The 144,179-nt window shown below is 36.5% G+C and overlaps 4 protein-coding genes across 14 annotated transcripts; 2 read left to right on the top strand and 2 right to left on the bottom strand.

Annotated features, from left to right (window-relative positions):
• Positions 1-17,905: 17,905 nt before the first annotated feature.
• Positions 17,906-20,852, bottom strand: LOC131167055 (chalcone--flavanone isomerase-like). The gene is made up of 4 exons (XM_058125816.1): positions 20,580-20,852; positions 20,308-20,466; positions 18,259-18,482; positions 17,906-18,116 (listed from the first exon to the last, which is right to left on the bottom strand). The coding sequence occupies exons 1-4, from the start codon at positions 20,761-20,763 to the stop codon at positions 17,949-17,951; spliced, it is 735 nt and encodes a 244-aa protein (XP_057981799.1). The 5' UTR covers positions 20,764-20,852; the 3' UTR covers positions 17,906-17,948.
• Positions 20,853-48,058: 27,206 nt separating this feature from the next.
• Positions 48,059-104,640, top strand: LOC131167054 (uncharacterized). Of its 2 annotated transcripts, XM_058125815.1 has the most exons (18): positions 48,059-48,402; positions 50,751-50,969; positions 78,754-78,849; positions 81,722-81,774; positions 82,607-82,703; positions 83,841-83,914; positions 84,846-84,960; positions 91,569-91,679; positions 92,007-92,083; positions 92,632-92,698; positions 95,447-95,512; positions 96,577-96,684; positions 96,808-96,938; positions 97,105-97,171; positions 97,276-97,343; positions 97,433-97,526; positions 103,733-103,803; positions 103,906-104,640. In XM_058125815.1, exons 1-18 carry the CDS (start codon positions 48,253-48,255, stop codon positions 104,303-104,305), a joined length of 2,064 nt encoding a protein of 687 aa, XP_057981798.1. In that variant the 5' UTR covers positions 48,059-48,252; the 3' UTR covers positions 104,306-104,640. The 2 variants fall into 2 exon arrangements, 1 of the variants encoding a protein (XP_057981798.1); XR_009139977.1 differs by lacking the exon at positions 97,433-97,526 and having other exon boundaries at positions 48,073-48,402; positions 103,906-103,954.
• Positions 104,641-120,347: 15,707 nt separating this feature from the next.
• LOC131167053 (probable membrane-associated kinase regulator 4) lies at positions 120,348-122,088 on the top strand. The gene has a single exon (XM_058125814.1). The coding sequence runs from the start codon at positions 120,737-120,739 to the stop codon at positions 121,826-121,828; it is 1,092 nt and encodes a 363-aa protein (XP_057981797.1). The 5' UTR covers positions 120,348-120,736; the 3' UTR covers positions 121,829-122,088.
• Positions 122,089-126,053: 3,965 nt separating this feature from the next.
• On the bottom strand, positions 126,054-140,511 carry LOC131167052 (uncharacterized). Of its 10 annotated transcripts, none has more exons than XR_009139974.1 (8): positions 140,180-140,422; positions 139,581-139,776; positions 139,412-139,461; positions 138,974-139,109; positions 126,780-126,886; positions 126,664-126,700; positions 126,530-126,605; positions 126,054-126,437 (listed from the first exon to the last, which is right to left on the bottom strand). XR_009139974.1 is itself a non-coding variant. In XM_058125812.1 (8 exons), exons 2-6 carry the CDS (start codon positions 139,765-139,767, stop codon positions 126,668-126,670), a joined length of 513 nt encoding a protein of 170 aa, XP_057981795.1. In that variant the 5' UTR covers positions 139,768-139,776; positions 140,180-140,502; the 3' UTR covers positions 126,054-126,437; positions 126,530-126,557; positions 126,664-126,667. The 10 variants fall into 10 exon arrangements, 7 of the variants coding, with proteins under 7 accessions (XP_057981795.1, XP_057981792.1, XP_057981796.1 ...); XR_009139973.1 differs by having other exon boundaries at positions 139,581-139,813; positions 140,180-140,400; XR_009139975.1 differs by having other exon boundaries at positions 140,140-140,180.
• Positions 140,512-144,179: the final 3,668 nt, after the last annotated feature.

The following is a 144,179-nucleotide window of genomic DNA, read 5'->3' as shown; positions in this document are numbered from 1 at the left end:
ATCAGTTTATTATTTAGTTTATACAGAATATGAATTAAATGCTTATGTGACCTGAGTAGATTTTCATAAGATAAAGAATTTATATAGTTTTGTGATGTATCATACTATACTGAGTACATAGTTAATAACAGTATATATAGTTTATATAACTTTTCCAGTATGTGGGTTTACACAAAATATACAGATGTTGATTTATATTCACAGAGAAATGTACATGCATATACAGCTTTCATATGAATAGTTTCATGAAACAGATATATACATATATATACATATACATGTATACAGATACTTAGATCAGTATTCTATATTATAGCTTTACACAAAACAGTAATACAAAGTTATAGTATTCCATGTTTCCTATTACCATAACATACAGAATATATAGACAGAGTATATGTACAGAGCACATAGACAGATATACAGTGGTAGCATCAAGATGCTACGGATACAGTATGTAAAGATTATAGTATTACAACCTAGAAAGATAGAGTTATGGTAATTTTGGAAACATGATGAAGAAACAAGTAAAAGAATATAAATGTATATATGTATATAGTATCAGATCCCTGAGGAAAGATTATAGACAGACACAGTGCAAATACAGTTTACAGAACACGGTACCGTTGCTATATTCAGATAGAGTGCAACCACACATCTCAGATAGTATGTGGGTACCGTCTAATTATGTTCGGAGAGGATGCAGCTCCCCAGTACGCTGGGTAGAGGGGGCCAGTTAGATGAGGTAACAGCCAGTCCCGCGCCTAGGAGAGGATACAGTTTGGTTGGGCTGAGGTAGTGTAAAGTATATTGACTTATCTGAAGGGCCGACCAGATAGAGTCCCGCCTATGGGCCGCACAACCCTGTCATGAGGGGTCAAATCATGACATACAGAGTCCCAAGGATACAACATAGTTATATGTATGTATACAGTTTTACAGTATGTGATGAGTATAGTATGATATATTATTAGTATGAAAAGTAGAAAACAGATGATACAGTATGTTTTAAATAGAGAAAGAAAGATATGCTTGAAATATATGATTTATAGATGATTTATTGCATTACAGTTCAGTTATTATTTTAAAAGTATCATTGACTTAGTTGCCACACACTAGTAATAGCATATTTCCACTTACTGAGCGTTGACTCACCCCATTACTTTAACATTTTTCAAGTGAGCCAGTTAGGTGAGCAGATCAGGCTCGCGGATAGAGTGTAGCTCAGATCACCCTAGTTATAGGGTGAGTTTTTGATAGAGTTGTGTATGTTTTTGGGATAGATGATACTGAAGGGGCATTTTTGTATGGTTTGTATATTCTGGATTCTGGTATTATACAGTTTATGTATAATGGTTATATGATTTATGTTTCTGCTGCGTAGGAATGTTTATTGTATATATAAAAAAAAAATGGATAGAATTTTTGAGGACGTTACAATTTGGTATCAGAGCTCAGAGCCTAGGTTGCTAGGTTCTGTAGACTCTAGAGTGCAGCGGAAAACAATACCAGAATATAGGAAAGAGATTTGAGGTTTTGTTCTGTGATCTGAATACAAGATTTCGTGATTGTTTCTATGTTTTTCCTGGGGTGACGATTCCAGGAAAACCATAGTAAACTGTCGACGAGTCATGTGTTTAGGTTGTAGGAGTGGATTTTGGGATTAGAAACATGAGGGATAGTTAACAGAGGTTTTGGAGTTTTAGTTGAATAAGTTGAGTCTATAGGAAGATAGAATTTTGAAACAATGTTCTATGTGTTTGCAGGATGGACCCAGGGGACAATAGTGCTCACGCTAGTGGGAATGATGGAGCAGGTCCTTCTGGCGCAATTGGTGGGGATTCAGATGCTGTGCTACGCAGTGTAGCTCAACAAGTTATGGTTGAGATAGCACGGAGCTCTAGAGAGCAAGATGGTCCATCCTCAGCTCAGGGGCGTACCATAGAGAAATTTATGAAGATGAATCCGCCAGCTTTCTTTGGAGCAACTGACCCTGCAGTTGCTGAGAATTGGGTGCAGGAGATAGAAAAGATTCTGACAGTACTTCACTGCACTGATGAGTAGAAGGTTTTATATGCTACATATAGGCTGGCGGGGGAGGCCGAGAGATGGTGGGCAGCCACCAGGTTGTTGGAGGAGCAAAGGGCTATACCAATGCAAATGACTTAGGCCCGATTCAGGGACATGGTCTTCGATAGATATTATCCTGTTTCAGTGAGAGACGCTCGAGTACAGGAGTTCCTGAGTCTGTCCCAGGGGTCGATGACTGTCCCACAGTATGCAGCGAGATTTATTGAGCTATCTCGCTTCTGCCCTTATATTGTCCCGAATGAAGCAAAGAAGGCTAGAATGTTTGAGAGAAATTTGAGGCATGATATTTACAGGCAGGTGGCGGTACTGAGGATCCAGGATTTCTCAGAGTTGGTTGACAGGGCCACCATAGCAAAGGAGAGTCTATCTGGAGAGACGGAGGCACAAAGTCAAAAGAAGAGGGTTATGCCCTCGAGTTATCAGGCGGGTCCCATCCGACACCCTTGGAGAGGAGGTAGATCTGGTGGAGGCCAGAGACAGATGGTAGAGCACAGGGGATCCCAGAGCAGTCAGCCTCCCGCCACTTGTGCCAGATGTGGACGGAGACACCCGCGTGAATGTCGATTTGGGGAGAATGTTTGCTACCGTTGCGGAAGACCTGGTCATATGGCTCGATCATGTCAGATGCCATTGAATTATGCACAGGATCCCAGACCATTTCGAAGTGGATACCAAGCGCCCCGCGATGGTCAGTAGAGGAACACTGCACCGGCGAGGGTCTATGCGTTGACACCAGGAGACGCTAAGACGACTGGGGACATTGTCACAGGTACTCTTATTTCTTTACCATATAGAATGATTGTCTTGTTTGATACAGGTGCCACCCACTCTTTTATATCGACAGGATATGTGAAAATAGCTGGAATGAAGACCCAACCATTAGATGTAGAATTGTCAGTGGGCACGCCGATGGGATCTGTGATTAGATGCAAGAGGGTACTTCATAATTTTCCAGTAAGTATTCAGGAGAGAGTGCTGCTAGCCGATCTTGTGGTCCTAGATATGCAGGGGTTCGATGTGATACTGGGCATGGATTGGTTAGCCATTTATCACGCTAGCATAGATTGCCATCGGAAAGAAGTAATTTTTAGACCCCCAAGCAAGTCAGAGTTTAGATTTACGGGTTCACACGTACGTGCCTCACCACAGCTAGTGTCGGCTATTCAGACGAGAAGATTGTTACAATGTGGTTGCCAGAGAAATATGTCGCATGCATAAAAGAATTGTCAAAAGAAGAATTGAGACAAGCTGATATACCAGTAGTGAGGGAATTTCCAGATGTATTTCCAGAAGAATTGCCTGGTTTGCCACCAGATCATGAGATTGAGTTTATGATAGATTTGTTGCCGGGATCTGCACCAGTATCTAAAGCACCGCACCGAATGGCACCAGTCGAGTTGAAAGAACTAAAAGATCAGCTACAGGAGTTACTAGATAAGGGTTTTATCAAGCCCAGTGTATCGCCTTGGGGTGCGCCAGTATTGTTCGGGAAAAAGAAAGATGGAACCATGAGGTTATGCATTGATTATAGGGAGATAAACAAATTGACAGTCAAAAATAAATATCCTTTCATAAACAAATTGACAGTCAAGAATAAATATCCTCTCCTTAGGATCGATGATTTATTTGATCAGCTCTAGGGGACCCAGGTTTACTCTAAGATTGATTTGCGGTCAGGTTACCACCAGGTGAAAGTCAAAGCAGAAGACATTTCGAAGACCGATTTTCGTACCAGATATGGGCATTACGAGTTCCTAGTGATGCCATTTGGGTTGACTAATGCTGTGATGACCCAAAAATATATATATGATTAAAGCACAATAATAATAAAATAATAAAAATGGTCATTGAGTTAATATCAATACAGAAGTGTTTTTCTGTAGGATCCTTGATTCCATATTTGATACCTAAGAAAGACCTTGTCTAAGCGAGTGCTCAGAGACCATTGCAGCTCAGTCGCACCTTGGAGGTCGGCCTAGTTAAAATGGAATTTCATAGGATAAACAGGATAGACACTGTTTGTCCACGTAAATAAGTATATATACATAAAATATTGTTTTGACAGACATAATTTGTAGAAATACATAATAAGATGATAATAATATAGGTACCATATGTGGGGCCCACAAGACTATGTGGGGTCCACATGAGTCCCGAAATCACAAGACACTATTTATGTACGTAAATAAGTACATAAAATAATATTTTGACTGATATAATTTGTAGAAATATATGATAAAATAATAATAATATAGGTATCCTATGCGGGGCCCACAAGACTGTGTGGGGCCCACATGAGTCCCGAAACTGTATGGAGGTTTACACGAGTCTCAAAACTATGTAGGATGCATAAAATCGTATAAGAGTTATTCAAATTACGTAGGATCCATTCGGGTCTTGAAGTTGTGTGGGGCCCACATGAGTTTTCAAAATTTAAATTTAATTCTTGTTCAAAAATAAATAATAAAATAAATAAATACTAAAAATAGTTTAAAGCAATAACAATGATAATAATGATTAAGAAAAATAATAAAATAATAAAATAATTAATTAACTAATTGATTAATTAATTAGGTAAGTGGTTAATTAAAAATTTATTTAATGGGAATGGTGGCAAGCACTTCCACATGGCCTTCATCCCCATCCCATACTCAACCCATACCTTGCCCATCCATTGCCCATTCTTTAATTTTAAAAAAATTATAATTTCACAAATCTCCCCACACTTTTATAAATTCTATTTCTTCTCCAAAATTTTCCTATAAGTAGGGAGCTCTCAACCTTCATTTTTCACAACAATTTTCTAAGGAAGAGAAAAAATAGTGAGTGAAAGAAATTGTGGTGGAGAGAGAATTTTTGAGTAAGTTCTCAATCACCCACTCTTTCCGATCTCATTTCTTAGAGATAGTTACAGTATTCGTAAGGAAGAAGGTAAGTAAATTTTGATTATGTTAGTTTTTTTTTAAAATTCATACCCGAGTTTATTTTATAAGTAAATTTCAATTATGTTAATTAGTTCTACAAAATTTTCATGAGTTTATTTTTATGCGTATTTAATTATACCAGTTCTATCTTTAATATACTTGCATCTATTTTTGGGTTAAGAAATGTTCTAATCCCATCGGGTAAATTTTCAGCATTTATTTCTATTCAAAAATAAAATTATATATATTTTTAACACAAAAATTGTGTGGTGTGAGTTTATTTCTACGTTACATTTTTTATGAAAATATGAGTAAGATGAGATTTTCACGATATTATTTTAAATTGCATAAATTATAATAAGATGATTTTAAAACCCCTTATGGCAACGAAAGTTCAAAGTTACAGATGCTCGGTACCGCAGTTTAAAGTTTATACGGATCAGAGTGCACCTACACTGTTTACAGAGTGGTTATTTATGTTAGTGGATTTCTCCTAAGTGCACACCTGGTTTCGGACCATGACTTAATAAGAAAAATCTCACTTAAAATTTACGTACGTTAATTTAGTTTGGTCGGTCAGCCAGCTAAGTCCAGTCTTCGGACCGCACAACCCAGTCATGGGGGTAAACATGACTTACGGCAAACAGGCCTAAGAGTGGTTTTTACAATATATGTTTATACATATTTAATTACGTGTACAAAGTTACTGATGATTTGAAGGAAAAGTATAAGTTTACATGAAAATGATCATTTTAGTGCTTAAATGACGATCTAAAGAAAATGTATAAGGAAAAGTATATGTATATTTATCATTAAATATTTATACAGTTTTAAAGTTAAAAGTTTAATTTAACAGTTATAGTATATGATTATAAAATTTTATTGTTATAGTTGATGATAAAAGTTTTATGTAAAAATTTTTAAATTTATATTTATTCTAGAGACAATTTTGAAGTTATAATATTAATATTGTTTTACGAAATTTTAAAAAAAAACTCATTTTGGCCACACACTGATAATAATCTTATTTACTTACTGAGCGTCGTCTCACTCCAATCATATTTTTATTTCAGATAACTCTGAAGAGCATGTTGAAAATCAGGCTTAGCAAGCATGCGGGTGGGGATAGAAAAATAAAGATTTGTTTAGAAATATTAGTATGATGTCAAATATTTATGCTTGTGTAATTTTTCTTCTTTGAAATAAATGATTGTAATATGGATAATTAGTGCTCTGGTTTAAAAAAATTGAGTTTATTTGTTTCCGCTGTAAATTAATAGTAAAAAGTTAATATCCCAAGCCCCTCGGGGTTGGGGTGTTACAAATGCACCAACGGTTTTCATGGATTTGATGAATCGGGTGTTCCACCAGTTTGTGGTGGTGTTTATTGATGATATACCGGTCTACTCGAAAACTGACACGTAATCAACAGAAGAGTTTGATGAGGCTTTTGATGAATGAGAAAGTACTCACTGTAAGATCCTTTCTTGGTTTATTAATATATCTGTTCCTACTATTCAGAGTCTACTTCCTAAATTTCATAATGCCAAAGTTGCTTGAGATTTTTTGGCCAAACGATACAACTCTGGTAGTGATGCTGCTCTCGAGTTTCAGTTGGAAATTAGGCTTTCCCAGATGCGTCAGGAACCTGGACAATCTATTGCCAAGTTTCATGCTCAAGTTAGTGGCATTTGGGATCAGCTTTCTCAAGTTGACCCTGCTTTTTTTTTTATGAGCGGTCGATTAAACTTTTTGCTGCATATCGAGATCGTCAGCAGTTTATATACTTTATGATGCATGTCCGGGATGAATTTGAGAATACTCGAGCTTCTTTGTTACATTGATCTCCTCTTCCTACACTTGAGGTTGCTCTTGCGGAGCTTATTTCTGAGGAGACACGCCAACAAACTTGTCGGGTTCATTCTACCAATATGGTTTTAGCTACTACTCTGTCTCGTTCCTCTACTCCGGCTCCTCCTGCTACAACTGTTGCATCTTCTAAACCGCGTCATTTCAATGGCCAGCGCCACTATTGTAAGGACGACGGTCACCATATTTCCTATTGTCCTAAGAAGAAGGCCAAGGATGCTCGGGATGCTCTCGAGGCTAAGGCCTCTTACTTTTCCAAGCCCGTTGCTGCTGTCTCCACCAGCTCCTCAATTTCTGCTCCATCTTCTGCACCTCCTTTGTCATCTCTTTCTGCAGCTAACCTTGAGGCAATTATCACCCAAGTTCTATCCCCCACTTCTACTACCTTATCAGTCTTCGCAGGTACCTCTACACCTTGGTTTATTGATTCTACCTGTTGCAATCATATAACCTCTGATTCCTCTTTAGTAACACATAAGCAGTCTTTAACTTCTGTTCCCTTAATTTATACTGCTGATGGTTCACATATGTCTGTTAGTCATCTTGGTCATCTTTCTACTTCTACTTTTTCTGTACCTGATACATATGTTGTGCCTAACTTGTCTCTCAATCTCCTTTCTGTTGGTCAACTTGTTGAATGTGGTTTGATCTTAACCTTTTCTCACAAAGGTTGTGATGTGCAGGATCCGAAGACGGGCCAGCTTGTTGGGACCGGGCGTAAAGTTGGTCGCCTTTTTGAGCTCACATCTCTGCATTTGCCTCGTTTGTGTTCTCCTCCGTCTCTTTCTGCTGTCGTGTCTTCCAGTGTTTGGCATTCTCATCTCGGTCATGCCTTGTTGTCTCGTGTTCAGTCTTTAGCTTCTAGTGGTTGCTTAGGAAATGTTAAATTTGAACATTTTGATTGTATGCCTTGTCAACTTGGGAAACAGAAAGCTTTACCTTTTAATGAAAGTAATTCTTTGTCTTCCGCACCTTTTGATTTAGTTCATTTTGATATTTGGGGACTTGCTCCTGTCCTTACTAAGGACGGGTCTCGTTACTTTATCATTTTTATCAATGATTACTCTCGGTATACATGGATTTATCTTTTGCATGATCGTACTGGGTTACTTAATGCTTTTCGTGACTTTAAGCAGATGATTAAAACTCAGTTTGCTCCCACCATTAAAGTCTTTCGGTCCAATAATGCCTTGGAATATACTTCTACTCCTTTCATTGAAGAAATTCGAGAGGCCGACACCTTATCCCATCGATCCTGTCCATCCACCTCCCAACAGAATGGTCGTACCGAACGTAAGCACCGTCACATTCTTGACACTGTTCGCTCTCAACTCTTCTCTGCATCCCTCCCAAAATCCTTTTGGGGTGAAGCTGCTCTTACCGCTATTTACACTATTAATTAGGTTCCAACCCCTGCACTTTCTAATAAATCTCCATATGAGGCTCTATATGGAAAGGTACCTGATTATTTTCTTCTCAAAGTCTTTGGTTGTGCTTGCTTTGTTTTGCTTCCACCTCATGAACATACAAAACTTGAACCTCACTCTCATCTCTATTGCTTTCTTGGTTATGGTATTGAACACAAGGATTATTGGTGCTATGACCCCATAGCCAAGCGTCTTCGCGTCTCTCGGCATGTTCAGTTTTGGGAACACAAAATATTCGCTAGTATCTCTCCATTTTCTTCCGATTGTCTCCCATACTCCCCTATTTTCACTAATCCTACCCTCGATCCCTCTCCCACTTTCTCTTCTAATGCAAGTCCTGCCAGCTCATCAGGTGATCCCTATGCGTTTGCCACTCTCGAACCTAGACCGTTTGATGATCCTACCGTTGCTTCCACACCGCTTGAGTCCACTAATTTGGATGTTCGTCGTTCTAGTCGGGTAAAGGCACCTCCTACCTATCTTATTGACTTTCATTGTTTTTCTACTTTTGACTCCATTCACGAGCCTCGCAGTTATCGCGAAGCTTATTCTGTTCCTGTTTGGCAGCAAGCTATGTCTGAATAACTAGACGCACTTCACAAAACTCATACTTAGGACCTGGTTGACTTGCCTCCTGGTAAGACTGTAGTTGGGAACAAATGGGTGTATAAACGAAAAACAAACTTCGATGGTTTTGAAGTACTACATAAAGCTCGTTTAGTGGCAAAGAGTTTTACTCAGAAATATGACATTGATTATGAGGAGATATTTGCCCCTGTTGCTCGTATTACCTCCGTTCGCTCCCTTTTGGCTGTTGCCTTTGCTCGGCGGTGGCCTTTATTTCAGATGGATGCCAAGAATGCCTTCTTACATGGTGATTTGGCTGAGGAGGCATATATGCAACCCCCTCCTAGGTATCCTCATTCTCCTGGTCAAGTTTGTCGTCTCCGTCGTGCTTTATATGGGCTTAAGCAAACTCCTCGTGCTTGGTTTGCCAAGTTTAGCTCCACTATTGCGCAGCTTGGGTTTGCCTCTAGCGCCTATGATTCATCTTTTTCCACCCGTCACACTGCTACTGACATCACTCTTCTACTACTTTATGTTGACGATATGATCATTACTGGTGGTGATACTTCTGGTATTCATGAGCTTAAGCAATTTCTGTGTCGGCAGTTTGAGATGAAAGACCTCGGTTGTCTTCGCTACTTCCTTAGCTTAGAAGTGTCCCTTACCTTTGATGGTTACTCCTTGACCCAAGCCAAATATGCCTCTAATCTTCTCATTCGTGCTGGCCTCACCGATTGTAAGATAACTGATAGTCCGCTAGAGCCCAACATCAAACTCCGTCCTATTGATGGGGAGCTCCTTCCCGATGCCACTCGTTACTGACAGCTTGTTGGGAGCTTAATTTATCTCACTGTCACTAGACCAGACATTGCCTATGCGGTGCATCTTGTTAGTCAATTTATGTTAGCTCCTCGGTCTGTTCACTATGCAGCTGTTCTTCGCATCTTACGATATGTGAAGGACACCTTATTTCATGGCTTTTTTTTTTCCTCTCACTCATCCTTGACGTTACAAGTTTATTTAGATGTTGATTGAGCAGGGGACCTACTGATCGTCGGTCTACCACTGGTTTTCTTTTTTTACTTAGTGACTCTCTTGTCTCTTGGCGGAGCAAAAAGCAGACTGTTGTTGCTCGTTCTAGCACTGAGGCTGAGTATCAGGCTCTTGCTGATACTGCTTCTGAGCTTCGTTGGCTTGTCCAAGATATGGGAGTTCCTCAGCCCTCAAGCACTCCGCTTTATTTTTGACAATTATAGTGCTGTTCAGATCACTCACAACGATGTCTTTTATGAATGCACCAAACATATCGAGATCGACTCTCATTTTGTGCGTCATCATTTTCAGGACGGGATACTTCTTCTCTTGTTAGTACCTTCGGCGATCAGTTGACTGATATCTTCACGAAATCTCATCCATTTGGTCGTCATCGTGTTTTAGTCTATAAACTCTAGATGTCATCTTCGATACCACCTTGAGTTTGAGTAGGGATGTTAGTATATTTCCCTAAAATACTCTTGTACCCTTATATGTCTCCTTCTCCTATAAAAGGATGGCCTTATACAATTGTATGTGTATAAAAAGATTAATAAAGTTTTTTTAATCTTAACAGGGAAGAAGTAGCCCTCTATCGACAGGCCGGCGAGGGAAGGCGTTGGGGCGGAGCTCAGAACCGTCGTGAGAAGCGAGCGAAGGAAAAGAAGTGAGAAAGAAAAAGTAGTCATCTTCGCAATGTTTTCGGGTTTTGGTGTGAATTTGATTTGTAGCAGCGGCGGCGGACAGGCGCTGCTGTGTACGTGGGCCGTGGGCGGAAGGCGAGTGTTTGGTGATTGATGGGGATATTTACACAGACGGGCGGGGGTTGGATACGTTAACGTGCGGGATTGGGAGAACAGTCGTGGCTCGTGCTCGACTTTCCGAAAGTGGCATTTACATGGTGGGTTCTACATCTGAAAATGGTCGCACATGGCATGTGAACCCACAGGTTAGATTGATTTTTTTTTAGAATACCACGCTAATCTTATCGATGACCTTTTTTTTTTTCTCTTCCATGAATAGAACTTGAGAAATAAAAATGTTTTTATGAGTGTTTTAGAGTGGGAGAGAGGGGCCCTATCCTGCTCATCCATTGTTCATTTAAATTAAAATTTGGATGAAGGTAGATGAAGTTTAACATAATTTTATATTATATTTTTTCTAAAGTTACTTAAGATTTAAATTTTAAGCTATTAATAATTAATATACGAAGTAATATATGTATGTTGTGACAATCGTACAACAAATATCTTCAAATGTTAGAATAGATTTTAAATTTAATTTTTTTAAGTCAAAAAAAAAATTTTATAAGGTAAAATTATGAGATTTATGGGTAAAAATGAATAATATCTTACTAAAATTAAGTTGAAATCTTTACAAAAATGGTCATTTATCATAATTTATATATTTTTTATAGAACACTTGTTATGTTGTCATTTATATTTAAAATTTTTTTTATTACAATGAATCATTGTTCGAGGATAGGGATAAAATCATAGAATTTGTGGAAATCGTTGAAGGAGGGAGAAAGATATGGAGGTGAAGGGAGTAAGATTAGAAGAGGGCAAAGAAGGAGATATGAGGGGATAGTTATAAAACTAATAAAGAGATAAAAGGGAAAAGATAATAAAAGGAACTAAAATCTGACTTAACTATTGCATTCTATGTGTTTAATTGATTGGGAGATTATTGCATCATACGTATTTAATTAATTAAGAGATGACTTAAAATATAATTGTATCCCTATTTATACTCCTTTGGGATAAAACCTTCATCAACCCTAAAGTTACAACATAAATTTCAATCATAATCCTAATAATGATTGTATGTATATTTTAGAGACTCTAGCACTCTAGTATTATATATAAAGTTTAGGTGTGTTATATTTTCCGCTACATAGATAGAAAGTGAATATGAACAAAAGTATCCCCGTTACTCCACCTTGGGTCTGAGTTGACTTTATTATTATTATTATTATTATTATTATTATGGTATCAGAGATATATAAATGGTAGAAATTTTTGGGTCATTACAATAAGTTATTTCCTTTACCGTTCGAGTTTGGGTTCCTTAGTGATGACCTTAATTAGTTGGTACAAGAGCTGTCAAGCCATGAGACTTGACTACTAGTTTAAACATTTGAATATTTTTTTGGACAAAGATGAGCATGGTTTGGCTAGACTTGGTGTAATCTTATGATGCATGGGCATGACTCTTTGACACTTTGGGAGGATTATGGCAAGGGTGATTCTTTTTGGCCATTTATGTTCGTGATGCATTGCCCCCCTCTAGAGTCTTGTTTCCTCTCTCCCTTGGGCTTGTAAATTATTTTTTGTAGGTCCATTTACCTAGATGTTGTGTTTGAAAACATAAATTTTAGGCTTTAGATTTTGATTTGGGTAAATTTGAACAAATTTTAATGTAACTTTTTATTATATTTTATCTAAAAATAATAAAAATTCAAATCTAAGGTTTCTCTAAATACATGAAGAATATAATTCATTGCACAATCACAACAGTGTTATCGCTTATATTACATATGTTGGGGAATAAACAAAGTTAGCGCTCAATCTTTACAAGTCATTTTCATATGGAAAAGGAAGTGTACGAATGGTGTTTGTTAATGGCTAGACATGCGAACATGCAGAAATTATATAGAGAAGTTGCCTTTTATTGTGGTTGTGTTTTTTAGGTGTGAGACATATATATATATATATATATATATATATATATATATAGATTTTGCATTTATTTGTGGTGGTATTTATTTGTCACATGTCATATATCTAAAAGCAAGCACATACACAACATATAACATAAAGATATATTTTCTTAATAATTTCCCATATACATACATACATTCATGAAATATAAGTATAATATGTGACCACTGCCCAAGGGCCGGCTCTTCATAATATGAGGTCCTAGGCGAATGATTTAATCAAGGACCCTTAATATTTTGTTTAATTTTTATTTTTATTTAAAATTAATTTTTCTAACGTTTTAAAATGCAAAAATAAATTTATCAAAAGTTCCCTTTTGAGAGGACACTAATTCTTCTTCTTCTTCTTCTTCTTTTCTTTCTTCATTTTTTATATCCCGATTCATATTTTCTCGTTGACATAATTAAATTTCAAAATTAACACTAAATATAAATTGACAAATTATGTAAACAAATAAAAATAAATTTAATAAATCTATTGAAATAATAGATTGAAACAATATAACCTGATTATTATTATTATTATTATTATTGCAAATCGATCGGCAACCGAGACTTTAGAGATATCAGATTCTTACCGGATACAACGCTTTAACCTCAAAACTTTCAAAATCTAAGAAAAAATAGAAAAAAATTTAGAGTGAAAATAATAGAAAAATAATGCACAAACATTAAAATCAAAATTAAGATTGATGAAAATTACAGAGAATCAGAGGCTTGAAGATGATGAACACAAGAATCGGAGCAAAAATCATAAAGAAACCAAGAGATGAGAGTGAGAGATGAAAAGATTTTTTTAGAAAAGTTAAGAGAGAGAGAGAGATGAGAGCAATAGATAGTTATAAATATAATAAAGTTATTAGTTGAAAAGTCAATGAGACTTGAAAAAAAAAAAAAGAATTAAATTGCATTTATTTGTTAGTTGAGAAGTTAATGCATGAGAAAAGAGCATAATAAATAATATTAACATTATTTAATTAAAAAAAATTTAAGACCCCAAAAATATATTATTATATTAAAAAAAATATTTGAGGGCCCCAAAAAGGCGAACACCTCAATGACCTAAAGGATGAGCCGGCCCTGCCACTGCCCACAACCCTTGACGACTCCCTACTACTGCATTATAAATACACACACACACACACACACACATATATATATATATGGTTTTGAAATAATTATTGGAGTCATTTTTATATGTATTATGGGTCAATATTTTACTTTTCTTGACAAAAATTAATTTTTTTTCCTTTAGGGCTCATCAAATTACAGAATATTAGCGTGAAAAAAAAGCATCACACATGATCTATTCAAATTTTAGACGGACTGCTTTGTCATGCTTCATTATATGAATACAACGATGTTGGAGGTAATCCCAATTTGAAATTGTCATTCCAAAAACTAATAGAGGAGCACAGTAGACTTTATTTCGGTAAGAAAAATGGAGGTCTGTGCCAATATAACCTTTTTTAATTTTGTGATTATTTTAATTTTTCAAATAACATGTGCTTATGAGCACAGAATAATTCACGTTTTAAATTTAGATAAAAATTCATATTACAAATTTGTGTTTACTTTCTTTCAAATTTATATAAATTTAGATTCAGACCTTAAAATTAATGATCCCCAATATTACTTTAATGAACTTAAATGAATTAAAAAATTATACGGTATCTGAAAAAAAAATTAATGGTTTTTTTTTTTTGTCTCTACTACTAGAAAGGGCTTGGTCTGACTTTTAGGATTTTCAAATGCCCCTATAACTACATAAAAATATTCTAAAAATATCCCCGACTATCTACAAATATTTTAAATATGTTAATAGTATTTTATTAATTTCATATATTCATATACAAATATATTATTTTCTTCTTTCAAAAATTTATTTGATAATTTATTTTACTATTTTGTATTTATTGGTAACAAGCAATTGTCACTCCAAGGCAGCAAGCGGCTAGTGATTATAAAGTTTTTTTTTTTTCTTCTCCAAATCCAATAGCTTGCAAGTACAAGAGATCTTATTATTAAGGATAATGAGAACCATTACTTGGTCACACTTATGTGCCCTTATGGTACCGTTGCGGGGTGTGTATATATATATAATTGAGCCAGAGATTTATTTTTCCATCTTTAATTGTGCATGTAAAATTTTGATCGATCCCTAATATTACCACAGTTAAATATGAATTAAACGTAGGGTGACATGCATGCACGTGCATCTTTAATCTATTGAGGTATTTTATTTATGATAACATCTCAACATCTTCAGAAAATTGCAATATGGATAAAGAATTGGAGGAGATTGGCAAGCTTGCTAGGCTGCCAAAAACGGAATCAGCATTTTTTGCAGCGAAGAACGGAATAGTAGAAATTGTGGAGAAAGTTTTTGAAAGATTTCCCGTGGCAATCCACGATGTAAATGCAGAGGAGAGGAATGCAGTGCATCTGGCAGTGAGGGTAACAGCGCTTTGCATCTTGCGGCCACGCTCCGCGACAATCGACCTTGGTACATTCCTAGTGCCGCAGTTTTTTTTTTTTTTTTCGGTAAAAAGGCGGCACCTCCTAATTTTATTAGAAAACCTTTCACTTATAACGGAGGAAAACTGTGATTCCAATCTTAATACTTTGGGACAATAAAATCAAACTCCAAGACCCTAAAACTAACTTAACCAATAAAATCGAAATCAATAAATCAACGACCAGCAACCAAACAAAAAACTTAAAACTAAAAAAACTATAAGTGAAAAACAAAGAAGATTCCGGAAGATAACATAAAACATCACGAGCGTAAAGAAAGAAATCCCAACAAATCCAATCGAATCATTTCCCTGACTTGCTGTGAAATATCATTATAGCAACTATATGATCGAAAAATACCAGATTCACTCTGTTTGGCAAAGAAATCTACACTTTTATTCGCCTCCCTGTAAACATATTCCACTTTGAACTGCATGCCTCTCAATGTTAGCATAAGCTCTTCCCACAATTCCCATAAGTTTTAAACCGAGCACTTCGCAGAATTTAGCTACTAAACCACTAAAGTAAAGTCACATGCAATCATTCTTGATTAATGCGATGGGAAACCAAGTGGCACAAGGTGAGTCCATCCATTTACTTGATTAATACTGTTCATCAATCACGAGCTGAGGTGATAAGAAGAGAAAGCTGAACCACCCATTTCTCGTCATGCCAACTACTAACATCATAGGCCCATGACTACAGTATATTATATTGTATGTACATGTATGTATTTTGGTGTGAAGTTAGAATTCAAAATTTTAAATTAAAATACCCCACGTGTGATGTGCCCATCCTTGAATGAAAAATATAGATTAAGTTCTAAAAACTAATTTCATTCTTACCAAGCTAATCAAAATTTTGAACCGTACATATATTAATGTTCAACGTGAGAAATCATTCTAGTGGAGAGCATATAACACCAACTTAAATATAGTGAAATAATTATTCACATACATCTCAAAGCCAATAAATTAATTAAATTGTCCTTCAAAAATTTGCAGTTTGTGGAAAATAGCATGCCAAAATTATTTTTTCGCACAACACAACAAGTCGAGGATGACCCCAGAAGGAATATTCAAGAGGGAACATGAAGACCTGGCAAGAGAAGCCAAGAAATGGATAGACAACACCTATAGCTCATGCTCATTGGTTGCAACACTCATCTCTACAGTTGCCTTTGCCACAGTGCCAGGTAGGTTCAAGCAAGACAATAACGTCGCTCTAACTCATAAATACAACCCTGCATTCATTATCTTTGCAATCTCCACCCTTGTTGCTCTAGGCTTTTTGGTCACCTTCTTGGTGGCCGGTCTTGTTCACCATGCTCACGCTCCGAAGGTTTTGGAGAGGTAGCACCAACTGAACTTCTTTTCGCTCTAATTGCACTTTTTGCCTCCATTCCTACCAATGTACTCACTTTTTTGCGCTGGTCACCTCTTCATGGTTAGAGACCAACTCCAACATGTTTTCTTCCCAATATATGCTCTATTTTTGGCATATGCTGCAATTTTTCTACCAGTTATGTATGATGCACTAGTAGTAGTACTTTTTATGCGCGCATGTGTGTATATGCTCCTATATAATTCTCTTGCCTATTACGCTACTAGTTGCATCATAGTCATTTCTTTTAATTTTGTTAATATCCTTCTTTCTCTCTTTTACCTTATAAGAATAATTTAAATCTTATCTTTGGACAAGGTTTGTTTCATGTGGAATGAACTCCTTTATATCCATAATGGAGAAAAAGTGTTTTGGGACTTTTGAGTCTCCCCCCTCAAGCAGCTTAACGGCTATATTTCATAAAATGGTATTACATACAAAAAGATGTGGGTTAACCCTCCCTATGATCCATGACCTCAGTTCTTATCGAGGCGTGTGAGCAGGCTAACAACCAATTTCGTTCCAATTCAAGTTTTAAAAACAATGTTTTTCATTATATTACTTGCAATGAAAACATGATGTTCTTCCTTTAAAAATCATCTGAGGTCCAATTTCTAATTTTTAAAATATCTGATTTCTTTAGTTTAAAAATAATTTTTGATTGGTTGAAATTGTTAGTCTTGAATGCTATAGAAACCAGCAAGAGAAACAGAGTTCACCTCTCACAAGTTTCAGCAATTCTCATTAATTCATAGCACAGACCCGACCCTTAATTCCCTCCTCTGTAACAACAAATTAAAAATTAAGCTGCGTCTTATGGAATAATTAATTAGAACAAAATTGCTGAAAGGTAACTATATTCATTTTCAAGATGCTTTATTAATCACAATTTATTCTGAACGGAAAGGAAAAATACTAGAATTTGATTAATTATCTATTCAAATAGTAAAATAGTAGATAAATGAGAGCAGGACTTCACCAAAAATCCTTCACACCATTTTGCTTTCATTACATTTTCCCCCCTCGATCTCTCTCCATTAGCGTGCGTGTGAATGTTGTAGGTTTAATTTTGTAAGCCAGAAGCGTTGGGCGAATGTGCGGTGTATATATATATATATATATGCTCATTCAATCATCATATTATTTTTCAAATTTGTTTGGTAAATCGATCTGTGGCAGAAGATAGCTTAGGAACGAACAGCAAGCCGACGCAAAAAGTCCAGCCTGATCGAGGTAGAACTGGTCAGACTCAGTCGGAGCTAGACCTTGGGCTAGCTGTCGCTCTGTTCAAGCTTATAAGCTTAGATATATATATATATATATATATATATATATATATATATATATATATATATATATCACTTCTCCGGCCGACCGGATGCCTTCACAATATTCATTCTGCTCCATCATAATTAATTAATTGGAGAGAAGGTTGGATAATCTGGCAGCCAAACTCAGCTTGGCTCCGGGAGAAACCCCATTCTTTCCGATGATGGACTCCAATATTGCTTCTGATAGTGCCTTGTTCTCTAACACTGCGTTTCCCTCTTTGGGTATTGTCCCGTTCATCTTGGAGAAGCTTATCTATACACACGCGCACACACATACATACATATATAAAATTTTAATTGATTAAAATTTTTGATTAATGAATCATCCGGATGCATGATCATTAATGACGATTCATTAAAGCTAAAATTAATTAATTAAATGAATTTTAACTTACGGTTAAGGATCCAAGAGGGGAATGTGTGAAAAGGATGGAGGAAGCAGGTGGGAAGTTGAGGTCCTTGAACACCTCCATGAAGGCTGCCAGAGCTTTGGCCTCTGCCACTGTATATGCTCCCGCTGATTTCCACAAGGCCACGCAATTCTCCGCCACCTTCTCCGAGTACTGACGACCGGTTAATCCCAATATCGTCGTCACTCTCGTAAATTTCTCGTACGGACCTTCAATTACACACAATTTCAATCCAATTCGTTAATATATTAATTATGCATATGAAATTTAGATAAAAAATAATATAAAATTTTATTTAAAATTCTAAACTCATATTTTCAAATATAACATTACTATTAATTTTCACCATCAATCTAGCTACCTTAATAGGCACCTTTAATAATTAAGTACTAATTTGGTTACTTTAGGAAAAATTTTGTTAAAAAAAATCTTATTTTTCTATAACTAAACAGGTCAATATTTTTTTTAATAAAGTTTTTGCTAATTTAGTTGGATTGAATAATCACTAAAATGAAAATTATCTGCATTTCTGTGATTGGCTATCTAAAATTTAGTTAAATTTTGGTTAGGGAGTTTAATCAAACGATTTTTTTTTATAATTATGTAACATATTTAGATAATTAAAAATAATTAAATTTTTTTAATTAATTATATCCAAAATGTGACATGACCAAAGAATTAATTTAATCTAACAGTATTTGAGTAAAATAGACTCATATTTCATACCTTTCTCAAATTTTAATTTATCTCACCATTTGCATGTACAAAACTTTCAAATAATCTTAATAGGAGATTTTGAATGAATTTCAAGTTGGCAATTAAATAATATGACTAGTATTGAAATCGCTAAATTCACATTCATCCTAAAAAAAAAATCGTTTAGGTTCCATACTCGTTTAAAAATGATTTATTTAAATTTTGTAAAAAATATGAAAAAAAAAAAACTGTTGAACTAAATTATTAGTCTAATAATTTAAATTCCTGCCTAAAATTTTCAACCAAGACAAAATTAAAACTAAGACCATATATTTTGAAACTTCAATTCAAATCTTGAATTAAAGTTTAATATAATATAAAGTTATATTAAATTTTTTTAATACCATATATGTCTAAATTGGAAGTGTAAAATTCATATTCAAATGCCCAATGAAAATCAAAATGAATTGTGAGGCAAATGAAATAACTTAAGCTAGAATTTCTGAAAAGTGTATTCAAAAATTTATCGAGAAGCCAAAAGATTCAAATCTAAGTGTGGGTCCAACCATAATTTGTCTCTTCTAAAAATAATCCATAAAAATATTTTTTTATATAAATAATAGAATTGATGAGAATTGATACTAAACATAACAGGTGTGTGACCAATATACGTTGACAAAAAAAAATTAAATATAATTTTATAAATCCTTTATATTACATATAATCACTTTTAATAATATAAGCATATGACAAAGTGGATTAGGTCAGATAATTTGTAGCAAATTTGGTAGATTATCGAATAAAAAAATTATAATTCATATTTGACTCAATTAAATTACAGTAGTTTGGATCAAATAGTCCGCAACGAATGATAGATAATCTCTCATTCCTATCCCTCTCGAGCTCGTTTCCGCTCTTGCACTCCTGAATTTACCTTCCCTTTGAAGTTGTGGGTCAACTTCAAGGGACGCAGGATTAGTCACGTGGACCGTAAAACGGACGCGTAGATACCCAGTGCATAATCCAAAAAAAAGTATAAGTGTACAGGATAAATTTAAATATTGATTGCTAATTAATATGTTTAGGAGTTAATAAAAATTTTAAAATTATGTTCAATTCATTTAATTTGCAAATTGATTATAACTTAATTTTCCTAACGTAAGCCCATCATTTCTCACAGCCACCCACTTTGTTCAATTAATTCGGCGGCAACAAAACTCAACGATGAGCTATATTAAAAAATAGAAAATGACAGACCGTAATTACCAATATGCCCATGAGGATAACCTTTCTGTAAATTGGTTACGGAGTCATTTAATCAACTAGAAACGGGTTTACCTGTGACGATATCCCGGAAAAAGTCAACAGACTCCGTCAACTCCGCCGCACTCTTGCCCTTCCACTTAACGGCAAGTGACGGCACGGCTTTGTCTTCCAGGTACACTCCGATGGCCGTTACGTTCACGAACTTGCCCTGAATCTCCAAGCCCCTCGCCCCTGCGCACGATAGACAACATCGGCGAAGGATTATTTTAATACTCTCAAATGAAGGGCGAGTAGTTACATAGCGTGCGCCGGGGTTGCGCATGCGCAAGGATAATCACACTCACCTGCGCCGCCCAGGAACAGAGTGTTGGTGGACCCCGGAGGCTTCACCGTCGGCGAGAAGAAGTAACCCCCTACCGAGAGCCCGGCGACCGAAGGCTTCGCGGCGGACGACGGCGGTGCGGAGGTCTGGACCGTCGCGAGAAGCGAGTGAAGGAAAAGAAGCGAGAGATGAAAAGTAGTAGTCATCTTCGCAATGTTTTGGAGAATTTTGCCGCTTTTGGCGTGAATTCTGACTTATAGCAGCGGCGGAGGACAGGCGCTGCTGTGTCCGTGAGCGGAAGGCGACTTTTTGGGGATGGGGATTATTTAGAATTTTTTCCCATTTTAATTTTATTTATAATAAAATATTAAATAATAGTTTGAATGGAAAAAATTTGTCCATGCTTACATAATCTCGCTGGATTACCAACGAGATTTGTCACGCACCAACAGACATTTATTTGACACGCGTCAAAATTGGATTGACCTATCTTATTTGACTGTCTTGCAAGAATTTCCCAAAAAACTTAACTTTACTAAAAATTAAATTTGTCCACTTACTTTAAAAGAGTATAATGACCTAATGATAGACTCTCATACTATTTGAAATTATTATAGGAAAGGGTTACTATTGAAATTATCTTATTTGGCTGCACTAATTTACAAAATTATAAAATTCAAATCATGGGTTTCAAGCAGCGAATGGAAGCATAAATGACTGTATGAGTCGGATAGCAAGCAATAATCAAAAAAGCCAATATAAATAAATATAAGGTGAATTTGAACTTATATTTGAATAAATTGTTAAATTTTTATATTAAAAAATCAAGTTTTATTTGAAGAAATCTTAAATTTAAATTTATATTGAATTTAAATAAAATGTAATATGAAATTATATTTAAATTCATCTAAATTTACTTAGATCTAAATTAAAATTTTAAAATTTATGCTCACAGAAGCATAAATGTAATGTATTTTTAGTAAATTTATTCTAATAGATTAAAAATTAAGAAAAAATAAACATTTATATTGTATAAAATTAAATTTTTGTTTATTAAATTGATGTAATTTTTATTTTCTTTCTAACTTTTCTTGATAATCAAATATTGATTTCGTTTATGTTTTCCTTTTTTTTTCCTTTTTTGATATTTTTCAAGTTACAAACAGGTTATTATTTTTTTATAAAATTGGATCATTTAAAAAGCTAAAGCTAAATTTTTTTAAAATTAATTTCTCTATCATATGTTATCCATAATTATTTAAATATTACAAAATTAGTAACAGATTAATTACATTTATTGAGAAGACAATTAATTTAGTTATTTTGTATATTTTTAAATGGGTTATAATTTTTTTTTACTATAAAAGCTATAAGAAATCCATTTTGTCTTAAATGTTTAAAATAACTGAAAATGATGTTTTATTTTAAGAAATATAACTAATATGCAAATAATTATTTAATTATTAAAAAACTAAAGATACCATGGAATAAAATAGTCTTTCAAAAATTAATTTTTTAACTTTATTAAATTGTAGATCATAGTTTATTTCTTTGGAAAAGAAGCATGGGCTGACGCATAGCAAAATACGTAAACACTAAAGCGGGTAATTTTTCTCCATTCAAACTATTATTTAATATTTTATTATAAAATAAAATTAAAATGGGAATTACGGGCAGGCGGGCGCTCGACGCGTTCACGTGCGGGATTGGAAGAACAGTCCGTGACTCGTGCTCGACTTTATGAAAGTCCTCATGCTGAGCATTTTCCGGGCTGTCACAGGAATGGGGCCTACATCAGAGAAAAGGGACCCACATGGATCCACAGTACAACATGCAAACCTCCCGAGTGCTACTCTCTTACAGGAAGATTACAATTTTTTTCCCACTCTAGCCGCTCGTAATTTGGAACATACCACGCATAGAATTTGCGGAACAAAAATATTTTTATGAGATTATTTTAAAATGGAGTAATATTTTTCACAGCAAATTTAACATAATTTTGTATTATATATTATCTAAATTTACAGTAATATAAATATAAGGTTTAAATTTCAAACTATTAATATATGAGATTAGAAAAAATATATATATATGGACCAATATATGTTGTGACAACCTCACAACAAAATGTCTTTTCACTTTTCAAATTTTAATTTTGTCATTAAAAAAACTTTTTATAACATAAATTTGTGAGATTTATGGATCAAATAAATAATATCTTATTAAAATTGAGTTGAAATATTTACAAATAACATTATATAGCATAATTTACTATATTATAATTTATATTTTTATAATAAAAAAATTTATATTGTCATTTATATTTAAAAATTTTATTTTATTACAACTAATCATTGTCACATTATGTAAAATTTTATTGCAAAATTTTTTAGGATAAAAAAAAGAAGATTGAATATAACGCCCCAAACCCGGTGGGACCCGTAGTGCTACTATTTCATAGATAAAATCCTATAATAATCTCTGATACCACAACTGTAACAACCCAAACCCGAAATGGGGTCCCGGGTATTCCTGTCCATAAACTCAATATAAAATATGCAACGGGAGGTAATTAAATCTCAAAACTTTACTAGAGTTCTAAATCATCCCATTATGCATATGTATCTACATGTAATATATTATATCCCAAAATGAACAAAACATAACAACTTAGTGTCTCACAAATACTTGCAATAAACCAAAATTCTAATCCCAACCCTGTAGCACGTTAGACTTGATTCCCTGAAGGACCTGAAATATAAGATAGATATTGGGGTGAGACACTTTTTAATAAGATGGATTATATAATTTTGTATTATATTTTATTTAAATTCAAACAAATTTAAATTTAAAATCTCTCTCAAATACAAGTTTTAAGGTTCTATCAAAACATGATTTCTAAAATGTGATATTTATGGCTAATTTATAGTGCAGCCCACACATCCTCCTTTTCATTGCCTAGCATGGCACTAATTTTATATTTAACTTGTAGTGCAGCCCATTTGTTTTGGATGCTCAAGATGAGATAGAGAATTATTTGAGATATAGCATCATTTGCTGCTCACATCTCCTCCCTTGTAGCAGCCAACAAGCTCAAAAGATAAGAGTTTGTTTGGTGTTGTCTTTTGTTTATGTTTCTACATTTATTTTTCAGTTTTTAGTTGTTTTTTAAAAAATTGAAAATCACATTTTATAATTTTCAGTTGCTCTGATAACCTATTGTTAGAAATTTTAATATTCGAAAATAATTTTTTGAATTAAATTATTTTAAATTCAAATAAAAAATAATCATATAAATTTAAATATAATTAAAATAAAAATACATAAATTTCAAAAAATAGTAATAAAGTTAACTACAAAATACTTTTACTATTTTCCAAGTAAAATTTGAAAATAGACCAATTAAAGTAAAATAATTATAATATTTTAATTTATTATAGTATTTTATAATATGTATTATTTGCAATTTTACCATTCTGATCATATTTTTATAATATTATTTAATTTAAAGATGAAAATGAGCATTTTTAGTTAAAATTTTAATTTGCATTAGTTGTATAAAATGTTAACCAAATAGGTTTTTGGTTTCTAATTTTTAATTTCTATTTATAATTTTCGATTTTTGTTGCTCTAATTTTTGGTAGTGATATCAAACAAAGCCTAATTTAAAAAGGCATTGGTGTAGAGACCCAAACCTTTAAAAACTGGACTCGTCGACGAAGGATCACATTTGTCGACAAAGTCCTTCAGAGCCTCGTCGATGAGAGAATGCCGAGGAGTTTTGGCAGGTTCTTGGGAAATTCTCGTCAACGAAATTCAGGGCCTCATTGACGATTTGTGTGGTAGATTCGTCGACGAAGACGCTGCCTCGTCGACGAATTGGGCCGGGTCAAAGGCCCTATAAATATCCCATTGGAGTTGCTTAGGGGCTAAGCTTCATCCAAAAGCTCGCTCTCTCTCTCTCTCTCTCTCTCTCTCTAACCTGCGAATATCTCTCTCTCTCTAGGACTTTTTGTCGTTTGTCGTCCGTTTCCAAAAACGGAGGGTACTGTGTGGATTAGAAGAGAAAACTCTGCAAGTTTAGCGGATTGGATCATCGTTTTGGAGATTTTCGGGTTTTTCCCAAAAGTCAAGGTAGGGATCTGATCTTAATTTTAATTAGATATTTGGATAGTAGTCGAAGTTGTAGTAAGATTTTGTTCTGTGGTTTTAGGTTTTCAGGATCTCGGGTTGTCGATTTGAATCGTGTACGTACGAAGTTTCGTTTCGAGTATAAGGTAAAGGGAATTTGATTACAACAGCATTTTTAAAAAACTAAACCGCTAAAAAGTTAGTTTATGTTATTATGTATGATTTAACTACTTATTTGCTAAATTTTACTGAGTAGAAATGCTGGTTTTATGATTTTACGATTTTTGGTAAAAACGAAGATTTCGGCGTATGATCTCCAAACTTTACAAAAAACATTTATTTACATTTATACTATAGTAGGAGAGGCTCGAATCCTTTACTTACTCATTTAAATGATGTTTACTTGATTTCTATCATTTAGTGAGTTTTGGAGTAAACTTGTGTGATATATGTTGAAATGGAAATGAATGAATTTTCTATACTATTGATATAGAATATGGGAACAAAGTTCCAATTTGTTATACTAAGAATGTGATAAACGGAGGCCGGTGATACACCGAACTGAATCACTAAACAAATAGGGGTAAACCGAGTGGAAAGGCGCCTATTTAAACCCAATATGATTATCTGAATTTGTGAAAAATACTGGAATTGCACAGGTTACTGTTTTGCTATAAATTGTATATATGATACTGGAACCACAGCTTGTGACCAAAAGAAATTGAAAGAAACTTCAGTTAAAGGGGTTGAAAAATACTCCAGTTCGGGGGTTGAAATAAACTCCTAGGGCTAGGTACTGATGCTGGTAGTATAGTGCAACCATACATGAGAAATCAGTATGAGTACGTTAGATGGTCGACCTGCGAGGAGTTAGTAAGCTACTGGTAAAAATAAACCAAGGGGCGGTCGGATCATAAAAGATAATCGGCTTTTGTCTGCACACACAGGACACTGTCAGAGGCAATCAATGCACAACCCGTGCCACGGGGTAAATAGGCAAACTATCATACCAAGCTGGAGTTTTTCTAATAGTCATATGCATGATTTCAATACTTTATGTGCAAATAAATGTTATGTGATACAGTATTATAAACAAATATTTTGAATGCTTGAGTTCTTATTAAAATATGCATGTATGCAGTCACACACTGTTGTAACTCCTTATTTCTTACTGAGAGTTGTCTCACCCTATCATACAACCTTTGTTTTCAGGTCCATCAGTGCGTCGGTCCTAATAGCTAAAGGGACTGGGGAGATTATTTTTGGTCAGCTTACGTAAGTGTATGAATCTTGTAATAAACTTAGATGAAGTTCCTTTTTGAAGGGTTGTAATAATGAGAATTATTCTAAGTCCGAATTTATGTAAATTATGGATGTATTAGTAAGCTCTAGTATAAGTCTAGTAGAAATCTCAATGGATGTTTATGTTTTTCCGCGACATTTACATCGTGATTATGTATGATTTATACCTGTATGTCTCTGTTTAGGGCGGGTTGTTTCCACATCTTGAACAGGTATAGGTATTTGGTATAAGTAAGTGACACCTAGGTCCATCTAAAGGGTCGGGTCGTTACAGTTCGTATCAGAGCCCATAGCTAGTCAGAAGTATGATTTGATTCATGCTGCCTCGTTAGAGATATGTGCTCAGCTAAGAAGTTGTTAGTTGTGATAGTCTAGAATATACCAGAGTATAGGACAAGGATATGACCTTGGATTTTGCTTTGTATATCTGGAGACGAAAATTCATTGATAGACTTCTGTGTTTTTCTGGATCAGTCGAAAGGTTCAGAAAATCACGGCAATCCATTGACCATTTTGTTTCCTAGTAGAAGGGTGAAATTTGAGTTAGAATGAGGATGTCAAATCTATGGAGTATGTCAATGTTGAGAATGGGAACTTGGAGAATTGACCTTATGTTGTGATAGTAGTAGTTAATAGGTAGGTTATTACCTTTCTAATGGATTCTCGTAACTGTTTTTAAGATGAAATCCAGGGATATCACTGCCAATGTGGGCGGCAGTAGTAGTGAGGGTGCCGGCCCCAAGGCTGGTAACAACTCTATTAGCGTGTTACGTGACTCCGCGCAACAGCTTATGGTTGAGGTAGTGCGTTTAAATAGGGGGCAGGATCGTCCTACAACTGAGTTGGGTTGCTCCATTGAGCAGTTCACCAGATTGAAACCCTCTGCTTTTGTGGGCAGTGCAGATCCAGTTCGTGCTGAGAATTGGATCCAGGAGATCGAGAAGATCCTTGATGTGTTGAACTGCACTGAGAGGCAGAAAGTCACTTTCGGCACGTTCAAGTTGGCAGGGGAGGCTGAGAAATGGTGGTTGTCTGTAAAGAAGATGGAAGAGCACCGACCGATACCAATAGCATTGACGTGGGCCCGATTCAAAGAGCTTTTCTTTGAACGTTATTTTCTGACCATAATTAGAAATGCGAAAATGGAGGAATTTATGAATATGACGCAGGGATCATTAACAGTGCAGCAGTACGCTACCAAATTCCAAGAGCTGTCTTGATTTGCTCAATTTGTGATTCCTGATGAAACGAAGAAGGCTTGGAAGTTTCAGAGGGGTCTGAGGAGCGAGATCCGTAAGCAGACGGCGATTTTGCAGTTGCCGGACTTTGCTTCATTGGTTGATAAATCCACGGTAGCAGAGGAGTGTTTACTAGAGGATGCTGAGGTTCAAGTTATGAAGAAGAGGCCAGCGCCTTCTAATTATTCGTCTGGGGCAGAACAGGGTAAGTGGAAGAAGAATAGTGGTGGTACGTCCCAGAATGCCGCACGAGTTCCACGTTGCTCTTTATGTGGTAGGAAACACCAGGGACAGTGTTGGTTGTCTACAAGAGCCTGTATGCGGTGTGGTAGACAAGGACATCAAATGAGAGACTGTCAGATGCACGGAAATAATGGAGTCACGCAGCAGCAATACAGGGGGAATGCTCCGACACAGCATGGCGGTTAGCAAGGGGGTATTGCCCAGGCTAGGGTGTATTCTTTGACTCCTAGTGACGTTGAGAACGCTGGTGACGTAGTCACAGGTATCATTGACATGCTTCCTTATAAAGTTGTAGTATTATTTGATTTTGGGGCAACACATTCTTTTATTTCTCGAGGCTTTGTTAAATTGTGTGGATTAGAAGTGCAATTGTTAGGTGATGAACTAGTGGTGGCTACACCGTTTGGATCTATGGTCGGGTGCAGTAAGGTAGTTCGGGACTTCCAGATTGAAATACAGGGGAGGATACTACCAGTTAATTTTGTGGTGTATGACATGTATGGCTTTGATATTATCTTAGGGATGGACTGGTTGTTTGCCAGTTATGCCGGTATTGATTGCCGCAAGAGGGAGGTGTTGTTTAGACTGCTAGGAAAGCAGGAATTTCAGTTCCTTGGATCGTGTGTGTGTTCTACACCCCGTATCCTTTCTGCTATTCAAGTTAGAAGGCTACTTTATAGGGGGTGCTAAGGATATTTGGCAATTGTGAGAGACACATCAGTAGGAGAACGAGAATTGGAAATGATTCCTGTGGTACGTGAATTCCCTGACGTGTTTCCAGGGGATTTGCTAGGATTACCTCCGGACCGTGAGGTGGAATTTGCCATAGAATTAGCTCCAAGTACGGCGTTGATATCGGAAGCTCTGTATCGTATGGCTCCAATTGAGCTAAAAGAGTTAAAGGAACAGCTTCAAGAGCTACTTGACAAAGGGTACATTCGACCTAGTGTTTCTCCTTGGGGAGCACCGGTGTTATTTGTGAAAAAGAAGGATGGGTCGATGAGGATGTGCATCGACAATTGAGAACTGAATAAGGTAATGATAAAGAACAAGTATCCGCTACCGAGGATGGATGATTTGTTTGATCAACTTCAGGGCATGCAGGTCTTCTCTAAAATTGACCTACGGTCTGGGTATCACCAACTGAAGGTGAGAGCAGAGGACATCTCGAAAACTACATTTTGAACCCGGTACGACCATTTTGAATTTATGGTTATGCCTTTTGGTTTGACTAATGCACCTGTAGCATTTATGCATTTGATGAATAGGGTCTTCCACGAATACCTAGACCGGTTCGTTGTGGTATTTATTGATGATATCCTAGTGTATTCTAGGAGTGTTGCAGAGCATGAAGTTCATTTGAGGTTAGTATTGCAAATGCTTAAAGATAAAAGGTTATATGTTAAACTGAAGAAGTGCGAGTTCTGGCTGGAACAAATTGCATTTCTGGGGTACATAGTGTCTAAAGAAGGTGTATCGGTAGACTCGAGTAAGATAGAAGCAGTAGTGGACTAGGCGAGACCGAAGAATGTGTAAGAGGTCAGAAGTTTTCTAAGTCTTCCAGGTTACTACCGTCGGTTTGTTGAAGGGTTCTCCAGTTTAGCAGGTCGTTTGACGAAACTCACGCGGAAGAACGAGAGATATGATTGGACGGATGAGTGCGAGCTGAGTTTCCAGGAGCTGAAACGACGACTGGTCACTACTCTAGTTCTAACACTTCCATCCAGTGATGGTGGTTTTGTTATATACAATCATGCTTCAAAAAAGGGTCTTGGTTGTGTTCTAATGCAGCAGGGCAAAGTAGTGGCTTACACTTCTCGTCAACTCAAAGAATACAAGAAGAACTACCCAACGCATGATTTAGAATTAGCAGCGGTAGTGTTTGCATTGAAAATTTGGAGGCACTACTTATACGGTGAAAGGTGTGAGATTTTTACCGACCATAAAAGTCTTAAATACTTTTTCACCTAGAAGGAGCTCAATATGAGACAGTGTAGGTGGCTTGAATTGATTAAAGACTACGATTGTGTTATTAGCTATCACCCAGGAAAAGCTAATATGGTAGCTGATGCTCTGAGTCGGAAGTCAGTTGACGCAATAGTCTTAACAGTTCAGGTTCAGCATCAGATCTGCATGGACCTTGAGAGATTGAGTTTGGAGGTAGTGGAAGGAAACCATCAAGCTGTCCTTGCTAGCTTAGTGGTACAACCGACTTTGCAGGAGAGGATCCGTGTGGCGCAGAAGGAGGATCCTGCGTTGGTTTATATTATGGAAAGAATCCAGAAGGGGTTAAAACCAGATTTCAGTATCTCTGGCGATGGGATATTGAGATTTTGCAGCAAGGTTTGTGTACCGAATGATGTTTTTGCGGTAGGGTTTGTGTACCGAATGATGTTGTGATAAAACGGGTTATTCTATAGGAGGCACGTCGTTCGCTTTATACTGTACATCCTGGTAGTACGAAAATGTACTGGGATTTGAGGGAATCTTTCTGGTGGTCTAATATGAAAAGGGAGATTGCCTGATTTGTAGAACAATGCCTGACATGTCAATAGATCAAAGCAGAACATCAAAAGCCGATAGGACCACTTCAGCCACTCGACGTCCCTAAGTGGAAGTGGGAACATGTCTCGATGGATTTTGTGATGGGTTTACCTGCAGCGGTGCATGGGTAGAATGCCATATAGGTTATAGTAGATCGATTGACGAAGACTGCACACTTCATTCCAATCAGAGTCAGCTACTCTCTAAATAAGCTGGTAGAACTTTATGTACAGGAGGTTGTACAACTCCATGGTGTCTCTATTTCCATTGTTTCATATTGGGATCCGCGTTTTACATCTCGTTTCTGGAAGAGTTTATAGGATGCCTTGGGATCGCGATTGACGTTCGATACGTATTTTCACTCGCAGACGGATGGATAGTCGGAGAGGACTATTCAGACGTTAGAGGATATGTTGCGGGCTTGTATACTAGATTTTGGTAATAGTTGGATACAATATCTACCGCTTGTTGAATTTGCGTATAACAGTAGTTATCAGGCGAGCATAGAGATGGCACCTCATGAGGTTTTGTATAGTGGTCGGTGTCGATCTCCGTTGTACTGGGATCAAGTAGGTGAGCGGCAGATTCTAGGTCCAGAAATGGTTCAGCAGACCTCTGCAAAGGTCGAATTGATCAGGGAAAGAATTAAAGTAGCTCAAAGTCGACATAAGAGTTATGCTAATACTCGTCGACGAGAGTTGGAATTTGAAGTAGGAGATATGGTATTCATGAAAATCGCTCCTTTAACAACCCGAATAATAATGGGATTTAAATAATAAGAGGAGGGGAAATGGAAACGATAACAAAGGAAGGAAGTCGACTTCGTTAACGAACGCTTTGCGTTCGTCGAAGACATTGCATTTTGGAAGGAAAAACCAAAAAGGAATCATCGGGGCTTCGTCGACGAATACAGGGGACTCGTTGACGAGGGCTTAAGAAAATTCGACGACGAATACAGGGGATTCATCAATGAGGGCTTAAGAAAAATCGTCGACGAATACTGAATTTTGTCGACGAGGACTGAATTTCGTCGACGAAATTATTGAAGGATTTGTCGACGAATGACGTGACTCGTCGACGAATCCAATTCTATAAATAGAAAAATCCAGATTTTTAACTTCATTATTAAGCAACCTTCGCCCTCTCTCTCTCCTCTTCGGTTCTCTCTTTCTCTCTCTCATTGATTTTGGGCCGGATTCATGCTGGTTCAACATTCCGAAGTCACCACGATGCTCCTAGGGAAGTTCTCTCCAAATATGCCGAAACGGATCGTTGGTGAAAGCAAGTTGGAAATCATCCCTGAGTTGAGGTAAGGCTTTTTAAGCCAAATTTGGTCTTACGACAATTATAGGAAATGATGTACACGTAGAAATACTGAAGTTTAATACAGGAAGTTTTCAATTTCAGGATATTGATCAGGAAACCCTACGGATGTGAGATTAGAGTTTATAGGGGCTTTTCTTAGTAGTCAAGTAAGGGAATAAACTAAAGCAGTTACTTTTCACGCAAATTACTATTATTTATGAGTAAATTGATTTCCTAAAAATATGTATGATATTAGCATATTATGGAATTAATGCACTCTTGGGGAAAATATTGTTATTATGTTGGAACGAGTATATACGTATGAGATGCCAAAAATCATGATTTTCAAATGCAATGAATAGTTTTAATACAGCAAATGTGTGGCATGAATATTATTTTACGTGGAGAAATATTTTGATATGATAATGATGTAAAAGCAGTATGATTTAAGAGGTTATGAAGGTATACAGTACATTATGATTCTTATAAATGCATGATAAAATGATTATTTTCATAATGACGTATTTATGTATGATATCAGCGCGAGGCCGTAATTATGATATGATCGGCACGAGGCCGTAATTGTGATATGTTAGGCACGAGGTCGTAATTATGAAAGATGCTATATGATCATGTATTATATGTTAACCCGGATGTTAGTTTAGTTAAGTTCAAGAGCTCGGTACCGTAGCTATATAGATCAGATATCTATGTTCAGATTAGTGCTAACCACCCCATGAGGGGGTAGGAGATGGATAGTCGATGTGACTTTCAGTAGAGTGTGGACGTCCACCTGGTAGTCCGGACCAGGGTGTGGCAGACTCATCGTACTTACAAACATATTTGATTCGGCAGTGGTCGGCCAGCCATTGTCGGGTCCCGCCTTCGGGCTGCACAACCCGTCATGGGGGGTAATACATGACGTTAGCTAGCTATTCATCCTGGGTATGTTTTCAGTATTATCAGTATAACAGATGTTTATGTATGATACGACTTACTAGAAAATATGAAAGCACGTGATTATTCAGTATGATATTATGAACGTTTACGAAAATATGAAATGTACTGTATATGTATAATTGCATTAAATGTTCATGTTGCCACACAGCTGTATTTTGTTTATTTTCCCTTACTGAGATGTGTCTCACCCCCAACAAAAATTAATTTTTCAGGAGACCCTGAGTGACCGGCGGGTCGTGGCCGCCGTTGAGTTAGGGATATTACCCCGTTAGAAGGGTAAGATTTTTGTACTAGGGTCAGAATTATTTTGTATTTGACCCTAGAGTTATTTTGATGTTTATGAGGATGTATAAAAATACAGTATTATGGCGTTGTAGTAAACTCTGGTATTATGCTTGATGAATGGATGGTTTCAATTTTATGATTGCTGCTGCTTAGGTTTCCACTGTGATTGACAGGTGTCCCCGTTACCACGGGTTCGGGTTGACCATTTTATCTATTATGTGACATTTTATATTTAGAAATTGAGGTCGCTACAACTCCGATGAAAGGGGTGATGAGATTCGGGAAGAAGGGGAAGCGAAGTCCTCGGTATGTCAGGCCTTTTGAAATCCTTGAAAGGATAGGTTCGGTGGCTTATCAAGTGCTTTACCTCCGGCATTATCCAGAGTCCATGATGTATTTCACGTGTCTGTACTAAGGAAGTACGTATCAGATCCATCACACGTACTGAGTTACGAACCTCTAGAGATCAGTGATACCTTATCGTACGAGGAAGTACCAGTGCAGATATTAGATTGGAAAATACAGCAGTTATGGACTAAGGTAATACCTATTGTGAAGGTCTTATGGCGTAACCATACAATAGAAGAAGTTTCATGGGAATTATAATCTAAGACACACCAGAAGCACCCACAGTTATTTGATAGTACATGAATATGTAGTAGACAGTATAGATTAAATGGTAAGGTGTTTGGGAGAGTTTTGCCTATGTATGTAATCTTCCAATGCATCTTTTGGGTGACCACGGTATTCCTCCGCCATATGTGAGGCTATGTAATGAATTTAGGCCAAAGTCACTTTATAGGTGACGATCGACTCTTTTGTAAGAAAAATTATAAGAAAAGATTATGTTAGCCATTAGTAGTAAATTTCGAGGATGAAATTCTTATAAGGAGGGGAGATTGTAGAGACCCAAACCTTTAAAATCTGGATTCGTTGACGAAGGATCACATTCGTTAACGAAGTCCTTCAGAGCCTCGTCGACGAAATTCAGAGCCTCGTCGCTCGTCGACGAGAGAATGCCAAGGGGTTTTGGCAGGTTCTCGGGAAGTCCTCGTCGATGAAATTCAGGGCCTCATCTACGATTTGTGTGGCGGATTATCATCGATGAAGACGCTGCCTCGTCGATGAATTGGACCGGCCCAAAGGCCTTATAAATATCTCATTTGAGTTGTTTAGGGGCTAAGCTTCACCCAAAAGCTCTCTCTCTCTCTCTCTAACCTGCGAATCTCTCTCTCTCTCTCTAAGATTCTTCGCCGTTCGTCGTCCGTTTCCAAAAACGGAGGGTACTGCGTGGATCAAAAGAAAAAACTCTACAAGTTTAGCAGATTGGATCGTCATTTCGGAGATTTTTGGGTTTTTCCCAAAAGTCGAGGTAGGGATGTAATGACCTGCTTAATAAACTGATTTTTTTTTTATACCATAACATTCAACATACTCTGATACCATACTGGGATAACCCAACCATAAACCTAAGCAGTGAGAAGCATAAATCACATACACATAACCATATGAAAATATATACACAGTACAAAACCAATACCAGAGTGCTACTTGTTTCCCAAAAATACCCTCAACCAGCTGGGGTTTTACATAAACACTCCCAAAAAAAATACTCACTCTCTGACAGGGCACTACAGAAGTCATTCTATTTGCGAGCCTGGTCTGCTCGCCTACCTGGATCATCTGAAAAATAATTCAACACTGGGATGAGCCAACGCTCAGTAAGACGAAATATGCTATTCCTAGTGTGTGGCAAATGAGCTACTATATATATATATATATATATATATATATCATGAAATTTGTTTTCATATAAACATGAATAACTGAATACAAAAGTACAGTACAAATAATAAAATACACCACCCCTTTTCATGTTGCTTAACATAGCAGTATTATAGGTTATAATTCAAAGTACTTCTAGTGTACATAAGTATGATCCCTGTTTCTGTAAATCCGTACGTATGTAATAGTAACTGAAACTGTTCCCTGTGGCTATCTGTGTATAATAACTTGCCCCCTCATAACAGGGTTGTGCGGCCCATAGGCTGGATTTACCCTGGCTGGCCAATCAGGAATAAATCACTATACTTCGTCAGTAGATCTGCCCACCTCAACCCATATCTGGATGGGGAGCCTAACCTTTTAAGGGCCTAGTTGATCGACCTTACCACGTATTATCTTAATAGGTGGTTGCACTCATAAAGTAACATAATATCTGTAGCGACGGTACCGTGCTCTGTAACTGCAAGTCCAACAGGGTCTGATATCATATAATATATTTCTATACATATCTATCTGATTTGCCATGATTCTGGAGTATTGAAATAACCATGATGCTGCATAAACTGTAACTATAGTTCATACGTAATACTGGGAACTGTATAATCATAATACTGTCATCTACATAATCATAATACCGAAACTGTATAATCATAATACTGATATTCGTATAATCATGGTACTGAGATTCATAAAATCATGGTACTGAAATATCGTAAAATCAGAATACTGAAAATATCGTAAAATATACATTCGTACTATATTCATAATCAAAAGCCACACGATACTGTAATACATAATTTTCATCAATTAATAAACTGCATAATATTTTAAAAATGCCTAGCATAGCATATTTCCCTTACCGGACTACTAGAAAGCCCCCCTATAGAATACTATCCTAACACCCATAGGGCCTCCTACAAAACACCCTGAAAATAATATTTACCAAAACTAAATATCAGTATTTCATCGCCTACATCATTTCTTATAACTACCATAAGGCCAAAAATTGGCTAGAAGGTCTTACCCTGAATTTGGGATGAAATCCAACTTGATCCCACCGATGATCTGTCCTAACAAACTTGAAAAGAACTCCTCCAGGAACATCGTGGTGGCTTCGGATCGTCAATCCGACGTCTGGCGGGGCCGGAAACGAAGAGAGAAGGGAGAGGATTCGTAGGTGAGAGAGAGGAGAGAGAGAGTGGCGCGAGAAATGAGTAAAAATCTAGTTTTTATCTATTTATAGGGCGGGATTCGTCGATGAGACACGTCACCTCGTCGACAAGTCCTTCATTAAATTCATCGACGAGGCCCTGTGTTCGTTGACGAAATTCAGAGTAGCCAAAACCATCTCTCGGTATTTTCTTTTCGATGAAGCCCTGTATTCGTCGACGAAATTCTTCAGACCTTCGTCGACGAAACCCTGTGTTCATCAACGAAGCCTACGGCCTCCTTCTGTTTCTGTATCTATTTTCTCTCCCTTTTATTATTAAAATGCTATTATTCTTCGGGTCACTGCATTCTCCCCTCCTTATAAAATTTCGTCCTCGAAATTTACTATCTGTATCTCTATCAATATCATCCCGTAAAGAAAAAAAAGTCTACTTATTTTATTACCTGCCCTCACTTATGGCAGAGGAATACCGTGGTTACATGGGTAGTTCTGGGAGATTACAACCATAAAAGAAAATTTCTCCCAAAACAAAATACTACCTACCTTATACTCTACATTACAATTACAGTGGACTCAACGAAATAAAATTACCTTCTAAGCATATACATCAATACTATAAATCATCAAATAAATGGGGATATTTGTGTTTAATTTCATCTTCAAGCTTTCCATGAGGCTTCCTCGGTAGCGTGGTTTCTCCATAAAACTTTCACTAGTGGTATTCTTTTGCTTGCGTAATTCTTGTTCCTTCCTATCTAGGATCTGTACTAGAGTTTCTTCATATGCTATAGTTTCAGTGACTTCTAATTTTGCATGGCTAATGATATGGGAAGGATCTGGGACGTATTTCCTCAACATAGAAACTTGAAATACGTCATGAACTCGAAATAAAGATGGCTGTAAAGCTAGCCGATAGGCTACTGACCCAATCTTCTCAAGTATCTCAAAAGGGCCAATAAACCTAGGGCTCAACTTACCCTTCTTCCCAAATCTCAAGATCCTCTTCAGTGGATTTATTCTCAGAAAAACATGATCACCTACTCCAAATTCTAGTTCTCGGTGGCGAGTATCCGCGTAGCTTTTCTGCCGACTTTACGCTGCACTAATCCTATCACGAATAAGTTGGACTTTATCACATGCTTGCTAATTATTTTCGGACCTAAAACTAGTCTTTTGCCTACTTCATCCCAGAAAAGAGGAGATCTACATCCCCTACCATACAATGCCTCATAGGGTGCCATGCCGATGCTATACTGATAACTGTTATTATAAGCAAATTCAACTAGCGGCATAAACTGAATCCAACTACCTCCAAAGTATAGCACACAAGCACAAAGCATATCTTCTAATACTTTAATGGTTCTCTCAGTTTGACCATCGATCTGAGGGTGAAAAGCTGTGCTGAATGCTAGCTGAGTCCCTAGTGCCTCCTACAAACTCCTCCAAACCGCGATGTAAAACGTGGATCACGGTTCGAGACTATAGATACCGGCACTCCATGGGATCGAACAATCTCCTGTATGTAAATCTCTGCTAACCTGTTCATAGGGTAGCTGACTTTGATGGGTAGAAAATGCGATGTCTTCGTCAATCTATTAACTATCACCTATATAGCATTCTGTCCATGCAACACCGGCGGCAGCCGAGTAACAAAATCCATAGATACGTGGTCCCACTTCCACTTGGGAATGAAAAGTGGCTGCAACTGACCAGCTGGCCTCTGGTGCTCAACCTTAACTTGCTAGCACGTCAAACACTGCTGCACAAACTCTGCTATCTCCCTCTTCATGCCACTCCACCAGAAAGAATCTCGCAAATCCCTAAACATTTTCGTACTGCCAGGATGAATAGTGTTTAGATATCTGTGCGCCTCTTCTAGAATCTTTCTCCTGATGCTATCATCTATAGGCACACACAATCGGGTGCGAAATCTTAGAGCTCCATCATCAGAAATACTAAACTCTTCCCCTCGACCATCCTGTACTCTGGCTATCACCTCTACTAACTCTAGATCACCCCTCTGAGCAGCTTTAATCTTCTCATATAATGTGGGTTGTATGACCAAACTGGCAATAAGCGTTTGAGAATCATCCTCTACTAACTCAACATCGAGTCTTTCTAAGTCCATCTGAATCGGATGCTGAATTACTGCTGCTAGCTGTGTTGTATCTCTTGCTTTACTTCTCAGAGCATCAGCCACCACATTTGCTTTACCTGGGTGGTAATTGATGGTATAGTCGTAATCCTTGATAAGTTCCAACCACCTCCCCTGCCGTATGTTCAAATCTTTCTGCGTAGAGATGTATTTTAGGCTCTTATGATCAGAAAATATCTCACACCTCTCACCATAAAGGTAATGCCTCCAGATCTTCAGTGCATGTACTACCGCAACCAATTCTAGATCGCGAGTAGGGTAGTTCTTTTCATATTCCTTCAGCTTTCTGGATGCATACGCCACCACCCTACCCTACTGCATCAACACATAACCGAACCTTTTCAAGGACGCGTCACTGTAGATAACATAACCATCGCCTCCCGATGGAATCGTTAGAACTGGTGCAGTGACGAGCCGCTGCTTTAATTCCTGAAAGCTCTACTCACATTCTTCATCCCACACAAATCTGGCATTTTTCCTAGTCAACTGCGTGAGAGGACCTGACAAGGCTGAAAACCCCTCAACAAAACGACAGTAATAACCTGCCAGCTCAAGAAACTCCTGACTTCTTGCACATTCCTCGGCCTAGCCCAATTAACCACCGCATCAATCTTGCAGGGATCCACTAAAATGCTATCCCCTGAGATCACGTGGCCTAAGAATGCCACCTTCTTGAGCTAGAACTCACACTTGCTAAACTTAGCATAAAACTTCTCCTCCCTGAGAGTCTGCAACACCTGCCTCAAATGCACCTCGTGCTCCTCAAAACTCCTTGGGTACACTAGTATATCATTGATGAAAACTACTACAAATTGATCTAGATATTGGTGAAAAACTCTATTCATCAAGTCCATGAATATAGCTGGGGCATTCATCAGACCAAACGGCATAACGAGAAATTCATAGTGCCCGTACCTGGTCCTGAAGGCTGTCTTCGCGACTTCCTACACTTCTACTCTCACTTGATGATACCCGGATCTAAGATCGATCTTGGAATATACCTGTGTACCCTGGAACTGATCAAACAAATCGTTTATACAGGGTAAAGGATATTTATTCTTGATAGTAACTTTGTTTATCTCCCTGTAATCAATGCACATCCTCATGGACCCGTTTTTCTTCTTTACAAACAACACTGGAGCTCCCCATGGCAATACACTGTGTTGTATAAACCCCTTGTTCAACAAATCCTGTGTCACAACCTGCTTATTTTCCACATTTTTTTATAGTGATAATATCAATAGCACATTTCCCATATTCCAGTTCAACAGGTCACAATCCATTTGGACCCGTGGGTACCAGGGATATACCAGAACATACAGCAGAAGCCCTAGCAGCAGAAAACATACCATAATGTACATCTCAATACCATATATTACAATATACCAGAGTTGCTATAGTCCACAGTATTTCCATAAATACATCCCAAAATAAATCTAGGGACATTTCCCACAAAATCTAACTATCCCTACAAAAAGAAACTTACCCTTCAAAAGGGCAGATACCCAGCACTAGGTCAGCGGGGCTTTTCCCGCTCTCCTATCAAGGGCTTTTGAAAAGTTTATAAGATTAAGGGGTGAGACACCTCTCAGTAAGGGAAATAAACTAATATCAGTGCGTGGCAACATGAGTATTATGTGTTCTACATATATCATATATAACATATTCAGTACTGTTTATCAAATTTGGGAAAACATATGTATATCAAAACATGGCAGAACATACTGCATTTCATAAGCATATCTCATCTTATATCATAATAATAATAACATAAAAACATTCCTGGTAGGTTAGCTGGCTGTTGTCATGTATTACCCCCACATGATTGGGTTGTGTGGCCCGAAGGCAGGACCTGACAATGGTTGGCCGACTACTGTCAAGTCAAATAGTAGTCTATAAGTTCGATGGGTCTGCCAGACCTGGTCCGTACACCAGGGGCGATAACAACACACTTCTTGAAAATAACCACATCAACCATCCAATCTCACACCACTCCGTACAGTGGCGTTAACACAGATATCATGATCACGAAGACCATGGACACATAGCAACGATACCGTGCAAGTGCTAGCCTAGACCAAGCCAACCAGGTTCTGATATCAGATAACACATACTAAAACTGTGATACATAGATATCCCATATCATTTATTTTCACATCAATCATATCATTTTGCGTATATACATGTATCATGAAAATCATCGGCCCGTACACCGGTATTATACATTTTATCATAGCTCGGCCTGTACGCCGGTAAATCATAGCACAACCCGTACGTTGGCAAATCACATCCACAAAGCACGGTCCATACGCCGGCAAATCATAGCACAGTACGTTGGCAAATCACAGTTACATAGCACGGCCCGTACGCCGGAAAACATAGCATAGCCCGTACGCTGGCAAATCACATCACATAGTACGACCCGTACGCCGGTAAATCACATAAAAATCTTGGCCCGTGCGCCGGTTTTCCATCATAAAAAAATCATATCATAATCACATTTCCAAAAATAATATTTCATAACATTTTATACTCATGCCACGCCAACAGATTTTCATATATTCAACATACGATCATTTTCACAGTATTTTCCAAATATAAATTATATATATATATATATATATGTATATATTCATTTTTCCTGAATCCATGTGCTATATATACATGTATTTTCTCAAAACGAAGCTAGCTTAGTTTATCCCCTAACCTGATTCCTGAAAAGCCCCTAATAAAACTGCCCCGCACCCGCAAGGTTCCTAACTCAACACCCTGAAAATGAAAACTCTCAGTATTAAAGTTCAGTATTTTCGTACGTACAACATTTTCTATAACTATCACTAAGTCAAATTCGACTTAAAAGCCTTACCTTAACTTAGGGATGATTCCCTACGTTCCCAATTCAACACCCTTGGAAACAATATTACCCAGAATTAAAGTTCAGTATTTCTAAGCGTATAATACTTTTTACAACTGTCATAAATCCAAATATTGAGTAAAAAGCCTTACCCTAGATTTGGGATGGTTTCCACCTTGCTTTCACCGATGATCCGCTCCGGCAGATTTTGAGAGAACTTCCCCAGGAGCATCATGGTGACTTCGGATTGTCGATCCAGCGAAGATCTGGCCTGAAATCGATGAAAGAAAGGGAGAGAACCGAAGGGGAGAAAAAGAGAGACTTAGCTTCTTAGAGAAGCTTAAAAAATCTGGATTTCCATGTTTATAAAATAGGGGATTTCATCGACGAGCCACGTCATTTATCGACTAATCCTTCATTAATTTCGTCGATGAAATTCAGTCATCGTCAACGAAATTCAGTCAGCTCAAAACCCCCCTCTCGGTATTTCTTCATCGACGAATTTTCTTAAGCCTTCGTCAACAACCTTGCTGATCCCCTTTTTCCCTTATTCCTTCCAAAGTTCAATGTCGTCAACGAACGCAAGTCGACTGCTTTCTTCTGTTTCCGGTTTCCATTTTCATTTCTTTATTATTTAAATAACATTTTATTCGGGTCGTTACATCCTGCAACTGCTCCTTTAATTCTGCCAATTCAACTGGAGCCATACGATACGGGACCTTAGAGGTCGGCGTAGTCCCTAGAGGTAAATCTATAGGAAAATCTACCTTGCGCACAGGAGGCAACCCTGGTAGCTCTTCTGGAAATACATCTAGAAATTCCCGTACCACTAAAGTGCTGTCAATCTTCAATTCATTTTCGGATGCTTCTTTCACAAATGCTATAAACCCCTAACCACGATCCAGTAGTAATCTGTTAGCCTGCCTGGCGGACACCAGTTGAGTTGGAGCACGTACCCGTGAACCAACGAATCTGAATTCCTGCTCTCTAGGAGGTCTAAAAATTATTTCTTTCTGGAAACAATCGATGCTAGCATGATTGACAACCAACCAGTCCCTACCTAGTATTATATTGAAACCACACATATCAAACATAATAAGATCCGCTGGTAGAACTTTCTCCTGAATTTCTATCAAATAGCCTCTAAGTACCTTCTGACATTTGATCACTGATCCTGATGGTGTAGCTACCGACAGTGCTATATCTAATGATTGGGTCTCATTCTTAGATAGTTTAACATAATATGCAAAAATGGAAGAATGAGTAGCATCTGAGTCAAAAAGAACAATAACTGGATGTGATAAAACAGTAAATGTACCTGTCACCACATCCGTAGCAGTCTTTGCATCTCCTAGCGTCAAAGCATATACCCATGCTGGGGCCACATTCCTCTGCTGGCCACCCTGAGGTGCCTGGTATCCTCCCCGAGCTGCCTGCTGTCCTCCCTGATAGGGCCTGGGAGCTGGGACCTGGTCCTGTTGACCTAGGCACTCACGCATCACGTGATCGGGTCTCCCACAACGATAACATACGCCTTTGCCTACCCGGCATTCCCCAAAATGATGTCTCCCGCACATCTGACACACCGGGTAAGTCGGCGCACCCTAGTTCCCTCGAGGTCTTGCCATCTGTCTTTGGTCACCCCTATCATGACCTCCTCTCCATGGACCCCTACTAGAACCAGCCTGAAAACCCTGAGGCACAAGCCTCTTCCTCTGACTCTGAGCTACCACACCCCTCTAAATACCACTTTCGATAATCGCAGCTCTATCTATAACCTCTGTGCATGTCTAAGCCCTGAAACCAGTCACCTGCTCAAACAGATCCTACCTCAGTCCCTCTTCAAACTTCCTTACCTTCTTCTCTTCATCAGGTGCTAGATGTGGAGCAAAACGCAACAACTCGACAAACCGAGCCGCGTACTGAGATACAGTCATCTGCCTTTGTACCAAATGCAGGAACTCTGCTGCCTTCGCACTCCGAATGATAGCAGGAAAATATCGCTCAACTCCTTGAATCGGTCCCACATCACTGGAACTGGAACCGGCCTCTGCTCCTCTATCAGTTGCGCTACTCTCCATTAGTGCTTCGCCTCCCCCATCAGCTTAAACGTGGCAAATGATACCTTCTGCTCATCCATACATGGAAGCACTGCCAATGTCTCTTCAATGTCCTGGACCCAATTCTCAACTACATCTGGGTCATCTCCTCCAGCGAAGGATGGGGGCTTCATACGCGTAAACTGCTTAATCGAACAACCACACTCCCCAGAACTCCTGGCCATCTTAACCATCACCTGCTGAGTAACACTGCGCAGTACAACATCGATATCTCCTCCACCTATGCTAGAAGGTCCTGGCCTGTCCTCCCCAGCATTCGTGCCACTACTTCCAGGGTCCATCCTGAAAACAAGAAACACACTTAAGTACTTATCTCCTATACAAACCTATCTTGCATCAACTCAAAATTAACTACCTTCCCTGACCTTACCTAATATCCTGTTCTGTCACCTAGACACACGACCCGACAATAGTTTACTATGGTTTTCCTGAAATCATCACCCTAGGAAAAACATAGAAACCACTACGGTAATCTTGTACCCAGACACATAACAAACCTCAAATCCTTTTCCTATACTCTGGTATTGCTTCTACTGCACTCTAAAGTCTATAGAACCAAACAACCTAGGCTCTAATACCAAACTGTAACAACCTGCTTAATAAACTAATTTTTCTTATACCATAACATTCAACATACTTTGATACCGTACTGGGATAACCTAACCATAAATCTAAGCAGTGAGAAGCATAAATCACATACACATAACCATATGAAAATATATACATAGTACAAAACCAATACCAGAGTGCTACTTGTTTCCCAAAATATGTACATATATTTGTTTCCCAAAATACCCTCAACCAGCTGGGGTTTTACATAAACACTCCCAAAAAAAATACTCACTCTCTGACAGGGCACTACAGAAGCCCCTCTATCTGCGAGCATGGTCTGCTCGCTTACCTGGATCACCTGAAAAATAATTCAACACTAGGATGAGCCAACGCTCAGTAAGATGAAATATGCTATTACTAGTGTGTGGCAAATGAGCTACTATATATATATATATATATCATGAAATCTATTTTCATATAAACATGAATAACTGAATACAAAAGTACAGTACAAATAATAAAATACACCACCCCTTTTCATGTTGCTTAACATAACAGTATTATAGGTTATAATTCAAAGTACTTCTAGTGTACATAAGTATGATCCCTGTTTCTGTAAATCCGTACGTATGTAATAGTAACTGAAACTGTTCCCTGTGGCTATCTATGTGTCATGACTTGCCCCCTCATGACAGGGTTGTGCAGCCCGTAGGCTGGATTTACCCTAACTGGCCAACCAAGAATAAATCACTATACTTCGTCAGTCGATCTACCCACCTCAACCCATATCTGGATGGGGAACCTAACCTCTTCAAGGGCCTAGGTGATCGACCTTACCACGTATTATCTTAATAGGTGGTTGCACTCATAAAGTAACATAATATCTGTAGCGACGGTACTGTGCTCAATAGCTGTAAGTCCAACAGGGTCTGATATCATATAATATATTTCTATACATATCTATCTGATTTGTCATGATTCTGAAGTACTGAAATAACCATGATGCTGCATAAACTGTAACTGTAGTTTATACGTAATACTTGGAACTGTACAATCATGATACTGTTATCTACATAATCATAATACTGAAACAGCATAATCATAATACTGATATTCGTATAATCATGGTACTGAGATTCATAAAATCATGGTACTGAAATATCGTAAAATCAGAATACTAAAAATATCGTAAAATATACATTCGTATCATATTCATAATCAAAAGCCACACGATACTATAATACATAATTTTCATCAATTAATAAATTGCATAATATTTTAAAAATGCATAACATAGCATATTTCCCTTACCGGACTACTGGAAAGCCCCTATAGAATACTATCCTAACACCCGCAGGGCTCCTACAAAACACCCTGAAAATAATATTTACCAAAACTAAATATCAGTATTTCATCGCCTACATCATTTCTTATAACTACCATAAAGCCAAAAATTAGCTAGAAGGTCTTACCCTGAATTTGGGATGAAATACAACTTGATCCCACCGACGATCCGTCCAAACAAACTTGAAGAAAACTTTACTATGAATGTCGTGGTGGCTTCGGATCGTCAATCCGACATCTGGCGGGGCCGAAAATGAAGAGAGAAGGGAGAGGGTTCGTAGGTGAAAGAGAGGAGAGAGAGAGCGGAGCGAGAAATGAGTAAAAATCCGATTTTTATCTATTTATAGGGCGGGATTCGTCGATGAGACACGTCACCTTGTCGACGAGTCCTTCATTAAATTCGTCGACGAGGCTGTGTGTTCGTCAACGAAATTCAGAGTAGCCAAAACCGTCTCTCGGTATTTTCTCGTCTATGAAGCCCTGTATTCGTCGACGAAATTCTTTAGACCTTCGTCGACGAAACCCTGTGTTTGTTGACGAAGCTTGGCAGTTTCCTTAAAATTATTTTATTCTGCAAAATGTAATGTAATTGACGAAGTCTACGGCCTCCTTCTGTTTCTGTATCTATTTTCTCTCCCTCTTTATTATTAAAATACTATTATTCTTCGAGTCACTACAAGGGATCTTATCTTAGTTTTAATTAGATATTTGGATGGTAGTCAAAGTTGTAGTAAGATTTTGTTCTATGATTTTAGGTTTTCGGGATCTCGGGTTGTCGATTTGGACCGTGTTCGTACGAAATTTCGTTTCGAGTATAAGGTAAGGGGAATTTGATTACAACATTTTTAGAAAACTAAACCGCTAAAAAACTAGTTTATGTTATTATGTATGATTTAACTGCTTATTTGCTAAATTCTACTAATAGAAATACCGGCTTTATGATTTTTCGATTTTTGGTAAAAACGAGGATTTCGGCGTATGATCTCCAAACTTTACAAAAATCATTTATTTATGTTTGTACTATAGTAGGAGAGGTTCGAATCTTTTACTTATTCATTTAAATGACGTTTACTTGATTTCTATCATTTAGCAGGTTTTGGAGTAAACTTGTGTGATATATGTTGAAATGGAAATGAATGAATTTTCTATACTATTGATATAGAATATGGGAACGAAGTTCCAATTTGTTATACTGGGAATGTGATAAACGGAGGCCGGTGATACACCAAGCTGAATCAGTAAACAAAGAGGGGTAAACCGAGTGGAAAGGCACCGGTTTGAACCCAATATGATTATCTGAATTTGTGAAAAATACTAGAATTGCACAGGTTACTGTTTTGCTATAAATTGTATATATAATACTGGAACCACAACTTGTGACCAAAAGAAGTTGAAAGAAACTTCAGTAAAAGGGGTTGAAAAATACTCCAGTTCGAGGGTTGAAATAAACTCCTAGGGCTAGGTACCGATGCTGGCAGTACAGTGCAACCATACATGAGAAATCAATATGGGTACGTTAGATGGTCGACCTACGAGGAGTTAGTAAGTTGCTGATAAAAATAAACTAGGGGGTGGTCAGATCATAAAAGATGCTCGGCTTTTGTCTGCACGAACAAGACACTGTCAAAAGCAATCAATGCACAACCCGTGCCACGGGGTAAATAGGCAAACTGTCATACCAAGTTGGAGTTGTTATTATAGTCATATGCATGATTTCAATACTTTATGTGCAAATAAATGTTATGTGATACATTATTATAAACAAATGTTTTGAATGCTTGAATTCTTATTAAAATATGCATGTATGTAGTCACACACTGTTGTAACTCCTTCTTCCTTACTGAGAGTTGTCTCACTCTATTATACAACCTTTGTTTTCAGGTCCATCAGTGCGTCGATCCTACTGGCTAAAGGGATTGGGGAGATTATTTTTAGTCAGCTTATGTAATCATATGAATCTTGTAATAAACTTAGATGAAGTTCCTTTTTGGAGGGTTGTGATAATGAGAATTATTCGAAGTCCGAATTTATGTAAATTATGGATGTATTAGTGAGCTCTGGTATAAGTTTAGTAGAAATCCTAATGGATGTTTATGTTTTTCTGTAACATTTACATCGTGATTATGTATTATTTATATTCGTATGTTTCTGTTTAGGGCGGGTTGTTTCCATATCTTGAACTGGTATAGGTATTTGGTATAGTGAGTGACACCTGGGTCCATCTAAAGGGCCGGGTCGTTACAATTGGACTTAACAAATTTGGTACTACATATCAAATTCTAATAACTTGATTATAATAACACCAATGTTTTACAAATTTGATACTCTATATCAAATTCTAATAACTTGATTATGATATCACCAACGTTTTTTTTTCTTTATTTTTTTTTATATTTATTATTCTATCAAGATGTCACTTGCTAATTTATAAATTTTATTACATATATTGTTTAATAAGAAAGAGACGTGGCTGTGAGAGCACATAATTCTTTTAAACTCATATTAAATACATGCATATCCTTTTTTATGTGGGTGTCATTGCATAAAGTTATTGGGAAGTCTGCGACCCAATGAATATTTGTATTAGTTGAGTATTAAAAGATTTTGAGTATGATCGTTTATTATTAGAAAGTAAAAATAGATTGTGCATAGTAACTGAACAATTACAGGAGATTTGTATATTCTTTAAAGTTTGAAGTTATTTTAAATCAAATTAATTAAATTTGAACCATCTAATTATGTTTTGTTGCATCACCAATATATTTTTTCAAATAAAAATAATGTAAGAGAGTGATAATATTCTTTTACCTCTAAGTTAAACATCTTGATTAACCTATATATCAACCTTTACCTTGTTTTCTTATAAAATTTTTGGGGAGTTGTGTTTGTTTTTGTGTTAAATTTTATTTTTATTAAAGAAGTGTTTGAAAAATATTTTATAAAAGTCATATAATATAAATAATAATCATTGAAATGAGCATCATTTTAAAAACTATCAGCTTAGTTTTCATAAACATAATTAAGTTTTTTTTCGATTGGACTAACCCATTTTGTGTTTCATTTAATCTTCTATACAAATTTTCTTTTTATGTAACTTAGTATTGAGTGTATTTCACATATGTCAATTAAATTTTATAGCTTTTAATTGAAAAAAATAAATTTGTATTTTTATTATGTCATTTTTAAGTAAAAGAAGATAGACAATTACTTTATAATTTCTAAAAAAAAGTAACTGTTACAGAAGATTAAATGGTTTTATTATTCTAATGAATTTGGAAATTAACTCATAAACAGAGGTAGACGAATTGTTTCATTCAACCAACACGAAAAAGTGTTAAAAGTTCCATATCAAATAATTATAACACATCTCACCTTTTGAAATATTTCCGAGCCGGAGCAAAAACCAATTTTTCCTTATCCAAAACGACGTTGTTCCAAACAAAAACGACGCCGTTCTGAGCATACTCACTGCGCGCTGACCCCCAGCCGTGCTCATCTTCCACCTTGCAATCGCAATCACAGAACCTGGAACAAAACGCGACACCTTTCCCATCCAATCTCCACAACCACCATCCCATGTACTCTTAGAGCTCTCTCTACATTTCTCTTTGCGGAACTGCGAATCAAACTCCACACCAAAAACTTATCTGTTTTTCCTCGGCCTTCTGCCGGACTTTGCCTCGTTTCCGTAGACTGCTACTTCGCAATGTCGTGGCTGAGATCCGCCATGAACAAAGCCGTGGAGGTCGGCAACAAGAACAACCTCACTCGCACCGTCAAGAACTACGCCGATTCTGTCGTCCAACAAGCCGGCCAGGCCGTGGCTGAAGGCGCCAAGATTTTCCAAGATCGCATTGTATTCTCTCGCTTCAACGTTTTCTATTCATGGTTTGCTTTGATTTTTTATTGGGGCTTGTGGCCATAAGTTGATGTTTCTGTTTTATTACTGTTCTACGGATTTGAATTTGCTGTGAATTGATGCGTTTCTGTTCAATCGTGCAAGTAATTAGTTGAATTTGTTGATTCTTGCATGTAGGGTTTATATTGGATCTTTCTCGCATTTTGTGGATGTGGGGGAGGGTGTTTTTCTTGAGACGCGATGCTCCGTTTGGGTGGTGGGGAAGTGTGGGAAACGAAAGGAAATTAAATTGTAATATGAGTGTCTATAATTGTTTGTGGGGTTGGGGGGGGGGGGGGGGTGTGTCGGGGAAGGGGGCTCGGGTGGGGTGGTAATAGAACTGTAACACCAACTCCTTCGCACTAAACCGACTGTAATGCAACTGTTGGTTTAGTTGAGTTCAATTTATCATTCATTAAAAGGGCATACTAATGTGATTTTTCAAAAAATTTTTCATCTTCTTCTGCCCCAGAGGGGGTTTCTCTATTTTCTTAGTCCAAGATCTTTTAAATTTGCATTTCTGAACTTGTGTATATAAATTTGCTTCCAAGCAGATCCAAGTTCCAACTCTGACCTTGCTATTGCAATGTGCTGGGGCAAATTTAGTTTTTTTTGGCGGGGGGCAGCAGGTGGCTCCTTCCCCTTCACAAGGAATAAATAACATTTCTACAAGTCTTGAAAGGAAAGAGATGGTAAAAGCCAGATTTGTCTTGGGAGTTTTGTTGATCATCTGTTCCTTTAGTGGGAGAGGAATTCTGCAAAGGGGGAGAGATTTACAGGTGGGCCTTCAGCAGTGGTTGAAGAAAAGGGGGTTTTGCAAAGAACCAAAAAGCTTATGATGGCGAGATTGAGGGGAGAAATGTTCTTTTGGGGGAAAAATCTAGTGGTAAAGAAACCAACTCTCGTAAGTTCAGAGGCCAAAAGGTCTTCGCTTGTTGGAAGATAGTATAGATTGGTGTTGAAGTTAGGAAAAAAGTTTGAAGAGAAACAAGGTTATTCTGGTGAACTACCGAAAAAATTCTAAAGAGCATAAAAAAAAAATCTAAAGAGAGATACTGGAGGAAATCAATGTGTAATAGTAGAGCCAAATGTTCAGAAGGGTAAGACAAGTGAGAGGATTAGTGAAGGAAAGGAAAAAGAATAAATAAAGGAATGTCTTAGACTATAACACTGAGGTCTATAGTGATTTTGATTGTGATGGGGGTTTGCTTTAGAATGAGATTTGAGAACAATATGTATATGTTTCTCACTCATCTGATTGATTTGGGATTTGTTGTATGTGTTGCCACTTCCAATGGAAGGATTTGAGGGGATTAATAAATTTGAAAATGATGGAATGGATGAGAAGCAATGTGCAAGGATGAGAAGCAAATGTGCAAGGATGGAGTTTTGTCCAATCCTTTGGAGAAGATGCGTGATTTTGGAGGAAATGAAATTAGGTTCTATGGTAGTAAAAAATTAAGGTGAAGAAGGAAATTTGAAGTGTTCGGTCAACTATGATAGAAAGGGTTAAAGAGAGGTTTTCTTGGTTAATTATTGTTAGTTTTTTATTTTTTATTTTTCATTTTTTTATATATTGAGGATTTCTCACCTAGTGGGAGTTAAGGCTTTGATCATTGGATGATTTTGTTGTTGGTTGTTTTGTTTTGAGGATTTCCCATCCTCGCCTAGGTTGTAATTTCTCTTTCTCTCCCAATATATCCTCTTTTCTTATCAAAGAAAAAAAAAGAAAAGAAGATAAGATTCACTGCTTCAGCACTGTTCCTTCGGACTAGACATTGAGTGTTGCTCTTTCATTTTAATTGAGACCTACAGCTTAGTGTAAAACTCTGCTGTGAAATTGTTTCCTGAGGAGAGTTGAGTAATTGACTGGCTGAAGCTAACATCATTCGGTCCTGTGGAGCGACGGAAAGTCGTTGGATTTCTTTGTTGGAGGAGTTTGAATTACATTATCGGTGTGATTGTTGACATTTGAGAAGAAATGGGTTTGGGTTATGTGTTTTGGAACATGCATCCATAGTTGTTGAAGTTGAGGGAAAGTGTTAATTTGAATTTTGACTTGCTGTTGTTTATTATAATTTTGACACTGAAATACATTATTCCCAACTTCTCTTCAGATTTATGCCATGCATATTAGTCAGTCTGAATGTTGACAGTTCAAGACTTTCCTTAACTCAAAACTCAGAAGTTGGATAGGTTAATACCTAGTTTTATAATTATTTTGTTGTTCTAGTTGGCATTTTGTGTCCTTTATAATTCACTTTTACAATTCGTCTGACTTCTTTAAGTTGCATATGTATATGTAGGGGGCTCGAAATTTTAAAAGTTTTAGACAAACTGTTAGACGATTAGAAGACGCTGCTATCACATGTAGGGGTTTGGAAAGAGTTCAGCTACTGAGAAGATGGTTGGCTGTTCTTAAAGAAATTGAAAAACTATCTGGAGGTTCTTTTGAAAATAAAGAGAAGAGTGAGCAAGATCTTGCATCTGACGAGTCAAAAGATATTCCAAGAAAACCATCACTTGTGAGTTTTTGTGCTACTCTTCCATTCATGAATTGGTTGTTCTAATCATTGAATCATATTCCATGTAATTCTTTGTTGTATTTTTTTTTCAGCTTTATTTTATTCTCCTTTCATTATTACTCAATGACATGTGTATCAGTGCATGGCTCATCAAAATACTCTTTTCATGTGCACTAATTATATAATTCACAGCGCTGTAAGCTTTCATCAATGCTCCTTAACGAAGGAAGTGACCATCAAGGTTGTTAGGATCGTGGGAGGGTCCGCAGGATTGGATCGTAAGATTCTAGTTACGATGTAAAATAAATTAAATTTTATATAGTTGCAATTTATGACAGCTCTCAATAAAATAATCCTAAAAAGTTGGTAGTAAGTTTAAGAAATTAAAGCAAATTTCAGGGATGTAGCTAGCTAGCACCTAGCTAATTTTTTCCTTCAACAATTTTGAACCTTAAAAAACAACACGAAATCTAAATAGCTTGAACTACAAAGTGCTCTGCAAAGGGCAGACTATTGCTAGTTTATTTATTTAATAATTATAATTAAAAAGAAAAGCAAAAAGAGTGAAGAGAAGAAAGAGGGAAAAATTGCTAATCTTAATTCAATGAACGAATGTAAATTTCTTTTATTTTCGTGGTTTTGTCATCAGACCATAAGAAGTAGAAGGAGAAGAAGGAAAAAAAGAAGAGGAAGAACTTTTTGTTAGTCCCAAAGAAAAGAAAAGGAAAAAGAAAGCTATATGCTCTTTACTTTAGGAAAAAAAAATAGGTCTTTGGCTTGTCAATAATGAGAGGAAAAAAAAAAAAGAGAGGAAGAAAGTAAAAGGAACTATATAGATAATGCATAATTGCTACAGGCTTGCAACTTTAAGCTCTCAGCTTGACTCTACAACTCCCTATTTGTTGAAGCTCTTTGCTGATCTTAAATGTCTCAGCTGACCTCTACTGTGCTGGAAGAAGGAACAGTCCAAGCCTACTGATAGACAACCTAGGATCTGTCTATCAAGAACTCTAAGCTCTCATAGAGCTTCCAATTTTGAACGAAGAGAGCTTTCAAGAGATGCTCAACTACTCTCTTGACTTGGATTGAGCAAATCCTAGAACATGCTTGTTATGTTGCCCTAATTTGATGCATTTAGCCAACTAGACCAATTTTTGTGTCTATTGCAAAACTAAGGTGTTTGGGCCAATAAAAATATATATTGGGTTTTTTTTTGTTAAAATTCTAAATAGGAAAAATCCATATTTCATTGCAAAAGTAGGATTAGTAGGAATGCAAGTAGGATCGAGATCATAAGATCCTAAGGTTCTAGATAAGATTCTACTAGGATCCTATTTTATTAAGATTCTACTTAAGATCTGAATCGATTAGGCAAGTATGGATTGTAGGATCGTAGAATCGCACAATCTGGATCGGGATTTTGATAACCATGGTGACCATTACTTGTATTTTGGTATCTTTATATCTGGTAGGAGCTTTGGCATGTTGCAATATTTGAGACTCTCAATGCTCATGTGAGTAGCACTTGCATGCTTTTGAATTTTGTAGGAATGAAGGCTCTTGTTTAGCTGGTACTGGATAAGCCAAGTTTTGTCATTTAGGCATGGCATACCAAAACCTGCGATGGCATATGGAAAAAAGAGACATGAAGTAGACTAAGCCCCCCCGTGTGGGAGAACTTAAAAAAAACGTGCTTATAGCACTTATCACTTAAAATTAGCACTTTTACAAAAAAAGAGTAGTGTTTGGCTTGTACTCATGGTTTTAAATCGCGGTAGCGTGTAGCGTAACGTAATTGTAACAGGTGTAAGGGGAAGCGGGAGTAGCGGATGTTACATAACGGGAAGCGGGTGTAACGGCTGTGAATTTTTTTGAAGCATGCACAAACTTGTGTATATTAGTGTACTTGCATGTTTTAAGCTTTTAGCCATTCTTAGAAAGAGTTTTAGTGTATTTTGGATCCTTTAGTTCGAGTAATTAAGTTATTTGGTAAGGGCAACAAGTTTGCGTTTGTTTTAAACCATCATTGATAGAAATTACGCGCGTGTGTGCGTGTGCGTATTTATCCTTCTCATTGTTCTTATCTGTGATAAATTCTTATGTGAGGTAAATTAATTAATAAAACAAAATACATTATACACTCCATTAATCTATTAGACACATAAGACATATTAATAATATAAATATAAAATAGCCAGAAAAGAAAGAAGGTTGAAGTTGAAAAGTAAAGAACATAAATTTCACATTACTAATATTATCAAAAAAATATATTTTCCTAACAAGTTAGTGTTTTGAAATTGTTAATTAATGTATCTATTGTGAGTATTTAAAGAAAGAGTAAATTTTGTATCATTGTCATCCTCATCATAGTCATTTCCCCCTCTTGCCACTTGGTATATTGAGAATGATATATGAAAAGAGAGAAAAAAAGTTAAAAAATAAAATATTTTTTTTGGTGTAACAGTCCTGTAGCGGTTACGTAATGGTCGTGGTCCGTAACGGTCGCTACGACCGTGATTTTTCTTCCCACCGATTTCGCGGTGTGTAACGGTATCGGTAACCCAAAAAACCATTACATAATGGCATTACGTAACGGTCGCGGCCTTTATTTAAAACCATGCTTGTACTACAAACACTTATTGCAAAAAGTGCTTTTTCAGAACCACTTTTTTGAGAATTGTTTACGTGAATTTTGAGAAGTAATCTAAAATAACTTTTTGACCACCTATAAGTGACACTATTCATAGATTGGGTCAATTTTGTAAATATAAGAAAATTTAGTGACTATTTTAAAATTAAAAAAATACATTAGAAGATAATCCTATACTATTTTATTATGTGTTATAATATATTAATTATTAATGAAACATAATTCAATTCTGGAAAGAAAAAGAAGAACCATCTATTAATTTAAATTAATATTTAAAATTTAAAATACTAATGTAATTAATAATATTATTTTAACATAAATTAATATGATAATCATATGTTATAAATATAAATTAAGAACAAGATTATTGTTAATCAAAGAATAATATTGTATTATTTTTACTTAATAAAAATATTTAAATATTAATTAAAATAACAATTAACATAGTTATAAATTAAATTGTTAATTAAAAATTAACCATATATTATTTTATTATGCATTATAACCTATTAATTATTAATAAAATATAATTAAATTCTGGAACGAATAAAAAGAACCATCTATAAATTTTAAATAACATAAAATAAACAAAAAAAATTTAATTTAGTAATTATATCTATTTTAAACATAAATTAGAGAGATAATCATATGTCATAAATATACATTAATAACAAAATTATTGTTAATTAATAAATAATATTATATTATTTTAGCTAATAGAAAATATTTAAAATTTAATTATAAAATTAATTTAATTATCATTTAAATTTTTAGTTATAAAATATTAATATTTTTATTTAAAATATATTTAACTATATATTATGTTATTATATATTATGATAGATTAATTATTATAATTCAATTATGGAGAACTATTTATTAATTTAAATTAACATTAAATAAATTAAAAATTGAATTTATTTAATAATATTAATTTAGCATAATTTAATATGATAGTTGTGATGACCTGCTTGATTTCTACACATTTTTTTTTTTCATAATATAATAAAATCAATATCACAAAACTCAGCAAATTATAATCCACTTGGATCCGTAGGTACCAGGGATACATTAGAACACATAATGGAAGCCTAAGCAGTAGGAAACATGTAAACTTAATATCATAAATACAGAATCATCCATTACAATACCGGAATTACTACAACCACTGTATATATATACACACGATACATAACCCAAAAGATATCTAGGGCCATCTTACAAAATACATTCGACCCTATCAAAACACTTACCCTTTTGGAAGGGCAGATCGATAGTACTAGATCAGTGGGGTTTTACCTGCTCTCCTATCAGGGGCTCCTGAAATATTTGTAAAATTTTGGGGCGAGATACCTCTCAGTAAGGGAAATAAACTAATAATAGTGTGTGACAACATGAGCATTTCTGTGATATACATATAATCATAAACATAACCAGTAAAACTGTGTATACATCATTTCTGGGAAAACATGTATAATTAAACATAGCAGAACATAATGGTTTCCATAGCATAATTCATCTCATATAAATAATAATACGAAAACAATCCTAATAGGTTAGCTGGTTGTTGTCATGTATTACCCTCACATGGCTGGGTTGTGTGGCCCGAAGGCGGGACTTAACAATGGTTGGCCGACCACTGCCAAGTCAAGAGTACAGTCTGTAAGTTTGATGGGTCTGCCAGACCTGGTCCGTACACCAGGGGCGAAAAACCACATCGACCATCCTATCCCACATCATTTTGTACAATGGCGTTAACATAGATATCATGATCATGATGACCATGAACACATAGCAGCGGTACCGTGCAAGTGTTAGCCTAGATCAAGCCAATCAGGTTCTGATATCATATAACATATACTGAAACTGTGATACATGGATATTTCTTATCATTAATTATCAAATCAATCATATCATTTTGCATATATATGTATATCATGAAAATCATCGGCCCGTACGCTGGTATTTCACATTTTACCATAGCTCGGCCCGTACGTCGGCAAGTCATATCCATAGCTCAGCTCTTACGTTGGCAAATCACATCCATAGCTCGGTTCGTACGCCGGCAAATCATATACATAGCTCAGCCCGTACGCTGGCAAATCATATCCATAGCTCGGTCCATATGCCGGAAAATCATATACATAGCTTGGTCCGTATGCTGGCAAATCATATCAAAATCTCGGCTGGTACGCCGATTTTCCATTATAAAAATCCGTATCATTAACACATTCCTAGAAAACAGTATTTTATATCAATTTCAACTCATGCCACACAAAACAGGTTTTTCATATATTTAACATACCATCATTTTTAGCAGTATTTCCCAAATATAAATCATATATAAATATATTTATTTTCCTGAAATCAAATTCTGTAATAATATACATATATTTTCATAAAAGAGCTAGCTTAGTTTATACCCTTACCTGATTCTTGAAAAGCTCCTAAAAGAAATACTCCTTCACCTGCAGGGTTTCCCGTTTAACACCCTGAAAATAACATTCCCCAGAACTAAAGTTCAGTATTTCTACGCATACTATACTTTCTACAATTGTCAAATAGGCAAATATTGAGTAGAAAGCCTTACCCTGGATTTGGGATGGTTTCCAACTCAGCCTCATCGACGATCCGCTCCGAAAAATTTGCAGAGAACTTTTTCAGGAGCGTCGTGGTGGCTTCAGATTGTCGAACCGGGGGAAATCTGGCCCAAAAACTTAGAGAGGAGGAGGAGAAACTGAAGGATGAGAGAGAGAGAAGTTATGCGCAGAAAATGAACTGAAAAATCACGTTTAACCCTATTTATACTGCGGGATTTGTCGACGAGCCACGTCACCTCGTCGACGAGTCCTGTAGAAAGTTCGTCAACGAACCTCAACCCTCGTCGACGAATTTCAGGCTTCCAAAAATCCTCTCTCGGTATCTTCTCGTCGACGAGACGTAACTTCGTTGACGAGATCCTGAAGAACCCTCGTCAACGAAGCCCCTGTGTTCGTCGACGAGGCCTGGAAAATTTCTTGGGATTATCCCATAAAAAATGCAACGTCGTCGACGAAGTCAGCTACCTCCTTCTATTCTTGTTTTCATTTTCCCTTTCTTTTTATTATTTAAATACCATTATTCTTCGGGTTGTTACAATAGTAGTATCAAATATGTTATAAATATACATTAAGAATAAGATTTTTATTAATTAAAAATAATAATCATATATTATTTTTTAATAGAAAATATTTGAATTGTAATTATAAATAATTGAAATAATTATTAATGAAATTATTAATAAAAAAATATTAATATTTGTAATTTAAGATATGTTTAAAAATAATCATATAGTACCATATAATAAAAGTATCCAAATACCACTAATTTTAAACACAACCAAACACTACTTTTAACTTTCAACACTTTTCCAGTTCAACACTTATTATCAGCACTTATTAAATTCAACATTTTTTTTCAAAATCACTTTTGCATTTGTTGTTCCAAATGATCCCTAAAAGTTTGGAGAGAATGCTCTTAATGAGTTTGAGTCTACCCCCTTTTGACAAGTAGTTTCTTTTTCCAGTTTGCTTTCCTTTTTTGAATCTGAGGATAATAGGGTCCCAAACTCTCATATTTGAATTTGACTTCCAGAGTCCTAGTGGGAGACTGAGATAAGTAATGGGAAAGGCATTTTGCAGCCTAAAAGACCGCAAAGAAAAGGCCCATGCCCACAAGCCTTGATTGGAATGATTTCACTTTTACCCAAGTTCACTTTTAAGCCGGGGACTGCTTCAAAGCCTAGGAAGATGCATCTAAGATTGAGAATTTGCTCAGGATCGTCTTTGCTGAAAATGAAGTTATCAACAAAAAGAAGATGAGAGACTAGCATGGTATCATTTTTTCTGCTGATGCTAAGCCCTTTAAGCAGACCCCCTTCATTAGCGTTTAACAACATAAGGCTCAAAACTTCCATCAGCATGATGAATAGAAAGGGGGAGAGGGGATCTTTTTGCCTCAGACCTTGAGAAACCTGAAGAAATCTGTAGGGCAGCCATTGACACTCGTTGTGAAAGAGGGAGTTGAGATACAATGACTGACCCAGTGACACACTAGATTCCCCAAAACCCATTCTCCTGGGGTTATTGTAGCACTTGAACCCGGTGGGGCCCGGAGTGCTATTATCTAGACATATATCTCTAATACCACATTACTATAAAGACCCGAACCCGAAGTGGGGCACCGAGTACACCTATTCATAAATCAATATAACACAAGCAGCGAAAAGATATATATACTATACCACAAATACTATACCAGAGTTCTAATACCACCACAATTACACTTGTATCCCTAAGCGTTCATAATACATCCCAGATAACAAAACGTATCTATATACGTGTACAGATCAGTGTCTCACAAAAACTTACTTCAACCCAAAACTATCTAGTCCCGCCCCAGAGCTTCCTAAGACTAGCTCTCTTGATTTCCTGAAATGTTAAAATGTTTAATGGGGTGAGACACTTCTCAGTAAGACGGAATAGATTATCATCAGTGTGTGACTGTCATGAGTTTTAGTGTGAACAAATTATCTTCATATACTCAACTATAAATGAAATGACATTTGAAACTATACTCACACCTGTATTATTTAAAATACATACATTCGGCTCAATATAGCCCATTTATCGTAAATCTACATATATGCATAGAAGAACCTTCCTAACTGGATACATATCACATCATGTATAAACCCCCATGATCGGGTTGTGCGGTCCGAAGACTGAAACTTAACCATGGCTAGCCTACCACCAGGCTAAGTCAAAACTATTGTCTGAAGCACGATTTGCCTGCCTAACTAGTCTAGACTCCAGGGGGCACTCTACTCCACTCTGGCCAAATCGATTGTTTAATACCAACACTCTTAGAATAGTGTGACTATATCACTGTAGTTACGGTACCGAGCAATCTGTAAATCTCTGGTCCATCAGGGTTCTCAAATCATATAACGCAATTTATGTAATAAACTGTAACATAATTTCATTTTCATAAATTTGTATAAAACTTGACATGTTCATAATTTTGTATAAAATATGTCATTTCCTATATCGGTATAAAATCGACATATCATAACGCGGCATAAAGCCGATGTTCTTAATTTTGTATAAAATATGTCATTTCCTATCTCGGTATAAAATCGACGGATCATAACTCGGCATAAAGCCGTCATATTCTGTTTCGGTATAAAACCGACATATCATAACTCAGCATAAGCTGCCGTATTCTATTTTGATAAAACCATATGATAAAACCATCATGTTTAATTATGCCATAATACTCGTTCTCATGCCACACAATTTGGACTGATAAATCATAATATAATAAACTGCTCGGGGATCATATAATTTGCTGAAAATAAGGGTATGATCATCTCTAGGGTTTAATTTAACTCAAACTGTAAGTTTTACTGGAAAAAGGAGATGATCAACCCATTTACTTTAGTTTTCTCTAAATACGTATAATAATCAAAACTATCATTTTCATATGCCTGATTTGTTTAGAAAAACATATTTATTGTTCCCGTAATCATAAACTTCAATTTAACTGGTTCATATTTCAAAAATAGCTGACATAATCTAATCCCCTTGCCTATTCCTAAAAACCTGTCTACTGCTTTGGAAAACGCAACCCTAACTTCCTAACTGACCGAGGACGGGGATCGACACACCAGGAGGAGAGAGAGAGAGAGAGGACCGGAGAGTACGTGTGGAGAGATCTCGGGGCTAGAGAGAGAGTGAGTGTGAAACCCTAATTTTGGAGAGAGAGAGAGAGAGAGAGAGTAGTGTGAAAAATTATAAAATTTTTAACCTTACTTCTTACTTAAGTAAGCTCAGCCCGGGGAAAACCGTCGACGGTTTGGCCTTTAACCAAACCAAAATCTTCGTATCTCTTCCTCGGCACCTCTCAGTAGTATGAAACCGTCGACTGTTTTCTTGAGCTCCCTGAAACCGTCGATGGTTTGGTCCTGTGCCAAACCTTTTTCCTTCTTTTCTTTTTCTTTCTCGTTTTCCTTTCTTTTCTTTTTCTTTTCTTGGTTCGGGTTCCTACATCTTCCACTCCTTATAAAAATTTCGTCCATGAAATTTCTAACTGACACGTATACCAACATCTGGAATCCACTGCAATGTTTACCCGATTCTAGAAAGAGCCGATTGCCACCCACATAGCGGTCCCGTCCCAAGTTTATTAATTACTCTCACTTATGGCAGAGGAATACCGTGATTACATAAAAGCTTCTGGGAAATTATATGTAGCAAAACAAAAACTCTCCCAAAACCACTCTTAACCTAAAACCAGAAACATACAATTTAAACTAACAAATCTGCTCTAAACAAATTCATATTCAAAAACCAACCACTTACCTGAACTATCACCCTTGGGTCTCGTTGAACTAGCGTGGGTATTTCTGTCGTATCTCCTCCTCTAATTCCCATGAAGCTTCCTCAATTGCGTGATTACGCCAGAGTACTTTCACCAACTGAATCTTTTTAGTACGTAGTTCCTGTTCCTTATGGTCTAGAATCTGAACTGGCACTTCTTCATATGCTAATGTGTCCCTGACTTCTAGAGACTCGTAGTTTATCACGTGCGAAGGATCTGTGATGTATTTCCTCAGCATAGACATATGGAATATGCCATGGATCCTAGATAGGGCTGGTGGTAATGCTATTCTGTAGGCAACTGGACTAATTCTTTCCAATATCTCGAATGACCCAATCTACCTAGGACTCAGTGTACCCTTCTTCCCAAATCTCATAACTCCCTTCATCAGAGCAATCCTCAGAAATATCATATCCTCCACATCAAACTCCAACTCCTGTCGGCGTATATCAGTATAACTTTTCTGTCGACTCTGAGCTTTTCTAATTCTTTCCCTGATGAGTTTGATCTTCTCAGAAGTCTGCTGTATAATTTCTGGTCCCAAAATCTGCCGTTTACCAACCTCATCCCAGTACAACGGAGATCGGCACCTCCGACTATATAATGCTTCATAAAGTGCCATCCCGATACTAGCCTAATAGTTGTTGTTGTAGACGAACTCAACTAACGGCAGATACTAAAACCAACTACCTCCAAAATCCAGCACACGCCCGCAATATATCCTCTAAAATCTGAATTGTCCTCTCTGACTGTCCCTTTGTCTGGGGGTGAAATGATGTACTGAAAGTAAGTTGAGATTTCAATGCTTCCTGCAAACTCTTCCAGAACCAGGAGGTGAACCGTGGGTCCCGATCTGATACAATGGACACTAGCACGGCGTGCAACCTGACTATCTCCTGAACATACAACTCTATTAGTCTATGCAAGGAGTAGTTAACTTTAATCAGAACAAAATGGGCAGTCTTTGTCAGTCGGTCAATGACTACCTAGATGGCGTTTTGCTCATGAAGTGCCGTTGGTAGTCCCGTGACGAAGTCCATGGAAATGTGCTCCCACTTCCACTCAGGAATGTGAATTGATTGCAACAGTCTTGCTGACCTCTGACACTTAGCCTTCACTTGCTGACATGTCAGACACTGCTCTACGAATCGAACAATTTCTCTTTTCATATTGTTCCACCAGAAATATTCCTACAGATCCCTATACATTTTAGTACTACCTGGATGTATTGTATAGAGAGAGTAATGTGCCTCTTACAAAATTGTTCTTTTAATCTCAGCATCATTGGGTACACACAACCTGGTGTAAAACCTCAACACCCCATCGTTTGAGACATTAAAATCTGCCCTCAATCCACTTTGTACTTTATCCACCATCTTCACCAAATGTGCATCTTTCATCTGAGCGGCTCTAATCCTCTCCAGTAAGATCGGTTGGACTACTAGGCTAGCAAGGAATGCCTGGTGATTTCCTTCCACTAATTTCACACCGAACCTTATCATGTCCATCCTGATATGATGTTGAGATACAACTGCTGACACCGACGCATTTACTGACTTTCGATTCAACGCATCAGCTACCACATTAGCTTTTTTTCTGGGTGATAACTGATGGTGCAATCATAGTCTTTTATTAGCTCAAGCCATCTCCTCTGCCTCATATTCAGTTCCTTTTGCTTGAAAAAGTACTTAAGACTTTTATGATCTGTGAAGATCTTGCACCTTTCACCGTACAGGTAGTGCCTTCAGATTTCAACGCATAGACCACCGCTGCCAATTCCATATCATGTGTGGGATAGTTCTTCTCGTATTCTTTGAGTTGGCAAGAAACATATGCAATAACCTTTCCTTGTTGCATCAAGACACACCCCAACCTTTTTTGAGACGTGTCACTGTAGATCACAAATCCACCATCTCCTGATGGAATGGTCAGAATCGGAGTAGTGACGAGTCGCTGCTTCAATTCCTGAAAACTCTGTTCACAATCACCAGTTCACTCAAACTTCATATTCTTTCTCGTTAACCGTGTTAGAGGACTGGATAGTTTAGAAAATCCTTCCTCGAATCGGCCATAGTATCCTACCAGACCCAAGAAACTCCTGACCTCATGCACGTTCTTCGGTCTCGCTCAATTTACTACCGCTTCTATCTTACTCGGGTCCACTGAAATACCGCCTCTAGATAATACATGTCTCAGAAATGGAACTTGTTCCAATCAGAATTCGCATTTCTTGAATTTAGCATACAACTTCCTTTCTCTAAGCACTTGAAGTACTAGCCTCAAATGAGTCTCATGCTCCTCGGGACTCCTCGAATAAACCAAAATGTCATCGATGAACATCACCACAAACTGATCCAGATATTTATGAAAGACCCTGTTTAACAGATCCATGAATGCCGCCGGAGCATTAGTCAGTTCGAAAGGCATAATAAAAAACTCATAGTGGTCGTACTTGGTTCAGAAAGCAGTCTTTGGTGCATCATTTGATTTGAATTTCACCTGATGATACTCGGATCGAAGATTGATCTTGGAGAAGACCTGTGTTCCCTGAAACTGGTCAAACAGATCATCAATACGGGGTAGCGGGTACTTGTTCTTAACTGTCACTTTATTGATTTCCCGGTAGTCGATACACATTTTTATTAACCCATCTTTCTTTTTCATGAACAACACCGGTGCTCCCCAAGGTGATACGTTAGGTCTGATAAACCCCTTGTCTAGTAATTTTTGTAGCTGCTCCTTTAATTCCTTCAATTTTGCTGGAGCCATTCTACATGGAGCCTTAAAAATCGGGGCCTTACCTAGAAGTAAGTCAATAGCAAACTCCACTTCACGATCAGGAGGCAATCCAGGTAAGTCCTCTGGAAAAACATCTAAGAACTCCCTTATTACTAGGATATCCTCCAGCTTTAGTTCTTTCATTGGTGATTCTTTCACATATGCTAGGTACCCTTGGCATCCCTCCAGGAGTAGCCTTTTTACTTCAATAGATGAAAGAATCCGTGGTGGGGAGCGCATGCACGACTTGACAAACTTATACTCCTGCTCCTCAAGAGGTCTGAACACTACCTCTTTCTTATAACAGTCAATATTGGCATGATTGGAAGCTAGCTAGTCCATTCCTAGTATCACCTCAAATCCATGCATGTTGAGGACCACTAGATTAGCAGGCAATACCCTTCCCTGAATACTGATTGGATAATCTTTAAGTACTCTCCTACATATCACTACGGTTCCTCTCGGTGTAGCCACCAATAGGTTGGCATCCAATAGCTGAGCTTCTATTCCACATAGTTTGATAAACTCCCGAGTTATGAATAAGTGTGTCGCCCCTGAATCAAACAATACAATAGCTTTATGTGACAATATTAAAATAGTACCTGTCACCACGTCACCGACGTCTTCCGCATTTCTCGGCGTAAGCGAATACACTCGTGCCTGGGCGGTGTTCCTCTGCTGGCTGCCTCAGGATGCCTAATTATTTTCCCGAAATTGTCTAGAAGCGGGCGCATTACTGGGCGGCGCATAACTTTCTCGTGCGATGTGGCCGGGTCTTTCGCACCGATAGTAGGTTTTTGTTCCAACTCGGCATTCTCCCCAATGCCTTCTATCACACCTAGAACAAAGAGAGGGCTACGAATTACCCTGATTAGCTCGAATCCCATTCCCGGGCTCTGGCCCACATTGTTATTTCTTCTCCACGGACCCTGACTGGTACCTGCTTGAAAACTAGGAGGCATGAGCCTCTTTCTTTGGTTCTGCAACCCTACGCTTTCCTGTCGACTTGTCTTTGCTACGGTGGTTTTATCCACCAGCTCTGAAAAATCCCACACTTGTAAAACCGTCACCTGCTCGTAAATCTCTTGTCTTAGGCCCTTCTCGAACCTTTGTGCCTTCTTCGACTCATCTAGAACCATATACGGGGCGAAGCGAGACAGTTCAACAAACTTAGCGGCATACTGCTAGACTGTCAAGTGCCCCTGAGTCAAGTTCAGAAATTCCTCTGCCTTAGTGTCCCTAGTGGAGGCGGGGAAGTACCGATCAAAAAGATCTCTTTGAAGCGGTTCCAGGTCAGTGTTGCGGGTACTTGCCTCTGCTCCTCAAGTAGCTTCACAGCTAACCACCACTGCTTGGCCTCTCCCGTCATCTTAAATGTGGTATAGAGGACTTTCTGCTCATCAGTGCAGCGCAACATTGCTAGTATCTTCTCGATCTCCTGTATCCAATTCTTTGCAACAGTTGGGTCGACTCCTCCTGAGAAAGTTGGGGGATTCATTTAGGTAAACTGCTCTATGGTGCAGCCCAAGTCAGTGGTGGGACAGTTCTGCCCCCTAGAACTCCGCACGATCTCGGCCATGAACTGCTGGGCAAAACCAAGCACTGATGTAGAATCAATGCCATCCTTGTGAGAAGCCCCCTCGTTGCTACTTTCTCCGGCGCTCACATTGTTATCCTTGGGATCCATCCTGAAGATAGGACCGAATGAATTTAGAATTCCAATATCTTAACATGACTGGTACAATTATTTAACTGAAAATCACTTTAAATCCAAGTTCTACATTTTAAGGTTCATTTACATTGTTCAAACACAAAACCGTCGACGGTTTTACTGAGACTTCTGAAACTGTTGACGGAAAACCTGAGATTGAGATCCCGAGAGCCGGTTTTGAGCAAACCGTTGACGGTTTGTGAACACCACAGAAAACCGTCGACGGTTTGTGTCCTGCCCTGTGAAATTCTACTATTAAGTATGCTCTGATACCATATCTATAACCCCCCGAACCTAGTGGGGCCCGGAGTGCAATATTCCATACATAATCTCTGATACCCTACACTATAGTATCCTGATACCCCAAAATGGGGCACCAAGTACACCTGTTCATAACCCATATAATACAACACAGCGAAACAAACATATACACTCCAAATACAATATTAGAGTACTACCGTCTTCCAAAGTACATACATGAATCCCCAACAAAAATCCATAATACATCCTGAAGATACACAAAGTGTATTCATATACATCACTGTGTCTCACCAGAACTCACCTTGAACAATGCTAACTAGCCCTGCCCTGGAGCGCTCTAGACTTAGTTTCTTGGATTCACTGAAACGTTAAAGATTATGGGAGTGAGACACATCTCAATAAGACGGAACAGATTATTATCAGTGTGTGGCAACATGAGTTTTATTCTAGTAAAAGCACATCCATTAATTAACATACCTTTAATTGAGAAAATCATGTAAAACTGTACTCATACCTTTATATATATTTCAAAATACTACTTTCTTTCCAAAACTACTTTCTTTCCAAAACATACTCTGGCATATAAATTTCTCTGTATACGTAAATACACATATATGCATAAAAGAACTTCCCTGGATGGATAAACATACAACATCATGAATTAACCCTGCATGACTGGGTTGTGCGGTCTGAAGATTGAACTTAGCCATGGTTGACTTACCACCAGGCTAAGTCAAACTATATCGGTATCTATATCTGTAATTGTAAGTATGATTTGCCTACCCAACTGGTCCGGACTCCAAGGGGTAACTCTACTCTTCACTGGCCAAATCGACTGTATACCATCAACACTCTCACAACAGTGTGGTTGCACCAGTATCCATGAAGTTACAATACCGTGCTTAGCTCTGGTCCATCAGAGTTCTTAAACCATATAATGCGATTTATAAAATAATACAATAACATGATTTCATTTTCACAATTTGGTATAAAACTGTCATACTATAATTCCGTATATAAAATATTGTAACAATGTTGTAACTCTGTATAAAACACTATTACATTGTAGTTCTGTATAGAACACTATCATTCTGTAACTCTGTATAAAATGCTGTCATATTGTAGTTCTATATTTCAACATTGTCATTTTGTAACTTTGTATAAAATGCTGTCATACTGTAATTCTATATAAATAATTGTCATATCATTATTTTGTATTAATCTCATGCCACACAATTTGAGTAATAATTCATAATATAAAAATCTGCCTGGGATAACTATATTTTTCTGCTGAAAATAATGGTATAATCAACTTTAGGGTTTTACTCAAAGTCATAAACCCATTGTGTCTCAAAACATACATATATCGATTTTAAGTTTCTATTTCCATAAGCCTGTATACTCAGAAAAACATACATTTTATTTTTGTAATCACATACTATACTTTAATCGATTAAATTTCTAAAAATGTCCGACATAATCTATTCCTTTTATCTTAACCCTGGAGTGGTGCCTAGGATCCCCAAATAACCAATCTGCTCCGGTTAAACTGCAGAGAATTGACGTTGGGATCCCGAAATGATGTTTATTAGTTGATTTGGGCTGAATTCGGGTGAAAAATTGAAGAGAGGGAGAGCCGTAGCTAGAGAGAGAAATTGAGAGAGTGAATTTTTCCTTAAAAAAAAAAAGAGTTAGAACCTATTTATAGGTTACTGCCCTGGTGGAAACTGTAGACGGTTTGGTATTTAACCAAAACCTTTTTTTTACTGTTTTATCTTTATTGAGCCTCGGTAACTCAAATCGTCGACGACTTTCCTGAGCTTTGCAAAACCGTCGACGGTTTGGTCTCACCAAACCAAATTCCTCTTTTTATTGCTATTTTATTTGTTATTTTTTTATCATTATTTTTTTTTGGGTCTCTATAGTTTGGGCCCAAAAAACTTTACTAATCCCTTTTCTTATATGCGTTTAACCATTCCAAGGAACAGGCCTCAAATCACCACTGATTTTACGACATACCCAACCAACTTGACGTTACAGTTCTAGCTTTTCGAGTTTCAGTCTCTCTGCTCGGAAACAAAACCGTCGATGGATTGCCGTGATTTTTCTGAAACCATCATTTCAGGAAAAACACAGAAGTCCGTCAAGGGATTTTTGCCTCCAGGCTGTCAGACAAAACTCAAAATAATCTACCCATTCCTATCCTTATTCTATCTCAAATCTATATTCTGGTAAGATCATCTGACAAAGTCTGTAGAACCTAGTAACTTAGGCTCTGATACCACAATTGTAGCGCCCCAAACCCAGTGGGGCTCGGAGTGCTTATCTATACATATATCTTTGATACCACATTACTATAAAGACCCGAACCCGAAGTGGGGTATTGGGTACACCTGTTCATAAATCAATATAACACAAGTAGTGGAAATATATATATATACTATACCTCAAATACTATACCAGAGTTCTAATAGCACCACAATTACACCTGTATCCCCAAGCATTCATATTACATCCTAGATAAAACAAAACGTATCTATATACGTGTACAGATCAGTGTCTCACAAAAATTATTTCAACCCAAAACTATCTAGTCCCGCCCCGAAGCTTCCTAAGACCGGCTCCTTGGATTTCCTGAAATGTTAAAATGTTTAATGGGGTGAGACACTTCTCAGTAAGACAGAATAGATTATCATTAGTGTGTGACTATCATGAGTTTTAGTGTGAACAAATTATCTTCATATACTTAACTATAAATGAAATGGCATTTGAAACTATACTCACACCTGTATTATTTAAAATACATACATTTGGCTTAATATAGCCCATTTATTATAAATCTACATATATGCATAGAAGAACCTTCCTGACTGGATACATATCACATCATGTATAAACCCCCATGATCGGGTTGTGCGTTTCGAAGACTGAACTTAACCATGGCTGGCCTACCACCAGGCTAAGTCAAAACTATTGTCTGAAGTACGATTTACCTGCCCAACCACTCCGGACTCTTGGGGGCACTCTACTCTACTCTGGCCAAATTGACTGTTTAATACCAACACTCTCAGAATAGTGTGGTTGCACTACTATATCACTGTAGCTATGGCACCGAGCAATTTGTAAATCTTTGGTTCATCAGGATTCTCAAATCATATAATGCAATTTATGTAATAAACCGTAACATAATTTCATTTTCATAAATTTGTATAAAACCTGACATGTTTATAATTCTGTATAAAATATGTCATTTCCTGTCTCAGTATAAAACCGACATATCATAACTCGACATAAAGCCGTCATATTCTGCCTTGGTATAAAATCGGCATATCATAACTCGGCATAAAGCCGTCATATTCTTTCTCGGTATAAAATCGGCATATCATAACTCGGCATAAGTTGCCATATTCTATATTGATAAAACCATTTGATAAAACCATCATGTTTAATTATGCCATAATACTCGTTCTCATGCCACACAATTTTTACTGATAACTCATAATATGATAAACTACCCGGGGAACCTATAATTTTCTGAAAATAAGGGTATGATCATCTCTAATGTTTAATTTAACTCAAACTATAAGTTTTACTTGAAAAAAGAGATGATCAACACCTTCACTTTAGTTTTCCCCAAATACTTATAATAATCAAAACTATCATTTTCATATGCTTGATTTGTTCAGAAAAACATATATACTGTTCCCATAATCATACATTTCAATTGAATCGGTTCATATTTCAAAAATAGTTGACATAATCTAATCCTCTTACCTGTTCCTGAAAAATTGCCTATTGCTTTGGAAAATGCAACCCTAGCTACCTAACTGACCGAGGACGATGATCGATTCGCTGGGAGGAGAGAGAGAGGACTAGAGAGTACGTGTGGAGAAATCCCGAGGCTAGAGAGAGAGTGAGTGTGAAACCCTAATTTTGGAGAGGGAGAGAGAGAGAGAGAGAGAGTAGTATGAAAAATTATAAAATTTTTAAGCTTACTTCTTACTTAAGTAAGCTTAGCTCAGGGAAAACCGTCGACAGTTTTCTTGAAACCGTTGACGGTTTGGCCTTTAACCAAACATAAATCTTCGTATTTCTTCCTTGGCACCTCTCGGTAGTATGAAACCGTCGACGGTTTTCCTGAGCTCCCTGAAACTTGCGACGGTTTGGTCCTATGCCAAACCTTTTTCCTTCTTTTCTTTTTCTTTCTCGTTTTCCTTTCTTTACTTTTTCTTTTCTTGGTTCGGGTTCCTACATATATATAGCAAAAAATCCAGGTTATACAGAAAAAAATCCCAGTTCACATTGTCAAACGCCTTCTCCATAACCAGGTTGTTCGCAATTAAGGAGGCATCCAAGATTTGCCTACTTGCAACTAAAGCATAATTTTTTGACTCGCTATAAAGGTTACAATCGGTGGCATTCTAAAAGAAGATTCTTACATAAGTGATTAGAGTGATGCCCCTTGCTTTGCTGCGTGATGAGATTCAATCTCCTATAAGCTTCATCAGGAACCAGCAATGAGCTATTTCTATAGGAAGATTTTGAAGAAAAAAAGTATGTGCCCCAGCCAACTCTGTACAATTACCCTACCATAGAGTTAAAGACAAAGGAGCCGAAGGCCAATCTTTCACTGAATTCACTTAGTTCCTGTGAGCTGTTCTAGTTAAGACATGACCTTGGTGAATGAATCCAAAGCTAGCAAAGTCCAGGAAGAATGATCACATTCTTAGCTTAAAGAATTCCAAGATCATGGTGGATCCACAATGGAATGGTCCATTTCTAACTCCATTGATCAAGAATTTCAGATTTTGGGATCGTGTTGGGTGAATTATGCCCTCATATGATCATGTCGGGTGAGCAACAACTGCTTCGTCATGGTACTTACTTATGGGCTAATAGGTCACACTTCGGCCAAGTATCCTACAAAGAGACTCCCGAGAGCCAGAAGTATTAAAGGAATGACCATAGGAATGGGCGCATCACAAGGAAATAAACACCTGGCTTTCTTCAAAGGACAAGTAATCAAGGATCTTAGCCTACTGGGGACGATTCGTCCTATTTAGATATTCATGACCAAGAAGTACCTCGACTTACTGAATAGGGTTCTTTGGTCGGTCCGTGACCCCTGGATGCCGAAGGCGTCCTTGGGGCGATCTCGAAGTTCCTACGGTGCGGAGACGATGGGGTCGGTCAGAGTCAATCATCCACTTTGCCATCGTATTAAGAAAAAAATGGTGATATTGGGAAAAACCAAGCCTTTACTTGATATTCTACTAGTAAAGGGCACAATGAACTGTAATACAAGTGGTACTTCTTGATACTGTATTTGAAGCAGTTGTTCGAATTCCTTATGAGAGTACAAGTGATTTTTCCCTTTTTTGGGGAAAAAAAGAGAAAGGACTTAAACTATGGTCTAATTAATTTAAATTATTTATTATTTATTTTTTAATTTATATTTTATGTTTATTTATTTATATTTATTTTTTGGTAGCTGACCCCACCTAGTGGGATTTAAGGCTTGGTTTTGTTGTTGCTACTATATTTATTTTATGGCCTTATTGGCCTTATTTGACATTATAATTCTATTTATAGACATAACTTGGAATCATTTTTTCAGGAGCCATATGATGAGAAAACTTCCTTATGTAGTTGGAAGCAAACAATTAGGTTTACAACAAAGCCTAGAAATCCATCATTGATCCAATTTGAGTACCTCTACAGGATAGAGCTCAACAAAAAATTGAAGAGTAATGGCAACAAGTGATTGAGTTTAGTAGTTCCTCATATAAAATTATTGGCTCTAGAGATATAGTAATATGGAGAAGACAAAATTGTTTCAAGCACCGATAGAATCGGAAGCGCCCCTTGTTTCAAAGAGAGGAGGATAGGTTATTCACATTTCATTTAATGGTCAGAGGCAAATTGAAAGCTAAGCAGTGGGAATTCTAAAGATTCCCTAGGGTAAAATAGAGATGTCTCCTATGTTACCCAAAATATGTGGAAGTATCAACGTAATTTCATATAGTCATTCGGTCTGAATGCTACATGAAGAACATAACTCAGATGATGGAACGGGAAGACCTAGGATGTAGAAGATCATAACACGAGTGACTCGGCAGATTTGGATTCCTACATATCCACTCATGTGGTACCTTATTCTACGTACAATATATCCAACCCACTTTTCTGTAGGTTATATATTCACTTATGCGGCTTTCTTGATTGCCTCTACATCAGGTAAATTTGGTTAATGCTTTCCCTAGTACAAGAGGACCGGAAAGGATGCACCTTTGGTGTACAATTCCTAACAAAAGAAATTATAATGCCAAAAGGTTAAAATCACCAAAAAAGATTTGGCAGATATTAGAAAGAAGAAATACTTGCTTAGTTTACAAATCACATTATTTTATAAAAAATTTTGATTGAAAAGATAAACATAGACATCGTTTTATGCATCATTAATATTCCCAATATCAAGATGATTCCTATACCCTGGAACTGTAAATTAACCTACACTGCCCACTAACCATATGGTAAATCAAAGGATATTCTGCTTCCTTCCAAGCTCACTAGGAATAGAGTAAAAATGCGGAAGAGAAGTGCAAAATGGGCAAAGACGAAGACTTTGAAAGCGAAAGACACACCAATTGACACTCTTCTAGCCTAGCTACTGTTTATTGAGCTCAAAGTGGATGAGAGGGAGGCTTTTCTCCGCTCTCTATGCTATGGTCTTATCAATTGCCTAGTCTCGGTTCGAAGACAGTGGAAGAATCCATCCATCAGCCTTTCTATCTCCACAGCGTTGGCCTGCACTTTCCACCTAGTTCACTGACCTCATGAGTCTGATTTGGCTCTCTCCAACTGACTTGGGATATGGATAGGAAAAGTCTTAGGATTGTAATACATTTTATGAAATATGGTTAGAGTGAGTGAGGGGTGCGAGACAATTTTCTAAGGAACTTGGCAAAGTCGTAACTTGGGGAGAAGGGGTTCCTCCTTACAAAGGGGGTTGCAGTGACCAGGCCTTGGGTGAATGTTTACCAAAAAAATAGGTTGCTAATTCGAATTGAAGGGTGATATAAAATCGGTCTATTTTTGGCATCATATCCATAGTTAGCGCATTCATCATAGTTAGCAGCTCCAGCTCCAGCTCCAGCTCCGTATCAAGGTTAGTATCATCAATATCAATATCATCAACAAGAAAACCTTTAGGCTTTTTTTTTGGGTAAAAGAGGGCGGCACCTCCTAAACTTTATTAGAAAACCCCTCACTTATGGCGGAGGGAAACCGTGGTTACAATTTTGAGACTTTGGGACAATAAAAACAAAATTCCAAGACCCTAAAACTAACTTAACCAACATAAACCAAACCAAAAAACCAAACACCAGCAACCAAAAAACTAAGAAACTAAACCACTAAAAGTGAATTAACACAAAACATCATGAGCGCAAAGAAGGAAAACCCAACAAGTCCAATCAAATCATTCCCCTGACTTAATGAGGAAGATCATCTTGGCAACTATATGATATAGAAATACCAGATTCACCCTGTTTGGTAAAGAAATTTGCACTTTTATTCGCCTTCTTGTAAACATGTTCCACTTTGAATTGTATGCCTCTTAATGCTAGCATAAGTTCTTCCCACAAATCCCATAAGTTCCAAACCGAGCACTTCCCAGAATTTATCCACTGAACCAACAAAGCAGAGTCACATGCAATCTCCACTTGATCAAATCCGAGATCTTTGCACAAATTAATCCCTAAAATAATCGCCTTCAATTCAGCCATGTTTTTTGTTCCATAACCCAATAATGAAGAAAAAGCTGCTTTAAATAAACCTTTTTCATCTCTTATCACGCTTCCACCACCACAATTCCCTGGGTTACCTCTACAGCTCCCATCCACATTCAGCTTAACCCAACCTATCCCAGGTTTACACCATCTGACTACACGAGGAAGACGAACTCCCACATTTTTTACTTGAATATCCAAAGCATGAAGGACTGTAATATCCGTGCAAGAAGCAGGTGCACATTTATTTAACTTGTCTGAAATGGATCTCAGTCAATATTTAATATCAAGCCACACAGTTCTCACCAAATCATGAATTGATTCCATCCTGGCTCTACATCGACGAGTCCAGAGTCTCCAAATGATGAGACTAGGTATAAGACCTACCAAAATGCCTAACTGTGAGGCCCGTCTTGCACAACTAAACCAAACATTAACTCTGCCTTTCCAAGTACTTGTTGCCATACAACTAACACCCAACGCCACTGCTGCTTTTTTCCATACCTCTTGAGCAAAAGATCCGGTGCAAAACACATGGTCTAGACATTCAATCTTGGCATTTGAACAACAATCACATCGAGAGGCCATCTGGACACCTACTTCTTTAATACAAGTATCAACCGGAAGACAAGCGAACCAAGACTTCCACATACAAATTGACACCTTTTTTGGCAACATAGGATGCCAGATCCATTTTGCAACTGAGAATTCCTCTTTATGCTCCCTTATAATTTCCCAAACACTTGCCGTGGTGAATTTTTCATCTGTTGAAGGTTCCCAAATTATTGTATCAGGACCCTCCTTGCAAGAAATAGCAGAGTTCATTACTTCCTTTGCCTGATCTTCACCCAACAGTTCCACTAATAAATCAACATTCCACCCATCTCTATCCCAACAATCTCGAGTTTGAAACTTATGGTTACTGATTTCCTGAACCTTAGCACAAAGGGGTCCGGAGGCTAACCAACGATCAAACCAAAAGGAAGCCGACCCTTCTTTAATTCGAACACGGACATGCTCTAAAACTTCAGGAATCACACTAACAATCGATCTCCAAAATTTGGTTCCTTTCTCTAGTTTCATTTCTCTCAAGTGGTGTTTCTTATACAAATACTTGGCTTTAAAGAATTGAGTCCACAGGTTATCCATAGTTAACAATCTCCACACAAACTTCATATGTAATGATTTTTTTACCTCCTCCAAATCCCTAACATCCAAACCACCCTCACAAACAGGCTTACAAATATTAGACCAGGAACACCAATTCCTTTTCCTTTTATCATTTACTCCACTCCAAAAAATTTTTTTGATAACATAGAATTTATCTTTTTGAAGACATTTGTAGGAATGTCCAATACCGCCAATTGATATACCGCCATTGATGATAATACATGCTTAATTAAAATTAGACGGCCCCCTTGAGATAAAAGCTTAAATTTCCAATCTGCTATCTTTTTCCTCAATTTATTAACTAGGGGCTCTAAAATACGGGCCGTAAGCCGACCCGATACCAAAGGAACACCCAAATATGTAGCAGGAAAACCTCCTTCTGCAAAGCCAGTCGTCCTTAACAGAGATCTCTTCCGAGCAAAAGTAATTCTCTTTGACAAAAAAATACTTGACTTTTCTTTATTTATCAATTGACCAGACCAATCCTCATACTTCTTCAAAGTCTTAATAAGCATTCGAATGGAACTTCTCTTGCCATTAGCAAAAATAAGAATGTCATCCGCATAGAGAAGGTGAGATACCAAAGGCGCCCCACGAGGATGATAGTAAGCCCCTATCTTATTCTCCATAAAATTTTTCTTTAGAAGTCGAGAGAGAACTTCCTGTAAAATAATAAATAGATAAGGAGATAAAGGATCTCCTTGGCGAAGCCCTCGAGAAGGTTTAAAGAACCCTTTATAAGTGCCATTCATCATAATGGAGAACCAAGGAGAGGAAACACATTCCGCCACTAAACCACAAAATCTTCGAGAGAAACCAAAACTTTCCAAAACCAAGTTTAAAAAAATCCCAATCGACTCTATCATATGCCTTAGCCATGTCCACTTTGATCATTACATTTCCACCATTAGACTTCTTATGCAGAGAATGAACCATTTCTTGTGCCAAAGAAATATTTTCAAATATACTTCTACCAGGAATGAAAGCTCCCTGTTCCGGAGAAATCAAAGCAGACAATAAACCTGTCATCCTTGCAACAATAATTTTTGAAAATTTTTTGTAGATACACTACAATGACTAATAGGCCTAAACTTGTCAAAACTCTGAGGATTCTAAACTTTTGAGATTAGAACAATGTAAGATGCAGAATAAAATCTAGGAAGAGGGTACCCAGCAAAAAAATCTCTAGCTGCATCGATCACGTCTTCTTTTACAATATCCCAGCAATCCTGGAAAAAAGCCGAGCCAAAACCATCCGGACCTAGGCTACTATTTCTCGGGATAGAAAAAATAGCATCCCTTATCTCTACCTCAGACGATTCACGACAAAGATCAGTATTCTCCTCTTCAGAAACCATAGGAGATATTATATCAACAAGGTTAGCTGTTCGATTGGGTCCTACACCTGTTAAGAACGTTCGAAAATACCTTACTGCACCCTCATGAACAGCTTCTATAGAATCCAACACTTCTCCATTTGGAAGTTTCAATGAATGAATCATAGTCTTCTTCCTCCTTTGGTTCACAAAAGCATGAAAGAACTTTGTATTGTTATCCCCCACCTCCAACCATTTCTTTTTGGCTAGTTGAGAAATACGAATCTCCTCCCTCTTTTCCCATGCTTCCAGCTCGAGTTTAGTAAGGAAAAAATCTTCCTCCAATTTAAGCGAATACCCTTCCTGAAGTTGAGCCTCTAGAGCTTCCATACTTTCCTCCAATTTTTTAATGCTCTATTGTACATGTCCAAAAACCTGTTTGTTCCAGTTTCGAATTGCAACTTTTGTATGTTTCAATTTACCAGCAAGTCTAACTAAACCCGACCATGAGACTCCTCCCTCCAGGCTTCCTCCACGCAAGACTTAAAAGACTGGTGCGTGCTCCACAATCCACATATTCTGATACCTGAAGGGAGAAGGACCATACCGATGCAGATTTCTATGAAATCGAATAATCAATGGGTAATGATCTGAAGTCCTCCTTTTTCCATACTCAAAATAAATATTTGGAAAAACTTGGAGAAGATTCGAATTATAGAGCACCCTATCCAGTTTTGCCCAACTCTGAGAATTACCACTGTGACCATTACACCAAGACATGTTGTTGCCAGTACCAACAAAATCCATAAGACCACAGTTGTCCAAGCAATTGTTAAATTCCTCCATAGCCGATAACGGCCTCATATGACCACCAATACGTTCTGAATCTGAACGGATAATATTAAAATCTCCTGCCACTAACCAAGGGAAATTATCCCTCTTTACAAACTCCAAATCATTCCAAAGTTCACGACGATCTGTTTGACGACATTTAGCATAAACAAAAGAAGCCAAGAAAATTTGGTCCACAGAACTAAAAATACCCGAAATAGCTTGATCAGACATGTGTTGTAACTCAAAGTGCACTTCCTCTTCCCAAAATATTCAAATTTTACCCCCCACTGAAGGAGCATAGGAGTTTGTTGCTAGGTATTTGTTTCCTGGTGACTTTTGAGATTGCTAGTTTGAGCCTAGCTGCAAGGATTTTTGTAGAGGAGTTTATAAAGGCTCAAGGACTTTGTAGAGGAGTTTATAAAGGCTTCCTACAAGGTTGATAGGGCAAAAGTCTCTGTTGTTGGAAGCTCTTGATTTTTAGGGATCAAGGAGGCAAAGGTTCAATTAATGCTAGTCACAAATCTACTAGACCTATGAAAGTCCTCGAAAATACTAATGATGTCGTGTTTGAGGATGTCCCGATGCTTTTGAAAGAATGCCATGTTGAAACCATCAATGCTAGGAGCTTTGTCCCCATCACAGATTTTAAGAGATTGAAGAATTTCCTTCTACTCAAAATGTTGCTCGAGCCACTGAGCTATGGAAGAGCTTAGATTTCTAAAAGTGATGCTATCAACCTTTGGTCTCCAGGACTCTTGCTCAGAATACAGATTCTTGTAAAAATTACAAATTCCCCTTTTGATATCCCTTTCCTCCACAAAAATTTCTCCTTCCGCTTCAATTCTTGTGAGTATGTTGAATCTGCAATGCACATTAGCAACTTTGTGGAAAAAGCCAGTGTTCCTGTCCCCCTCCTTCAACCACAGGGACCTGGTATTTTTATGTCCAAGCAATTTCCTCCGAAGTGATGACTTCAATAAGATCTTTTTTGAGAGCATGCCTTCTGAATCTGTACTCTGCACTTAGGCTCTCACTAAGCTCTTGATCATCTAACTCCTTAATGTCACTAAGAATTACTTTCTTCTTTACAGTTATGTTGCCAAAACTATTCTTATTCCACCACTTCAGTTTCTCTTCCAGCATTTTAAGTTTAGAATCGACCACAAAGCTTGCCTTCATTTCCACTTGTAGCTCAAGCTACCAATTTTTGTCCAAATCAGCAAACCTTCATGTTTGAGTCGCATGTTCTCAAAACGGAAGGGGGTTGGCCAGCACCTGATTCCTTTTATGTCAAGAAAGATGGAGAAGTGATTCAAGATGGTCAAGGGAGTTGGCTAGTGTTCCTTCCAATCAAAGGAAATGAGAAATTTGTCAATCCTTGAGTACAAGGGAGTCCCCCTTGAATTTGACCATGTGAAGGAACTGCTTATGAGAGGAAGGCCAAGGAAAGCATAACTGTTCTCATAATCATGAAACTCCTGCATGCTAGAAGACTCTGAAGCACTTCTGCTCCTTTGATGAGGATAAAGAACGAGATTAAAATCCCTCCCCAAGGGACCAAAGGGGCATCCTATTTCTCTCTAATCTCCACAAGTTCCTTCCACAAGAGGTGTTTGGAAGGGCCTTCACTTGGCCTGTAAACCCCAGCGAAAATCGGTTGTCCCCTGAACTCTTGAACAAGCAGGACACCGAGAAGGTGTTGATGGAGTGATTCAGCGTTTTCCCCACTAGATCATTCCGCATAATGAGAACACATCCTACAGAGCCCATGACATCCAAAGCAATCTCTTGGCAGCTTTTAATCCCCCATTAACTGTTGAGCCACCAGTTATTTAAAAACTCAGCCTTCGTTTCCTAAAGGCAGATGATATCCCCTTTCCTCTTCGTGAGAAATGACTTTATAACTAACTTTTTGGTTTTATCGTTCAGTCCCCTCACATTCCACGGGATTAGTTTGCTTAACTTAGATGAAAATCACCAATCCTACTGCTTCTGGTCACTCCCATGTCTGAACACCCTTCCAAGTTATCATATTTAACTGAATATTCCAATCTCTTTAGCTCCCTGCTCATGCCTTCGTTAAATTTTCTTTGTTAAGGAAGACCAAGTAGAAGAAATAAACTTTGAATTGACCAAAAATGAAAAAGGCTGAAATTTGACATTTATCCACGACATTAGAGTTAATGAAGTTAATTTTGCTTTAAAAAAATTGAAAATTGGATAAGCTGTCGGACTAGATATTCCAATTGAAGTTTAGAAATGCCTAGTGGACCTTAAGGCTTGGTTGTTGTTGCTGTTGTTGTACAATTTGTCGTACATTTGTTTTCTTGGATGTTTTAGATAAGAAAATGATGATTTTTTTTTTTTAATTTTCAAAATGTTTGCATGTATTTGTTAGTTGGATGCTAAAGTTTTAGAAGCCAAGGCTGAACAGATGAAGTATAGGACATTGTGCGCTCACACTTGCACGCACTCAACGGTAAAGCCAAAGCACATATTGCCACGCTAAACACTTGTGTGGATAGCGCCTCATTTTTTGCTGTCTCACCAACTGTGAAAACTTTAAAACAAGTAAGAACCAGTGTATTCTTCAGGTGAATGAGTCCATCCAAGTAAAGTAATATATCTTTTTGACACCAAATAAACTTTCCTTGTAATATTGTGACACAGCCCCATAATCTTGTCCAAAACTTTTCCCCTAATAACTCTCTGTTCTTTTCTATGACATTATACTAATTAATTTAGTTGCAAGATTATCTTCTTACATTAAATTAAATTGGATATGCTTCATGAATGGTTATGACCCAATGCACAGTTGACTTGTGCGTCTCTGATTGCTTCTTATTGTTTGTAGGTTCTGTATTATGACCCTGATTTAGGAGGCGAACCAATGAATTTTCGTGATGTGTTCCTCCATAGTCAAGCTCTTGAGGGCATTACATTATCTATGGTATGTAAAAACCATATTCGGTTTTCATATAAATATGTGGACTTGTGTTTATGCAGCTTACTACAAGTTATGAGTGTATAATACTATGTAAATCAGCTGTCAGTAAATGCAAAGATATTTGATGTCTTGATTTCAAGAGGTAAAGATTATAGAATAGGACTGAAGAAAAAAAAAAAAAAAGAAAAGGAAACATGGCTCATTATGCAAAGTTGGAAGGTCTTGCTGGTGCATAGTTCATGGATATATTTTATAATTAAATGCATACAACGATGAAGCATTAAGTGACTACCGCTAACTAGCTCATAGCACAAACATCTAATATGAATTTGTTCTCAACATTCTTATGATCTCATCTGAAACCTATATAGAGATCTAATCTCTAATAAAATAACATAAAATCTTTGCTCTTTTATGAAAATGTGCTTTATTTATTTATTTTTGAATAGCTGAAAATATGCTCTGTTTAGAAAGAAACTGAAACACCCTCACCCCCACAAAACAAAGAAACCACCACCACCAAAAAATGCATGAAATTTACTAGTGTACAACTCAAGCACAAAAATTTAACTCAATTCTACATGAAGTGTATGGCCAGTACTGAAAAGTAACTTACAATAACATTGGATTGATCATAAAAAGATGGACCTCAGCATTGTAGAATTTTTGAAAAACATAGAAGAAGAAAAGAGAGCTCAATTATAAACTTTTACCTTGTGAATGGGAAGGATCAAATGCATATCTTGCTAAATATTTTTAATAGAAATGGATTGGCAGGTTGATCGCGTAATGAAAGGATTGGATTTAGGGTGCCATAGATAAACCGGCTTTTAAATGAGTCATAACCATGGTCTTAAATTTCCACAAAATTGTTGAAATTTCGACACCCTCAAAATCGAAATGGAAGTTGATTTCCGTTTTACATAATTTCCATCGAAATTCTAAAGAATCATTCGAAATTTATCGAAATCTCAAAATTTTAGCAAAACTTGTCGAAATTTTAACTATAGAATGAAATTTCCTCCGAATTCAAATGAGAGATTTAGGAGTGAAGTGAAATTTCTGTCTTAATTTTTTTTTTGAAACAAAAAAGATTATTACAAGGTATTTTGAAATTATATGAAAAAAGAAACTTACAACAACATTTTTTATCTAATCATTCATGTTTAAATTATCATTATTAGTATAATAAATATTAAATAATATTTAAATGATTTAGGAATTTCATTTGTATTAACTGAATATTTTTAATGCACATTATCTTATGCACAAATTATATTACAACTTTTCCACTTCATAGTTCATACGCAACATCGATGTATTTAACTTGTAATATATTAGTCCTAAAACTTATGTTATTACGTCTATTAACCATTTTTAAAGTTTCATAAATAATTCCATGATTCAGTACTAATCTCCATTATTCTTGCAAATTGAAATCGAAATTGACATCGAAATCAAAATTTCCGTTGAAATTTTTGTACTTTTGGAGCTTCGAAATTTGAGTCGAAATTGAAATTTAAGTCCATGGTCATAACAACGTTAGACAACTATGAAACTCCTCTCAAGCATCTGGAACACAATTCATTACCGTTTACCAGCTACACTTGTAGCTGTGTACTTATCATATATTTTTGTAGCCATTTAAAAAAAGTTATTCATAGTCAATTATTTCATATTTTAAATTAGATACATTGGTAAGAAAGAGTAATTTGATTGAGGTGGAGGGTGCTGTGAGGTGAAAAGGAAGTTTGGCAAGAATATGGGTTGATGGGGTTAACAAAGATTAGGAAGTTGTAATTTTATGGAAGAGATAGCCTTATACCAGAATGAATGAGTAAAAAAGATTCATGTAGTTGACCCCAGATAGTTGGGCAAAGACTTAGTTGTTTTTGTGACCTGAATAAAGAAAGAGACTGATAAACTCTGATACGATGTGTGGATAAAAATTTAGTCCTCGAAGAATTTAATGGGATGGGCTACATGGAATCCTGGGTCTCCCACCCCCCTCCCCCCTCCTCTTCATGTATCTGTGCCTGAAAGATCTGACAAACTTTATGCTGGTTGCCAGCTACCTACAACCATCCTTTGCCTGGGCTTTGGTACTGGCTATGTAAAAGATAAAGAACTTAAACACACTACAGCCAGATGTTTTCTCTACCCAACCCACTCATGCACCATGACACTGTGTGCATACTTGCTATATTAGATGCCGTTTTGCATCTTGCACCTATGTGATTGATGACCTCAGTGCACTGAGATCGCTTTCAGCTCGCCTTAATAATACTGCCTTAAACCTGTGCATGTGTGTTCTTCCCAACCCACTCATCTACCATTTAAATGGGTGCATACTTGCTCAGGAGGATACCAGTTCTGCATCTAACAAGCAACATGTAGGTGATTGGTGACCTCACAGCATTGAGATTGCCTTCAGCAAATAATGCTGCCATAAACCATTAATTTGCTTCGAATGAATTTGGATTGGTCATGGTATGTGCTTATGAGTTTGAAATTATGTAGCTTTTTTTTTTTTGTTGACTTAATTCTTGAAAATTTTCTAGGCAGTGTAACTTGCTAATAGCAATTTATAAATAGAAATTTTTTATTGGAGAAATCAGGCATTTATAAATATTTTAAATGAATTTTGAGCTGATATGAATGTACAGCCTTAATCTAAACTGACATGATTGGAACATTAATATTTCTTGATCTGGTTTTTTTCCCCATTATTTTTAAGCCTTAACATTTCCTTGAAAGTATATTTCCATATTATATGGAAATATAATATTCCAGGATTTAAAATATATTCAGTTTTGGGTTTTGTAATTGCTGATCATGAAGGTTAACCGCAGGTTAACTCTTTTCTGTGACTCAGATACTTGAAGCACCAAATGAGGAAGAGGTTTCTTTACTCCTTGAAATATTTGGGTGAGTCTGTTTGCTATGGTAACTTTTTTTATTTTCTAATGGTGGTTTGGAAGTGTCTGGTTTATTTGTGGCCTTGCTATGATGAAAATCATTTGTTTTTTTGTGTAATGTAATGGAAAAATTGTTGTCATTCTAGCTATAGTGGAGAGCGAGGAGTTTGTTATTTATGATGACATATTGATGGATGCTTTTTCTATTGTTTCTGAGTTCATCTGTATATGTTGGAAGTTTACATCATTTGCAAGGGTGAGGACAAGATAGGCTTTTGGGCGGCTTGAACTGCCATTTGGTAAGAAATGATGTGCATGCTGTGTGCAGAGTGCATGGTTGACATAAAACATTGAGACTAAATGAAGTGAGGCATATATTTGCATATATCTTCTAAATTCTTTTCCTTAGAAAACACTATATAGAAAATTGTGTATCGTAAGAAGCTTTTTTGTGTGTTTGGAGCGGTGCAACAAAAGTGAAATAGGAGGCACTTTCTCTTTTGTATCTAAGTTTATCAATACTTTTTTCTATGTGTACATTTGTAGTGTACAGAATAGGCATAGAAAAAGAGTTTGGAAAACTTATATGAAGGAGGATGGTGGTATGTCAGACTTTATGAACTTTTGATCTGTTTTCTCAAGGATGATGTACAATGTACCCATAGAAAAAGAAATCACTTTCTACTACACTTCTTGTGATATGGGGCAATGGTGAACTTCTGCCCTAGTTTCAGAAGCTGAAAGTACCATCATTATGAGCTTCACTTCTCTAATTATAGCATTAGTAGCTAACATGTTACTATGGTGTTGTCAATATTTTTATGTTAATTGTTGAGATGCAGGCTTTGCCTTACTGGAGGAAAAGAAGTTCATAATGCAATTGTCAGCAGCATACAAGATCTGGCTAAAGCTTTTTCAAGCTATCAAGATGAAGTTTTGGTAAAATCCTAAATGCTTGGCTGCACTTTTAAGGCTCCAGAAACAATTGAAGCATGAGAATTTCTAATGTTTGAATGCCTACATTTGAAAAAGTGCCAATAAGTTTATCCCAAAGGGAGTGATGTCACGTAGGTGTAAACAAAGAAAGATTGATTACCATAAATACCCTCTTTCCCCAAGCTAGATGCATGCCAAGAGTGAGTATTTTTTTTGAAAGCCTGGGGATTTAGTGGGATTGGTGAATGGAGTCCATGTGGACAGCAGCACAGTAGTTGGATGTTGCTGTTTTGGAAAATTTCTTTCATATCTTGGTCCTCTGAGAAACTTTTATGATGAATGGTTTCAAGGGCTGCTAATCTGCTGTAACTTTATGTTTATAAGCATACCAGCTAAATAAGTGCATGAATATATTGTAAAGGTAGTAAATACAAAAGTTTACGACTCATTCTAAAAATTCAATACCTGATGCATGTCTTATGTTTGATTCATATTTTCTTATTTATCATTGTGTGTTATATGCTGGGTAAATAATTAAAAATAGTTAGAAACTGGAATAAGGATTGAATGTTCTGTTTTGGTAAATTAGCCTGACTTCAAATCTTGGTCCTCAGAAAAAACTTCCATGGTGAATAGTTCCAGTCGCTTATAATCTTCTGTAATCCTGTGCATATAACTGGACCAACTAAATAAATAAGAGAATTTATGTTGGAAGGTAGAAAATTCAAATATTTACAAGTCATTCTGAAAATTCAATTCTTGATGCATATCCTGTACTGGTTGTTCAATTAATCATAGCTATTCTTTTAGTTATATGTTTTGTGAGAATGAAATGGATTCGCCTGAAATCCACGAATGCTGAATGCAATTGCTAATGAGTTTGGTGTTGTTTAAAATTTCAAGTGTGATTCTGCCAGTGCATCTGCCTGTGTTTTTGCTTGCTGTTGTAGCTGCTTTATTCCCATTCTATACTTGAGTTATATATGTAGTTTATGATATTCTCATCTTGGACAAGAAGCTTTATTTTATTTCTGAGTTTAAATTTATTAGTGCACTTTACAAAGTATAACATACATTGAATCTCAAAATGTGTACTGAAAGCTTTTTAGTTTACTGACAGTTGGTATTCTATTTTTCTAGGCAAAGCGGGAGGAATTGCTCCAATTTGCGCAAAGTGCCATCACAGGGTTGAAGATCAATGCTGATCTTGGAAGGTGCTTAAGGAGCTTCCATTTTCTTCTCTTTTTCTCCTTCTTTTCTCTCCTATTCTCCTCTCTAGGTTTTCCTTCCCAGGGCTGGAGCTTGGGGAGAAAAGCCACCAGCACTGTCTGCATTTTGATTCTGGATTCCCCATTCCTAGCTATTGTGTGTGTTGGAGCTAGCATGTCATATGGCCAATACATTTTATTGTTTTGAAGAAAAATAGTTTCTTAGTGCCTTTCTGAATGGTTCTTTTCTTTCTGCTTGCACCTCCTTCAATTCTTCTTGAGCTTTGTTGAATTTCTTTAATGGCATATGAAATAACACAGATTCTGGAATTGGGTGTTTATGTTTGAAAGATGGAAGGCTTGACATGGTGACCTCCAAAACTCTTAATGCTACAACTATGGTAATGCTGATATGTGCCTAATGTGCATAACATGTTGACACAGTCTATGCCAAAGGGTTTGTGTCACAAGATGGATTGATTTCTTTTTGTCACCCTCATTGGACAAGCAATCTGTTAAGGCTCTAGGGTATCTCGAAATCCCAGTTAAAAAGGTCTTCATGATTGATGAAATATAAATTTGTTAAGAGTCACAGATTATGTTTCTCTGACATGGTAAAGTGGTTATGCTTCCAAGAGACCTTGAACCAAGTTGAACTGCCATCTCTGTGACTGGGATGATGTTTCCATCCTCTTGTATTATGGCACAGTGTCTGGATTTATCCTCTGAGAGAGATTTTGCTCAAGTCTGATTAGTATCAAGAGTAAGTTTTCTTTTTCTTGGATTTAGATTGTTAAGCTGCCAGTCTGTCACATGCTGGATCTCTTTCAACGAAATTTTCTGAAAGCAGACATAAAGTGCATGATAGTCAATAGATTTTTAAGATGCTGTTAATAAATAGCTTTTTTCTCCTCATTTTGTGTGATTCCTCTCACAGAATTGATGCTGAAGCTTCCAGGCTTAAAAAAAGTCTGGAAGGAATGACAGCATTCTGGGATTCTTCAAGTGGAAGTCATGAAGTGCCCGAGAAAACAACTAGTGCAACTATAGAGGTGAGCCTGGTATCTCCAATAATGATTTTCCTTTTTCTTTTTTCGTTTTTAATTCTTTTTTAAAGGGGTGAGGTGTGTTTGTGGGGGGATTAGCCATTGTAAGTGGTATAGTAAATTCTTGGAGGCTATGGCTATGTTGAATATTGTAAATGGAATATGGTTCACTTCCTGTTGATCCTACTTTGATCTATAACTGATATATAGTTTACTCCCCCCCTCCCACCCTCCTTTGTTGAAGTTAAAAGTTTTATGTTGATCAGTAGGTATTTCTGATTGAATATGGTTTGTTGAGAATGTTTATTTAATTGGAAACTCTTGCTCTGTGTTAGGTTGTCTTCTCTATTTATAATGTGTATCATGAAAACTACAGTTGTGCTTGCTAACATGCAGCAGTAACACTAAACACTGAACCTGCAACAAGTAACGCTCTTAGCTTTACAAGATGATTTAACTAGAGCAGCTGTAGAGATTTGGGTTACATTTGGTTTGCGGAATGCCTATTCCCAGGAATAGATTAGTTTTACTAGGTAAGTTACAATTAGTTATACGATAGATTATGTTGCTACTATAAAGCAAATAACAATGTGAAACATTTTATGAGTCCATAATAAGGAATAGACAAGGAATGTCTATTCCCAAATTTCATCATGAGAATGTCTATTCCTTTCTTATTACATGTTTAATTAAATAATTAAGAATATATAAGGAATAACTATTCCCTTGATTCCTGAAATTTAAACTATATTCCATCTAATTCCAATGAATAGCTATTCCACCGAACCAAATGAGCCGTTAGTGAATAAATCAGCAGGTTTAATTCAGACTTCAGCTGAGTGGTTGGAATGAGCTTCTGCACAAGTTTCTTCCGAACAAAGTGATAATCAACTTCAACGTGTTTTGTTTGCTCATGGAAGACTTGGTTGGAGGCAATGTGAAAAGCAATTGGATTATCACATATCAATTTCATAGGCTAGAATGTGGAAAACCAAGTTCTGTGAACATGTTCTTTAGCCAAACCCATTCGCATGTTGTGTGTGCCATGATCCTATATTCCAATTCAATATTCAATTGGGCAACAATTGTCTGTATCTTACTTTTTTAGGATGCTAAGCTTACATTTTATTCGTGGAATTCTTATTCTTAGGAATAGATTAGTTATAATATGTTCGTTACAGTTATACGGAAAATTATATTGTTATCATAAAGCAAATAACAATGTGAACATTTTTATGAGTTTGTAATAAGGAATAGATGAGGTATAACTATTCCCAAATCTCACCATAGGAATGTCTATTCCTTTCGCATTACATGTTGAATGAAATAATAAAGAATATACAAGGAATAGCTATTATCTCCATCCCCAAATTTTTCTCTATATTCCATCTTATTCTAAAGAATAACTATTCTGTGAACTAAATGTAACCCAAGTTTTTGCAAACAAACATACGGTATCCTATATGGATCTCGTCACAAGGTGACCTAGTCCAATCTATATCTCTATAATTGTACAAGTGTGACCCCAATTCTGATAGAAGAGGCCCCTTTTTAGTGCACTACATTGCAATATATGGATGACAACATCCTAGTGACTCGTTAGGGTAAATCAAGTAACTGGCTCACAACCGTTGTGAAAGATTTGTTTGGTTGTGATAGTGAGGTAATTTTACTTCCCAACAAGTCTCCAATATTGTCCAGGGTCAACCAATAAATCACCCACATTTAGTCCTAACAACCAAGTCTTGTCTAAAAGATCTAGAACATACTTCCTTTGTGACAAAACAGTTCCCACATGAGATCTAGATACTTCTATACATAAGAAGTATTCTAACGGCCCCAAATATTTTGTTTGGAGAAACTGCTGGAGACTCTAGATACCCTTATTATTATTACCAATAATCACAATGTCATCCACGTAGACAATTAGCAAAATTCTATTGGCGGCAATATGCCGATAAAATACAAAATGATCTACCCCATATTATTGAATGCCAAACCCAAGCAAATTGCACTGAACCTACCAAACCATGCTTTGGGAGATTTCTTGAGACCATATAAGGAATTTTTTAAAAAAAATGACACACGAATGCTAACTCCCCCTAAGCAACAAACTCAAGTGCTTGCTCTATATAAATCTCCTCATGAAGATCACCATGTAGGAGGACATTCTTCATAGTGACTGATGCAAAGGCTAATAACATATGGTAGCTACAGAGATGAACAAATGAATCGAGGCAAGTTTGGCAACTGGGACGAATGTGTTAGAATAATCCTCCTACCCTAAATAAGTTAAGACTTCAGAGATGGATTTGGGAAGAAGTATTAACAAAACAGTAATACAAGGGTGACAAGAAATCATAGTATGCAAATTTGAAGATGGAATGTTAGGTACATGTGTGTTCTCCTTTTTGGAGAGCAATAGGAAGATTGAAAATTGGGGAACTAGATGAGGAAACCAAAGGCGTAGTAATAGAAGTTGGATGAAGCTCTTCTCCTTTGAGTTGATGTTGTGTGTAGACCTGTAAATTAGGATGATAATAACGAGGAGGACGCAAAGTAGATTAAGATGCAAGAGGATTGGGTGGAGATAATAAGCTAGAAACTGGAAGGGTAGGCAAAAGAAGTGACTCATTAAGGTTATTAGGGCTTAAGGAATCACAAGGATGTACACATAAAGAAGGTAACATCGGCAAAGACAAAGAAATGATGTAAATAGGGCTATAACATATGTATCTCTTTTGAGTGCGAGAGTAGTCCAAAAAAATGCATTTGATGGCATGAGTATCCAACTTATCCATACTTGGACTTAAATGATGGACAGAGGACATCGAAGTATTTGGGGAGGAAGTGATAACAAAGGAGCATTTGGGAAGAGAACTAAATAGGGTATTTACCACCAAAGATAAAGTATGACATTATATTGATAAGAGAGCAAGCATTGAGCACAACATTACTCCGAAATACTTGTGGGGTACAAGTGACTTCAAGGATATGTCTATTTTCCTTTGTGTGCCTCCATTTTATTGTAGTTTAGGCACAAGATAACTCTTGAATCAAACCGGAGTTAGTCATATGGACAGTGAATTGGGTCCTAAAGTACTCCTTAAAATTACTATTTGTCTTTGTGTGACTCCATTTTGTTATAGTGTGGGCACACGATAATTCTTGAATTATACTAGAGTTAGTCATATGGACAGTGAATTGGGTCCTGGAGAACTCCTTACGATTACCACTGTGAAGTATCTTGACTCCTACATCGAACCAAGTCTCTATTTCAGGAAAAAAGGCAGCACAAAAGGTATTAAACAAAGCTTTCATTAAATAATGCTACTTCTTCCTAGACTAGTCATTGACAAAAGTAGTAAAATATCTAAACCCAAATTTGACGCTGCATGACTATGACCCCTAACATTGGAGTGAACTAACATGAAAAGGCTAGCTGCCTGTTTGTTGACTCAAGAAGGAAACAAACACGATAGTGCTTTCCTAATTGGCAAGATTCACTCAAGATTAGACATCGAACTCAAAGTTGGAACTGGTTGTTTTAACTTGTCTAACAAAGGATGCCCAAGGCAACAGTGCGAGTGGTAAAGCAGCATTATTGCAAGCAATAAAAGGAGAGAGTGACTTAAGGTAGTAAGGTGTAGTAAGGTCCACCAATCTCACTTCATGCGCTAATTGTTTTCCTCTTCTTCAAAACCCGAACAAAAACAGAATCAGGAAAGAAGGTTATGGAACAATTCAATGATTTTGTAATCTCACTAACAAACCCGAGATTTAAAGGGAAATTTAAGAATATAACAAATTGAAAAAGGAGACATTGAGAGAATAGGATTTACTGTCGTTAACTCCAGGTGGGTTTCCAAAATATTGGAGGGTAGGAAAAGGTTGGTTATGCCAGTCATGGTCAGTGGTGGCAAAATTGATGCCTGAGGACTGGTGGGAGATAAACTGGATGGTAGGGTAGGAAAAGGTTTGTTATACCAGTCATATGGTCAATGGTGGTAAAATCTATGACCCAAGGATGAGTGGGAGATATATTGGATGGTATGCAGGCTATAGGATTACCTTTCTAAGCATGAGATGTATTGTGAAGACATGCTTGCTGGGATGGCTGATAGTGCAGGGACCTTGAATAGTCCCCCTCTGAGGCTAGGTATGCTGTCCACCTATGGTTGAACAAGTGACTAATGAGGGAAACATACTTTTGGGGTTCATGGATTCATCCCAATGCTCACAAGCAGAACCAACAATTAAGTAGGTAAACATCTGGAATAACTAAGAACAAGGTACAATGCCACAGCCGAGCTGAACTCAGCTACTTTTTGACATATAGACTCTCATGTTACCAAACAATCATTAGTGTTTTGCCACAAGTGATCCAAAAAAAAAAAAAGAGGTTTGATCATCGAACAAAAAACATGGGTCACAATTTGATATTATGGCTTATAATAGGATTCAAGACATGGGCGAGCAAATTGGATAAAAAAATGAGGCTTACCGAAGCCTGATGTGCCGGTGTGTGCAGTCGGGGCTGTTGACATTCGGCCAGAATATGAGGGTGCATGGCTGGGGTTCAGGTGATGAGACTTCAGGAGGCTATAGATTGGTAATGTTGGCAGTGTTTTTGGTCTTGGTTTTTTGAAAAACACGTAGGGGATTGTTGAACAAAAACTGGCAGCATCATTAACCTTCTTTTCAGCGAGTCTGTGTCTTCTGGATACTGCTGGAGCCATTTCTGATCTATAGTGATGACCCTCCTATAGTGGCTGGCAAGCATAGAGTTATGTGATTTAGGGCTTGGTTTGGCGGTGGCTGCAGCACTTACGGTTTTGGTCTTGGGATCATGCTCTAATACTCTGTTGAGAATGTCTACTAGATTGGAAAACCTTCCTCAGAGTGTTAGGTCAAGCCTCTCTATTTACAGCGTGTGTCATGAACATTATACCCTTAACTCATGCTTGCTGACTTCCTGCAGTAACACTAAATACTGAACCTTTAACCAGTAACAGTTAGCCTTCTTATAGCATATTCATTGAAATGCAGAGATTTCCTTTTGTGCCAGTAAAAGTTAAAATGCCTTTGAAATGCTAACTTGAATGCTGATTTTTGACTATGAAAAATGTAAAATAAGAACCCTGACCATTTTTTCCATTTTTGAGTGCTTGTTTTCTGCTTCTTTCCTTTTAAGGGATTCATTATTATCCTTGTTTCCTGAAATAACTGCCGGTTACTTTGCAGTGTTTGGTAGTAGGAGTACACTAGCTGTAAAAGTTCCAACTGTGTCAATTTCTTCATTATTGTAGGGCTACTACCACATGGATCTTTGATTGAACAGTTTGAGCTCGGATTCAATTAGGTTTGATTTGAATTTATCAATATCAATTTGAGTTTGAATGAGGGCGGTTTGATTAACTATTCAAAATTGGAGAGTTTAAACTTGCTGGTCCTTGTGATCTTTTTTATTTTTATTTTTTATTTTATGAGAATATAAGACATGGATAAATTCCAATGAGGTAAATATGAATTAGAATATGGTAGAATTTATTGCATAATGCGTGTACAAATAAGATGATAATGGTAGGTTCAGATATGTCACTCATGAAACAGGGATATATCATTCATTCAAACAAGTATAAATGCGTAGTGGGTATTATGTACCATGTAACGAAAGTAATAACTTGTGTGTGCTAAGTCAACATTCTTTTGTCAATGCACAACGTATCTAGTTTCATCAAGAGCCAACAAAGTCAGGCTCAACATGGACTAGTAAAAATATTATCAGGTTTTGACATCATCAAAAGTTCACTATAAAGAAATTAAGGTCAGTGCATGCGGTCAACAAACTTGAAGTCAAACTTAAACTGCAGCTTGTGGGGTCTGTTTTGGCTGGATTCAATTCACCTCCATTATGAAATTTAGTTGATAAATTTTGCAAGACTTATTCTAACTTCTTCATGTTTGCTTGATTTATTTGAAATTTATAGTTAGCAGGACATTTTTTAATTGTTTGTGATGAGATGCTGTCAACCAAAAGCTTGATGCCACTCTCGACACTTTTATACATCTCAGTAGTATCAGATGAGCATATTTCTGTACATTGAGACATGTCTGATGAAGAATTATATGTCTTGGCATGATCTAAGATTGATAGTTCCTTGAAGTCCTTGATATTTTGGAGTCTTCAGTTTTATATTAATTTCTTCTAATATTGTTTCATGTTGCCTTTTATATTTTGATTTTGGATGTATTTCATAATTTGAAATACAATGTCAAAATATACAACATAGGATTTTTGTCCGTAGTGCTAGCATCCCTCTTGTGTCTCCTTTCAGTTTTTTTTTCATGTGTTATATTCTTATGAATTGTGACTGTTATCCAGTGGAAATATCTAAATCACCATGGGGTCATTTTTCCATTATGTCAATGTAATATAGCATCTGGAGTTAATATTACTACTCTTTCGAGGTTTCTTCTCAATGACCATATTAGAACTTTGAGAACTATGAAATCGCTACGTTTGGTATTGGAAGGAATTCCTGTATAACATTTTAGACATTCTGAAAGGAAAATTTTCAACTATGGAATCTTACTATCGGTACTTCCAGTAGGCTTTAAAAGCAGCACTGGCACATATACGAGTTTGTTCCAGATTGGAAGGGCTCTTACTAAAGAAGAAAATGTTAAGAAATGGAGACTCTCCAGAGATCCACGCCCAAAAGGTCTGTTTCTTTCTTTCTGTTTGCCTTTTTCCTAATTAACTGCTGGAAGTATATCTCTGGGTTGATGTGCCTGGCATTGGTTGCATTTCTTTTGTTCTATTGGTTTAAAGGAGGTGTGCCATATTGTATCTTTGCTTGAAAGAAAATGTTTCCATTCACATAAGCTGTTGGTTTCTGCATTGAGTAAAGTTTGATATCTTCCTTCAACTCATCCTCACTTCATGCAAGCGTGCAAAATAAGCCATTACTGCATTTTTATATGAACATGCTAACTCCTTCAGACCTGGGAAAATTATCATCGCTAATTTTCTCCAAAATAATATGCAGGTTGATAAGTTAAAAGTCTTATCAGAATCTCTTGCTAGCTCCGCCATTAAAGCAGAAAAGCGCATTTTAGATAACAGGTATGGAGTCTCTTGTTTCGAACATTTGAAATTTTTATATCACATTAATTACCCTCTCTTAGGTAGAAGATGCTTTCCCTTGTAAACAAATTATTATTTAGTTATTATGATATTATTTTACCTTTTCTAACTTAGGCCAATCTTAAAATTCCACAACTGGGATTATTCATCATTGTGGTTGGTGTCATATCTTGATAATTATTATCATGCCGACAGCCTTTAAAAAATGTTGTTTATATAGGGAGTCAAGCCAAAGTTTATAATATGTGCAGGTTCTTATACCTAAGAACTACCAGAATTTTTATTAAAATTCGCGACATTTTGTTACCCTTTCTTAGAGACCATGTGTGGGACAATTTGTTTTCTGGATGTGGAATAGGACTATTGCAAAATGATTAGATCACCCTGTGCAACTACTTCCACTGAAGAATAGAGCAGTGTTACTTGCTAAACAAACGGCAGGTGGCTTGCCTGGAATGTATTGTTGCTTTACAGAATTGATGTCTGGCTTAGAATAAATTTCTTTTTCAATTACATAATTTTGGCAGAGCACAAAAGGAGGAAGCGATAAAATTTCGTGCAGCTAAAGCTACTGAAGTCAGTGAATCAGAGAAGGTATTTTGCCTCCAGAGTAGTAGCACATTTTCACTCACTTCATGATTGACATCGTTTTCCACTTGAATACCGAATTTCACTATCTTGAATCATTATTTTTCCAATTATGTGCCTATAACATGCATGATGCAGTATGAATTTAAAGACCTCTTGGCTTAAGTGCGGCGAATATTTTATCGATTTTAAATTCATAGGGTTATTGTTATATGTGGGACTTACCGACTTACCCTCTATTATACTATGTTCTACATCTGAGAAATGATAAAAAAATTTCTCTTCTGGCTCATACATTCGTTTCTTAGCTAAATGGTTCACATTATCATGATTATGCCGTTTGGTCATACATATAAGTTAACGAATCAAAAAGACCTCATATATTGTTTATGTTATTTCACAGTTTTGTTGCTAATCGGGATATTTTGTTGAAACAGTGCCATGACTTGTGTAATGTCATGGTCAGGACTCAGGAGGCATGCAGGAGAAAAAAAATTTGTTACTTGATTACCTCTATATCTATTGTTGCAGTTTTTTTTTTTCCCTTGTGGTTTATGGTTTCTCTAAGACCTTAGTTTAATTGTGGAACTAGAGGCAGAATTGTTGGTGGAATTGGAATTAGGCTTTCTGATTCCATTTCCTAGTTGCTTACCTTTTATCTCCCTTTACTTGTTTTTATGGTCGGGATTTTTGGAGCTCCATCACAAACCTAGTGCTATCTTGATGATGAGATGACTAACAGATGCATTATGGCTCTGCCATCCTTACCTTCTCTCCAATATTTTAGTATCAACCTGCAGCTGTTTTGAGCATGAGACATAATTTTAAAACAATTTAATTTACCATAAATATATGATGGATTTTCAGTTTCACAGGAGAATCTTTCTTTCATTTGTTTAAGCTCATTACATCTATTAATAGGTTTGCAAGATTTAAAAAGTTTAATGTTATAAAGCCCTAATTGCTGGTTAAAGCTTTGCTCATGACTTAAATTTTTATGGATCATTATTTATTTATTGAATAGCATGAGAAAAAATTTAAAAGGAGAACCAGAAGCCAAACTTTAATGGATCATTATTGTATGTAATATTTAATTTCTCACTTGAACACAATCTAGGACAAAATAATATTTGGAAAACTGTTTCTTGCCCTTCTTTTTTCGAATGATGTTTTCTAATTAGCTTGTATAATTTGTATCCAATGTTCAAATGAGGACTTAAAAAGCCTTTCACTCTTTTAAGTAAGTTTCATTCTTAATTTCCTCAGGAAAGATCTTTCTCATATGATGCAATCCCTTTATATATATATATATATATATATATATATATATATGTATATATATAAAATTATGTATAAATGTATGTATGTATTTATTTTTCCTGTCCAAGTTCTTTACTCTATCACTTGGTTATTTTTTCTTTTTCTACTATTGGTATTATTTATATCTGTGTATCAGCTCTCTGTCCTTTTCTTAAAATAGAGAAGAAGGCTCACACGCTTAAAATATGCAGTAAAAATCATGAATATAGCACCTATAAGATCACTGATAATCCTGCCAACAGGCAACAATGAGGAGAACTTTGGATTCCTGGTGCGATTTCTATTTGATATATGACCAACACCTATTGCAGCATCTGATGCTCTATTTTCTTCTTTGAACACAAGATTATGATAACTGACCCAATTTTTTTTCACCATATTAGTGATTTGATGATGTTGCGTACCAGCATCTCTTGTTCTACATGCACACAGTATGGTTACATTTGGTTCATGGAATGCCTATCCCTAACGGTCGTTGTATAAGGATTTGATAGCTTGCACAGGAAAAAAAGTTGGCATCATAAAGCAAATGTAAAAAAAAATTATTAATTGATAACATGGATTACAAAATGAATAACTATTCTCAAATTTCACCATGGGATATATTCCTATAATATTCCAGGAGTAAAACAAACTTTTGCATGAGCGACTTTCTTGTAAATTATTACCCCTAAAAAAATATTATTTCATTCCCACATTATTCCATTTCATGAACCAATGTAATACAAGTGTTTTTTGATTCAATTGCCTCCTTCAAATCATCAATTTGGATCTTTTTGATACCTCTTCTTTATGCGTGACAACTAACTTGTTGCAAGAGTCTGCTATCTGCTAAGGTGGTTTCATGGACGACACCGCTTCCTCACCCCCCACCCCCACCCCCCAGCCCCAAAAATCCTCCAAAAAAATGGCATAAACGTGCACCAGGCATGTTTTCATGTGCATGCACCTGGGTCCAGGTGCATGCCTGATGTAGGTTGTTGCTTGACGCTACCTCATGTGCAAGCCTTGACTCTTGGCCGCATCGTGTGCATAGACATGCTTTCAATAATTATATTTACAGTGTAAAACACAAAATTACAAAATTGCTCAACTTAATAAGGTAGAAAGCGTAAAAAAGGAAAAAAATTAAATAATTAATTACCTGCACTTTCTAATTTATAATTTTCCTAATAAATATTGGCCTTCCAACCTTAACTGCATCAGCATTTGAGTTGGGCTTCTCCTTCCCTCAATTATGTGTAATACTAGTCACATTTATGCACAATATTTGCTGCACTAATTCAATTCTGATGCCAACAAATTCAAATTGGAAGTGCAGCTTTGGGTATCCTACTTGCCAGCTACATAGTCTACTTAGCAATCAGAAAATGTGTTTATTTATGGTTATTTGAGAGGTAGCATTGAGTTCTTGTTTCGTTGCTTCATTTGCAGGATTTGGCGGATGAGATTGCAGGACTTGAAAGACAGAGGGATGAACTGGAAGCTGAATTGAAAAAGGTTTTCTCCTCAAGTCTTTTTCTTTAATTTTTTTTAGTGGAAAGTGCTCTTTGTGTGGACATTTTCTTTATATTTGTAGTTCTTTCTCTTTACCCGTCAGATTAGATATACATTCATACAGTGTCTGCCATGGGATCTGTCGCCGGAAAGCCTATCTAGATCCCTTGGATAGGAATGTAATGTTAGCAACACTTGAACATTCTGCATGCGTACCTAGCGCAAATGTGAATGTTTAGTCAGATGAGTAGTATAATTGTAAAAGAGAAAGCAAAGGATGAATGTGTATGTGGTAAGCTAGGTGTAGCACAAGTAAGACGAGAAGGGTGGCTAAGACACTTTGGTCACTTGCAACATAGACAAAATAATTCTTGTGTTGGAGTGATTTAGTTTGTGTTAGAGGCGATAAGAAGGGAAGGGTAGACATGAAATAACTTGTATTCAGGCAGCAAGGAATTGGCAACTCCCTTTTAACTTCCTGTGAATATTTCCTAGATTGTGCAGAATAGGCGGAAAATGATTCATATTGCCAATTCTGCCCAGTAGAACTTACACTTTTGTTTTTGTTTTTGTGTTTTGCTGTTTCTTAGATGTTCCTGCAATGGCTTGTATCAATTTGAGATGGATAGTCTGATCTCTGCTTGAATTTAGAATATATTTCTCTAGACCCAAGAATCTTCAAAAAATCATGTGAGCATTTGTAGAATACTTATTAATGGTAATATTTTACTAGTGTTGAGAGATGATTGTAGTGCTCTTAGTCATGTGGTCTCTGGCTAAATTCCTAAAACAAGCCCATGAATCTTTTTCCAACTGACTACTGAGTTAATTCTCAATGTCTGTTCCCATCATATCTTAATTTATATGGACAACATATTGTTGTTTTACATTTTTCAAAGTGTATATTAGTTTTCCCCCCTACAATCCTGCCACAGTTTTGTTCAATTTTCTCATATTTGATTGCAAACAATTTTAAACTGGACTATCTCTTATTGACTGCAAACAATTTAAACCAGAATAACTCATATTTTGATTGCTACTGTTTAACAACTGGAATTGTGGAATAGGTTAATATCTCCTTGGCTGCTGCTCGTGCACGCCTTCTCAATACCAAAGAAGAGAGGGACCAATTTGATGAAGCTAGCAATCAGCTTGTTTCACACTTGAAAACAAAGGTCTGGTTTTCTTTTTTGAGGTTTCCATATGTGAGTTAAATTGGCGATGTTCATGATATAAGTTCTGTGACAGGTTGCTCTTCCTCATAGTTCATCAATCTGAATGTTCTAAAATTTCGACAGGAAGATGAGCTGTCAAGATCCATTGCCTCGTGTAGGGTTGAAGTGGATGTTATCAAAACATGGATTAATTTTCTGGAAGATACTTGGGTTCTCCAGCATTCATACTCAGAAATCAAGGAGAATCAGGTCAAGTATGTACAACTTCTTTATATGCATTAAATTTTGGATTTGCTCCTCGGAACATAAATATCATGAGTTCCTTTGTTCTCCCCATATTCTTATCTTATGTGCCGTCATTTCCTATGAAAAATATCTTGAGCCTTATGTTTTCACTAATTTCTTATCTGCATCTTCAAGTGATGAGTTGGAGAGGCATGAAAACTATTTTGTGAACTTGGCTGTTAATCTGCTGTCTGCTTACAAGGTATTTATTGACTCACTTTCTTCAGAATCTTTACTGAAAAGACATCGACTTCTGTATATTAACTTATTTCCCCCTTCTTTTAATCCACTGTGTTGCTTGTACAGGAAGAGTTGGGGCCTTCCATCAGTCGCATAGGGAAATTCGTGGAGAACTTGAATAGTTTGAATCAAGGGTAATTATTATGTATTCTGAAATGGTCAAGTTATAACTAATGTGGACTGCATTTTGAACTTACATGCTCATATATTTTGAACGTAGCAGGTTAGAGCTGGAACCTGGAATGGATAATGAGGATTCCAAATCATTAAACCCTAGGAAAAATCTTGAGGAGGAATATCTGGGCTATGAAGCCAAGGTACAATGGTCTTGGGAATCCTAACAAAATAATCATGCTCTAAAATATAATATTACAATATAAAAAAATATTTTTAATATTACTATAGTATGCTCTTGTATTATAATAGTATAGTATCATAGCATGATCTAACTCTGTTTGTGATGCGCTTAATGTCCTAATTTTTTCACACATAGCCGGTCTCAAGTCCGGGTTAAGGAGGAGGGTTACGTTAGGTAGCTGACAACCAGCGTAAAATTTGTCAGATCACTATGATATGAATCCTTTCCGAATATTTGTTGGGGCGTCCCCTACGAGCGATGCGTTACACTTGAACCACCCGGGTGTAGCGAAAAGTGGGTGAGAGTGGGCTAGGTCGTCGCCCCGAAGTGACGCGCCATGTCGGCGCCTGGGTACGATGTCAAATATGCGAGGGTTCCTGCATCATTCTGGACGTGGGCAGGTAAAAACGTTAGTTTAAGAAACTAGGATTAGATTAACAATTTGGAATATAGGGACACTTATGGGTAAAAGTATGGAAATTGTGGATACAATGATTAGAAGAAGAATTAATATAATTTGCCTTCAAGAAACTAAGTGGGCGGGGGAGAAAGTTAGAGAAATCGATAAATCAGGATTTAAATTTTGTTACACTAGAAAAGAAAAACATAAAAATGAAGTAGACATTATTATAGACAAAAAACTTAAAAGATAGCGTTGTGGATGTAACTAGAGTAAGGGATAGAATTATAAAAATCAAGATGGTATTAGGACAAGAGATAATAAACATCTTTAGTGCTTATGCTCCTCAAGTTGGCTTAGCAGAAAATCTTAAGAGACAATTTTGGGGAGATATGGATAGTATTATACAAGGCATACCAGGGACTGAGAAAATATTTATAGGAGGAGATTTGAATGGACACGTTGGAAGAGATAATAAAAATTATGAGAGGATACATAGAGGATATGGATATAGAGATAAAAATGAGTCTGGGGAGATGATAATACTTGTTTTAAGAAGAGAGAAGAACACTTAATAACCTTTAAAAGTGGACAAAATAAAAGCCTAATCACACAACATAAAGTCTTAGTGTTAGATATATGTATTAAAAAAATGAAAGAAAAATGATAAAATAGACCAGTGTAGGAGAACTAGATGGTGGAACCTAAAAGGAGAAAATATAATAAAATTTAAAGATAAAATGATCAAAGACAGGGATTGGACCTTAGAGGATGGGACAGATACAAATACTCTTTGGAGTAGATTAGCTAGCTCTATTAAAAAGATAGCAAAGGAGATTTTAGGTGAATCAAGGGGAAGATTCTCGAATAGCAAAGAGAGCTGGTGGTGGGATAAAGATGTACAAAAAATCATAAAGACAAAAAGAATTTGGTATAAAATGTGGCAAAAATGTAGAAACAGAGATAATTTTGAAAAATATAAGGAGGCTAGAAAAGATGCAAAAAGGATCGTTAGTGAAGCTAAATATAAGATTATTTAATAGTTTGAATGATAGATTAGGTATAAAAGAAGGGGGAAAAGATATATTTAAACTTGCTAAAGCTAGAGAAAGGAAGAGCAAGGACTTAGGAAATGTAAAATGTATAAAAAGTGAGGATGATATTGTCTTGGTTAAGGAAGAAGATATTAAATAAAGATGACGAAGTTACTTTAGTAAGTTGTTTAACGAAAACCAAATAGAAGGCTTAAATTTAGAATTGTCAAATGAGGAAAATGCTAAAAATATAAGATTTATTTGCAAAATTAGAGTTAACGAAGTTAAGTTTGCACTAAAAAAGATGAAAAATGGGAAAGTTATGGGACCAGATAACATCCCAATTGAAGTTTGGAAATGCTTGGGTGATAACGGAATTATATGGTTAACTAATTTGTTTAATACAATTGTAAATACTAAGAAAATGTCAGATGAATGGAGGAAAAACACTTTAATACCTATATACAAAAATAAAGGAGATATTAGAAATTGTAATAACTATCGTGGAATTAAACTTATGAGTCATACGATGAAACTATGGGAAAGGGTAGTTGAACAAAGATTAAGGTTAGAAATGAAGATCTCAAAAAATCAATTTGGTTTTATGTCTGGGAGATCTACCACAAAAGCTATCTATCTTTTAAGAAGATTAATGGAAAAGTTTAAGGAAAAGAAGAGGGACTTGCATGTGATATTTATTGACCTTGAGAAAGCATATGATATGATACCTAGGGAAGTTCTATGGTGGGTTTTAGAAAAAAAAGGTGTATGTTGTAGGTATACCGTTGTCATTAAGGATATGTATGATGGAATAATGACTAGTGTAAGGACTATAGATGGAGAATCTAGAGAATTTCCAATTACCATAGATGTACATCAAGGATCTGCTTTGAGTTCTTATCTTTTTGCTTTAGTGATGGACCAATTGACTAAGAGTATTCAAAAGGAGGTTCCATGGTGTATGTTGTTTGCAGATGATATTGTATTAATTGGCGAAACTAGGGACGGAGTAGGGGCTGAGTTAGAATTATAGGTAGAATCTTTGGCATCTAGAGATTTTAGGATAAGTAGAAATAAATCAAAATATATGAAATGTAATTTTAATAATGATAAGAGGAATATTGGAGACAAAGTTAAACTTGATAATGAAGAAATAAATAGCACTTGTAGATTTCGATACCTTGGATCTATTATGCAAGCTGAAGGAGAAATTGAAGATGATGTAGTGCATAGAGTTAAAGTAGGTTGGGTAAAATGGAGAAGTGCTTCAAGTGTGTTATGTGATCGTAGAATACCCTTAAAATTGAAAGGGAAGTTTTATAGGACAACTATCAGACCAACTATGTTATATGGATCGGAATGTTGGGCGACGAAGAAACATAATATTCAAAAAGTAAAAGTTGTCGAGATGAGAATACTTAGATGGATGAGTGGTATAACATTGAAAGATAAATTAAGGAATGAACATATTCGTGGTAAGTTAGGTGTAGCTCCTGTAGAAGATAAGATAAGGGAGGGACGACTCAGATGGTATGGACACTTGCAACGTAGGCTTTATAGTGCACCTGTGAGGAAGAGTAACTTAGTTACTGTGGAGGGCAGTAGAAGGGGTATGGGTAGATCTAAAATAACTTGGGAGGAGATAGTGAGTAATAATTTAATATCCTTGAATCTATAAAAAAAAAAAGGTCCATGATCACATAAATTGGCGGAAAAAGATTCATACAACCGACCCCACTTAGTGGGACTAAGACTTGGTTTTGTTGTTGTTGTTGTTGTTATCATAGCATGATCTAATATATATGTATATAGATACATTCTTACATACATACATACATACATACATACATACATATACACACACACAACATGATATGATACTGTAACCGGTTATGTTGTCATATTTTTAGTATAATAATATAATATTATTTTAACATGATATAATTTTACTTTATAGTTTCAATATTATAAAAAATTTAGTATAAATATAATAGTAGGGCATGTTGATGGTATAAACTAAAATACATTATTATATCATTTTATGAAGGACAAAAGACACTAACCTTCCGGATATTTGGCTAAAAGACATTTACCTCTCCTAAAAGCTTAAAATTTCTATGCACCTTCCCCGAGGCTTGGCGAAAGGATGCGAATCTCACCTATTTTCAAAATTCCATAGACCTACCTTAACATTTGATTTTGTAAAACTTATACCCCATCCCAAGCTTGTCTTTTTTTTCTAATATCAAAAGGTCTATTTCTTTTTGCCAAACCTAAAGGGAGTTTTGTAAAATTTGTAAAATTTCAAGAGAGATTTGTGAAATTTTTGAAACTTTAGGGGAGGTCCACACCTTTAAATGAATCTCAAGAGAGGTTAGTATCTTTTGCACTTTTACAAATGTAATAATGTAAATATATTTATGTATTTCTAGTCATGGTCTTAAATTTTCACGAAACTGTCGAAATTTTCATCGAAATATTCGATTTCTGTGACCTTTGAAATTGAAATGGCAGTCGATTTCCGTTTTGCTTAATTTCCGTCAAAATATCAACGAATCATTCGAAATTTATCAAAACCTTGAAATTTTAGCGAAATTTGTCGAAATTTATCAAAACCTCGAGAGTGAAGTGAAATTTCTCTTTTAATTTATTTTATTGAAACAAAAGGTTATCACAAGTGCTTTTGAAATTATATGAAAAAATAAACTTATAGTAATATTTTATTTAACCATTCATGTCTAAATTATCAATATTTGTATAATAAATAATATTTAAATAATTTATGAATTTCATTTGCATTAACTGAATATGTTTAATCATGGTTTTAAATAAAGGCCGCGACCGTTACGTAACGCCGTTAAGTAAAGGTTTTTTGGGTTACCGATACTGTTACACACCGCGAAATCGGTGGGAAGAAAAATCATGGCCATAGCGGCCGTTACGGACCGCGACCGTTACGTAAAGGCCGCTACGGTCATTACATAACCGCTACAGGACTGTTACACCAAAAAAATATTTTATTTTTTACTTTTTTTTCTCACTTTTTCTCTCTCTTTCATATATCGTTCTCAATATACCAAGTCGCAAGAGGGGGAAAAGATTATAATGAGGATGACAATGATGCAAAATTTACTATTTCTTTAAATACTCACAATAGATGCATTAATTAACAATTTCAAAACACTAACTTCTTAGGAATTTTTTTTTTAAATAATATTAGTAATGTGATATTTATGTTTTTTATTTTTCAACTTCAACCTTCTTTCTTTTCTAGCTATTTTATATTTATATTATTCGTATGTCTTATGTGTCTATTAGATTAATGGAGTGTATAATGTATTTTATTTTATTAATTCATTTAGCACACATAAGAATTTATCACAGATAAGAACAATGAGAAGTATAAATACGCGCACATATGTAATTTTCTATCAATGATGGTTTAAAATAAATGTAAACTTGTTGCCCTTACCAAATAACGTAGTTACTCGAACTAAAGGGTCCAAAATACACTAAAACCCTTTCTAAGAATTGGCTAAAAGTTTAAAACATGCAAGTACGCTAATATGCACAAGGTTGTGCGTGCTTCAAAAAAATTCACGGCCGTTACACCCACTTCCCGTTATGTAACATCCACTACTCCTGCTTCCCGTTACACCCGTTACCGTTACGTTACGCTACCCGCTACCGCGATTTAAAACCATGTGTTTAATGTACATTATCTTACAAACATGTTTGATACACATACCATTTTACAACTTTTTCACCTTATACAAAACATAGATGTATTTAATTTGTAATATATTAGTTCTAAAACTTATATTTTTATGTTGTTAACCATTTCTAAAGTTTCACAAAGAATTCCATGCTTTACTACTAGTTTCTGTTATTTTTTCAAATTGAAATCGAAATCGACATCAAAATCGAAATTTCCGTCAAAATTTCGTACTTTTGGAGCTTCGAAATTTGAGTCGAAATCGAAATTTAAGACCTTGTTTCTAGTTACTATATTAAATAATGTAATGTTACATGTGCAGTTTTATTATCATATGGGCAAATTGTTTGGCGACATTTTGGTCCAATTTTACATATCCACGGGAATCAAAGATAACCAAAATGAGAGGATGGGCATCCTATTCTCTTACTGGGATGAAAAAAATATCTAGGACATCTTAGATGCTTGCCACATGGGATTTCCTTCCCAAACCAAACAAACCCTTCATGGTTATTTTCCTGTTTCATTATTCATGAAAGCTTGTCATGATAGCCTAAAATAAGGGACTTTGATGTTGATGTTACCCTTTTTTTTTTGAATCTATCATTTGCCTAACCACCATGAGTGAGAAGCTATACAAAATGAATTCCTTTTTTTTTTTAAATTAAGTTGTAAAACATTTTTCTAAAACAAATTGTCCCTAACCCAATTTTGTGAATACATGGTTTGTGTGTTTCAGGAATGCATGGATGGATCCATGTGATGAACCATGTTTCCTTGCTGAATTCATTATTATCATTTTTTCCTCAAAATTGTGATTTTGCCCAAGAATTGCCTGTTTATATTCCATCTATAGGGATTCGTGAATTCTCTCAAGTTGTTTCCCATATGATCGATTATTTGCTGCCCTGAATTTTTGCTCAGAAGCACTGGCTTATCAAAAGAACTCTCTGCTTATGAAAAGAATTGTTGCGTAACATATGATACTTCACCTGTTTTTTGTTATCTTGCTTCAGATTATAACCACATTCAGTGTGGTAGATAACATGAAAGAGCAGTTTTATGCTCAACAAGGGAAAATATCCAGGTGAAAAAACTTCTTTTGTTCCTATACATATTTCTTTACTTCAGATAGTTCGACAATTGCTCCATATACATCATATCTCCGCAAATGGTCCTCTTGATCCAGGAAGGATGATCCAAGGATAAAGGAGTTATTTGACGACATTGAGAAGTTAAGAGCAGAGTTTGAGGCTATTGAGAGGCCAACTTTAGAAATGGAGACTCCTACCCCAAAGGGAGAGACTCCATCCCCAAAGGGAGAGACTCCATTCATTGACAAGCCAAAGGAAAGTCCATCCAATTCCTCAATGCAGGCCACAAAGATGCCAAAACCTGAGAAGGTTGAGCATACCGAGTCACCTCCAGTTAAAGCAGAGCAGGTGCTAGATCCTGAAGCAGAAATAGCAAAGCTGGAGTCTGAATTTGGGAAGGTTAGTAGAGACTATTCAGCAGAGGAGATTGGTGGGTGGGAGTTTGATGAGCTTGAAAAGGAATTGCAGTCTGGTGACTTGGGGACAACCAAATGAACTGCACAAGCCTGCTGAAGTGACTAACTGATTCTAACTGTGTTCCAGTGTTTCCGAAACAAATAAAATTGCATGAGCTCTGTTGGTGTGACACTTTGGAATTTAATATGATAAATGAGCTAGCATTTGTATAGTAGTATTACATTCATACCGGTGTCTAAGAAGCTGAATTGTTGCTTGGGACATTTCCCTTGTAGGTCATGGAGTTTGAATCCATTTATTCTCATGTAAATTCTAAAACTTGTATGATGATAATTATGGTGGATTTTACCAAATGTACAAATGTACAAGAGGTTTCATTTATATGTAAATTTTGAACATTAACTTTGCAGCTACCCCATCTTTCTTGCATTTTCATTTCTTTTTTAAATAGGCATGTGGCTCATATATGGTTGATATGTGATTTGCCACCTAGTTTTGAATGGTAATGTGGTTTATATGAGATTTTTTGCTTAATTTTATGTTAGGGGAAGGACCATTCGATGTTGCATAGGGGAACCCCTCATGCTTCCTTGCGAAGGGGATGGATTGAAAGAGGTGGGGTTTGCCATCTTTGTTTATGTAGATGGATTGAAAAGGTTTCCTGATATAGAAGCTGGTAACTTGTTTTAATTTTTGAAAGGCAGCATCATTGTAGGAGGGCCTGACATTCTTTGAGTTTAGGGTACAGAAGCTAGTGGGCTGGGTGCCCCTCCAAAGGCAGATTCCAAAATGACTGCCACACGAGTTTGCGTAGAGCTACTCTGTTAAACTAGAGGATTTTGTTCTTTCATTGGTGCCTGGTGGGATACACCCCCGGCATTGGAGACCCCCCTCGCCGGATTGGAGAGCCTATGCTTGACGCTCATTCAATCAATTGATTGGGAAACTTTTGAAATCCAGATATTCTGGGTGGTGGGTCATTTGGATGGATATATTTATGGATATCCACTCTTCTTTGACGTTCTTCTTTCTTGAAATTGTGCCCCCCTGTCAAATATTTTGTGAATGGCCGAACGAATTGGCCTTGAGTTCTGTATATTATATATAGACTTTACAAGAGTGCTATACATGGAAAGTAAATAAGATCTAACATAATTGTAGCTATACAAGAAAATTATAATTTGTCAAACCCTATACATGTAAATTAAATATATGCTAATTGTACAAAATAATGAATTGAAATATAAGGAAATAAATGTGGGTTGAAGTAAGGAAAGAAATTTTTTGTTTTGCTGTTTGTTGTTCCATTGACAGCCCCTCTCAAATTGATGCGGGTTCATCAACAAGCATCAATTTGCTACGTAGGAAGCAATGTCAATGACAAGTGAGAGTTTTGGTGAAGATAACCACAATTTGTAATTCAGTGGAAATGTGTGGAACAGTGATAACACAAGTGTCAAATGCTTCACAAATAGAGTGACAATAGACTTCAATACGCTTCATGCGCTCATGACAGATAGGATTGGCCGTGATTTGGATGACAGTCGTATTATCGGCATGTATAGGTGTAGGATCGGTCTCGAAAAAATCTAGCTGAGCAAGCAAGTCTTGAAGCCAAATAATTTCAGAACAAGCAAGAGACATTGCCCGATATTCAAATTCTATTGATGATTTAGAAACTCTGTCTTGCTTCTTACTCTTCCAAGAGATCGCATGACCTAAGAACACACCAACTAGTGATGGAGCGATGTATATCTGCACAACCAACCTAATCAGCATCACTATAAATAGCAAGGCGAGTATAATTGCCTGCAGGGAAGGATAAACCACGGGTATAAGTGCCCAGCACATAGTATATGATCCTACGAACAACATATTTGGAAGCGAGTTAGAAATCATCCCTGAATTGAGGTAAGGTTTTTTAAGCCATATTTGGTCTTGCGATAGTTATAGGAAATGATGTACGCATGGAAATACTAAAGTTTAATACTGAGAATTTTCAGTTTCAGGGTATTGGTCAGGAAATCCTACGGGGGTTAGACTAGATTGTTTTGGGGGGCTTTCTCAGTAGTCAGGTAAGGGGATAAACTAAGCTAGTATTTGTTGAAATTATGTACACTGCTATAACATCTAGTTTCAGAAAAAGTAAATATGTGTATATGTATATATGATTTTTATTTGGGAAATTATTGTTAAAATGATGATATATATTGAATTTGGAAAATCTATTTAGTGTGGCATGAGTATAGAATGCTAAGAAATACTGTTTCTGGAATTGTGTTTATGATACGGATTTTTATAATGGGGAAAATCGGCGTACGGGCCGAGATTTTTATATGTGATATGTTTGCCGGCGTACGGGCTGTGCTATGATATGTTTGCCGGCGTACAGGCCGTGCTATGATGTGATTTGCCAGCTTACGGACTGTGCTATGGTTTGCCGGCGTAAGGGCCGTGCTATGATAAAATGTGTAATACCGGCATATGGGCCGATGATTTTCATGATACACGTATATATGCAAAATAATATGATTGATGTGAAAATAAATGATATGAGATATCTATGTATCACAGTTTTAGTATATGTTATATGATATAAGAACCTGGTTGGCTTGGTTTAGGCTAGCACTTGCACGGTACCGTTGCTATGTGTCCATGGTCTTCGTGATCATGATATTTGTGTTAACTCTGCTGTACGGAGTGGTGTGAGAATGGATGGTCGATGTGGCTTTTAAGAAGTGTGTGTGATCGCCCCTGGTGTACGGACCAGGTCAGGCAGACCCATCGGACTTACAGACTGTATGTTTGACTTGGCAGTGGTCGGTCAACCATTGTTAGGTCTCACCTTCGGGTCACACAACCCAGTCATGTGGGGGTAATACATGACAATAGCCAGCTAACCTACTAGGAATGTTTTATGTTATTATTATTATTTTATGAGATGAGACTTGTTTATGAAAATACAGTATGTTCTACCATGATTTGAGGTATATATATGTTTTCTCCGATTTGATGAAGCAGTTACTGAGTATATTATGTATGATATATGTAGAACATAGAATACTCATGTTGTCACACACTGGTATTAGTTTATTTCCCTTACTGAGAGGCGTCTCACCCCTAAATTTTATAAACTTTTTAGGAGCCCCAGATAGGAGAGCGGGAAAAGCTCCGCTGAATTAGAGCTGAGGTCTGCCCTTTTTGAAGGGTAAGCTGTAGTAGGGACAATTAGATTTTTGTGGGAAGTGTCCCTAGATTTTTGTTTCTTTTGGGATGTATATACTAAAATGCAGTGGTATAGTGATTCTGGTATTTGCAGTAATGTGATGGATGTTTTATATTTACAATATTGTGGTTGTATGTTTCCTACTGCTTAGACTTCCGTTTATGTTTTGATGTATCCCTGGTACCCACGGGTCTAGGTGTATGATGACTTGATGAGCTGGGATATGATATAAGTGATTATGTAAAAAAAAAAAATGCAGAAAAGTAAGAGGTCGTCACAGTCGTAGTACTTTATAAACTTAAGCCATCTTCGCTGTCTCATATTCAACTCCTTTTGCGTGAAAATGTACTTAAGACTCTTATGGTCAGTAAAGATCTCACACCTTTCACCGTATATGTAGTGTCTCTAAATCTTTAACGCATAAATTACAGTTGTCAATTCCAAGTCATGCGTGGGATAATTCTTCTCGTACTCCTTGAGTTGGCGAGAAGCGTACGCGATAACCTTTCCTTGTTGTATCAAGACACACCTGAGTCCTTTTTGAGATGCATCACTGTAGATCACAAATCCACAATCACCTAATGGAATGGTCAACACTGGGGTAGTGACTAGTCGCTGCTTCAATTCCTGAAAACTTTGCTCGCACTCACCAGTCCACTCAAATATCATGTTCGATCTCGTAAATTGTGTCAGAGGACGTGATAGTCTAGAAAATCCCTCAACAAACCAACTATCCCACCAGACCCAAGAAACTTCTAACCTCATGCACGTTCTTCGGTCTCTCCCAATCAACTACCGCCTTTACTTTGCCTGGGTCTACTAAAATTCCCTCCCTAGACACTACATGTCCCAGAAATGCAAAATGTTCCAACTAGAACTCACATTTCTTGAATTTAGCAAACAACTTTTTTTCTCTAAGTACCTGAAGTACCAGTCTCAAATGAGCTTCTTGCTTTGCAAGGCTCCTCGAATAGACGAGAATGTCGTCGATGAATACAACCATGAACTGATCTAAGTACTCCTAAAACACTGTTTTGATCAGGTCCGTGAATGCTACAGGCGCATTCGTCAATCCGAACGGTATAACAAAAAATTCATAATGGCCATACCTAGTACGAAAAGTCGTCTTTGGTACATCCTCTAATTTAACCTTCACCTGATGATACCCGGATTGCAGATTGATCTTGGAGAAAACTTGTGTGCCATGTAGCTGGTCAAATAGGTCATCAATATGGGGTAACATGTACTTGTTCTTCACTATAACTTTATTGATTTCCCTGTAGTTGATGCACATCCTCATCGACCCATATTTATTCTTTACAAACAACACCAACACTCCCCAGGGTGATACGCTTGGTATGATAAACCCCTTGTCAAGAAGTACCTGTAACTGCTCCTTTAACTCCTTTAGTTCAACTGGAGTCATTCTGTATGGAGCCTTAGAAACTAGTGTCGTCCCTGGATTTAACTCAATGGAAAACTCCACCTCACGATTAGGAAGCAATCTCGATAAGTCATCTGAAAAAACATCCGCAAACTCCCTTATCACTGGGATATCCTCCAGCTTAAGTCCCTCCTTCGGTGCTTCTTTCACAAATGTTAGGTACCCCTGGGCTCCTTCCCGAAGTAGCCTCCTTGTCTGAATAACTGAAAGAATCCGTGTGCAGAGCGAACGCACGACCCTACAAACTTAAACTCGTGCTCCCTAGGAGGCTGAACACTACCTCCTTCTTATGGCAGTCAATACTTGCATACTTGGATGCTAGCCAGTCCATCCCCAAAATAATGTTGAACCCATGCATGTCAAAAACAATTAAGCTAGCAGGTAGCATTCTCCCATGAATCTCCACTGGGTAGTCTCTAATCACCTTATTACACACAACAACTGACCCTGTCAGCGTGACCACACCTAACTTGGCATCTAACAACTGTGTTTCTACCCTCGCATAATTTAACCAATCCCCAAGATATGAAGGAGTGCGTCGCACCTGAGTCAAACAACACTACACCATTATTTGAAAAAATGGAAATTGTATTTGTCACCACGCCATCGGCGTTCTCCGCGTCTCCCTGCGTAAGCGAGTACAACCGCGTCTGGGCGGTGCCCCTTTGGTGACCACCTTAGGGCGCTTGGTTACCTCCTCGACACTGATGCTGTGGAGGAGCGTAATTCAATGTCGTGCAGCAGTCCCACGCCATATGTCCTACCCTACCGCACCGAAAACAGCTAGCTGGTCCACCCCTGCACTCGCCCCAATGCCTTTGATGGCATCTGAGACAGGTAGAATGTGATGATTCCCCTTGATTGGCTCGATATCCCATCTCTTGTCGCTCACCCATGAAATTCCCAGGCCTCTTCCATGAACTCTGGCTAGTGCTGGTTTGAAATCCTCGAGGTAAGAGCCTCTTCCTCTGGTTCGCTATCCCTTCACCCTCCTGAATACTAGCCTCAACTGCCATGGCCTTGTCCACCAACTTAGAATTACTCTGAGCTAACAATGCCACCACTTGTGCGCGTATTCCCTGCCTCAAAACCTTTATCTAACCTCTAGGCCTTCTTCTACTCGTATAGGATCATGTATGGGGAAAAGCGAGAAAGCTCCACAACCTTGGCCGCATATTGCTGTATGGTCAAGGGCCCCTAAGTCAGATTCAGGAATTCCTCCGCCTTCACCTCCTAGGTAGTAGCAAGGAAGTACCTGTCAAATAAAACTTCCCTAAAATGGCTCCAAGTAATAACTGCAGGTCCTGGCCGCTGTTCCTCCACTAGTTTTACCGCTCTCCACCACCTTTTTACTTCCCCCACTAATTTAAAAGTAGCATACCACACCTTCTGCTCCTTCGTGCACTGCAGTACACCCAGCAATTCCTCTATCTCCTGAACCTAATCTTCAACTACAATCGGGTTTGCTCCTCTTGCAAATGCCGGTGGACTCATCCGGGTGAACTGCTCAAATGTGCAGCCCCAATCAATCGGTGGCTGATTTTGCTCTCTGAAGTCCCTTCATATCTCCTTCCTAACCTTGCAGCACTGTCGAGGCATCGACATCCTCCTCATTGGAAGTCTCCATGTGATTATCCGCTCTGGCATCAATGTCCTTTTCCCTAAAATCTATCCTGAAGATAAGATACAATCCGACTTAGAAATTTCACATTTATCATGATTGATGTAAGTATTGAACAAAGAAATCAATATATTATATGAGTTCTCAGTTTAAGGTTCATCCTCACAATCCTGCCACAAAATCGTCGATGGTTTTTTATTGAGAGTCCCAAAATCGTAGATGGAAAACCTGAATTATAGAGAGCCTCTTTTGAAGAAAATCGTCGACGGTTTGCCTCCTGCAAACCATACTACCCTCTCTTGCTCAGATAAACTTAGTTAGATTCAAGTATCGACCAATAATCACCACACCGGAACTAAACACATACTCACCCGACCTAACGGTCCCGCTTAAGTTCCCAAGTTTCAGTCTCTCCACCCCGAAATGAAACCATTGATGGATTTACCAAGGTTTTCCTAAAATCGCCATTCTAGGAAAAACACAGAAGACCGTCAAAGGATCTCGGCCTCCAAGTTTCTAGACCAAAACCCAACCTAACCTACCCACTCTTATCCTTATCTCATCTCAACCTATACTCAGGTAATCATCAACTATCAAAGTCTGCAGAACCTTGAGAACCTAGGCTCTGATACCACCTGTAACGCCTTGACTCGCCACGTGGGGCTCGGGATGCTACTTTAGTAACATCTGTATTCTTGATACCATAATCATTAAATAAAAGCAATGAAAATAAATGAAACATCCTCTATATACATTACTAGAGTTCTCACTACCATCATAACACAGTGGTCTCCAAATATCCTTATTACAACTAGAAAATGAAGGTGAACTATTTCAGTCCATGCAACCATATTACACATCCAGGAACTTCAGACATAACTTAAATACATTAGAGTTCTTACAAACACTCACAAAAACTACCTATCATGTAACGACCTGTAATTTAACTGGTTTTTATTCTTTATTTTTTATACTATAACATTTAAAATGCTCTAATACCACATTGGATTAAACCCAATCATCAACCTAAGCAGCAACAAGCAGAAATCAAATAAATATAATCATACGTAGTTATGTACAATACCAGAGCGCTAAAGTATTTCTCAAAATATACATATATGTCTGTTTTTCACAATACCCTCAACTGGTTAGGGTTATACAAAAATACTCCCAAAAATACTCACACTACTGTCAGGGCAATACCGAGACCCCTCTATCTGCGAGCCTGATCTGCTCGCCTACCTGGATCACCTGAAAAATGTTAAAGTAATTGGGATGAGCCAACGCTTAGTAAGATAAAATATACTATTGCTAGTATGTGGCAAATGAGTTACAATACCGTGAAAATCTATTACTATATAGTCATGTATCACTGAATCTATAAAGTACAATACCAATAATATAAATCTTCATCTTTTACCTGTTGTTTAACATTTCTGTACTTTAGGTTTTTACTCAAAATACTACTAATATATATATTTTCTGTTTCTGTAAATCTGTATAAACATAGTAATAACTGTAAACTTCCCTGTGGATAACCTTGTGTCATGATTTAATCCCTTATGACAGGGTTGTGCGGCCCGTAGGCGGGATTTACCCTGGCTGGCCAACCAGAAATAAATCACTATACTCCATAGGGAGCCTGTCCACTCGTGGGCTCTATGCGATCGACCTTTATACCACGTATTATCTGAATAGGTGGTTGCACTCTATAAACTGTATGTAGTTACGGTACCGTACTCTGTAAACTGTATGGTCCAATAGGGTCTGATACTATATAATACATCTCTATATACAACTATCTGTTTTACCATGATTTTGTAATAACTGTATAAACCATGACGCTGTAGAAAACTGTATCTATATCAACTGTGTTTCTGTAATTAAATGTAAATCTATATGTCATGGTACTGTAAAACTGTATAATCATGGTATTTCTGTAATTGCTGTAAAATATATTCACTATTTGTATATTTTATAAAACATAACACAGGAAAATACTGTAAAACATATTTCTGTACTATATCTATATTCTCAGGCCACATAGTAATTCTAAAACATATTAATCATACTTGATAAACTATATAAATCTCTACTGTGAATAGTACTTTGGTAGAACATTTATAATTTTATACTGAAATCATACTCAAATAACCTAGCATAACATATTTCTCTTACTTGTTTCCTACTAAAAATCTCCTACTATAACGGGTCCAACACCCGTAGGGTTCTCCACTCAATATCCTAAAAACCATAAATCCCAGAACAAAACATTATTATTTCTACATCTATTACATTTCTTACAACTGCTGAAAACTCAAATTCTGAATAAAAAACCTTACCCTGGATTTGGGATGAATCCCAACTTCGTTCCACCGACAATCCACTCCGGTAGACTTGGAGAGAACTCCGCCAGGAGCATTGTGGTGGCCTCAGATCGTCGATCGGGCGACTGACGTGGCCAAAATTGAAGAGAGAAGAGGGAGAAGCCGTAAGAGAGAGAGAGAGAGAGAGAGAGAGAGAGAGAAGAGCGGCGCTGAAATTCTGCGTAAAACTGAGTTTAAGCACTAGTTATATTGCGGGATTTGTCGACGAGCCACGTCACCTCGTCTACGAGTCCTTCAATAATTTCGTCGATGAACTTCCTTCTTCATCAACGAATTTCAGTTTGTCCCAAAAACCCTTCTCGATATCTTCTCGTCGACAAAGACGGGACCTCGTTGATGAGGTCCAGAAGAACCCTCGTCGACGAAGCCCCTGTGTTCGTCGACGAAGTCGGCTGCCTCCTTTTGTTACTGATTCCATTTCCCTCCCTCTTTATTATTTAAGTACCATTATTACTCGAGTCGTTACATATCACCCTCCTATAGCTCACTAAGCTCGATCTAGAAATGATCCTGAAAAAGATGATTTGCATATTGGGGTGAGACACCTCTTAGTAAGATAGATTAAGTTAATATCATGGTGTGACCAATATGAGTTTTAGTGTAAACAAAATACAGCTATTTGTTAATCAACATCAATTCAGAAGACACGTGCAGATTATACTCACACAGACATAAACATTTATGAGCGAGAGTTCTCGAGGATAAAGGAGATTATACGCCTATACATGTAACGCCCATTTGCTCTGATATCATTTGTAACCTTGCCCTTTTAACTTAGGTGAGGTTACAATTAATACTTATCAAGGCACTCACCTTACTCAACCCTCGGGCGAAGAGTTTTACTTCACCATAAACATTCATGCATTTTAATTCACATACATGTAATCACACCTTTCCAGTTGGAAATATGCATTTGCTTTCACAGTATAAACTAGTTCAATGAATAAATAACATTTACATAAATTAACATATGAGCATAAAAGACACTCCCTGGGACTATACGACATGCTTAACCCTCATGACGAGTTGTGCGGCCCAAAGGCTGGACCTAGCTTGAGTGATAAACCCAAACTAACTCAAAATAACCATATGCAAGTATGTCTGTAGGCATTCGCAAGCTCAATTGTAAGTCCGATTGCCTTACCACTTCCTGGTTCGGACCCCAGGGAAGGTACAACAACTCTTCGCAGGTCAATCGGCTGAAACCCCCTTGCACTTCCACTATAGTGTGGGTGCACTTGGCCAAATAATTCCCTAGCAACGGTACTGTGCTCACAATACAACTGGTCCCCAAGGTTCTTAAACCATATCATGCAATTTAAGTAATGAAAACTGTAGTATAAATCTCATTTCGTATAAAACACTTTTTTTTTTTTACTAAAAGAGGGTGACACCTCTTATTATTTATTAATATGCCCTCACTTTTGGCAGAGGAATATCGTGGTTACAAGATAAACAAAAAGGAGATTACAGATAAATAAAATAAAACCCTCCCAAAAACAACACCAACAACCAACCAAATCATGACAACAAATCTAAACAATGCTAACTAAGACAAAGGCCTAGATAAAAACACGAAAAAAACCTTAAGCAAATCACAATCCACCAAACACAACTTGAGATTTGAACTAACAACGAACAGAAGTGAGACCCAACCTCTCCATCCGAAGTATACCTTTCAGATAACATGGTAAAAGATGTTGTTCTTCATAAATTACATTGTTCCCCATTTCTCATTCTTTAGCAAGAAAATCAACCACACTATTACCTTCCATGTATTGATGTATCACCATGAAGTTCACTCCTTCTAGCTTCACTACGAGCTCCTCCCAAAAATCTTAAAGATACCGCATAGTACATCTACCTTTCCGAAGCCAATATACTACAATTCGCGAGTCATTTTCAATAATCACATTAATGCAGTCGTTTATACAAAAAAATTCCTTCCCAGATTGTTTTTAATTTTGCACTATTGTTCGTACCATTGTCAAAATATCTTGAAAAAGCCACTTTCGCCATGCCATGACAATCCTGAATAATTCCTCCACCTCTTGAAGTACCCGGATTGCCTCTACAGCTCCCATCACAATTAAGTTTTATCCACCTTGCTGGAGATTTAACCTAGGAAATAATTTTTCCCAGGCCTGGCGCAAACTCCTTGATGCTTAATTTGAAGCTCTTCCAAAATTGTAATGTCCGACTTCTTCAATTTTTTAAAAGAATTGGTGCTCTCAGCTATAAAACTAACCCACTATCGAACTTTTCTCCACATTTGATCCGCACTTTGATAAACTCATTCCAATCTCGCTTTACATCTTCAATTCCCGAGGCACCACGTAATCAAACACAAAATCAACTCGATTAAAATACCTTTAACAGACGATTTTCGAGCATAGTGGAACCAATTTGTCATTCTGTTTTTCCAGGGAAGGAATCGTTATAAAGAAATCCCCAACACCACACTAACTCGATGCCAAACCTCTAAAGCTATCTCGCCTAAAGAAAGAATATGATCAATGTTTTCCTAACTTCTCTGCACACAACAATCACATACCGAAGCCATCAGTATTCTTTTGGCCTAAATTTTATCATCTACAACCAAACATTTGAACTAGGCTTTCCATAAGCACATTGAGATTCTTCTGGGCAATGAAGAATGTCAAAACCAGTCATTCCACACAAAATTATCACTTCTGCTCCTCACTGCATCCCAGGTCGTTTTTGTAAAGAAATTACCATCAGGGGCAGGCTTCCAGACGAATATATCCTGCCCACTTTTACCAGCCGGCACATGATGCAAAATTTCCATTGTTCTATTGGCACCATCCCGGCATACAACTGTCACATCAAAATCCGGCAAATAGCCACTATATAACCACTTGGCTCTTAGCCGTCATATAAAACCCAGCTCTCAGCCATCAATTAAAACCCTACATTTTACACAAACAATTGCAGTATTTTCACAAACAATTACAGTATTTTCACAACCAGTGTACATCACCATTCTACGATATATTCTCACAACCATACTCAGATTCGGTTATACAATAAATCATATAGATTATTCACCTGCAGCACGATTTCCGTATTTGAACATAATTAAATAAACAACCAAGGCATACCTCGTAGTATATTTAGTTTGTAAGGTAAAACCAAGCTTTTCACCTTTTAATTTATTCAACATACCATATAATATACCCCATATCTATAAAGTCCATTTTCGAACGGTTAGATTTTGGAAAACAATTGAAATCATAACTATACCTACATATAACATAATTTAAACGGTTCAATTTTGATAAAAGTTTGACGTAACTTAATTCCCTTACTTGTTTCTGAAAAAGAAACTAATTTTGTTCAAAAAATGGAAAACCCTAGCTTTTCGATCCTGCTGCCGAAAACGAACCGGCAAGCCGAGAGAGGAGGGAGAGATGATTGGAGAGTAAACACGGGCTTCAGGTGAGCCTACGGAAGAGAGAGAGAGCCGCGAGAGACTGAGAGTAAAGAGAGAGAGAGTCCCAAAAGTTACTTTAGAGAGAGAGAGGAAATAAAACTTATGTTTTCAAAACACCTTACTTACTGCTTAAGTAAGCTTACCCGCAGGAAAACCATCGATGGTTTTCCCCGCACTAACAAAATTTTCGATGGTTTGGCAGTTGACTGTAATCTTCAGCGGTTTGGGTCCTGCCAAACCAATTTCTTCTTTTTCTTTTCTTTTTCCTTATTTCTCTCTTCTTTTATTTATTTTCTTTTATTTTCTGGGTTCAGGTTTCTACATTATTCATCATGTGATTAGAGGCACCCGAGTCGACATACCAGAGATTAGTATAACTGTTACCTTAGAGCCCTGTTACTGATAATACCGAAATTAACATTTGTTGCACCATTTCGAGCGTGTAATAATTTGCTGGAGAAGGCACTTGAAGAAGAGCCAGGGACCGCAAAAGCCACTGTGGGGGGGGGGGGGGGGTACACTAACAGAAGTTTGGAATTCCTAGGCCTGACGATTCTGTGGGCTGATACGACATTCTCTGATAAAGTGACCCTTCTTCTTACAATAAAAGCATAATTTCTTGGAACAATTAGCAACGATATGTCCAAATTCTTTGCAGCAAAAACACTGCAAAGTGCTAGAATGCGTAAGCGGTCCTCGTCATTGAGCAGCATAAGTCACAAGGACAAACTCGGAACTACCACGAGATTGTGCCAAAGTAACTTAAGTACTAAGTCATTGTCCTTCACGAAGTAACTCACCAAAACAAACGTCCAGAGAAGGAACATGAGAGCGATTTAGCAGAGACGAGTGAACAGATTCATAATCAGGGCGGAGTTTCATAAGAAACTTATCACAACGACTAGTCTTGTTAAGATGTTGAATAATGGGAAGAGAAACCAAAGGAACATCCGCAGTAATCAAATCAGAATATTCATTCCAAAGAGTCAGAAACTCCGAATAATAGTCTTGGATGGAATGATTGTCATGTTGAAACATGGCAACTTGGGAACAATATGTGGCTCAACTGAGCCAAGAAGTCAAGACATAATCCGAACATCAAGCACAATCCATGGAGAACAAGCTGCAAACTCCTTGGATTTATCAAGATTGAGTGCAAAATCAGTGCCATCAATATGACCCCAAAGATCTTTTCCCTTCGGGAAAAGTTCAAATTGAGAAGCCCACGTAGAATAATTGTTGCCTGTAAACTTGGCACATACAAGTGCGGAGTCCATTCTAAATAATGCAGAAAATCGAGAAGCCAAAAAAGAAAAGAAAAACAGACTGTTGCGAAAGAACATACAGACCACTAGAAAATCTCGAAGCCCAAAATAAACGATGTAGGTACAAAGAAAAACCAAGAACAACCTCCCTGCACTAAAAAATTAAATATTGAACCAAAAAACTACACTAAAAATTAAATTTTAAACCAAAAACCTACTGTGACGAGAAGATAAGTGCCAGAAACAGCAACAGAAAGCTGTTTCCTACTTGCCGAGAGTCACAAACAGCAATAGAAACTGGAGAAATAAGTGGCAAACTAGAAACCTGTTGCGCCTGCTTGCCGAGAGTCACAAACAACAGAAACTGGAGAAATAAGTGGCAAACCAGAAACCTACTGTGCCTGCTTGCCGAAAGTCACAAACAGGCAACCCAAAAACCTGCTATGCCAAGAGCCACGCAGCCATAGAAATGCTGAAAGAACAGAGGAAAATTCCAGAAGAGAAAACAAAACCACAACAACCACAAAACCGAGAAGACAAAAAATCTAAGGGAAAAAAAATCTAGCAGTGGACTGGCTCTGATACCATGTCAAATATTTTGTGAATGACCAAATGAATTGGCCTTGAGTTTTGTATATTATATATAGACTTTACAAGAATGTTAGACATGGAAAGTAAATAAGATCTAGCATGATTCTAGTCCTATACAAGTAAATTATAATCTGTCAAGCCAAGTGTACAAGATAATGAATTGAAATATAAGGAAATAAATGTGGGCTGAAGTAAGGAAAGTAATTTTTGCTTTGCTATTTGCTGTTCGGTTGACCCCCCCCCCCCTCCCCCCCCCCCCCCCCCCCTTCTGTAATTTTAAATCCTTCATTTTGGAAAACCTGCATCTATAGTTTTATGGTAGTTCCTGCAAGGAGGTGTTTGGTTATCAAATAACACCTGGAGTGGTAAATGCAGAAATACGTTTTCCAAATTAGTGCAGTGTGGTCTGGCATCAGTTTCATCTAAAATGGATTTACATGTTACGAGTTATTATTAGTTTGGGATATCCATTCTCTGGACTAGCTAAAAAAGAGCATGCCTTTCTGCTTGAACATAAATTTGACTTTGAACATCCAAATAAAGTACATTTCAAATGCTTGAAATGTGCAGGTATAGGAGAAAGACGGCATGTTATGACGAGCAGTTCAATTTGGCATTTGAGAACCATATGATATAAATGAGGCACTTGCAGGAGTTGGAGTAGCTGTGCTTTCTTACATTTATAAGAAAAAAAAAAATAACAGCTATGGATGGGTCTTGGTTTTGGAAGCAGCATCTTAGTTTTGTTACTGTCTAGGAGGAGTAAAATCTGAAAGCATTAGAAGGGAAGATAGACTAACAAAACTCTCGAGCTTCGCAGGCATACCCTTCCCATAATTCTTATCCCCCACCATAAAATGTCGGATCATGCGTTGGTTCAGAGTCAGGCCAACAACATCTCTCTCTCTCTCTCTCTCTCTCTCTCTCTCTCTCTCTCTCTCTCTCTCTCTCTCTCTCTCTTTTCTTAATTTATTTTGGTAATAAGTTAAGCTTAAGACAGTTTTGAGAAACAAAGGGAGTAGCAACTAACAAACTTTAGCAGACAGGATGAACTGAAAGAGCGCATGCATATCCTTCACTTTATATAAAGAAACACCCACGAAAAGTTGGGCAGGATTTTCTTCAGAACTTAAAAAACTAAGAGGAAGAAAAAAAAAAAAAAAAAAAACCAGGAATCCAGTAAAAGTAGTAAAACCAGGTAAAGTGTAAAGTGATTCTTTATCTCCAAGCATTATTCTATTTTACATAATACCATTTTCTTAGTTTGGTTAACCATTGGTTGTGGCGCACAGAGATCAGAGAGGAGGAGGATTATTATATTGGGAGAGTGCAGAAAACCAGGTTTTGAGAATTGAGCTGCTTTCAAATTCAAATATAGCTTTTGGGACTGGTTTGTGTTGCAGAATCCATGTGTGTGTGTGTGTGTGTGTGAATATATATACACATATAAGTATATATATATATATATATATATATATGTATGTAGGTATGGAAGTATGTATGTATGGATTTGAAGCAAAAAAAGGAGAATTCTAGGAGGGGAAGAGGTGGGGACTCTTATCTCCTTACTCTCGCTCAGGCAGTAGTCAGGTACACTGTCACCCAGCCAAATAATTTATCTGCTCCCACCCATGAATCCTTGCATTCCTATTTCCATCTATGTACTCACCACTGTGTTGGACATTGTTGGTTGCTTTATATATATATATTTAAAAATGTCCATGAACATATCATTAAATAAGAATAACAGTTTTCGTCATTTTCATTTTGAAAAATCTAGCCTTTAAACTGAATTGGACTACTGCTGCCATGAGCTATACAAGAAAATAAATAAATATATATATGTGTGTGTGTGTGTGTGTATGTGTATGTTTGCATATATGTATACACACAAATTATTTCCCACCATTAAAATCAGATCATTTCAATTTCCAAATGGTGCTGATTCCTTGATCGGGTAGTTGGCAATATGTGTTGCTTCTGATGTAGATTTTGACCTAAAAGCTGTTTAGTCATAATCCAACATATGGTAGTTCTGCATCAGTAACCCTTCAGGGCATATGGTAATTCTACAAATGAACAACTTTTACTGATATCAAACTTAGTGTAGAAAGGAAAACCTTCTAAAAATCATAATCACTATGTTCTTCCTTCAAGTGAAAACTGAAAATTTAGAATCAGGACAGGAATCCTACAGTTCCCACCAAGAAAAAAGGGCAAACAGCGATGAGAAATGAACCACAGGTTTTAAATTGGGGAAAACGAAATATACAGAAGGGGTCAGTGCCGGGCCAATAGAGAGACTCCACCCATAATGTTCTGAATTTTTTATTTGGAAGCATTCAATGTTCTTCGAATTTCTGACATTTCCCAAAAAGTTTTTTTCTTTTCTTACTTTGGCATCATCCGCACTTTTAAATGATGCTCCTCGCTTCCTTACCTTTCACAAAGCTCAGCTCTCCATAAGCTACTCCAGAGAGAGAGAGATAGTCTTCTCTTACCAGTACAGTGAGCATCTGCAATGGCTGTAAACCTCCATTCATGTGACTATGCAGATGAAGACTACATCGATATGGAAGTTAGCTCACATGCCAACTTCTTCTGCCACTCCATAAGCCCTCCTCCAAACCCCAGAGAATTTGAATTCCAAATGTCTTCAGGCTGTCTAGAGAGAGAACCCTCAACTTCCCCAGCAGATGAACTCTTCTACAAAGGAAAGCTCCTTCCTCTTCACCTCCCACCTCGCTTACAAATGGTCGAAAAAATCCTGCAGAACTCCAACTCTGTTTATGACTGCAAAACAGATGCCTTTGAAGATTTCTATAGCACCCCATTAGCCACTACCACTGCCACACCCACTGCAGCCAGTACCCCTTTTGAATCCTGCAATATTTCGCCTTCCGAGTCGTGCCAAGTTAGCAGAGAATTGAACCCAGAAGAGTATTTCTTCGAGTACTCGACTGAAGTGAGCGGTTTCATCTGTGACAACCCCAAAAAGTCCTGGACTAGAAAGCTAAAGTTGATCAAACAGTCTTCACTTGGCCTAAAGCTGAAGGCTTCCCGGGCTTATCTCAAGTCTCTGTTTAGCAAGTCCGGATGCTCGCACGAGTCCTGCACAGCAGCTGCAAGAAACGTAGAGGAAGGCTCAATTCCAAAGGCAAAAGAGTATCTTAACAAGTACATGAAGGTGGGTAAGAAAAATCCATTTGGACAAATCCAGGACAGATACCAAAGATCAACTACTCTCATCATGAGCTTTGGCAAAGACAAGATGAGTGAAGATAGCGATGGCCACCATAGGAGGTCGTTCTCGGCAGCCATCAAACGCCATTCGACAACCAACTCTTCATCTTCTTCAACTTCCTCTGGCTCTTCTTCATCTTCAAGCTCGGGCAATTCGAATGGGTTTTACGAGCCACAGCTTCTCAAGAGAAGCAGCAGTGCTAATTCAGAAATTGAGAGTTCTATTCAGGGAGCAATTGCCCATTGCAAGAAGTCTCAGCAGCTGTTCCATTCAGGAAGTACTGCAAGTGAAGTTGGTTTTTGCTCATTCTCAGCTTCCAGGATTGCTATTTGTGAGAATCAAGAAAGACCCGGGCTTTGCCGGGGCTGAGAGAGAAAGACAGAGAAGAAAAACGAGGAAGAAATAAACGTTTGATGAGTTCATGATGTTTTCTTCTTCAAAACCAGGCGTGGTAGTCCTGCACTGGCCTAGGCCAGAGCGTTCTGCGGAAGTTTGTAATAATGTAGAACCTCCACTCTCTTTTTCCTTGTTAAAAAAGATTGTTTTGAAGCACTACTGAATGTTAACTAGAGTTTTTAGACTTCAAATCAAGAACTCAATAACATTTGCTAAATGATGTTTTCAAATTTCTCATCCACTAGTTTATAGTTCACTCTCTGTTTGAATTTATGTTCTTGGCACAAACTTTCTCACAATTTCAACGCTAGAAGTTGAAACCCCTGCTGTGATGTGGTCACTCAGTCTAGATGAAGCAAAGCATAAAAGCAAGAGCTTGCAAGAATCAAGATGATGAAATGCTGTAAACCTTTTCGCTCTCCCCTGAACCACTTCAGCGAACTTGGCCATCGTTTTTTTTTTTTTTTTTAATCTTTTTTCGATTTTCAGGTGTACTAATGTACTGTACAACTATAGAACTAGGAACCAACAGTAGCCTTTGATTGATTGACCCACTTGAAATAAATTTTATGTGGGTAGCTATTTCTTCCTTTCTATTCTTTTTCCTTTTTCTTGTCCATCCAATTTGACTATTTATAAAAATTGTGGGACATATTCTGACTAGTTAAAAGTAAGCAACATAATCATTCAAACTTTTCAGTGAAGAAAAGAAGGAAAGTAATTCTGATCTTCCACAAATTTATATTTGTGTATGTGGTGCAACTAGAAAATTGCATTTGATAATAAAGAATCTGTTTTTCTCATTGATCTTGAATGGACAGGAGAAGATCAAAAACTCAAAAGGGAAAAATAATCTTTTTCCAGTCACAAATTATTAATAACCCTCCTGCGTAGATGATTACGTATCTTAACCCTAAGTGTTCCCATGCAATCCTAAAAACCCACTAATTTTAGAAGTTACCCCAATTCATTTCACCTTTGATCTTGAGCAAAGGACAAGAAAAGTACATGAAACAGTGACTCGCTAATCTTCTTTCCATCATATGCCATTAATAATTTCAGATAGCTTACCTGTAAAGCAAACTCAAGATCCCACCAGCCAACAGCAAGAGAAGCCGACATGGTTAACCCCATAAACCATATATAATTGCACGACGATGTAGTTTAGGTAAAGACAAATATCATTATGTTCCATTTAATCATGAAATACAACAGAACTAATCATGATAAAGGCTATGAGACCACCTGATTTCCTTCTAGGAGCATCTGAAGGACACCTGCCTGCATAAGTTAATTATGTTAGTAAATTTCACCTTTGAGCAAAAAATAAACAATCCCTAGAACAACCTCAATAAACTAAATGAATCTTGGATTATGAACACAGTAGCCTTTTGAGTTGCTTTAAAATAATTTAAAAAAAAAAAATAGAACTTTTGTGTTGATTTCCCAAGTGGGTGTGCTGAACCTTAAACTAAGATTACTTGTCAGCCAGATCTTTGACAGGGTTTGAGCTCAAAGCAGGCAGTAAATGGACCTAATTTGATGTTGTAGAGCACTAAGGGGGTACTGATAAGCAAATAACAAGAAACACCTTCCCCACCCAACTTCCATGGCTGTCTACACAGACAGAGAGACAGTGAGAGGGAAAGTGCAGGCTGAAGAAAAGATATCTGCTGGGGATTTTTTAATCACTGTTATTGCATCAGCCTAACGCTGTCATATTGTTGCAGAAACTTTCAAGATGCTCCGTAAAGATTGCATAAAAAAGCAAGGGAAGGACAAATATCTAAGTCATCTTCGCTTGTCAGAGTTAAAAATTTTTAGGTGAATCATGCAGTTGATGCAGCAAAGTTACTCTTACCACATAATTTGAACCAAAGATGAGCATCTCAGTTTGGAGGTTGCAATGCCTGATTGCTTTGGTTAGTGTTGCAACTGAGCCAACCTTAGCATGCTAAGCTTGGCATGTTCAATAAACGAGCCTCCAAAATATTTATTAATCGAGTTTAAAACAAAGTAAGACTACTCTTGTTAAAAATTTAATTATATATTAGTGAATTTTAGAATTAAATCTAAAATTTCTCATTGATATAAACAAAAAAATGATTCAATTTATTTAAAACGTAATTTTAATATTTTAATTTGTGTTTTACTATCTTATGTCATTTAAAAATTTTAAAACATAAATAAAAATATGTGATTACTTATGGCATTATTTTACACGCACGTGCACGCCCACACATTTTTTCAATTATAATATTTAGGTGGTAAGTATAATACTAAAATTTTATTGAATTATGAAAGAAGTTAGTGGTTTAAGATTATTTGGATGGTCTGGATAATGCTAAAATTTTATTAATATGAAAGAATGTAAAGGTTAATTTCAGATTTTCATAGGAGTGCACTATCTATGAAAATATTGAAAATTCTAAATATAGTGCAGTATCTTTATAATTTGTTAGAAACAAAAAATAGAATCGATTTTTCACAAGCCACAACTATACCAACCTAAACCTCTACCTATACCTTATCAAATCCGAGACTTCCAGGCTAAGTTTGGTTCACGTAATAATTATTCCTTACGATAAGATGAAATGAAATGAAAAATTCAAGAATAAAGGTAATGGAAGCTCTTTGCATATTCTGTATTATTTCATTCAACGTGTAAAAAGAAAAACAAATCATTTCTATTATCAAATTTGAGAAAAATTATTTCTTTTTATTTCTTAATATAGACTTATAAAAAAGTTTCACATTATTAGTTCTTTTATGATAACAACATAATTTTTGCATACAACTATTTGTAACAAATTTATTATAACTAATGTATTGCTAAACACATGCATTCCATGAACCAAATATAATTTGTCTTAATTTATTTTTTAGGAATAGGTCGGAGTGATGAATTTGAAGTAGGATAAATTCCGACAAATTTTATATGAAATCATACTAAAATATTTATATTTGAATTCACTTGATTTTAAATTTACAGCCTTAAAATTTTATTCCCGAAGACAACTATCAATTTTGTGTATTTCTTCAGAGTGGGAATATAATAGAGTCGCTGGCTAAAATTGCCATGCCCAATTCTCTAAGCCACTTGCATAGAAATCATTTATTTCCATTATGTCTTGTTCAAAAACAAGGGAGATCGTATTGGGTCTATAAAGAATACTACAGATGCTCCACCATAACACCTTGCAATAAAAAACTTACCCCTTAGTTTTCATTTTCAAGTAAGTAGATGAATGATTAGAGAACGTATTCATCTTTCAATCTGTTTTAGAATAATAAAAGAGTCCAATATTGCAAAAATTTAGTAGTCCCATTCAAAAAGTAAAAAAAAAAAAGAAAAAGAAAAACCAAAGTATGAATAAATAGAAAAATACTTAACAATACGAACCCATGATAATCGATAGTGTAGAATCCAATCAATTGAATCATCAGAGACTCATATTGCATAGCACTTAACAACACAGATCCACGATGACCCATACTACAGAATCCACTTAGATACCATCGCATAGATTCGAGTCATCACATACCCGCATTGCATAGCATGATTGGAGTAAACGTGCTTTTACTTAACAGTAACATAAAAGGATAAAATCTGAGCTCCAGGATAGACACAATCTTAGCTCCTGCCATGGTCACTGTGTTTGTCAGGGACACAACGGGATCCCGCTGGTCTCCTTCTACGTTTCAGGATTACAAAAATATCAATCACTCAGTCCTAAATTTTAAACAATTGTGCAAAAAAGAAAATTTTAAAAATATCTTTCATTGTTTTTAAAATGTTTCGACCCAAATGTTGAAAAATAAAAAATATATATATATATATATATATTAATAATAAAGCAATGATTTTTAAATTATTTATTGAAAATAGAAAACTGTGAACACTGATTTCTATAGGCTCTCAGATTCCTTGACCAGGCAAATAATGGAGTTTTTTAGATCTTTCCAATTCGGTAAAAGCTGTTCCAGCCGGGAAGCGGAATTACAATGGTTTGGGAATTAGAAGGATGGTAAGGCTAGACCAATATACGGTCTGCTCTTGTTTACCGCATTACAGAGAACTAGAAAATGGCTACACACTTCAAGAATGAAATGAGTTCAACAAAGGCAACTATTCAGAAAGTTTGTTTTGAAGTCCCAAGGGCAATGTTATGGAGTCTCTATATGGATTAGTGTTATATGTTTTGAATGTCTTAGAAATCTCCTGTTAAGCTAATATATCAAGTCTTACAATCTCTTTTAAAAAAAATAATAATAAAATCTAGTCTACTAAAAATCATGTAAAGATGTCACCAGGGGGGTTATTTACAATATAACATTGTACGCTACAAATGCAGCATTTCTCTTCCCATTTGCTTACCTTCTAATTTCTTTTAAAAGATTTACAACCTGCTTGTCACTCATTGTCACACTCAACCACCTCAGTATCCCCATGTGTGGGGTTAATCACCAGGGAATCTGCATCTAATTTACAGTGTCTTTAACTGTTGATGGCCTTCAAACCTGATCCTGTGATCATGCCTCATTGATTCAATGGTCCTCTTCACTCCAGACAGAGGACACCCTACAGGGGAAAAATGAAAATGAAAAAAATAATAATTTGAAATTACATAAGGAATATGCTGTGATGCAAAATTTGAGGGTAAAGGTATCAACCCCCTCCGTCACTCTTCTACATAAGTTTCTGAATAAAGCACAGAAGCAAGAAAAGATTATTGGCATTCACCTGCAGCTGAATGGCAAAAATAATTAATAATAATAATAATAACTGAGTAAAAACTAATACTTACCGAGTTAATTCACAGTTGACTGCAGCCTGATTGTGATCTGCCAACAATAGGCACAAATACTGTCAAAGGTCATCTGCCAGAAGATGAAATGCTTGGACTAAGAGATAAATAAATACCTTTGTTTTCTCATTTCTTCCAATATAATCACATAATTTTTTCTCTCTCATGAGCTCTTTCCCTGCCCAACAGAGCTGGGTCGTATCCTCATTTAAGTGTTCTGAGCCTGGGAATTCAACAACACAATTTCCAACCACATTTCAAGACCATGAATTAATATTTCTTTCAAATCTCCATCTTCAAACAATACTTCCACAAACACACAGAATGTAGCAAAAAAGTAAGTCTATTTATTTCTAAACAACGAGAGATTCCCTAGTCACTTCAAGCCACAGTTCAATAGGTGCCGGTTCTACTCGTAGCATCCACTTGAAATAAGCAGGTGCCAGTTCTACTTCTAGCATCCATTTGAAATAAAAATAAGCCACAGACCATAATTGCCTTTCTTTTGTGTCTTTCACTCTTTAAGATCAATTATTTTCATAAAGCACTTTAACAAAGATATGCTTCGCCGTTAGGATTTTAAGGAAATTCTTAACAAAAACGAGATAAAACAAGCCTGCAAAAATATTTACCAAAAAACCTCTCATTGTTTTTCAATGAAAGATCATAAAATCAGGTTAAGCTTATGAAGCAAAAGAATAAATCAAGATGCAGAATGTCTGGGTGCAAAAATCAAATTTAGGGACATTATAGAGAATGAGACGGAAGGTTAAAGACATTTAAATGCATGCCTGAATTGATTTGGAATACTTCAAACTATTAGTAAACAGTTTACTGAAAATAATAAGTTCCACCATATGTAATATGAATTCTAAATGAGAAGGAAAACTATTAATGTACTGTACTTTTGTTACGAAAACATTCCTCCTTGATACCATGAGCAATTGCAACCCAGCTTGTTCGGTGTTACTCAAAGAAAATGCGTAAAAAGAAGCAATATCAACTGTTAAGTAGCATCATGAAATCAGACCCAAGTTTGATTCAACTTTCAAGCCATACAACAAGAATAATAACCAAGCTTAAGTCTCACTACGCGGAATCGGAAAAAATATCCTTTTTCATCAATCTACACGACCTTGGGCAACAAATGTAGGGTAAAGCCTTGCTATCTCATTCCAAGTTATCCTAGGTCTACCCCTCCCCCTTAAATGCCACTAACATCAACCAGCTCAACTCCTTATATGGCCTAAACTTTAGGTGTTCAAATCGTCTCAGAGGCCCCTCCCCCATGTGATCCTCTTTGGGTGTTATGCTTAACTTACCGCGAATGTGTTTATTCTTCAATTATATTTTAGCATTCTCATTAGAGGCCAAAGTTAGAGCACTAGTTTGCACTAGTTTAAGTCTCACAACTTTCAAGCCAAAGTGCACGAGCACAAAGTATTTATAAGTATTCTAATTGTCCTAATTGCGCTAGAGCAATGCAGGCTTTTTTGCTTATTCATCCCAACACATGTTCAAATTTGGCTCAACGAGTCATGTCAACATGTGTCCCACATGCCATTCATTCATTTAGAGAATTATCCCATATTAGAGTTATTATGGCCACTGCCAATGATAGTATCTATTATCTACTAACTACATTGAAACAACTGGCAGCAAAAAAGTTAAAAACAGAAAAATGCAGCACCAAGAATGTGGTTACAAATTCATTTAAAAAAAAAAAAGGCTTCTAAAGTTGAGGAACTAATGATGAAGTAAGCTTAAACTAAACAATTCGTCATGGCAAAGCAGTCAAGAATAAGTTAGGAATGACAAATATGACTGACTCATGCTACATGTTCAACCAATATGATATTAGAACATGATTAACCTGACTGGCTCATGCAAAAGAACCGGGTTTGCCCAGACTCCGTAGAGGCTTTCTTGCTTGCTTATTTTAGAGGCTCCAAAAGGGAAAAGGATGTTAGTAGACTGTGGAACTGTGTTGTATTCACTTTTTTGAAGGGTATTAGGTTGGAAAAGAATCCACACATTTTTAACGGTTGTTCTTTTTTTGCTTCACTTCAGGCTTTCTGCACTGGTTACATCAAGGGGGCTTGGTTTTTCAGATTTTCCGTGAGATTAGCATGTAGTATAGGTCTGATGTTGTTTTTAATTCAAATATTTTTTTTCTGTTTTTGCATATATTTTTTTTATTTGTTTAGGAGGGTATCATGTTCTCCCACTTTGTACCCCTTTTCTCCCTTGATTAAATTTCTTCATTTATCAAAATAAGCAAAAAGATAAAAAAAAAAAAATGTTAGAATACAATGTATTCCAACCACGGTTTTAAAAATCAGTGTAAAGCTCATTATGGACAGCCACCGATACCGTTTGTTGGAAAGTTTCCAAATTTATCCAGTCAACTCTCCTTGATTATAGGAGAAATTTCTGTAATTATGTAAATATTCTAGGATATATTCTTAGGAGATATTCTAGGAGATTTGTTAGCAATTGTCAATCTTTCCTTTTGTTATTCTTTCCTTTATTGTTCTTTCCTTTTAGATTATCCTTGTAGTCTATTAGACATTCAGATTGTACCTTATTTTAAAATAATAAGAAATACTATTTCAATTCTTCTCCACTTCTAGATGGTATCAGAGCCTGGTTTTCTTTTCCTTTCGGCAGTCATAGCTTCTAAAACCTAGGCTTTATTGCCTTAACCCTGTTCAGCCTGCATTATGTCTGAAATTTCCAAAACTTACACCATCGCCAGACCTGAACCTGTGGTCAACACCAAAACTGAAACCAAAGGAGCCCATACCGAACCCCATTCAGTCCAAATCACAAATATCCGCCTCAATGAAGCCAACTTCTTGAGATGGTCTCAGTCAGTTCGAATGCATATCCACAGGAGAGGTAAGATTGGGTACCTTACTGGTAAAAGGCCCCTGACAGAGCAGACCAATCATATGCTATATGGGATGCTGAAAATTCCATGATTATGGCTTGGCTTGTGAATGCAATGGATGAAGATATTAGTGCTAATTACATGTGCTATCCTACTGCAAAAGAATTTTGTGATAATGTTACTCAAATGTATTCAGACCTTGGAAATTATTCTCAGATTTATGAGTTGTAGCAAAAAATTGGCAAGACTTAACAAGGGGAAGACTGTGTGACTAAGTATTTTAATGTCCTTGGGGGACTATGGCAAGACTTGGATCTATTCAATGAGTATGAATGGATAAGCCTTGATGATTGCAACTACAACAAGAAGATGGTGGAAAATGCAAGAATTTTTAAATTCTGGGCTGGACTCAATGATGAGTTTGATGAGGTCAGGGGGAGGATTCTTGGTAGACAACCTCTGCCTCAAACGGAGAGGTATTTTCTAAAGTGAGACGCGAATATTGTCGTTTGAATGTTTTGCTAAAGAAAAAAGGGGCTGATCGAACAATGGATAACTTGGCTTTGGTTGCTGCTAATCCTACTATACAGTGGTCATATCCCAATCAAAAATCTCGAGTATGGTGAGACTATTGTAATAAGCCACGCCATACCCGAGAAACTTGCTGGAAACTACATGGAAAATCAGCAAATTGGAAGAGCAACAAACCTGGACCTGGAAACAACCAAGTGGCTCCTAGAGCAAATGAAGCCCAGACCAATATTCTAAGTTTAGAGCAGATGGATCAACTTCTTCAACTGCTGAAATCTAATCCGATATCTGGTACTGCTATTGGCTCCTTGGCCCAAACAGGTAATACGCCAAGTGCCTATCCCAATTCTTTAGCCTTTGCACCATGGATTATTGATTCAGGTGCATCCGACCATATGTGTACATCTCCATTGTTTCAATCTTATTATCCTTGTCTGAGTAATAAAAAGTGAGGATTGCAGATGGGAGTCTTTCATCCATTGCAGAAGCAAGTTCAACTAGAATTTTCGAGAAAATAGAATTAAAATCTGTCCTTCATGTTCCTAAACTTACTTGCAATCTCCCGTCTGTTAGTAGATTATCCCGTGATTCTAACTGTCATATCATATTCTTTAATTCTCACTGAGAATTTCAGGACCATAACTCGAGGGCGATGATTGTGAGTGCTAGGATGATCGATGGCCTTTATTATTTTGATGATACCCTATTTAGCAATATACAAGCTCAAGGCTTGAGTGGTAGTACTAGAGTAGTACTAGTTCAATCCCTGTGTGTGATCAAATAATGCTTTGGCATCTTAGGTTAGGGCATCCTAGTTTTTTTTATTTAAAATATTTGTTGCCTAGTTTGTTTAAAAATTTGGATTGTACTTGTCTTCATTGTGATGTTTGTCATTTATCAAAAAGTCATCGAGTTCCTTATAATTCAAAAGGCTACCGTGCATCAAAATCTTTTTATTTGATTCATAGTGATGTTTGGGGTCCCTCTAAGGTTACTACCTTATTCGAAAAATGGTTTGTGAATTTATAGATGATCATTCTCAGATTTGTTGCGTATATTTGATGAATGGAAAATCTAAAGTTGATTATTCAAGAATTTTTATAGTATGATCGAAAATCAATTTCACACAAAAATAAGCATACTTCGTACGGATAATGGTACAGAACATTTCAACCAAATTTTGGGAAATTTTTTGAAAGAAAGAGGGATTCAACATCAATCCACGTGTCGTGGCATCGTTGAAAGAAAAAATTATCATTTCCTTGAGGTTGCACGGACTATAATGTTTTCTATGCATATTCCAAAATAATTGTGGAGGGATGCTATTCTAACTGCTTATTACCTTATTAATAAAATGCCTACCTGTGTGCTGCAATATATCACTCCTTTGGCATGCCTTAAAAAACCTTTCCTGATAATAGGATAATTTCTTATCTGCCTCTAAAAGTATTTGGATGCATTGTTTTTGTTCATATTCCAGCTCATCTTAGATCTAAACTTGATCCTAGGGCTGAAAAATGTGTGTTTCTTGGATATGCTCCCAATAAGAGAGGGTACAAATGCTTGAATCCAAAAAAAAAAAAAAAAGTTAACAAATAATAAAAAAAAAAAACAAAAGACAATACAAAAAAAAATATCACATCAATATGGATGTCATTTTTGTTGAAAATCGGTCTTACTTTAACCAAACTTATCTTTAGGGAGAGAGAGAGTAGTGAAGATCAGTTTTGGCAAACTTCTATACCAATGCCTAATGTTTTCCTTGACATTGACATCCCTCTACAAAACATTCAAGGAACTAAAATTTTAAATAGCGAAAAAAATGGAAATCCCAATTTTCCTGTACAAAGCATAAAGGAATCACAAACAGGGGAAGAATTGCTACAGAATAATCCCTCTTCTAAGCTTCATGTTTATACTAGAGGCAGGTATCGTTCTCATACTAAGGATCATCTCACAATCTCAAAGCATAATCAATCATCACCTCCAAAAACTGGTCATATGGAAATCCCAGGTAATCCTTCTACTACACTTCCAGTTGATCAATCTACTACCCTTGATGTACCTATAGCCATTAGGAAAGGAGTTAGAACCTATACCACACACCCCATTGCCAAATATTTATCATACCATAGACTCTTATAATCATAAGGCCTTTACATCCAATATTTCTCACCTATTTGTTCCAAGAACCATTCAAGAAGCTATGGATCATCCGGATTGGAAGTTAGCAGTTCTTGAAGAGATGAATGCACTACAGAACAACAATACTTGGGAAATTGTTGATTTACCAAAGGTAAAGAAAATTGTAGGTTGCAAGTGGGTGTTTACAGAATGCAAGGCTAATGTCAATATAGAGAGATATAATGCGAGACTAGTTGCAAAAGGGTTTACACAAACATATGGAATTGACTATCACGAAACTTTTGCTCCAGTGACCAAGATAAGCTCAATCCCAATGTTACTCTCCTTAGCTATACATTCTAACTGGCCCTTACGCCAGTTGGATGTAAAGAATGCTTTTTTAAATGGAGACCTAGACAATGAAGTGTTTATGGAATTACCACCAGGTTTTGAGCAATCTCCGAGAGCTTGGTTTGAACGCTTTGGGAAGGTTGTAAAGGGTCATGGTACAGCCAAGGTCAAGCTGATCACACTATGTTCTATAAGCACTCAAGTGAAGGGAAGGTTGCTATTCTATTTGTCTATGTTGACGATATTATTTTGGCAGGTAATGATAGCAAGAAACTTGAAAAATTAAAACAGATGCTTGCTATTGAATTTGAGATTAAAGATTTCAGTGACTTGAAGTATTTTCTCAGTATGGAATTTGCAAGGTCAAGAAAAGGTATTTTTATTTCACAAAGAAAATATGCGCTTGGACTTGCTTGGAGAAATTTACTAGGGTGTAAAGCAGTTAAGACACCTATAGAGCCTAAAACTACAACCTGCCAAGCCTAAAGAAGTAACCAATAAAGACCAGTACCAAAGATTGGTTCAAAGGCTACTTTATCTATCACATACACGTCCTGACCTAGCCTTTGCTGTCAGCATGGTAAGCCACTTCATGCACTCACTAGGGCCTGACCACTTTGATGCAATTTATAGAATCCTGAGATATTTAAAGGAAACTCCAGGAAAAGGTCTATTGTTTGAAGACCATAGACATCTACAAGTTGAGGTATACACTGATGTAGATTGGGCCGGGAGTATAACCAACAGAAGATCAACTTCTAGTTATTCTACCTTTGTTGGTGGAAATTTGGTTACATGGCGAAGCAAAAAACAAAATGTGGTAGCTAGGAGTAGTGCAAAGGCAGAATTTAGAGCAATTGCTTATGGAATTTGTGAAGTGTTGTGGATTAAAAAATTATTGGAAGAATTGAAAGTCACTAATCCACTACCTATGAGACAATATTGCGATAACAAATCTGCCATAGCCATTACTCACAATCTAGTGCTTCATAATAGAACAAAACATGTTGTTGACTCTACGAGTCCAATCCTGTTTTGATAATGACAAATCACTTGATATTTGATCTGTGCATTGAGTTTGTGAACAGGACTTACACTGAGCATGCACGGAAAGATAACGAGTCATGGATGCCATAAAGTAAAGCTTATACATATTAGAAAGTACCATGGAACTCAAAGAGTATGAGAATCAAGATGTAAGCGGTAAAGTTCAAGAATGTCTTGGGAATGGGTATTTAGAACTTATGTATCTACATTTTCGTATGATTTAATTTGAGGCTCAACATAACCTAGAATGACTTTAGGATTCATGCATTTCATGTATATCATTAGGGGACCTTCATGGATTTAGAAATGTTTTTTTGAAATCATGGAAAATATGCTTTATAAAAGAGCCAAAAAAAAGAGCAAAGCATTTTCTAAAATTAGAAAAAGGAAATAAAAAATTTGGACTTCGATATTCAGTAGCCTAAAGATTAAGTTCGGTAGCCTGAAGAATTAATGGGAAAACACAGCAAGAAGGCCGAGGTACTTCGGTTGCCTGAACTGGAACTTCGGTCGCCTGAAGTCACCACTTTAGGAGCCTGAACTCACTTCGGTTGCCTGAAGTCGCGGGAAAGTTTAAAATTCAGATTTTTATTAATAGAACTCGCAAGTTTTTTCTTTGATCCAACGGTTGAGATCAATCCTAACGGTAAGACACTGTAAATACTAAATATCTAAACCCTAGAACGGAGCTAAGACATACAAGAAGAGAAGAATACATATTATTGAAAAATATTGAGAAACTTGCTCTCATTGCTATGTGATTGCCTACACTTCAACTTCTACCCATCAAGCTTGGGCAAATCAATTTAGAATCTCAAAGGGATCTCTCTTATACATCTTGATTGTCAACTTAGTATTGAGGTTTGATCATTCAAGTTATTATTTTCAAGAACTTCTCATCTCATTACTTGTTATTGAACATCATTAGAAAAGTTTGATCTTGAGTGTGCACATATATATAAAAATTGTTTTTAAAAAGATCATTACTTGAGAAAGTTGTTTAGCTTTTGGTTGATTGATTTTTGATTCAAGAGTATAAAAATATACATATATTTTTTCATAGAGCTCATTATTGAAAAACCTATTTTTGATTACTTGATTGATCATGTAAGTGCCCATACACATACTTAGTTATTCTAAACAAGATTGATACTTGATTTAGATTGTGTGGTTGATTGAAAGGGTTGATTTAAGTGTGTGTTCTCTAAAAGATTTATATTTTAGATATATTATAGCTTAATCAAATATCCTTGGTACTTATAACTATACAATTAATTGAGGGATATTTTCTAAAAATTAATATACTCAGTTTGTGATTGAGTACATGAAATAAAACTTTGTGATTTGCATTGACTTAATATTCAAGACAAAGTTTTTGTTAACAAGTTCACTTCAAATATATTTGTACATTTTTGCAAAATAAACCAAGAACCCTAGTTGACTCCAAAACATTTTAAATATATATGTACTTGGGAGTTTTGGTTAAATAGGGAGTTGTGTGTTGAAGCATATCATACATAAAATGATTGTATCGTTTTTTCATACTTTCATGAGCTTCAAGTTATATCATATGTTAATGTATTAGGAAATTGAATTGTACTCACCAGCTTTTGTTAGAAGCATTATTTTGAGTGTTAATTTTCAGATTTTATTGTATACACGGTTCGGTGTGTGAACCGGTGTGTGAGGAGAGAGCTGTATCTCTTGTAAGCAGCGGATTAGGAGGAAGTTGTACCTCTTGTAAGCAGCGGAATAGAAGGGAGCTGTACCTCTTGTAAGCAGCGGATTGTAAGGGAAGTTTCGTCCCAATTTAAGGAGCAGGGATTATAGTGGAATCCTTGAGTGGGTTGCTCAAGGCGAGGATATAGGCCAGGTTGGCTGAACCTTGTAAAATTGCGGTTGCATTCTCTCTCCCCTTATCCTTTGTATTTCCCGCATCGTATTTTAATTTCTTGCTTGCTTGTGTATGTTGAATAACTTTACACACACTTAATTTGGTAAAAATGAATTCATTGATAAAATAACTTTAATTCAGACATAAGTCCCTACCATTAATTAGTTAAACATAAAAATAGGGATTGATTGGTAAATAAGTTTTAAAAAATTTTTAAAATACCCAATTCACCCCCCCCCCCTCTTGGGATTACACCTTAATCAACACATGTTGAGGTCGACAAGCATTTTATAAAGGAGAAGCTGGACAATGGACTGAATTGTTTACTCTATATCTCTACTATTGAACAAGTAGCAGATATACTTACAAAAGGACTACCAAAGAAACAATTCGAAAACTTGATCGGCAAGCTAGCTATGGAAGACATCTTCAAACCAACTTGATTATAGGAAAAAAATTTGTAATTATGTAAATATTCTTAGGAGATATTCTAGGATATATTCTTAGGAGATATTCTAGGAGATTTGTTAGCGATTGTCATTCTTTCCTTTTGTTATTCTTTCCTTTATCATTCTTTCCTTTTAGATTATCCTTGTGCTCTATAAGACATTCAGATTGCACCTTATTTTAAAATAATAAGAAACATTATTTCAATTCTTCTCCACTTCTAGACCGTTATGGGGTGATATCTTTGAGGTACTCCGATTCACAACCATAATGACCCTTACAAACCGTAACAGACTATTATAGGCCGCTACGAGTTGTTACGGTGCCAGACTGGCTATGAATGGCTAAAACATGTTAGCAAATGCATGCAACTAAAGTAACCAAGATGATATCCAATACGTATAGTGTATGTTATATTTGAATTGATTAAAATTTACTAAAAACCATTTAAAGCAATAGTATATAGGATTCAAGGGTCAAAACATGTGAATCTATGTGTTTTTAAGAAGTTTGCTAATGCAAAAAAATGAATGCATAGACACGGCATCTATTACTTGTTATTGTAACGGCCATGACAACGGAAATGGTTATTGTTATGCGGATCATAATCGTTATATAAAACCATGATTCCAACAAGCAAGATGCAGTAAGAGAAGATGGCTATATTTTGGGCTTTTGAGAAGATTGTGCCAACTACTTTTTGTTTCAATTTTTTTTAGGCTTAAAAGATCCCAAGGTTGATAGATACACCAAAATATATGGACCTCAATCCAAACTTGAGCAGGCTTCAACATACTTAAAAAGTATCGTACTTTATAATTAATGTATGAAAGCACAAAGGGGAGAAGGAAAAATTCTCTAGATTCAATAAGAGAAATGGGTGTTTCTCAATAAAGTACCACTCTTGGATTGGAAAGGACGGGGAAGCAAGAGCGAGAAGCTTTCCTTGAAAGGCAGTTTGGAAAACAAAACTTCCAACTAAGGTGGCCCTTTTAAAATAGGAAGCTACTTGGGAAAGGATTCTCTCGTTGTTATTGTCGATAATCCGATGAAAAGAGGCGTACAGTCAATAGGTGCTTCTTTCATTAGGATGTTGTTGGCAAGATGGTGTCAGAGTTTCAGGCTTGGAGGGGCTCCAGATGTAGGGAAAGCGATAAGGACCTGTGTGATGTCATCCCACAAGCTCTGTTGCGGATTGACTGGAGGAAAAGGGACACTAAGGGTCTGTTTGCTATCATTTTTGTTTTCTGCTTTCTATTTTTGTTTCTCCACAGTAAAGAAATAGATTATAAAAATGCGTTTGTTTATGCTGTTAGTTTTCTATTTCTGTTGTCAATTTTTAGTTATTTGCCAAAAAACTAAAAACTAGAATGGTTTTCAGTTGTTGGACCTATTGCCAAAAAATTTAATATCTAGAAATAGTTTTTTTTTTTTATTAAATTATTCATTTTATATACTTTTAAATTAAAATCAAAATTACATGATCATATGAATTTAAATATAATTAAAATAAGAATATAGATAAATTTCAAAAAATAACAATAAAGCCAATTACAAAATAATTTTACTATTTTTCAATTGTCATGTCCAATAAAATTTTTACTGTAAAGTAGAACAATTAAGTAAAGTAATAATAAATTTTATTTTTATTATAGTAAAGTATTTGTAATTTTATTATTTTAATCATATTTTTATTATAATATTTGATTTAAAGATGAAAATGAGCATTTTTTAATAATTTTTTTAAATTTGTATTAGTTTTATAAATGTTAACCAAATAGGCAGCTGGAGTTTTAGTTTTTAGTTTCAATTTCTGGTTTTTTATTTTCGTTTCTTATTTTCATTTCTTTAATTTTTGACAATGATACCAAATGACCCCTAAAGCTTCCAAAGGAACAGAAAATTCTATGAAAAAGCTGAAAATGAAGCATTTTTCAATTTGTATTCGAGGCTCAACACTTCCCACTGCAGGAATTTTGGCTCCTTTGCTGATTTTGTGGACAACTTTTAATGGCTACTGACAGCTGTATAGTTTGTGTACTTGGGTGACTCCCCCTTGGACTCCTTTCAGTAATATATACAGTTTGCTTACACAAGCCACACATGCCTTTTAAATTTAACCCTTCATTTCATATTCTGTTATTATGGCCCCACAAACTTTTTGTGATTACTGTAATATGTAATAACCCATATAATCTATATATGCCTCTCCCCAGTGCCCACCCTGCCCCCCAGACCCACCCCCACGCCCAAAATATGCCAATATGCCACACATAAGCTCTTTTAAATTTAGCCCTTCATTTCATACTCTGTTATAAATTATTATAGCCCCCAAACTTTTTGTTATTATTGCAATAACCCATATAATTTATATATGCCTCCCCCCTCCCTCACCTTCCCCCAAAAGAAAACAAATTATCAAAAAAACAACAAAACAAAGAAACAAAAAACAGCCACCACCACCGAGATTAACTTTGGCATTCTACCACTAGATATTATGCAATAGATTCACTAAAATGAAAAATCAATAGCTGGCAGTAGTTCATGACTTCATTTTACTTAGAACTCACTAAATGATATACTTTAATATTTCAGCAAGCACACATTCATTGTAGGAATTATGTCTTTATAAGGTTACACTAGGGAAATTATGCAATTAAATTAGGGGATAGAAATACAGCTTCAGGAGTACATGTATGGTAGCGAGAAGACACCGATAAATAAAATTGTGTATGTTGTAGCCAGAAACCTAAAAATTGATCGTCAGGCTAAAAAAAAATTTCGAAAGAGCTCCGAACCAGTTAATTCCATTACTATGAACGGAAAATAAAATCAATGAAGAATGTTAAATGAATAACAGCTACAACCATGAAGTCGGTTAAGTAAATTGAAAATTAAAATTTTGGCAATAGAGCGAATAACATAACAAAAATAACAAAGACCAACTTAACAAATATAAAAGTCATTCTTAATAAGTATGTGCACTAATGCATGCACAGTTCATATGGTGAATGGTGCAGTACCTGTGACGAACACCTGGAACTGACCGGAATCTGAAAGACCAAGCAGCTGATAATTTAGCACGAGTTCCCTTTCTATGATTTGTATATGGTCTTTCAATAAATTAGGCAATAAAGTCCTATTGTGGAGAGCCTGGTCCTGTCATGCCAAAAGACCCAAAACTTTTATTTTCAAATAATAACCATCAAAGCAATCAAAACCCTCCGTTGGTTGCTGAGAAAATCAAAAGAAAATTTATTTAATAAGTAAAGAAGAGCATCAATCATCATACTCCATGCTTTCTTTTCCAGCATATTCTCAGCAAGAGAACAAACCATTAAAATATTTTTTAAAAGGAAAAAAAAATTAAAGAAAGAAATGCAAGGGAAACCAATCATTAAAGAAGAGGAAGATGAAGAGGAAGAGGAGAACATCTTCAGAGAGAGAGAGAGGGAGGGAACCTTTGAAGCATAGGACTTGGCTTCTGACAAAGCTCTGGATAGAGATATAGCTGCACAAACATGGACGACAATGTGAAATGAAACAAATACCGCAGTTTGAGCTAGAATTTTGAACCCCGAAAACAATAAAAATAAAAAAGAGATAGATGTACGACATTAAGTCTTCAACCTTTAGAATCGCCATGGAGGTGGCTGAGACGAGGTTCAAGCTCGGCAACGAGACGCTGGATCTTCAATTGAAGATTGGAAATTTGAATAACATTTTCGGCGATTTCTCTGATTTCGGAAATGCTAGGGCAGTCGAAGAGAAATTCGCGATCAAAATTCTCGCCATGCTTTACATGGATTCGTACCATTTTGATACCCTAAAGAGCGAATGGTGGAAAAACAGAAAAATGAGCCCTGTTAAAATACAGAATCATCACTTTGAATGCACCAAGCTGTCAGCTAAAAGATTTCGAAACCAGAGAGAGGAAGCCGAAAAAAAATAATCAATTCGCACAACAAATCAGTTCTAGGGTTTTGAAGATACGAGGGAAAAAAAATTTTTGTTAAAAAAATAAATTTCAGTTTTTCACAACAAATTCACTTGACTTCGCTTGATTCAAAACCCCCTGTTTGGTATGATTTTCACTCGATGGATGAGTCGATTGAAAGTCCTCTGTATTATTCCAATTCTTACTCTAAAATAAGCAACCATTATGAAGAAAAAAAAACAAAAACTCAACTGAAAAGAGGACAAATTTATAGAACAAAACACTGACATACCGGAGAGAAGATTTTGAATTTTTGAGATAGAAATAACCAACAGAAAACACGCGCACACCCCGGTGATCGTCGGCGTCGGAAAGTGCAGGAACAGCGGAACCAATTTCTGAAATCGTCTTTAGGACACACAGCTCCTGCTCAGTCAAGGAAATTACATTGGAAAAACAAGGTTCCAAGTTCCAACCATGGTATTTTATGAATTTGCCAATAAGGGTAGTTCGTTTTGGAGGGTAAGCCAAGAGTAAAGCTAAGTTAGGCTTAAGCCTAGCAGTAGTGGTGTACAAAATTTACCAAAAATTAAAAATCAATCTGAAATCGAAATTAGTTTTGGTGAGGTCCAACTAAACAAAATATTTACTCAAAACAAAAAATGTCTCCATCAATTCCTCCCGCCTCCACTTAATTGACCAATCAAGAGGAGCCTAATTTGGCACAAACACTCTCATTTCTCTCAATGGCATGTAAGATGAAAGATATAAGTATTACACTCCAAATTTCTTTTTTAATCTTTTAGTTAAAAATTTTCATAAATGTTCACATTATGTCTAAATTGATCATTTAATACTTAATTTCATTTTGTAACATGTTTATGAATTGAACTGTATTTTTAATATTATCTAATGTACTATGACTATCTATACATTTCTTGTGACCAATTGAATGTTCTTTTTCCATGTTCTAGTCAATCATCCTAGTCAATGCTTTTAGCCAACTCATCAAAGGCATATCACGATACTAAATTTTGCTTTAAAAAATCACAGGGATCCTTAACGAATGTGGTTGATAGAAGAAGTAAATAAAATGGTAAAAATAGGTATGGGTAGGACATGAACATTGACTAAGAATGTAACGATTGACTGTCCATCTTATATATAAAATGAATATGTTCTGATATCAAGCTATAACAACCCTATGAATTCTGCTAAAAACATGCTCTAATACTAATAATAATAATAACTACAATGTCAACCCGAACCCAAAGTGGGGTACCGAGGGTATACCTATTCTTAAATACATACTATTCATGCAGCGGAAAACATAATGTACCTGAACCTCACATACAATACCAGAGTTCTACTGTCTCCATAAAATATTCTAAGATTTACACAAAACATATTTCCCAACTCAAAGCACGTACCCTGATACTATAGTACCAAGACCTCCTCTACCTTAGAGCTTGCTCCACACGGCTGTCTGGGTTTTCTGAAATGTTTAAATTCTTAGGTGAGACATCTCTCAGTAAGATGGGATGAATTATCATCAGTCACAATGTAGTGATTCCAAAAAAAATAATAATAAATAATAATAATAATAATAATTAATTAATTAATTAATTAATGAAAATAAATAAATAAATAAATGATGAAATAAAATTTAAATTAAAATTGAATTAAATAATTAATTAAATTATATAGCATAACATATTAATATAGTATAATATATTATTATAATATTTAATATATATGAAGTAACTCTCAGGAGATGAATTTGGGAAGCACAAAGAGACTCACGCCAACCTCTCCCCCCCCCCCCCCACTAAAATTCTCAATCCTGCGCCAACGCTCCCTCCGTCTCCGTCTCTCTCCCTCTCTTAATTTCTCGACGGATTTGTCACAGATCGGGAAACAAAAGGTGTCATTGGATTTATGGTTCCACTGCCGACATTTTTATTAGAGCAGATTTGTCATGGAAGTAGCTTAGGCACCATTTTTGGGGTAAGACAAATTTTCCCTAATTTATCAATTTCTCGTCAAATCTGCTATTAAATCAACGATCGGACACCACCATGTTGTCCTAGTCGCAATTGTCGTCATTTTGACGTAGGTAAACTTCCAATTGAGATTTTATAGGTCCCACTCCAAAGCGAGAGTAAAATTTGAGAAATTTGACAAATTGGTTATACTTGCAGGTATAACTATTAATTTGAAAATTATGACCCTAAGAAATATTTAAATAGTATTTTATTTATGATTAATCTAATGGAACTAGGAATTTAATTTCAGGATCCAGGTGAGCGTCGTAGACATCTTTTCGAGGTCCCTATTGGCGTAGTGTAAGAAATCAAGTAAGGGGGAAAATATATATTAAACCAGAATTTTTATGAATTTAATGGAAATATAAATTGTGTTATATATACGTGTATATGTTTCGGTTTGGGTAAAATGTCATCTGTTTAAATTATATTTTTTCGAGTTTAGGGTTGTTTATTAGATATGTATATGCGAAAATGAACTGATGAAAGTGGAAAAATATTTTCAAGATAATTATGTAAGAAATGAAAGGTATTTTCAGTAAATAAATGTTAAATATTGGTTGAGTTATTTTACATGCAATGTATGAATTTTATTACTAAACTGTGTGACATGAGATTTTGTACAAATATATGTTAAATGTATGAGATGCAGGTTAAGTAAGTAATGCATTGTGAATAAAACATGATATGGATTATGTTGCTTGTGTGTGTTAATGCAACCATGTAAACAACTTAAAAATGTTAGGTAAAACAGCTGAAAGATGTTGAGTAAAACAGCTAAAAGATGTTGGGTAAATATGTAACAGCTGAAAAATGTTGGGTAAAATAGTTGAAAGATGTTGGGTAAATATATGACTACTGAAAAATGTTAGGTAAAATAGTTGAAAGATACTGGGTATGAAATGAAATGAAAAGGGAAATGAATGGAATGAAAATGAAATGTGAAATGTGAAATGTGATCAATGTAAAATGGGAAAGAATCACTTAAAGTGAAATAAAATGCAATGTTTAAGTAATAAACATGAACGGATGTATATGATTAAATAATGATAGAAAAGAATAATGTATTATGATATTAGAAGTATTTATGTATGCAGAATATGTTACGTTTGGGTGAGGCGCACTCTTTGCCTGAGGGCTTGCTGAGTAAGGCGAGTACACTAGTAGCTTCAGATGTGGCAGTAGCTGCATAACGTACTAGGGTAGAGGGAACATACTTGTATGGGCAGGTAGATTTCCCTATCCTTAGGGCCTTCGCCGGTAAGCTATTGTTGAACGGTGTGAGTACGAGATCAATCTAATACTTAAGGGCTTACTGAGTAAGGTGAGTGCCTTGGTATGTTTTAGTAGTGACCTTAGGGTTACCTAAATATTAAAGCAGAAGGTTGCTATTTGTATGAGCGGGTAATCACCCCTATCCTTGGGTAATCTCATAGGTTAAATCTCTGCATGTGTTTAAATAGGATCAGAAAATGATTTCAGATATTATGTTAAAGATTTGCAAATGTTAAATATTATGTTGATTCTAAACTCATATTGGCCACACACTGTTTTAATATATTAGTTCTTTCCTTACTGAGATGTGTTTCACTCGAATATAAATGTATTTTTTTTTTCAGGACCTCCTTGAGATCAAGCTTAGAGAGTTCGAAATTTTATAGTACTTTTGGAGGAAAAATGGTATAGTTTTGATGATATTTTGGGATGTAGATATCTTATGTTTTATGTTTTAAGTCTTCTGAATAATGGATAGTTGTGAAACATGCTAGTGTTTGTGAATGCTGGAGATGTAGGTTATGTTTTGGGAATATGTATTTATGTGAATACAAATGGATGTATGATGTATGTTAGAATGTAGATGAATGTAGAAAACTCTGGTGTTATATTTGTTGAAAGATTTTAGTTTTGTTTTCTGCTGCATAAATGATATTAGAATGTTGATTATTAGGTAAATGAATTGATTAGTAGCACTTTAGGCCCACTTAGGGGGTCGGAGCGTTACAATGTGGCAACATGAGTTCTAGTATGTTATAAACATATCCTGTAAATAATTAACTGTAACTGATAAATCATGTAAATTTGTACTCATACTTATATAAAACTGGTAAAATCATATTTTTCAATATAAACTTACTCTGGCATAGTAAATTTATATATACATGTAAATCAGCTGTTATATCTGTATAATACTGGAATTTTCTCGTGGATAGATAGCTCGTTGATATCATATATTACCCCCACATAATT

The sequence above is a fragment of the Malania oleifera genome, chromosome 10 (genome assembly GCF_029873635.1).
Source record: "Malania oleifera isolate guangnan ecotype guangnan chromosome 10, ASM2987363v1, whole genome shotgun sequence".
Classification (NCBI taxonomy): Eukaryota; Viridiplantae; Streptophyta; class Magnoliopsida; order Santalales; family Ximeniaceae; genus Malania; species Malania oleifera.
The sequence above is the reverse complement of the archived record's forward strand: the minus strand, read 5'-3'. Positions and strand labels throughout refer to the sequence as shown.

What these genes read in the sequence shown, in the direction of transcription:
- LOC131167055 (XM_058125816.1), bottom strand. Translation starts at nt 20,763, where the DNA reads ATGACTACTACTTTTCATCTCTCGCTTCTTTTCCTTCACTCGCTTCTC. An exon ending in TCTGTTCCTGGGCGGCGCAG is followed by an intron (nt 20,467 to 20,579) that starts GTGAGTGTGATT and finishes TATCGTGCGCAG; the next exon opens with GGGCGAGGGGCTTGGAGATT. An exon ending in TTTCCGGGATATCGTCACAG is followed by an intron (nt 18,483 to 20,307) that starts GTAAACCCGTTT and finishes GTGTAATTGAAG; the next exon opens with GTCCGTACGAGAAATTTACG.
- LOC131167054 (XM_058125815.1), top strand. Translation starts at nt 48,253, where the DNA reads ATGTCGTGGCTGAGATCCGCCATGAACAAAGCCGTGGAGGTCGGCAAC. An exon ending in AAGCGCATTTTAGATAACAG is followed by an intron (nt 92,084 to 92,631) that starts GTATGGAGTCTC and finishes TAATTTTGGCAG; the next exon opens with AGCACAAAAGGAGGAAGCGA. An exon ending in ATCTGCTGTCTGCTTACAAG is followed by an intron (nt 97,172 to 97,275) that starts GTATTTATTGAC and finishes TTGCTTGTACAG; the next exon opens with GAAGAGTTGGGGCCTTCCAT.
- LOC131167053 (XM_058125814.1), top strand. Translation starts at nt 120,737, where the DNA reads ATGGCTGTAAACCTCCATTCATGTGACTATGCAGATGAAGACTACATC.
- LOC131167052 (XM_058125806.1), bottom strand. Translation starts at nt 139,767, where the DNA reads ATGGTACGAATCCATGTAAAGCATGGCGAGAATTTTGATCGCGAATTT. An exon ending in CCAAGTCCTATGCTTCAAAG is followed by an intron (nt 139,110 to 139,411) that starts GTTCCCTCCCTC and finishes TTGGCATGACAG; the next exon opens with GACCAGGCTCTCCACAATAG. An exon ending in GTTCCAGGTGTTCGTCACAG is followed by an intron (nt 126,887 to 138,973) that starts GTACTGCACCAT and finishes TTGAATTCCCAG; the next exon opens with GCTCAGAACACTTAAATGAG.